Here is a 143752-nt window from a genome sequence, read left to right as displayed (position 1 = left end):
TACACTACAAAAGCCTGGCCTTAGCTTAGGCTTGTTCCCAATTAGCTCTTATAACTTAAGTTAACCTGTTTCTATTAATCTATGCTCTGCCACATGGCTCAGTTACCTCTCCTGTATACTGTATGTCCAACTTCTTCAGTGTTGCTGGCATCTGTCACGTGCCTAAATTTATCCCAAGTTCCTCTCTCTGCCTGGAAGTCCTGCCTGTTCTCTCCTGCCTAGCTATTGGCTGTTCAGCTCTTTATTAAACCAATCTGTTTAGTTGACTGTCTTTATTTATTTATTTATTTTAGACAGGGTCTCATGTAGATCAGGCTGGCTTTAAACTTACTATGTATCTAAGGATAATCTTGAACTTCTGGTCTTCCTGCCTCTACCTGTCACAAATGCTCAGGTGACAGGCATGTGTCATCATGCCCAGTACAAATTAGGCTTTTAAGCGAGTTCCAGGACAGCCAGGGCTGTTACACAGAGAAACCCTGTCTCAAAACAAAGCAAAACAAAACAAAAACAAAAAAACCAGGTGAATGGAGAGAAACAACTCCCAGGAAAGTTGTCCTCTGCCCTCTATAGACACACCACGCACACACACCAAGAAATAAATCTTTTAAAAAAAATCATGAAAAAAAATTAGGCTTTTACCATTTTGGCATTATAAGTTAAATTTTAGGAAATCGGTTGTTCATCTGTGTATGTTTCAATTCAAATTAAACCAAACAGAAACTACTACATGGTCATGGTTACCATTCTCCTCCTTCTGTAGTCCATGCCTGCCTCTGGCAGGGAAGGGAGAACAGAGCTGTATAGTCTCAAGATTATTTAAACTACAAAGTCTCCCCAAATGTGTCTTAAATCCCCTGGTAATTTGTGAAAAGCTGAGGCAGCTACATAAGCATTTTCCTGAGACATGAAGAATAAAGCCAAGGAGAACTAAACTATAAAAGACATTAATTCCAATCCAGTAGGGACTTGTTAAAGAAACTTTTTAAAGTTATACTGTTTGAAAAACACAAAGGCGATGTCAGAACCAGCCTGGTAGGTAACAGTGCAATATTTCCTAAGAAATTAAGTCAGAAGGTCAGGGTGAGAACATTTGTTACCCAGGAAAGCAAAGAAAAACAAAGCCTAGGATGATGCCTGTCACCACGGCCTCACACAAGCGTGAAACTTGAGTTTGGTCCCTAAAACCTACATAAAAAGCTAGGAACGGTGGCACACGCATGTAATCCCAGCAGTGGGCACGCTGAGACAGGAGGGTCTCTGGGGCTTGCTGCCCACCTAGTCTTCCCCAGTAGGTGAGCTCCAGATTCAGTGAGAGACTCTGTCTGAAATGAATAAGGTGAAGAGCCCCTGAGGGAGACACCCACCATTCTGACCTCTGACCTCCACATGCACGGGCACAAATCCGTACACACACAGATATAAATGCACAGACACACACAATGCACACATACAACGACACACAGAGAGATACACACAGAGACAACGGGGTGGGAAGAGAGAGTGACTCTGTTTATTTGCTTATAAACTTTTAAAATGTTGTTTAATCTGGTTTCTTTTAGAATCACGAACCTCAAGGCACCTTCTGGAATAACATCCGGATAGATTCTGACTCCAGTGCCTAAAGTTGCGGCAAGTGGAGCCAAGAGAGGCAGGGAAATCTTGAGGAGAACCACGGGCAGAGACCAGGCTCTGGTAGAATTAAGGAAGGCACGAGGAAGGAGCTGTCCGTGAATTTGGTGCTGACAGCCCAGCGGGTTAACATCATGAGGCTATGGGCAGAAGAGGCAAAGTAAACAATCTTGGGGGCCTGGGAGGGCCTTACCCACTGAATTTATGTATGATTCTAGGAGAATGGCGATGTATCTTCATAGTCGTCTTCTGCAGCCAGCAAGATGACTGAGTGGGTAAAAGTGCTTACAGCAGAAGCCTGGTAACCTGAGTTTGAACCTCAGCATCCATGGTGAAAGGTAAGGACCGAATTCCTTAAGCTGTCCTGTGGCCTCACTCCATGACATGTGCGTGCTTGCACATGTATACAACAACAACAATAAAAATATTGTAAAATAAGTGATCTTCTCAACGAGCCTTCTCTTGGCCACCCTTTTAAAAATGGCACCCTGAGGTGGGCATGGTGGCACACACCTTTAATCCAAGCACTCAGGCAAATCTCTGAGTTTGAGGCCAGCCTGCTCCACACAGTGAGTTCATCACTTATTGTCATTGCATATATCATATAGCTTCCCATTGTGCTCACTTCCTACCTCCGCTTGGATATAAGCTGCAGGACAGCGCCATGTTTCACTTTCTTCGCTGCTATACCCTAGAATCAAGCTGGGGGTGTAGCTCATGTGGAAGAGTGCTAACCTAGCATGCAGAAAACCCTGGATCCCACCCCCAGCACCATATAAAGTAGGTGTGGTGGCACACACCTGTAATCCTGGGCTCAGGAGGTAGAAGCAGGGGAGTAAGAAGTTCTAGAGTACCCTATGTAGTGAGTTCAAGTTCGGTTTGGGATACATAAGACCCTGCCCCCTGTTCCTACCACAAAACAAAATAGACTTGAGCATGAGATAGCACTCCGAGGATGGCTTCAAGGGCACACAACCCACAGTTACATGAGGCTTGCTCTCCAAAGTGGGACGTAACACTTCAAGTTTAGTGTTCTCTGGATCACACCACCTTGATATTCTTAAGAAGTCTGGTATTTGAATCTGTTTCATAAGTGAAATTTGACAGAATAAAGGAGAATGCATGTGGCCCCCATTGGCTCGTATATTTGAATGCTTAGTTATCATGGAGTGGCACTATTTGAGAAGAAATAGGAGGTGTGGCTTTGTTGGAGGAGGTGTATCACTGGGGACGGGCTTTGAGGTTTCAAAAGCCCAAGCAGGCCCAGTGGCTTTGGATATAGAACTCTCAGCTTCTCCAGCACCACGTCTGCCTGTGTGCTGGCATGTTCTCCGCCACGATGATAGTGGACTGTAAGCCAGCCCCCGTTAAACGCTTTCTTTTTTTTTTTTTGGTTTTTCGAGACAGGGTTTCTCTGTGTAGTTTTGCGCCTTTCCTGGAACTCACTTTGTAGACCAGGCTGGCCTCGAACTCACAGAGATCCACCTGGCTCTGCCTCCCGAGTGCTGGGATTAAAGGCGTGCGCCACCACCGCCCAGCTAAACGCTTTCTTTTATAACATTTGGTCATGGTGTCTCTTCGCAGCAATAGCACACTGGCTAAGACCATTGGCTTGGCACCTCAATTCCCATGTGATTCTGCCCCCTACCTCTTCCACATAGCTTTTCATCTACTTCCTCCCCTGCCTCTACCACTTTACCTTAAACCTCAGAGAAGCTCCAGGCATGGGAAGAATCAGAGCCAGGTGTATGTGTGCACTGTAGTCTAAGTCTCTAAGGCAGACCACTGGGACCCTGCAGGCATCTGTATATGCCAGTATCATTGTGCCCCAAGGATATTATGCAATATTAAGCAAAATACCACGAGGAGAGCTGTAGCTAGAGTTTTCCTGCCTGGCCCACAGTCAGGACAAATCTCTCTCACCTGCCAGTCCCACAGCCACTCAGACCCAACCAAGTAAACACAGAGACTTATATTGGTTACAAACTGTATGGCCGTGGCAGGCTAACTTGCTAACTGTTTTTACAGCTTAAATTAATCCATTTCTATAAATCTATACCTTGCCACGTGGCTCGTGGCTTACCGGCATCTTCACATGCTGTTTCTCATTGTGATGGCTGGCAGTGTCTCTCTGACTCAGCCTTCCACTTCCCAGCTTTATTCTCCTCCTTGTCCCGCCTACACTTCCTGCCTAGCCAATGGCCAATCAGTGTTTTATTTATTGACTAATCAGCAACACATTTGCCATACAGACCATCCCACAGCAGAGAGCAGAGAGACCAGATGGAAGTGAAAAGCCTCCTCTCGTTTTGACCAAGGTCCCACATTGTCACAAGTGCACTGGAGATCATCCATAAACCATGCAGCCAGCCCTACAGTGCTCAGTAAGTATTTGTGGCATGAGAGAATGAATAATATATGTGAAACTCTTAGAAGTGTCTGGCATGTGGTAGGCATTCAATAGAAGCTAGCTATTCGCCGCTATCGCTTTATTAACTTTATTAAGCTACTTCTCTCAACTTCAACACTATGGTTTTCTCCACATTCTGTGATGTTTTTAGCAGATGTGTTTACATGTGTCATATCTGCTGGCAATTCTCTTCTCTGCTTTTACTTAGGTGGCCACCACTCAACATGGCCACCCCTTCCCCAAGGACACCTTCCCTGATACCTCAGGGGTCAGATCTTGCCCTCTGTGTTCACCCACCCTTTCTCCTCTTCTATGAAGCACAGACTTCCTGAGGTGGGTCTGTGGTTAGATTTCATCCAAAGCCTTAGAGCTTCATTGGTTGGATTTTGGAAGAGGCAGTACCACCAGCCAGTCTGGGGACCTATTTTACAAATGAGAACTCTGCCCGACCGCGGTCCTTAATTGAAGTGGTACCCTTCTCCTGTCTCCTCTCTTACCTGGAGCCGAGTTGATTGCTCTGCATTATTAGTCTCCAGTGTTCCAGCAGGCTGGGGATTTGCCTACCCTGGGGACCCAGATGCCTGTCCTTGTTGAACATAAATGACATTTCTTCTGGAACTATAATGCAGTCCTGTTAGCATTGGCAGCCTTGTGTGTGTTCCTTTCTTGTGCCTGCATTTAACCCCTCTGAGCCTCAGAGTCTTCATCTGTAAAATGGGAACCAAAGTGTCCATCCAACAGGGCCAACAAGACATTTAAATAACTAATGCTGTGGGCCAGTGGGTAAAGGTGCCTGCGGCCAACCCTGCTGATCTGAATTCAGTCCCCAAGACTCTCATGGTAGGAGGAGAGAACTGACTCCCTTAGGCTGCCCTCTGGCTTTCACACATGTACAAAGGCACACATATGCATGCACATGTACACACACACACACACACACACACACACACACACACACACACACACTAAAAAAAAATTTAAGCCGGGCAGTGGTGGTGCACGCCTTTAATCCCGGCACTAGGGAGGCAGAACCAGGCGGATCTCTGAGTTTGAAGCCAGCCTGGTCAACAGAACGAGATCCAGGACAGGCATCAAAACTACACAGAGAAACCCTGTCTCAAAAAACAAACAAAAAAAATTTTTTTTAAGCTCACATCTGTAATCTTGGCACCCTGGAGGTTGAAGCAGGAGGGTTACCATAAGTTTGAGACCAGTCTGAGCTATAGAATGAGATTTTTGTCTAAAAAAAAAAAAAAAAAAGCAAAAACAAAAAAAGAAGAAGAATACCCTGGAGCCTGGAGCTGAAGGTATAGTTTAGTGGTAGAGCACTTAGACTGCTCAAGACACTAGATTCAATTCCCAGCACCTAATCAAAAGGGGGATGTCACCCCACATTAGAAGCTCAGAAAATGGTTTCGTCCTGTTCCATCAGGTACAGTATAAGCTTCGGGCATGGGTCCCTCTCACTGGCAAGGGCCCCCTGGTCCCTGGCTCCAGCCCCCACCTTTACTCACCATCTCCCCAGTAGGTCCTCCTGACCTCAGCGAGGAAAGGGGGGGAAAAATCATTGTTTTGGTTCGAGTGTGATAAACAGTGATTGACAGGCCTGAAAAAGAAGCTGTTGCGTAAGGAGAGAAAAGCCCGTAATTACTCCCCTTAACCTGCCTGTTTTCCTGTCTGCTCAATTCAGTGTCTGACAACTGCCTTCCCCTCTTCTTGAGCTGTTTAGGAATAAATTATTTTGGAGAAATGTGTTTTCAAATAAATTTGTTAAGGCTAAAATGTTGACATTTTGGAAATTCTGCATGTTCTGAATCTGAGCTTCTCTCCCCCACCCCCACTCCACCAAGAGATGAGCGTCTTTCTCACTAGGGCAAGGCTGGCAATCGCGGCTAATCAGCCCAGGTTCAAAAGGAGGCGATGGCTTCTAGTCTGCCATCCTTTGCGACTGGGCAGACCTCACAATACTGGTCCTCCCATCCCAGCTTCCTCATCTTCCTACCTCTCAGCACAATGGGCCAAAAGGCAATTTTGGAAGTGGAAAGGATTATACAAACAAGTGTGATGCGCAAAATCCCAATCAAAGGGCTGGGGACAAGACTCTCTCGGTAAAGTGCTTGCTGTAAAGGTGTGGGGATGTGAGTCCCATGCCCAGCACCCCAGAAAAAGCTGGGTGTGGAGGTGAGAACCTATAATCCCAGAGCAGAGGGAGGGAATGAATGAAGAGGGACTTGCTGGCCAGACAGTTTCGTCTAATTGGTGAACTCCAGGTTCAGTCACAGACTGTCTCAACTAATAAGACCTGATATTGCCCTCTGGCCTCCACACGTATACACACACACACACACACACACACACACACACACACACACCTGGATGCCCTCATTTTTAAAATGTCCCACTTCAGTCAGCCACAGCACCGTAGCATGCTAATCTCTTCCATTTGACAAATGTGTTGTGTTAACCTTGAGGAAAACTGATATGCCCTCAACTATCTACAAATTTTCCATAAACATAAAATTCTTTCAAAGTGAAAAGTTGACCTTTGGGGATGACCAAGTGACTCAGCCTGTACAGACGCTCGCCACTGAACCTGATGGTCTGAATTTGATCCTCAGGACCCGCATGGTAAGGAGAGAGAGGCAACTCCAGCAGGTTGGCCTTTAGCCTCCTCCTACGTGTCTTGGCACGTAAGCCACCCCCTACACACACAAAATAAATGCATGTAATTTGTAAGTAGAAAAAAAAGTTTTCCCTTGAAAACTCCTTCTCTTCTCTTCTCTGAGGATGCCTCGGCGCCGCCCATGGTCCCACCTTCCACCCCAGCACTTGATTTCTCAGCAAAGACAGTTCTCTCCCTAATAATACACATAATACAGTTTTCTCCTCTGCCTTGCTTCAAATACATATTAATGTTTATTTAATCTGCACAATAACCCCTGGCAGGTATTATTATTCCCAATTTTCCCAGGCTAGGAAATTGAGGCTTATGGTACTGGGTTATTGAGGCATAGCAGGCTATAGACGGGATTCAAAGCTAGATTTTGATTCAAAATCTCGTGATCTCAACTGATGTACTAGCTTCCTTCCTGCTCTTCTGAAAGAGACTCTATTCCTCACATCAGCATTTAACTCCCTAATCTCATAGGCAAGTCATCCTGGCAATCCTTGGCAATCAATGCTTGTATCCCACCCGCCCACCCACTCATTCAACATGTACTGAGCACTTCATCCTGGTTGCTGGCTGTGTTCTAGGTGTGAGAGTTCCAGAAATAAGTAGAACTTGGCTCCTCTCCTCAAGATGCTTCAGTCCAATGGAGGAGACAGACAGGACAGGAATTTTAATACAGTTAGGCAAGGGCAACTCTAAAAAGCCAGAGTGCTATGAAAGGAGGGGTACACCTGAGATGGCAGGGAAGGCTTTGTGGAGGAGAAAAGACTTCTCCCTGATCCCTAAGAATGAGCAAGCAGCTTCCAGGAGGAGCCAGCAGGTCTAGGATACAGGGGAGCAAGAGACTAGGGGTGTGAAAGCACATCCAGACAGTGTCAGGGCTGCGGGGACACAGTGTCCAAGGGTGAAGGTGAAGTCAGAAGCCCAGGACCTAAGTCATGGGGCGCCCTTGGGGCTGTGCTCTGGAGATCCAACTTTATCCTATAAAGATGGGTTCTTAGAGAATGACAGATCTTAGGTTCTAGCTGCTAGAAGAAGGTGAAAGGGGCAGGTGGAGGCAGGAGACAGTTCAGGATGCTGTGGCATCCTGGTGAGATGCTCTCAGTCAGAACCACAGAAGTGAAGGTGAAGAGGGAGTGGAACTCAGAGAGGTTAAGAGTGGCAGCACCATTCTTGTGCCCTCTCGTTCTCGTTGAAGCCTTTCATTCACTATTTAGCCCAAGTGTCTCGAGACACTGGCCTCCAACTGCCTTCCTCCTGTCTCAACCTCCCAAGTACAGGGATGGGAGCCATGCACCACCATATAGATCATCATCAGCAAACCCCACAAGCTCCATCTTTAATATGGATTTAGAATTTGACTACTCATCACCTCTGCTGGGACCAGCCTCCTCTAATTTCTACCAGCTCCTACTTGGATGACTGTAGGGGTCTGTGCACTGAAGCCAGAGGGATCGTTCAAGAGAGAAGTCACAAGCTGAGCATAGTGGGCCCACACTTTTAATCCCAGCACTCAGGAGGCAGAGGCAGGCGGGTCTGTGAGTTCGAGGTTAGCCTGGTCTATAGAGTGAGTTCCAGGACAGCCTGAGCTACATAGTGAGACCCTGTCTCAAAAATAAAATAAAATAAAATAAAACAAAACCCCCAGAACAGATAAAAGAATGCGTGAATCTCCTTTGGCTTCTATAACAAAGTAGTATAGACTGGAGGAGAGAGGCTTAAGATGACAAAATCTTATTTCTTCCCAGTTCTGGGGGCAACAAGCCCATGGGAACCCCAAAGTAAAGCATCAACAGCGAGCTGGGTGCAGTAGCACCAGCACTTGAGACACTGAGGCAGAATGATTGTGAGTTCAAGATTAGCCTGGACTACATTCCGTGTCTCAGAAATCAAAATTAAGTAAAAAGCAGTCCCGGTAACACTTGAGTGCAATCTCCCCTTTTTCTTCATGCCTTGTAGAAGCCAGAGATCATAAGCATGATCATCTAATCAGCTTTGCTGGGCAGGGAGGATGCCCAAACTCTGCAGAGGGGAAAGGGTCTGTATATAGAGAAGCAGAGCTGTGTGAGGAAGAGGGGGAAAAGAAAAAAAAAGGAAAGAGAGAGAGAAAGAGAGACAGAGAGAGAGAGAGAGAGAGAGAGAGAGAGAGAGAGAGAGAGAGAGAGGAAAAAAATCACTTTGAGCCCCCGACTCCAGAGGTGTTACCACTCCAACCCATCCTTCTGAGTAATACAAGCAATAAGCAGGGCATGAGTCCCAGGCCAGCCTGGGCTACATAGTGAGACACTCAAAAAACAAATAAATAAATAAAACCCAGGCCAGTGAGATGGCTGTGCTGTTTAGTTTCTTTGTCGATTTGACATAAGCTGGAGTCATCTCCGCCACAGCAGAAGCCTCAGCTGGGGAATTGCCTCCATCAGACTGGCCTATGGACATGTTTGTGGGGCCATTTTCTTGATTGATGATTGATGTTGGGGGTCCACTGTGAGCAGTAACACCCCTGAGCAGGTGACCCTGGGGTGTCAAGAAAGCAGAGTGTGCAAGCCAAGACTAGGAAGCCAGTGAGCAGCGTTCCTGCTCTCTGCTGCTGATGGACTTTAACCTGTAAACTGAAGTTTCCGGAGGGGAGGGGGAGGGGAGCCTTTCCTCCCCAAGTTGCTTTTGGCCTTGGTGTCTATCACAGCACTAGAAAACAAAGTAGGGTGAAGACTCTGCAGGTATAGGCACTGTTTCTTAGCCTCATAACCTCACACCACAGAGGGAAGTCAGGACAGGAACTCAGGGCAGGAACCTGGAGGCAGAAGCCATGCTACAGAGGCCAGGAAGGAGTTCTGATTACTACCTTGCTCCTCATGGCTTACTCAGCCTTTCTTATAAAACCCTGGACCACCAGCCTACGTGTGGCGCCACCACAGTCAACTGGGCCCTTCCACATCAATCATCGGTCAAGAAGATGAACCACGGGCTTGCCCACAGGTCAGTCTGGTGCAGTACTTTCTTAACTGATGTTCCCTCCTTCCGAAGGACTCCAGCTTGTGTCAAGTTGACACAGAATGAGCCAGCACATCATGGAAATGTGGAAAGACAGAACTGACTCCACAAAGTTGTCCTCTGACCTCCCCATGTACGCTGTGGCACCCCCACCCACCCCCCCCACCCCCACACACTAATGGAAACAACACATACACATAACAAAGCAACGAAAACCACAGTCAGTCATCGAGTGAGTGAGGCCCTGGGTTTAATTCCCAGCACCACAAGACAAACAAGTCTAGTAAACTGGTTTGAGCTGGGATTTTGGTGGATGCCACTAAGCATTAGCATTATTGTTAACATTAACACAGCATGCATCTTTTGAGTAAATTTCTCCCTTTTCAGGAAACTTGAGTCTGCACTTCACATTCAAAGGTGAATGACAAGGAAAAGAAACACATTTGATGTGTTATTTCACAGAGAGGGAAACTGAGGTCTTAGAACCAGAATCTGTGCCCTGGGTACACTGAAAGCACAGGAATCCATTATTTCTTCAATATTTCCCTGCATCTGTCTCCAGAAGATTCAAGTGATGGTTGAAATTAAACCATGAGTGTCCTAGCTCCAAAACTCACTTGTCAAGTTATTGACACTCTCCAAACCTCAACTTCCCGTTCTGTAAAATGGGGCAATGATAGTCTACCAAAGTTACCTTTCACAGAAATACAGTAAGAACCCAATGAGATTCTCACTATCTGAATGCAGATATCACACAGAGAAACAGATAGAAATAAACACATTGTATACATTGTGCGGTGCCTGGCACACAGAAAGCCCTCAATAAGGTTAGCTATTATTATGATAATTATCATCACCACCATCATCATTATCATTAAACTCCTGGGCTTAAGCCCAAAGCCGTCAATCTGAGCCCACAATCCCCGTTGCTAGCGAAGGGGCAGCTGCGTTTGCCGTCAGCTTAGTCTCCAAAGGCTCAGGATTTGGCTGTTGCTGGCAGAGCATTTTAATGTGGCTCCGTGTTTTCATTCCTGTCATTTTGTTGTCCTTGCCCCCCTGAGGCGGCTGAAGCAGAGAGATCTTCTTGAAGATGAAAACAAGCTATGAGGGAGCCCCCTTGTTATTCCTTCTCCGTGCTCAAGCTGCTTTTCGGGATGTCCTTTAAATGGGGGAAAGCTCAGAATCCAGGGGATCAGAGCACAGGTGTGGCCTCTGGAGGTGGCAGGTTGGGTGGGTCGGGGTCAGTAGGTAAAGAGGACAACGCAGCCAGCAGCCGGGACAATGGCATTGCTTTGAGGAAACAGTAGATTTTAAATTCATATAACAGCAAGAAGATTGCCCATCAATTAGAGCCACAGATATTCAGAAGGCAGCTTAGCAAACTCTAGATTATTTTTAACTGTGCATACCAGACAGCCGGGCTGGCTCCTCTGGCAGCTCTGTCAATCTCAGCAAATCTGAACTAAAGTCATGGAAGGTGACAGCAGGCGAAACAGCACGTCAGGACAGCCTCTCTCCTGGGTGTGCAGACAACTAAAGACAAACTTTCCAGTGAGGCTGACCACCCAGGAGGGACCCATCACTATGACAAGAAGTGTCTTTCTGCTATAGGCACTCATCCAGGCATCCTTCCCGCTCTGCCCTTGACTGATGGACCAGCCCTGGGCCTTTCTCATCCATGGGTATTGTCACTTGCTCTCAGTTCTGCTTTGGGGAATTTAAAGGCCACCTTCAGCATCTCTACTTGGACCTTTGGTTTCAAAGACCGGCCTGCATCTCACGGTCTGTGTGCTCCGGCTCACACCCTGTTTAGCTGGAGTGTCCTCATGCACAGGTCTTGCATCATCTGTCTTCCAAGTGAGGCACACTGGTCAGCTTCCCTGCTCTCCCTCCTCAGGGTCTGACTGAGTAAGACTGGAGTGAAGCCTTAGCATCTAAATTTGCACATGTACGACAGGTAACACAGGTGGTCTACAACCCAGCTTCTTAAACCATAGGTCTAGACCGCATATGGGGTCACATGACTGAATATGGAGTTAAAATTTGGCATCAGTAAAAGTGAATACAAAACTACCAAAATTTAATTATCTAATTCAAAATTGAAGCAGTAATGAGGCTGAGGCATTTCTGGCAGCGTTCCCCTGTGTTTCATGGCATGCCTTCCCTGCAGCCTCAGTCCTGGATGCAGAGCATCTGCACTTTGCACTGCTCGTGCCTCATCCCACATTATGCCAAAGAGCACTGGCTCAAACACCTCAGCTCAGATCTGAGGCTAGTGGATGCTGGGATGAAGCCTGAACCTAATTAGTCCTAACAATAAAAACCTGGAGTCAGATATAAGGGTAAAAGCTGAATGATCAGAGAAACTGAGCAGCAGCCACTGGATAGAGACTTCTTACCTCTACCAGTCCTCAGATGAATGGGAGAGCCTGTCTCCACCCACCTTATATTCCTGTCTCCACCTCCCTAGTGCTGGGATCAAAGGTGTGTGCCACCACTGCCTGGCCTTTATGGTCAACTAGTGGCTAGCTCTGCCCTAGTTTTATTTGTCAGAATACAAATAAAATAATATACCAAGATAGGATAGATAATGGAATATTTTCTCTGAATTTGTCAAATGCTAATGGACTAGACACTGTTTATGTAATTATTGCCTGTATATTCTTGTATATAGTTATTGTACTTATTGTATATAGTTTTTCTATGTTAGTTAAAACCTTCACTTTTTGTTTAGAAAAAAAAGGGGGAATGTTGTATAATATTTTATAGAAGAACCTTTTAGATTACTACTTGAATTGCTGACTTAAGTTTCATTTAAAAAATTGTTAAATGAGGGCTGGAGAGATGGCTCAGAGGTTAAGAGCACCGACTGCTCCTCCAGAGGTCCTGAGTTCAAGTCCCAGCAACCACATGGTGGCTCACAACCATCTGTAATGAGATCTGGCACCCTCTTCTGTATACATAATAAATAAATAAATCTTAAAAAAAATTGTTAAATGAATTTGGAATTGCAATTAAGAAAAGAATTCTCAACAATATCTGAAATGGCCCTAAGTAATATTTTTGCCATTTTGTGCCATGTGTTTTTGCAGAGTAGTGTTCTCAGCATTGACAATGATAAAATCAAAGTATCCGTCAACTCTGAAATGTGTAGAAGATGCTCTGTGTCATGCAGCATCAAATACTCAGCCAAGATGTAATTCTCATGTAAAAATAAACCAGCACATTCATCTCATTAGTATGCGTTCATCTTTAATAAGTGCTTAAATTATGTGAATACCAAAGAATTGTTTTAAAATAGATTTCTTTATGATTAATCTCAGCAAATGTTTTGTGTATATGTCATTGATATGTGTGTGTGTATGTGCTCATACGGGGAAGGGAAGGTCAAAAGTCAATGTCAGGTATCTTTTTCAGTCACTCCCTGCCTTATCTGTCTGTCTATCTACCCAACTTCTGTCTGTTTGTCTGTCTATTTATCTATCTATCTCTCTATCTAGCCATCTATTTATTTGGGAGGCAGTTCTCCAACTTTATTTGACACTCAGCAGGTTAGTTCTCCTCCACATTGACTGTAGATTTTAGAATGTGGTAACAGGCATGAATGTCACCAATGTGCAGAGCTTGTTAGGTGAGTCCTCGTCCTCATGACATTTTCTAGACAAACATACATGCACATGGATACAATTTGGAACGTTATTCATTTGTCCCACGTGGCTTTATTGAGCCTGGTGTCAATGCGCACATCTGGAATCCCCATCTCCTTCATGGCAAACTTCCGGATTTCTTTTAACTCCCAAGGAACACACTTCTTGAGGCCCACTCCATGGACGGCTTGTGAATGCTGATGGTGTGTTCTCGGGTCACCAGCTTGGTGATGGCAGAACGGCCCTTCTTCTTCTCGCCACCCTTCTTTGCGGGAGCCGTTCTGCCGGGCCCAAGTTGGAAATGACGGGCGCGAGGGATTGTGGGAAGGAAAGCTGTGTCACAAGGGTTATCCGCCTTATTCTTGAGACAGAATCTGTCCCCGAAGTGGGAGCTTACTGATTCATCTACACTGGCTGGCCCGTAAGCTCCAGGGATCCTCCAACTTCCCCTTCCCCAGTGCTGAGATCTCAGGGACCACGGTCATGCCTGGCTTTTATGTCAAGGCTGGGGCTAGAACTCAGGACCGTATGCTTGAATAGTGAGCACTTTGCCAGTAGAACAGTTTCCCTACTTATATACCTGTACACCTGCGGTGATGTTTTCCTGGTGGGCAGGGGGGAAGAGCCTGAGTGGAAAAGTTTAAGAAGCCCTGGTCTTACTTAGACCATGATCTACCAATCCTGCTGCAGACACTTCCCTTCACTGGGTCTGCAAATGTTCCCTTGGAATTTCCATCCCTTCTTCAAGGGCACTTTCTTCTTTTGTCCTGGCCTTTAAGGTCACGCAGAAGATAAATATAGTTTTCAGAGATTAATGAAAGATATTGTCCTTGTGTCACCCAGAGGCCACACAAGAGGAAATCTGATACCCTCAAGTTCATTGATGAAGATATTTATTTAGTATTATTATTTGCATTATTATTTCTGTTAGTACGTACATATGTGTACATGCCACAAGCTCATGTGTGGCAATCAGAGGACGACTTTCTGAAGTCAGTTCTCTCCTTCCACCTTTATCTGAGTATCAAGGATCAAGCACAGCAAACTCCTTTTCCAAATGAGCCATCTCATCCCGCCCCCTTTTCTGTTTTAAACAGCTAAACTTTGGGATAATTTCTGATACAGAAATAGCTAGTAGCATCTTTGTTGTGTGGATTTTTAGCTCCCTTTGCTTCCTTTGACCTGCTCCAAGGACCTAGTCAGCCTGGTGATGGTGAGAACTGGGAAGCTGGGGGCCATCGAGGGTGGGGCCATCGAGGCTATATGGAGTTGGAGGAGGATGCCTGGAGTAGCAGGAAGTACCTCTGTGATGACCTCATTGCTCAGAGAACGACAATGGAGGAACACAGGGCTGGACAATAAAGCCTCTCTGTCACACAAGGCCAGCTGGCCTGATCAAGTTCTCAGTGACATGCCTGGGCTGAAAGCGTTAAAGACTGTGGACCTCCCTTTGCCGAGACTGGAGCTCCCAGCAGGTTACAAGGGACAGGGTGAAAATCCAGATGGAATCAGGGCAGCCGCCCTAAGACAGGAGGCTGCTCTTAGAATCCAGGGACCTGTGATCTTGAACAACTTGTTTGACTTTCTGGATAATATCCACTTTGTAGGCATAGCTCCTTCGACAGGGTTATTTTGAAGATGCGTGTGATAATGTAGGTGACGCTTTTTATGGAATGCACATGGAAGATTGATTTTTGTCATTATTCCTGGAAGAGGGCCAAGTTGAGAGTCTGCCTAGACGTTTGTGCTGAGATCTGGGTGAGTGGAAGAGGCCAGCAAAATCCTCCAAAGCAGGGCTGTGGACCAATGTGGTGGGCCTCTCTTCAAAGTAAAAGACCAATGAGTGTTCCAAAGGCCACCTCCAAATGGAACTGGAAGCACAGAGAATTTGTCGGCAAAAGCCCCATTGCTTCTTGGATATGAAGTAAGCCTTCAGAGATGGCTCATTCCATTTTGATATATGAGCTGCTAAGATGAGACTACAGCTCAAGCCTCGTTTGACACAAAGACATTCTTACAGACGACTTATTCCAAGAAGTCAGTGAATGAAAATAGACCAGCGTTCTCATCTGGAAGTCATGACTCATGGTTCTCCAGAGCATTTGCACAGGAGCAAAACTCAGGAGGGTGGATTCACACCTCATCGATGTCAGCAATTTCACACTGAGGAGAATCTATCAGTCTAATGAGTTGGAAAATCAGATGATATCAGATGAAAAGTGACACTTCAGAAATGATATGGAAGTTTTGTAGAAATCCTAGAAAATCCATGATCATATAGGATAGGCATAATTGGTCACAGGTAAGTAGAAAGATTTTAAAAGCTGGGTGTGGTGGTGTATATCACTCAGGAGGCAGAGGCAGGCAGATCTCTGAGTCTGAGGCCAGACTGGTCTGCAGAGTGAGTTCCAGGACAGCCAGGGCTGCAGAGAGACTTTGTCTCAAAAAGGAAATTTTTTTTTAAAAGGTGAATAAGATTACTGATAAGAACTTGAGTGAGCCTAGTGGTGGTGGCACACACCTTTAATCCCAGCACTCGGGAGGCAGAGCCAAGCAGATCTCTGTGAGTTCAAGGCCAGCCTGGTCTACAAAGCAAGATCCAAGACAGGCACCAAAACTACACAGAGAGACCCTGTCTTGAAAAAAAAAACAAAACAAAACAACAAACAACAACAACAACCCCCCCTACACACACAAAAAAAGATCTTGAATGACTACTTCCAAGGTTTTCAAGGGTTATGCACCTGAATCTGCCATGTTTTTAAAGTATGCCCACTTTTCAATTTTAATTGTAGCATAATTTTTAAAGATGAAATAAAGTACACAAGTCCTTACAGAAGTCCCTTTCGGAGATGCGCTTACCCCTCATGATGGAGGCATTAGTATATGATCAGTCCCTAAAGTTTTTAAAATAGCAGTAAGTAAAAGGAAAAGTACTTATTTATCTGTCAGTTTATTTTTGTGACAATGTATCATTAGCCCAGGCTAGTTCAACTCATTTTGCAACCAAGGATGACCATAAACTTCTGATCCTCCTGTTTCCACCACTTAGGGGCTGGAATTACAGGTGTGTGCCATCACACCTGTTAATACAGTGCTGGCAACTGAACGCAGGGCTTTGTGAGTGTTAGGCAAGCACTCTACCAACTGAACGACAGCCCCAGCCCCCAGGAAAGTATTCAGTTAAAGTATAGACCTCATTTACCACATGTAGACTTAGAATCTTAATTCACATTTGTGGATAAGTGCTGCTTTAAGAGAAATCTCAGGTCTGGAGAGTCAGCCCCATGGTTAAGAGCACTTCTTGCTCTTGCAGAGGACCCAGGTTCCTATATGGTGATTCACAATCACCCGTAACTCCAGTTCTGGGGATTCTATACCCTCTTCTGACCTCTATGGGCACCAGTCACAAATGTGGGGCACTAATTTACATGTGGGCAAAACACACATACACATAAAGTAAAAAAAGTATCTTTAAAAGTTTTCAAAATCTCAAAATGTCCTTTTAATTATCCAGATGTAAAACATTGTACTTATTTATTGTCCTTAGAAGAAATGGTGACATCTTTGTTAAACTAAATACAGATTTTGATACTGTAAATTATGACTCTGCAAAGTGCCATTTACTGATAAAAACTACTTGGAGCTGGGCAGCTGTGGCACATGCCTTTAATCCTAGTACTTGAGAGGCAGAGGAAGGTAGATCTCTGTGAGTTCGAGGCCAGCCTGGTCTACAGAGTGAGTTCCAGGACAGCCAGGACTGTTTCACAGAGAAACCCTGTCTTGAAAAACAAAAACAAACAAACAAAACCTACTTGAGATGTTCATTAAACACAGATTCTATCTTGGCACAGTGGCACATGCCTGTAGTCCTAGTATTTGGGAGGCAGGGGCAGGAAGATTGTCAAAAATTTGAGGACAGCCTAGGTTACACAGTGAGTTCCAGGTTAATCAGCTCTGTATAGTGGAATTCTTTCAAAAATTGACAAAACAAATCAATAAACAAACAATATAGTTTCTGGGAATTGTTTTCACTGGGCCTGGGGCAGAGCCCTGGAATCCATAGATGTAACGGCCTCCCCGCCCCCTTACCATCACTGGTTTCTTTGGCAGAACAATTCTGCGAAATGGTGCTTTATATGTGATTTATGTGAAGTAACCTTTACAATGACCCTCCAAAGGGACCAGGGAGGTGGTACCAAGCCTGAAGACCTGAGTTTGATCCCCTACCTGGTGGAAGGAGAGAATGGACTTCTGCAAGTTGGCCTCTGTGTGTGTGTGTGTGTGTGTGTGCATGTACACACACACACACACACACACACACACACACACACACACACACACGAATAAGCAAATGCATTAAAATAAAATAATAAGAAAGAAAAGAAGATCTCCTAAAGCAGGAGCCATTATCTCTTGTATTTTCCAGGTGAGGAAACCAGTTGGCAAACAGGGGAGTAGCTGGCACTAGCCAGAGCTGCCTGTCCCGGGTGAGGTGCACAATCACTATACCGAACCGAGGGTGTCGGGGGTGTCATGGTTGGAGGTGAGCTCTTCATGGCATAATGGCCACCTTCACACTGGATGAGAGGTTGACTGGGAGGTGAGCCAGGAAGAGGAAACCTGAAGCCTGAAGATCACTTCAATGACTCTAGGGTCTCTGGGTTTGAGCAATGCTTCTGTGGGCCCCGGGAGACAAAAAAGGGACACAGAATTTGTGTCCTAGGCTCTGGGTGGTAGAGAGATTCAGAGTCCTGGAAGCCAGGGCTTGGCAGCTCACCATGCATCTCCAAAGGGGCACCCCAAAATTTCCCTCAGATGCTTTCAGGGCTGGATAGGGTCCCTGGAACTGATGCCAAGAACACAAGCAATGTTGTGTAGTGGTTGTTTCCTAGGCATTTAAGACATTACCATAGGCATTGCTTCAAATATGGGGGACGCCTTCAGAAGAGATGAGGTCAGGTAGGGATCCATGCCTTTGTCATGTGGGCAGTAAAAGTTAGTGGGCCTCCCTGTTAGATTCACAGACTGGCCAAGACTGTGACCCTTATGTGACATAATTAGGTTTTTGTTTGTTTGGGTTTTTTTTTTTTTTTTTTTTTTTTTGGTTTTTGGAGACAGGGTTTCTCTGTGTAGCTTTGCGCCTTTCCTGGGACTCACTTGGTAGCCCAGGCTGGCCTCGAACTCACAAAGATCCGCCTGCCTCTGCCTCCTGAGTGCTGGGATTAAAGGCGTGCGCCACCACCGCCCGGCCATAATTAGTTTTTTAATGTGTCTAGACCTCATTAAGTTCTCTGAAAAAGGATGCTGGAGTGCAGTGTTCAGCCCAGGGGGTGAGAACCAGTCAAGGTCGTTGTTTTGAACAGAGAAATTTTGAACTCCCCTTTTTCCTCTTTCATTCACTGTTCCTCAGTTTCCCCAGCTTCCCCCTCTTTAGCTCAGCTTTATTTCTGACAAAGGTGAAGATCTGTAGGTCCTCACTTTCTCTTCTTCTGTCACTCAGCTCATTTATTGCTCAGGAAGTAGATGGGGTGGGTGGGATGATAATTTATAGAGTGATTTGGAGATACTGGCCTAAGTACTCATGCATGAACACATGTGTGTACACACATGCACCCTTACATGTATACATGCTTCTTTTATTTCATCCTTGCCTTGACTTTGTCAAGATAAGGAGAAGAACGCTTCATTTTTGAGTCTAATTCTTTAGAATCTTACATATGGTGGACACTAGCCATTTACAGAAAATTCATGAAGATGTAACCAAAATTTGAGGACTCCTAGCCTATTTCCAGGGCCACTGAAAGTGACCCAGGAGCATCACTGGAAGGATTGTAGTTACAGAGCAAAAATCAAGGATGCGCGCGCACGCACACACACACACACACAGATTTAGTTATATACCCTAGGCTGTGTCAATTTCTAGATCCTCCTGCTTCTGCCCAAGTTCTGGGATTACAGGCAAGCACCACCTGCCCCCAGACAACTGCTTTCTTTCTATCCTTTGGCAGGGAGATGGAGAGAAAAGAAGGCATGCGGTTGACCTGGTAGAATGGCAGAATAATCACAAAGAATGTGACAGTGCCAAAACATTGAAGAGAATGGAGAAGATTAACACAATAGATGTTTGCCTTCCTGCGGCAAGGGAGTGGATGGGGAGGGCTACCAGACACCTCAGACAGGAGATCACGGCGGAGATCAACCCAGCAAGTCACAGGCTTTCACTGCAGCCTTCAGAAGTAAGGCTCTCGGCCAGTTGGAGGGGACACACACCTTTAATCCTTGCACCTGGAAGGCAGACACAGGCGGTCTCTGTGTTCAAGGCCAGCCTGGTCTACTACGGAGCGAGTTCCAGGACACCCAGGGTTACTCAGAGAAACCCAAAAATAAAAAAGTAAAGCTGTCTTTCCTAGGGTGAGAGGAGCCAGGCCATAGGATAGAAACACATTTCTGTCGCTATCCCATTTCCTCCTCCAAGCCCCTGTCTGTCAAGGAGAAGAGAGTAACTTGTAGATCATCTTGTAAGTGATGGGGTAGGGGCAGAAGCCACGTTTACCTGATGCTTTCTCTACTCTGGACGGAAGGCCCTGGAGGGTAGGCCAGGGAGTACCAATACAGGAGCTGCATGCTGCTTCTACCCAAACAAGCTCGCCAGCCTGAAGGGCCAGGGAGACTTGTGAGTGCCTGGGAACAAACCTGAAAGACAAGCCCTTCATGTTACTGTCCCTATCATTCCACCACGGGCTCCAGACACTGCTGAAGGATCATTATCACAGAGGCTGCCATCCCAGGCCAACAAAGACAACTCATATTCCCCTGCTCTCCCTCTCTTTCATTTCAAGGTGCTGGATGACTTGATTTCTAGATCGTTTTCTAGCCCATAATATTGCCTCAATTATGAGTTTTGACCTCAGCGTTCTCCCTTTTTCTTTCTTTCTTTTCTTCCTAAGACAGAGTCTCCTCCTAGTCCAGGATGCCATCGATCTGACTCTGAGATTCTTCCCGCCCCCCACCTGATTGCTGGGATTACCGACATGCATGTACCACCATGCCTGGTTTTGCAGTGCTAGGAATCAAACCCGGGATCTTGTACGTGCTCGGCAAGCCTTCCACTAATTGAGCTACATCCCTAACCTCCTATTTTCTTAATCTAGAGTGACTAAGCTTTTGCTGGGGTTGTATTCATATAGTTCTGGAGGCCAGAGTTGGGCCTGACACATGGTAAGGACGTGGAGAAAAGTTTGTTGTGAGCATGAAGGGGTAAGTGAATAGCTACTCCAGAGACTCATGGGTCCCTGCTCCTGCTCCCAATACCTCCTTTCCTTGCTTTTATTAAGTTTTTTGTTTGTTTGTTTTGTTTTTAGTTATTTTAAGACAGAGTTTCTCTGTGTAGCCCTGGCTGTCCTGGAACTCACTCTGTAAACCAGGCTGGCCTTGAACTCAGAGAGATCGGCCTGCCTCTGCCTCCCAAGTGCTGGGATTAAAGGTGTGCACCACCACCCGGCCTGTGTGTTAAGTTTTTTGATAAGGTGTCACTCTGCAGCTTAGGTTGTCCTGGAACTCAAGATCCTCCTGCCTTTGCCATGCTCAGCTTTTCCCCCTTGGTCTTCAAGAAGTCAATTACTCTGTTCCTGATGCCGTCAGCCAGGACAAAGAGGCGTCTCTAACACAATTGTCTTATGCTTCAGGGAAGTCCATTGTGTGGAAACTTATGGGGATAATAAATTATGATGGTGGTTCTTTTAAATAGGCATCTGTGAAGAAAGATAAGCAAGATCTCACTATAAAGGTCCATAATCATGGGCAGGGCCCAGGGAAAACTGTTGAGAAGGCAAACAATGAAGAGATGTAACAAAAGACAGAAATTCTTAGTCATCACTATGCATTTAAAACTCTCCCAACTAATACTTTGTTTGCCTGTCTTTGTGTATTTTTTTGTAGATATTATAGTGCATCCATGTTTTTCAATTCTGCTATCTTTTATGCTGCCTAATATGAACCTTTACCCACACTGTCATAAACCCTTATAAGTTTTAGTGGTTGAATAATACTCCATTTTATGGATATTCCACACTTCATCAACCATTTCCCCAATATTGATCATTTAGTTTCCAATATCTCCCCTATTGTAACTAAGTAATACTACAAGGCAGAGTTTTGTGCATTAAACATTTCCCATATTTTATTTGCATAATTTTTATTAAACAAAATAAGATTCCATATTATACATTCATACTTCTCCAAATCCGGTTTTTAAAGACTCCTGAGGGTGCAGTCCTATCTATTAACTTTCCAGTTGGTGACCTCACACCTCAATTGCAATGGTCCATGCCTCAAACGCAGCATCTTCTCAAAGGGCAAAGGCTGATAACACTGCCACTTCTAGGAAGCTCAATGTGTCCTGCCCACATGGAGGCTCTTGGCATTATTTGGACAAGGGCTGCTGGGAACAAAATGACAGCTGGGACCTGCCATCACAGCAACTTGGCACCATACCCAGGCTGCCAATAATCCTGGTCTTTGGTCAGGCCTCGGCCAGGGCCTTAAGGGATCTCTGTATCCATAGTATAAATCTGAATGAGATCAGACACAATATTGTCAATGATTGGCTTGGTAAGGTCGTCACTAAACACTTGCCACCAAGGCTTCTCAGCCTCACCCTCTGCAGGCACCTCGACTCCATAGACCTGCAGGGCCAGGTAGAGCACTGCCACGGCGAGGTGCTGAGCCTGGAAGCGGAGGCACAGCCCCCCATGGTAGCTATCTCGTAGCAGGGCCCAGGCTGTAACAGAGATGGGGGTTCGCTGCCAGCTGTAACGATTCAGCCAGTTCTTGAGGGAAATCAAGTAGTGCAGCAGGTACTTGTGTGGGTGCTGGAAAGAGACCTGGAAGCGCAAAACTCGTAGCATAAGCAGCTCACATTGCACAATGCTGTCCCGCAGCTCCCAGAAACGGGAATCCAGCTCCAACGGCTCGCTGCCCGGGTTAAAGTACCTGTGTGACACGTTGATGATGTCACGTGTACGCAAGTGTTGCTCCTCCACTTTGCCGGCCAAGTAAATGGAAGACATGGCGACCAGGTAGAGGTCATAAGCGTCCAGGTTGATCTCGCAGAAGAACTTATGGTAAATGGTGCACGCGGTGGCGATGGGGATGGACTGCATGCCTAGCTTGACGCCTGCCTCCATGATAAACCGGGTTACTCGGAAGTGCACCCTCGCCTCGGGCGCCGGCTTCTCCTCAGCTCGCGCCGCCGCCGCCCCTCTTTCGCCGCTGTCTGGCCGAGCAGCCTCCATGAGGCCCAGCAGGCCGCCCCGGAAGGAGAAGCGCTCCGGCGCGCCGAGGCCGGCTCCGGGGGTCCTCGCGGAGGGGGCGTGGTCGTTTGACGGCACGCCCCCGCCCCGCCCCGCCCCGCCGCCACACCTACCCTGCCCGGCTTTCCCCTCGATTCAAGATGCGATCTCAGGAGAAGCTTGCTGGAGCCGAGGGAGTGCTATTTTTTAAGACATTTGAGAAGATACCATTTCTAATTTAGGGGCTTTTCCTCACTGTTCTTGAGAATCCAGGATCTGGATAGGATGAGGACCGACCCTTGCCCTAGCACTGGCCTCTGTGACCTTGGGGATCTTGGTTGACCCTCTAAGGTCTGAGTTCCTTAGGTGCAAGTTGGGATGGTTGGCTGTCCCCTCCTCATGGAGTGCTTGTGAGAAAAAATGAACAAATACAGTGTGCTCCCTAAGTTTGGCTTTGGTTTGTTTTTGAGGCAAGAATTCTACACTTAGTCCAGGCTGGGCTTGTACTTTCGATCCTCTTACCCTAGCCTCCTGGGTGCTGGATTTCAGGTGTACACTACCACAATCATAGACTTTTTCTTATTATAATTTGTGTAGGTTACCAATAAAGATGGACTTTTCATTTACATTTTCCTCTTTATATGCATTATTTTATTTTACTTTTTTCTTTTTCTTTTTTTTTTTTTTTGGCAGGGGGTGGGGTAGACAGGGTTTCTCTGTCTAACAGGCTGTCCTGGAACTCACTCTGTAGACCAGGCTGGCCTTAAACTCACAGAGCTTACAGAGATCCACCCGCCTCTGCCTCTTGAGTGCTGGGATTAAAGGTGTTCTCCACCACCACCACCCAGCTAAGACATTATTTTAAAGTGGAAAAAAAAATCTAAGCCATAAGGGACTCTCAAAAGAGCTATATGTATTAGACAATGTAGCAGATAAGATTTTCTTAGGGTTCATCTAACCCCCAAGAAGAGCAGGTCCTAGTAACCCATAATTTCTATACTTCCCTCTGTTTGACCACTTTTAGCACAGCACAACCATCCTCTTTAAATGTTTCCCATGAGACTACATTCTTACAGATTTTTTGTTTGTTTTTTTTGAGAGAGGGTCTCACTGTGTAGTTCAGGCAGGCCTGGAACCTGCTATGTAGACCAGGTTGGGCTTGAACACACAGAGATCTGCCTGCCTCTGCCTGACAAGTGCTGAGACTACCACATGCTACAGAAATCTCTATGTTGTTAGTGCTGGAGATAGAACCCAGCACTTTACCTTGAGCTAAATGCCCCGCCCCTTCAGTATGGTTTTTTTTGTTTGTTATTATGTCAAAGGATCCTCTTGGAACACATCGGCAGTGGTGGAATAAGTTTGGAGGGAAAACTGGACTGTTTCCAGAGCTCCATAGTACCCTGACTTCTGTAGGAGCCCATTGTCTGGTGAGGTGAGAATGTCCTTCTCGGGTGCTGGGGGCTGCATTTAGCCCTTTAGGCAGGAGGGCAAAGCAGCCAGTGTCTGCTGCGGCTCCCCTCCCTCTGAAAGCAGCTGTAAATCCATTTCCTGTCTTGTAATTATGTCTCATGTAGTAATTAGCCTCTTCATATCAATGAAGCTAAATTTCCATGGGTAATGAAGTGAAGCCACAGTGTGTGAGACAAATTGAAATGTGGCATGGGCAGGTGATGGCCTCCCAGATTTCCTTGGGGACAGAGGTTATTTAACCCTTCGTATTCAAAGTCCACTGTGTGCTGGGTGCTCTTCCACTCTCTGGTCCTTGCTCCCGGAGCCTGTGACCTTCTCTCCTTGGCTCAGGACAACTTCTGTCATCAAGCTGACAGAAACACGCAGCCCTGCTTGTCAGGGTGTTGCCAGGATGGAGGAGCACTCTCCAAAGTTCCGCTCCTTGGGACCCTCTTCCACCCTGAAATGTCTCCTAGACACTGTCCTTCAAAGGCAAACAGAGTTCTTTGAGTTCAAGACCAGCCTGGTCTACACAGAGAATTCCTGGATGGCCAGAGCTACATACCCTGTCTCAAAAAAATTTTTTTTAATTAAAAAAAAAAAAAAAAAAAGCCCTGAGGGCACAAAAGCATTTCAGGGTCCTGAAGCCCTGAAGCCAGTTCAGAGCCATCTCTGGGAGAACATATTTGGGCTTTCTCTGTACGCCTAGGTGGAGTGAGTCTGGGAGATGCAGCCTCATAGCATGGCCTTGTGGAAGAACTCAGTCTTGGGAATAAAGGGCACTAACCCCAATCTTCCATCATCCTTTTTCTTCTCCTTCTCCTTCTCCTCCTCCTCCTCCTCCTCCTCCTCCTCCTCCTCCTCCTCCTCCTCCTCCTCCTTCTCACTATGTAGCCCAACATTGGCTAGCCTGGAACTCAACATATAGACCACGCTGGCCTTGAACTCATAGAGATCTGCCTGCCTCTGCCTCCCGAGTGCTGGGATTAAAGGTGTTCAGCACCATGCCTGGTCTGCTTCTTTCTTTCTTGCCCTTACCCTTTCCAGGCTTCTCCCCATTATCAGGCTATTTTGGAGATACCCATTGTTCCTTGGCTTTGCCGAGAATGGAGTGGAGCATACAGGACGCACCTAAACTGTTAGGAAAATTAAGAAAGAGGACATTGCATTAGCCTTAACCTCCATTTCTTTTCTTTTTCTTTCTTTTTGTTTTTGTTTGTTTGTGTTTTGAGACAGAGTTTCACTCTGTAGCCTGGCTGTCCTGTGTCCTAGAACTCGCTCTGAAGACCGGGCTGGCTCCAAACTCAGAGATCCGCCTGTCCCAGCTTCTTGAGTGCAGGGATTAAAGGCATGGGCTACCGTCTCCCAGCTTCTTTCTTTCTTTTTCAGACAAATCTTGTGTAGTTCATGCTGGCCTTGAACTCCTTACCTTCTTGCTTCTGCCTCCTACGTGCCGGGGTCCCAGGCATGAGCCATCACCTCTAGCTGAACCCTTTTTCTTGTCTTTCTTTCTTTCTTTAAATGTTTATGTGTACTAGTTTTAATCATGTGCAAGTTTGTGTGTCTATACACGGGTATGTGCATGTGAGTGTAGGTGCCCGCAGAGGCCAGAGGCATCAGAGCTCCTGGAGCAAGAGTTACACACAGTTGTAAGCTGCCTGACGTGGGTGCTGGGAATCAAACCTCTGGAAGAGCTGTAAGCATTCTTCACTGCTGAGCTGTCTCTCCAGGCCCCAGCCTTTTCTTCTGAGATGGTCTTACTGTGGAGTTGGCCCTTGAACTTCTGCTTCATCCTTCCATGGACTGGGATTAGAGGCATGCATGACCCTAACTGACCTAACCTTGAATCCTTGAACAAGCTACTCAGTTACTGATTAAGTCCCTTAGATCCCTCATCTCTAAAATGAGGACAAGGATTACTGCCACGCATATCTCATTGAACTCAGTCAGGAAGAGGCAGGGAGTTTCTGGCTTTTCTGGGACATGTCTAGGAAAGCATGTCCATACATTGGCTGTGCCTTCCCAGCTTGGCACACATAAGGTCAACCAAATATAACATGTCCTTTTTATCTCTTAGAAATGTAAAACTGCCAAACAAGATGATAAATAGTATATAAAAATGTCATAATGAAACCCATTATTTTGGATGTTAAGGTTCAGTTAATTGAGGAGAAAAAAAGTAGTAACAAGGGTCCTAAAGAATTAGAAATTCTCCAGAAAATTCCAGGCTATGTGGAGAACAGCCTGGGGCCCTGGAGCCAGAGGAGGAACATCTCCAAGGAGAAGATTTGTCTCAGGGTTCCAATAACTTATCTCAGAGCTAAATCTACATATGCACATTTCCTGGCTTTTGTTTCATCCTTTCTATAAAGTGTAATTCTGCTACTGGCAGGGCTGCGAGAAGCTAAGAATTTCTCTCTCTGGCCAAAACTGTAAATAAATCCTTTTCTTTCCCAATTTCTTTCTGTCTCCCAGTTTTTTGGTAAAGTTGCGAGCAAGAGTGCGGAGATCTCAAGACCACAGGTACTTTCTTACTAGCTGCCTACTCCAGACCCTATCGAGACCTTGCACATTGGTTCTGTGGTCTAACCGCAGACATTCCACGAGGGAGGTATTGTTTATCTTACATGTAAATAAGACAATTGTGATACTGAAGACACGACTGGGGTTAAGAGCACTGGCTGCTCTTCCAGATGATCTGGGTTTGATTCCCAGCACCCACATGGTGATTTACAACCGTCTGTAATTCCAGTTCCAGGGAATTCGATGCCTTCTGGCCTCCATGGGCATTAGACATACACATGGTACACAGACTTACATGCAAGCACTTGTACATATAAAAAATAAAATAGGGGTTGGGGATTTAGCTCAGTGGTAGAGTGCTTGCCTAGCAAGAGCAAGGCCCTGGGTTCGGTCCTCAGCTCTGAAAAAAAAAATTATAAAAAACAGTAAAGAGGTCACCCATGGTCTAATGAATATTACATCCTTTCCTGAGACCAGCATTAATGATTATACTCTGTGTGTGTGTGTGTGTGTGTGTGTGTGCTCGTGGAGGTGTACACACACACACACACACACACACACACACACACACACACACACACACACGATCACATGCCCCCAAAGACCAAAGGAAAACTTTGGGTTTCCTTCCTCAGGTGTTGTTCTTCAGACACTGTCTACATTTTTGTTTTTTATTTGTTTGTTTGGTTTGGGTTTTTTTTTTTTTTGCATCTTTTTTTTTTTCATTTTTCTTAAGAAATTTTCTACTCACTCTACATACCACCCACAGACTCCCCCTTGGTTTGGTTTTTTGAGACAGGGTCTCACTATGTAACCCTGGCTGTCCTGGAACTCTCTGTAGGCAAGGCTGGCCTGAAATTCACAGAAATCCACCTGCCTCTGCCTCCCAAGTGTTGGAGTTAAATGTGTGCTTTTAAATCCGGCTTACACGCTGATTTACCACTGAGCTAAATCCCCAACCCCACCTTTTTGTTTTTAAGACAGGTTATCTCACTGGCCTGAAAAGGTTAGGGTGTCTGGCCAGGGAATCCCAGAGATCCTCCTGTTTCCACTTCCCTAGCGCTGGAATTACAAGCGTGCACCACCACATCTGGTTCTCTCTCTCTCTCTCTGTGTGTGTGTGTGCGTGCGTGCGTGCGTGCGTGTGTGTGTGTGTGTGTGTGTGTGTGTGTGTGTGTGTGTGTGTATTGTATGTATGTATATGTATGAGTGTATGCGTGTAAATGAAGGCCAGAGGTTGATATCGTGTATCTTCCTTGATTGTTCTCCATCTTTTTTTTTTTTTTTTTGAGACAGAATTGCTCACTGAACCTGGAATTCATCAGTTCAATTAGGCTGACTAGCCAATGAGCCCCAGAGACCCTCTTGTCCCTGCTCCCAGCACTGGAGTTCCAGACACACTCTGCCACAGTCCTTTGTAAGGCAAGCATTCAACCAACTGTGATTAGTTTTATTTGTGAAGCTGACCCATCTAGAATCACCTGGGAAGAGCATCTCAATGGGAGATTCTCTAGATCATGTTGAGCTGTGTGTATGGGGTGTTGACTGCATTAGTTGATGTGGGGAGACCCAGGCCACCTTGAGTGGCACCATTCCCTAGACTCGAGCCCTGGACTATACACATGAGTGGAGAAGGTGAGCTAGATAGCGGACACGCATACATTTCTTCTCTCTTTTCTCCTGCCTGTGGATGTGACTAGCACCTCAAGTCCCCTGCTGACTTGACTTTTCCGGAATGATGGACCATAATCTGGAATTATAATCGGAATGAGCCCTAAATTGCTTTTTTCATCAGGGTATTTTATCAGAGCAACAGAAATAAAACCAGGATACTAACTTAAGCTTCTCCCAGGCCCTGGTTAAGCTTTTTCTAAGAATTTGTTTGCTTTTGTTTACGTTGCAGACACATAGTCTTGGATTCATACATAAACACCAATTTTCCCAGCTTATTCGTGTCCAGGTTTCATTATGGCTTTGACAGAAAGTGGCCTGGTGCTTGCAATGAGTCAACTATGACTTTCATCTCTGCGGGGCTCCAGGGGGTTTCTCAAGCTATCCCCTCAATAGGAAGCAGAGAGAGCCTCAGAATGGGGTGCCAGGGCTTCTTCCCTACAAGAACACTTCTAACTTTTTTTTTGGCAGAGCTAATAATACCTGCCTTATAAGATTGTTGCTGGTATTAAAATAAATATTTGCACATACAGGTCAGTGCTGGTGGCTGGGAGTGTAATTCAGTTGTGTATGTGTGTGCTTCCATTTGCATGTACACACCCACATTCCTAGCGTGCAGTGAGCCCTGGGTGCCACTGCCAGCACCATATAAAGCTGGTCATGATAGCACAGGATCCATATCCTTTGGAGGATGAATTTGGGGCCAGCCTGGGCTACAAGACACCTTGTCTCAAACAGATAGTACTGGGTACACATTAAGTGCTTGGTCGTTGTCATTTTTGCCGCATATCCCCAGTCAGCTATTTCATGAAGTGCTTTTTATGCACACAATTCTCATTCAGATGGTACCACAATTCTGTACAGTGCATGGCAGCCTGGGCTGATGGTAAATTCGAGGCTAGCTTGCCCTGCATATTAAGACCTCCTCTCAACAAATAAACACACAAAAAAAGTCCTTATACTCTTATTCATCTTCTTCATCTCTTTATGGGCCTTCTTCAGAAAAACCTCTGGAGTCTAAGGGTGGCAGCAGTTGGCTTAGGGACTTGATGAGAAGTCAGGGTGGGGTGGTGCTGGGTGACCTTGTGGTGAGCTGGATGGACCCTGTGGTGTCTGGCACTGTCTCCAACTAATGGTGGGATATTGTCCTTTAAATGACTTGTAAAGGGTCTCTTTCTTTTTGGGGTGTCAGGCAAAGTCAGGTTAAGCTCTGAAGAGTTTTAAGGAGTGAGAGCAGGCAGGGTAAAAATAAACTTTCACATTAATCCATTATCCTAATGATCGTCCTAAAGATAAACTTGATCAGATATGAGCATTGCTGAGATTGATTTGCCTAAAATAAGAAGCTCATTTGCATTTTTCTGATTTTCCTCTACTTCATTTAGCTACATTAAGGGACAGCTGCAGCTCTTGCCAAGGACAAACATTTGAAATATATGGATATTGCCTGTGTGTATTTATGGGGCTCAGTGTCCTCCCCATCCACCTGTGGGTATTGTAATCTGGAGGAGCGGGGGCAGCTGAGGGAAGTTCAAGGTGACAGCTCTGGTTTGCTAATGCAGAGTGAGCCTTTGCAACTTCCATTTGATCTCATTTTAAAATGTATACATTGGTGGAATCAAAGAGCATGTCTGGTTCAAATGGCTTGGAGACGATCCTAGTCTGCAGTCTCTATGAGGTCATTAACACCTCTTTTTTTTTTTTTTTTTTTTTTTTTTTTTTGGTTTTTCGAGACAGAGTCTCTCTGTGTAGCTTTGCGCCTTTCCTGGATCTCGCTCTGTAGACCAGGCTGGCCTCGAACTCACAAAGATCCGCCTGCCTCTGCCTCCCGAGTGCTGGGATTAAAGGCGTGCGCCACCACCACCCGGCTTTTTTTTTTTTTTTTTTTTTTTTTTTTTTTTTTTTTTATTAACACACCTCTTATTCATTAGCAACTTAAAGCCAGCGAGGAGAGATGCTTGCATTCCCATTTCCAGAGGAGGTTTGGGCCTTGTCCACAGTGTCTAAGATTCCCCACACCTGGCTCTCAGTGCCTTCCAGGTCAGAATTCTCTGACATGGGACTCAGATGCCTAGAACAGCTCTGAGAACTCGTTTCTCTGAGGAAAGATAGAGTCTTAGCGATGCATGTGACCTCGCTTTTTATCATGTGATCTCCAAACATGAATATATCTGTGAGCTCACACAAAGCATTGGTGTGTGCTTCTAGGCAAAGATGGCTGTGAACAATAAAGACCCTCAAAGCCATAGCCTCTGAGTGTCAGGGACCCCACTGGCCCTATTCCCACCTTCAGCTCCAGGCCTCGCTCCTCCATAGCCAGCCACTCCTCAAGGTGATTTTGTGATTCACTTGAGGGAAAGAACACAAGCTGTGGAATCTGATGGTCATGGGTGGAGGCTTTGCCTTGCGTGAATGTCAGCTGGTATTCCTGGGGTACTTTCCATGTAGAATTGAACTTATTACCTGTACTGGCTAGTTTTATGTCAATTTGACACAAGCTACAGTCATTGGGGGGCGGGGGAGGGGGGGAAGTAGCCTCAATTGAGAAAATGCCTCCATAAGACCAGGCTGAAGATAAAAGCCTATAGGGATTGATGTGAGAGGACCCAGTCTGTTATGGGTGGGACCACCCCTAAGCTGGTGGTTTTGGGTTCTGGCAAGCAACCTGGAGCAAGCTAGTTAGCAACACCCTCCATGGCCTCTGCATCAGCTCCTGCCACCACCAGGTTCCTGCCTCCAGGTTCCTGCTCTGTTTGAGTTCCTGTCCTGACTTCCTTCCATGATGAACAGTGATATGGAAGTTTAAGCCAAACAAACCTTTTCCTATCCAAGTTGCTTTTAGTCATGGTGTTTCATCAAATCAATGGTAACCCTAAACCCGGACATCGTCCTATTTAATTAATATGCCATTGGTCTCCTGATCCACCTGCCTCTATCTCCCAAGTGCTAGAATTACAGGTGTGTTGCTAAAATTCCTTCCCTAGGGGAGATGTAAACAATGTCTACCCGTCCTCCTAAGGTCCCAAATACAACCCAAATTCCACCAAACTTCTCTGGGGGAACCAATGCGTTTATTAGGCTAATTTACAGAGCACAGGTGAGGGGTTCCAGGTAGAAGTGGGGTTCCAGGTGGAAGTGTGGGTGGCCTTAAAGCAGCTGTCCTGGAAGGTCTGCTCCCAGCATGGACAGTGACTCTTCCCTCTTCCAACTGACACACTCTAGCCCTCCTTGAGGCCACAGGCAATTATGGAGAATTGCATACTACTTGTCGGGAGGGGTGAAGCTTCCGCTGAAGACCCTCCCCGGCCCTCCTTCTATGAAGGAATGTCACTACATAGTCTACAGACCTAGCTGTGAGGATCTTTGCAAGCCATCACAACTAAACTCAGGAAGATGGGGGAAGTGTAGGCTGGGAGGGATAGTCCTGTATAAGGTGTGTGCTGTGCATCATGCCAGGCTAAGTTAACTTAAAAAAACTGATAATATAGTCCTTCGACCCAAAATCACAAAGCTTCACAAAATAAAAAATAAAAATAGGCCTTGGCGGAGCCGAGCAGTGGTGGCGCACGCCTTTAATCCCAGCACTCGGGAGGCAGAGGCAGGGGGATCACTGTGAGTTCGGGGCCAGCCTGGTCTACAGAGCGAGTTCCAGGACAGGCTCCAAAGCTACACAGAGAAACTATTGTCTCAAAAACAAAACAACACACAAAAAAAACCAAAACAAAAAACGAAAAAAAAACAAACCAAAACCAAAAATAATAAATAAATAAATAATAAATCAAAGTAAAACACTAGCTGGGCACAGTGGTACCTGCTGTGAGCCCAGAAACTAGCAGACAGAGGCAGGAGTGCAGAGAACCCAAAGTCAGCCAGGGCCAGTAGCAAGACTCCCATCCTGTGACTGGAGAGATTGTTCAGCAGTTCAGGACACTTGTTGCTCTTTGTTGAGAACCAGTGGAGTCCAGCACACACACACATCAGGTGGCTCACAAATGCCTGTAACTCTGGCTCCAGGGCATCGGACTCGCTCTTCTGGCTTCTGTGAGCACACACTAAAAATAAATTTTAAAAATTAGCTGGGGGGTGGTGATGGTGTTGATGGTGGTGGTGGTGGTGATGGTGGTGGTGGTGGTGGTGGTGGTGGTGGTGGTGGTGGTGGTGGTGATGGTGGTGATGGTGGCGGTGGCGGTGGTGATGGTGGTGATGGTGGCGGTGGCGGTGGTGGTGCACACCTTTAATCCCAGCACTCGGCAGGCAGAAGTAAGTGGATCTCTGTGAGTTTGAGGCCAGCCTGAGTGAGTTCCAGGACAGCCAGAGCTGCTACACAAAGAAATCCTGTCTCGAAAACAAAACAAACAGAAAAACAATTTTAGAAGGGCCTGTCTTATAAAGAGAGAAGGTGGTGAGGGAGGGAATGGTCAGCTGTCCTCGCCAGTTCATCTTTCAGCCCGAGTCCACTTTTCTGGAATCGACTTTGGAAGCTGCATGTACTCTCTTCCAGAGACTGGATGTAAGTACAAGCAAAAAGACAGATGTGCCATTCAACTCTGGGGCGGCGGGGAGGGGTAGTAAATCCTTCCACAGTGAGGAGTGTTAAGGAACTGGAAGCTCCATGCTTAAGACCACAGTCCAGTGTTGACGTTTGTAGCGTGGACATCTAGGCTGATTTTAGGCCAACAGGCTGTGTTCCTCTGCTTTGCCTGATTTTATTTCTCCTCTAACGAAAAGTGCTTGGCTCCTCACTCTTCCCCTCATCTGGCAAGCTCCCAGATACCCTTGGGACTCAGCATCTATTGTCTCCTCTAGAGGATGCTCCTCCTTCCAGTGCCCCCTCCCCACTAAAGGCTAATCATTTCCTTCTTTGCCCACCCCCCCCCCGCCCACCATACCTCTCACTAGTTACTACTGCTGCTATGATTATGAATTGTTATTAGTGTTTGTGGTGCTGGGGATCAAGCTCAGAGCCTCATAAATGGTAGGCAAGTGATGTATCATTCAGCCTCGTTCCCAGTCCCCACCCCATATATAAACTATCCATATTCCACACAGTTGGAAAGATCCCAGGAGAATATCCCTATTCCCCTCTCCCTGACTACCCACTCATCACCAGTGTGAATAAAACAAAACAAACAAACAAAACAATCAAGCCAGGGCCACGCATGCACTTGAATGATTCCTTCGCTCTTGTATCACCTCACAATGCTCTTGGAGTTGTTTCATAGTGGAGCATAAAGAACCCTTTATTCCCTTCCCTACGGCAGAGCGCTCTTTGTGTGGGTACACTATCATTCCCGGAGCCAGCCTCCTGTTGGTGGACATTTAGGTCATTCCCAACCTTTTGCCATTGCAGACAATGCCACATTGAATAGCATTGTCAGTGCGTCATTGTGCCCATGTGGGTGTGTATTTGTGAGATAAATTCTTGCAAGTGGGATTTCTGGGTGAAAGGATGTGTGTGTTCGTGATTTCAGGTATCATAGCCGGGCCGTTCGTCTTCAGGGCTGCACCTGCCATTGACACTTTCACCATCCATGCAGGATGGAGTCTCTTTCTCTAGCCCATGGTAGGCCTCTGTCCTTTCGACTCCCCTTCCCTGGAATGTCCTGTCTCATCGGTCTACCGGGTGCTGTTCTTTTTTAATGTCAGCTCAAAGACCCCATCATAGCACACATCGTTCTGGCTCCTCGCTGCCCATCATAGCACACATCGTTCTGGCTCCTCGATGCCCATCATAGCACACATCGTTCTGGCTCCTCGCTGCCGACTCATTTCTCTGCCCCACTGGTTGCTGAGGTCCTTAGGGTACAAAGTACCCAACAGGTCACTGATGTGAATTACTTCACATAGGTGCTCAACGCCTGGGCAGTTGAGCTTGTCTCTGGGTGTTGGTCCAGTGGAGCTTACGGATTTTTGTTCTGTTTGCTTGGGTGTGTGTCATTCTTTTTGACGGGGTCTGTAGCCCAGGCTGGACTCAAAACCTCTTTGTAGCCAAGGATGACCTTGAACTTCAGATCCTCTTGCCTCCACCTCTCAAGCGCTAGGGTTACAGGCATGTGCCACCACATTTGGTTGATATGGTGCTAGGGGGTGGAACCAGGGACTCCCAAATGCTAGGCAAGCACTCTGCCACCTAAGCTATATCCCCAGTCACCACTCACTGTGGGAACTCTGGGGCCCTCAAACATTGGAGCCCAGCTAAAAGCTCAGTGCCACACTACTACCCCAGAGATACCCACAGCAGATGGCAGGGTGTCTCTGAGGTTGCGGGTTCTGATCATCATAACCTCCTTTCCCTGAGGAGTCTCATCTTTCAGACTGTTTTCCATTCTGTCTGAACTGGAAGACTAAGCTTCGTCTCGTGTAAAAAAACCTATGCTGCGCCACCCCCACCCCCCACCCCCAACAAATGAAACTGTCACCCTCCAGATTATTACTGTCTGGAGGGGCAGGAGCAGAATTTGGCCCCAGGAAAGCAAGTGCAGTGGAGGCAGGTGGGAGTAATCCCCAGTGCCTGGGGTGGGGGAGGGGCGGCAGATGGCTCCCCAGGCAAGCCTTGAAAGCCAGGATTAAAAAGTAATTTTCAGCGTGCTGGAGACGGGACTGCAGATTTGGGTCACCACACTTAACTCTTTCCTGACCTCGGGGCTGAGAGGAGGTGTCCTATCTAGGGATGAGGGTGGATGCTTTCCTAGCCCATCACCGCAACCTCTAGGCTGCAGCCTCAGGGACAGCACCTGGCAATTTCAGAGACTCTGAGTCAAGCCCCTTTGCAGGGACAAACTCAGGAGCCTGTCCCCCTTGAGTCTCTCCCCAGTTCATTTCTCCCCAAGGTGCTGAACGTTATATGAAAGCCCTTAAATGACACCTTCTCCTGCCTGTTATCTAAGGTACAGCAGATAGTTGTACTAAGGAGAAGTTACTGTCCAGTCACTTCCTGAGCTGCTTGCTGTTCTTTCTCCAGATAAGATCTTTAGTAACTGGTCTTGTTCCCCTTCTCCAGCTCACCCCTGTCCCACCCCATAAGTATTGAATTAGTTTCTACAAGGAATGAGTTTTCCCCCACACTGTTGAACTATGAGATTTTGACATACTTCCCCCTTTCTCTTCAGTTGCCAGGAAACTCAAAGCCAAATTCACCAATGAATCCCATAATTTCTGTGAATGCATTTTATTTTTTTTCTACACATCTTGTTAATCTATTCTAACTTATATTTTCCTTAGTCCTGGTTGTATTTTTCTGTTTACATTCTGCTGTATTGTTGAATGGATGTCCCGTATGTTGTACCAAATCCTTTGTGCAACTAGGTGAAGTAAGTAAGTGCATAAATACTTCATACGTAGTATTCATTCAACTTTTAAGATCAGTATCTGTTACATGCTCAATCCTGTAGAAGATTAGTGGCTGATGCAGATAAAATTTACTTAAACATTTATTACCTATCATATGCTGGGTATTATGCATCAGACCTTTTCTGTCATCTGTTCTAATGGTTTTCTGACATACATAATTCAGTGAACCCCCACAGAGTGTTTAGTCCTGTTCTAACTATTCTTTTTGGAGGGAGAGTGTTGAGAGCAGGATCTTGATATGTAGCCAGGCTATGCTTGAACTGGGAACCCTCCTGACTCAGCCTTCAGAGTGCTGGGATTGAAGGCCTGCACCACCTCCAGAAGTAGCAATTAGCTACGCTAATTAGCGTTTTATCCCATGGAATTGTAGTTACAGGCATTTGTGAGCTACCCGGTGTAGATGCTGGGAACCACACCCAGGTCCTCTGTAAGAGCAGTAAGTGCTCTTAACCACTGAACCATCTCACTACTCCAGCTCTACACCCCTGAGAGTTTAATGAACAACAAGCCAGAACCAGAACTGGGAGCCTGGCACAAGGTGGAGCATGCATTCCTTACTGCATTCAGTAACTACCTCCTTCTCTCTCCACGGGAAGCCACTCCAAGTCCATCTGTGGTCCCTGTGCTCTGGGCCAGACCTTATACCCTGTGAGCAAGTGACCCAGATAGGGCCATGAGTGCTCTGTATTCACCACCAGAGTTGGTTCAGCATGTAACATGTGACCCACGTGGGTCCAAAGTGAAGCCTAGGGTCCGTGTGGGTGTTACTGGGAGGAGTGTTGTTTTCCTTACTGCGGTGTGGGAGTCTGACCATATGTATGACTGAAGTTTGGGCAGCCATCCTCCTACCCTGAGCAGATGCCCATCTTGGGGTGGGTGGGGGGCAGCATACAGGAAGTGGAGTCTAGAGGCAAAGAGAAAGGTGATTGACAGGTCCTGGGGATTTTATTTAGTTGCCTAGATGTAACTATACCAGAAGCCGGCATGATCTGCCCCAGGATGGATGGTTCAGCTCTAAGCCAGCAAATTCTCTTTCTCTCTCTCAATCTCCCTCTCTCTGCTCTCTAACTGCAGAGACAATGTGACCTTCTACCTCATGTTCCTCCTGCCACCATGCCTCTCCCACCGTGATGGACGGTACCTCCAATTTGTGAGCCAAGGGCCCTTTTGTTCCTTAACTCGCTTTTCTCACGACCGTGAGAGAAGTCACTACTATAGTTTCTAATCGTTTATAACAAGAACAAAACACCCTAACTTATATACGATCCTCAATGAATTTTCATTCCCACTTACCGGACCTGCCCAATACTGAAGCTAATAAGCGGCAGCGTTGGTATTCGCAGCCAGCTCTGACTGCGAGCCTGTGCACATCATGCTCATAGAAACACTCAGTTGGGGCGCCAGACAGAAATGAAACAGGTGGATTCGGAATTACTAAGGACGGCCGGCCACTCTGTAAGAGCTGGGGCACCTTCTCTCTGAGCTGTCCTCCTCAGAGCTGTGTGAGCTCTGGGAGAAGCGCTCATGCCGATTCACAGATGCACCTCTTCCTCCTGGACCAGGAGCTCCGACCTCTGCTCTCTTAAAGGAGGACACCCCGGAAGCAGCAAGATTCCATTATCACGGGCTGAGGGGGATAAAACAGATCCTCTGTGGTGAACATTGTGAAATGTCCCCCCAAGGCTCACGTAGTTGAATACTTGGTTCCCAGCTGGCTGAACTTGGGACAGTCGTGGAACCTTTTGGAGGTGAAACTACCCTGGAGGAATTGGGTCACTGCAGACCAGCTTTGAGGTTCTACAGCCCACGCCCATTTCCGATTTGCTGTCTGCTTCCTAAGGGTGGCTGTAGTGTGACCACAGGCGTCCGAGTTCTACCATTCTTTTCCCTTCCCTGATGGAGTATTCCCCACTCTGAGACCGCGAGCCAAGTAAACCTTCTCTCCTAACATTGCCTCTCTCAGGTATTCTGTCACAGCCGTGAGAAAAGCAACTAATACAGTCACCCAAGTCTCTGTCTGACCTGCCAGCTGAGTGCCGCTTTCCCACGCGTAGTTACAGAAGCACTCAGAGGTTAGGGTTAGGGTTTGGGTTAGGGCCTGACCTGAAGCCGTGGTTCAAGAGGGTGCAGCTACAGCTTGAGCTGGAGTGGATCTTCCGTGTGGTCATGGAAGCATCATCCCCGTGATGCTGGCTTGGTCGGTGGACAGATTGCAAGAGGTCACTCGAATTTCAAAGGAAAGACCTAGGAAGCCAGGCCGTGTATGGCAGAGGCTGAGTCCCTGCAGGCAGCCCCCGAGTCATCAATGCATAATGCTGTGAAAGTGAAGCCATGGGTGCGGTAGAGACCCCAGTAGAGGAAAGATGGTATTTTCATGGGACCTGCAGGGAAAGAGCATGGCAAGCGTAGGACAGAGGCCATGTGCACAGCAACCAGAAAGTCTGGACGGGCAGAGATGCCTAAGCTTATCGGCGGTCATATCAGGGGTCTGTACTCCAGACGCCAGGCATGGAGCTGTGGCATTCGAGGTCTTCCCTGCTGTCCTGTTTTGATCATCCCTCCTTCCTAGGCTCCTGTTTCTTCCTTTGGGGATAAGAAGGTGTACTCTGTGTTGCCCTATATTAGAAGCACAACTTACTGTTTTACAGGTGCTCACAGAAAATACTTTTGAGCCGGGCGGTGGTGGCGCACGCCTTTAATCCCAGCACTCGGGAGGCAGAGCCAGGCGGATCTCTGTGAGTTCGAGGCCAGCCTGGGCTACCAAGTGAGTTCCAGGAAAGGCACAAAGCTACACAGAGAAACCCTGTCTCGAAAAACCAAATAAATAAAAAAAAAAAAAACAAAAAAAAAACCTTTTGCTTCAGTGTCAGAGGAGACTTTGAACTTGAATCTTTACTTAGTATTAGAACTATTAAGAGCACCAGAACCCTTGAAGATAAACTGATTATATTTTGCATACGAAGTAAGTGGCCTTGAACCTTTTGAGGACCCAAGTGGAAAGTTATGATTAAGAAGATCTGTTTGGGTGTTGAGGTCATGGGGTAGATTTGTGATGGTTGATATTGATTGACAACATGGCTAGGTTGAGAACCACCGAAGTCAGTAAAGCATACCTCTGGGTATGTCTGTAAGGATGTCACTAGAGAGGACTTACTACGTCGGGAGACCCATCCTGATTGTGGGCAGCACTCTACGCCTCAGATCCTGGGGGTACAGATGGGAAGCACAGAGAAAGTCTGTTAGCAACAGCCTTGCTTTCTCCCTGTCTGCTCCTGGCCACCACGGTGGGAACTGTTCTGCTCTGCCATGCTCTTTCCAGTGACGGACTGAACCTCTCAAAACTGCAATCCAAAAATAACCCCTTCCTTGCTTATACTATTTCTCTGGGGCATTTGTCCTAGAGACAAAAAGTCTAAAACACACCACACGGCTGATCTCTTTGGCTGAGTCTTCATTCCCCTTCCTAAGATGAGCATCTTCATTGGAAAAGGAAGATGCCATTTGACAAATGAGGTACAGATGAGATCTCATACATCATTGGGCCAGCAGGCTGCAGCAGGACAGCCCTTTCTGGGCAGCTGCAGGCCTGGGTCTCCCTTCTCTGGCACATCAGGGAATTCTCAAGGGTGTTTGTGAATGGGCCCAGCTCTGTGGTTCTGGAAAGATTCTGCTCCTCAGGTGTGAGGCTCTGTGTTGCCCACACTGTCACCAATGGCCACCTCTGGGCTGCCCCTCTGCATGTTGTACCACTCCCCTGACTTCTGGTGAGAAGGCGAAACCTTTGTACGCCTGCTTTTTGTGCCATGGTAACCTTGTAAGAAAAGAGAGCACGGTGAACTACTGGGAAGAATGTGTCCCTGGATCTGCAAGTACTGCCACTTACAGGGCATCTCCTTGCCTAGGGAAGTACACCAAGTTACCTGGCAGAAGGAGAGAGCCAGAAGCCCACTTAAGGACATTTGTAATGAGTGTTACAGGAATCATACTCAAGAGAAATCTGCCCGTTGGGACAGAATTCCATTAAAGGGTTGCTTGACCAGTTGTGCTCACTCCGGGCAAGACTCAGCCCAAATCTTCAGCTAGAGTGGCCTGTTCAGAATATAAAGAGCAAAGAGATGGTGAGGGCAATATTTAACAACCAGCTATAAAGGCTGGAGAGATGCCTGGGTGGACAAAGTACTGAGTAAGCATGAGGACCCGAGTTCAAATCCCCGGCACCCACATTAAAAAACAGACATGGTGGCGTCTGCCTGAAATCCTAGTGCTGAAGGGACAGAAACTGGAGGATCCTGGCGACTCACTGGCCAGCCAGTCTAGCCAAAGCAGGAACTCTGGGTTCAGTGAGAGAGTTCGCTTCCAAAGATAAATAACTTGGAGAGCAACAGAAGAAGATCCATGAGGTTGACCTCTGGTCTACCCACAATCACACACAGACACAGACTCAGACAGACAGACAGACACACACACACACACACACACACACACACACACACACACAGAGACACACACAGACACACACACAGACACAGACACACAGACACAAACAGACACAGACACACACACACAGACACACACAGACACACACACACAGACACAGACACAGACAGACACGGACACACACACACACACACACAGAGGAGCACAGTGCACACACAGAAATGAAAATCAACAATTTAAAAAGTGCTTAAAAACACTAGCTCTCTAGAATAACAGAATTCATGTCTATTTATACACAAGTACTTGTTATTGACCATTTGTCTCCCCGCCCCCCCACCCCTAGCTTTTACATTGAGCTCTAAGTCCAGTGTCACTGTACTCCGAGGCTTAAGAAAACAATTAAGGTTATATGAGGCCATAAGGATGAAGCCCTGATCCAACAGAATTAGTGACCTCATAAGGAAAGACTCTAGGAGGAAAAGGCTATGTGAAGACAGAGAAGAATGACTTTACCAGAAACCAAATTAACTTGAACCTTGATCTTGAAGTTTGTAGCTTCTAAAAGTAACTAGTTTTCTGTTGTTTAAGGTTCTCAGACTGTGGTATTTTGTTATGGTGGTTGGAGCTTCTGAATATATATATGCAATATACAAAGAGAAAGAAAATTGCAGGGGCTGGAAAGATGAGTTGGTGGTTAAGAGTGCATGCTGCTCTTCCAAAGGACCAGAGTTCAGTTCCCAGTGTTGGGCAGTTCACCACTGCCTGGAACTGCAGCTCCAGGGAGATGGGATGCCCTGGCCTTCATGGGTATCCACATTCATGTGCATATACCTGCATGCAGACACCACACACACACATACACACATGCACATATTTAAAAATAAGAACAAAAAATTTAAAGTTTTTTAAGAGGTTTTTTTAAAGAAAGAAATAAAATTACATTATTTAATTGTAAATTCCACATTGCCGATTGAATCTTACAGTACTTCTCTTGCCTGTTGCTAAACTGTTGGAACTAAATTGTTTTTAATTCAACTATGATTGGACAAATCTCTCTCTCTCTCTCTCTCTCTCTCTCTCTCTCTCTCTCTCTCTCTCACACACACACACACACACACACACACACACACACACACACACAAATGTGGGCCAATTGGCAAAGAAGGTGCTTGTGCCATGGGTGAGTGAGTCTAGTTCCAGAATGTTCAGTAGCAGAGTGCTTATTTAGCATTTAAGAAGCCTGGAGTTCAAGCCTTAGCACTGAAAAAAAAAAAAAAAAAAAGAAGCGGTGTTTAATAACAGTTAACCAGTTTGTGGCTGGCTCGTAACTCCAGCACTTGGGAGGCAGAAGCAGGGGGATGATGAGTTCTAGCCAATCAGGCCTACTTATCCAGACCCTGTCTCAAAAAGCAAAACAAACTCCAACAAAATAGCTTGCAAATTATCTGAAAACTTAGCAGTTGGCTCCTGAGCTGTTGGAAGCACTTCACTGTCAAGGATTGTTGTGCCGAGCTCCACCTCTCAAAGCAAACGAGATCAACTGACCAGCGTGTTAATACCAAGTGAGCTCTGAAGGCCAGCTCTACTTCCGTAAGTGACACTGTTAGCTATGTGGCTGAGTTATTTGGCCTAGTGTGGATCCCCTAGGCCAGTGCCTCTTAAAATGTCATCGCTGTACCAGCAGACTCAACATCACCTTAAACTCTGTACAAACGCAACTCTGGCCTACTACGGACTACTGAATCCGGGTCTCTGGGGACAGGGCCCTGCAATGAGTCTCTGATGCTTCTGGTGATGTTCAAGGTGTTTCTGATGCATCTTCAAGTTTGATGTTTGAATTGTTCTGCTCTTTGGCGGCGCATCCATTGTTCTTGCCCCCCTGCTGTAGGTGACGAGTGTCAGCTTTAATATTCAGAACCCTTGTTACTACTCCAGGCCTGCTCACACAGCGGTGGTTAGGAAAAGAGTTCTCATCAATCGGTCCCCGTGTAAGGCTTCACCTCCATCCAATAGGCTTTGCAAACACAGTGCTGGAGTAGAGAGCTGCTGGCAGTCTCTCTGCCCCCAGGGCTCAGGCATGTGTCTGTGTTCTCCTGCACTGTGAACACAGCAGGAGCTGTTTAAATTGTTGCCAGTCGGCAGAGGGGCTTCCTGCTTAGATTCCGAGCTCACTGCAGATGCCCCACTTATTCTGGCCTGTGACCCGGACTCTGCTCTAAAGTGGAACATTCTTTTTTTGCTGCAAATGAGCTGAAATCAGAGGAACCCTGGGTCAAATCAGCTTAAATAAGTCGTCCCATTATTTTCCATGAATACCCCCCCCCCACACACACATACTTTTTTTCTCTCTCTAATATTGCAATGCTGAGTATCAAAACCAAGACTCGCACATGCTAGGCAAGCAGCCTACAACTGAACTACTCATCCAGCTACTATTAGTTTTCATAACTTAAGTTCATGGGCTCCAAGTTCTTTTAAAATTTTTATTGATTTTGCGTGGGCCATGTCATAGCATTCACAGGGCACCAGAGAACAGCTCATGGAAGCAGTTATCTCTTTCTAGCATGTGGGGCCTGGAGATCAAACTCAGGTTGTCAGCCTTAGTGGCAAGCACCTATACACACTAAGCCAGCTTGCCTGTCCTATTTCCAGGGGTTGTTATGCTGAGTTGAATCTTCGGATTTAGAATGAATAGCCGGGAGAAAGAACACGGAAAATTGCCCTAGAATGCTGGAAATACGGCAAAGGCCGGAGACCTGAAAGAACAGGATGTATACGTTCCAGGAGTTTCATATTTGCCAAGAGAGAGTGATGAAGAAGCTGGGGTGGTGTCCTGGGGCGCCAACATAAGTGCCTGGAGGCCGGATACTGGTGTTAGATTTTTATCTAGGTGCATGGTGCACCCCTGTAATTCTAGGATTCTGGAGGCTGAGGCAGGAGGATCATGAGCTTCAGGCCAGTCTGAGCTGTACAGCTAGTTCATGTATCCAATAAAGAAAGAAAGAAAGAAAGAAAGAAAGAAGCCTGAAATGTAAAATTGACAAAAGAGCATGACCTAAACTGAATGACGGCACACACCTGTAATCCCATCAAATGGTGGCACACACCTGTAATCCCATCAAATGATGGCACACCCCTGTAATCCCATCAAATGGCGGCATACCCCTGTGATCCCATCGCCACGAGGTGAAGGGAGGAAGATCAGGAGTGGTCATCAGCTACAGAGTGAGTTCAAAGCCAACCTGAGCTCAATGAGACCACGTCTCAATAAAAATAATAAGTAAGTAAGTAAATAGACGAGTACATCAATGTATTCTATCCAGACGAACAGGCAGTCCTGAGGGTTTTAAGTGCTGAGGCGATCCTATTCGTTCTTTCTGAAGGATCATTCATGCTAATGTAGTGGGTAGACAGGAAGATTGGCAGGAGGAAGGCACTTCTGTCTTGAATATTATTAAGGACCAGCCTTAATAATCTTCTTCTCAGGGGCCCAGAAGAAAAGCTACGAACAACTCGGATTATTTTCGGGAAATGAATCTAAGTACACCGAGCTCTTAGTCCATCTACTTTATTCCTCTGGGATAAAATTCTATCTACATAGCTTCAGTTCTGTTCTTGTGCCTAGTTCTTTTCTTGCCTGATTTCTCTCTACGTTTATCTGCTGTCCCCTCTAAGTTCTATCTTAATTCTCGCATCTTAGCTCTGCCCCATCTTGGTCTTTCTCATCTCGTTCTTCCCCATTTGGCTCTTCCTCATCTTCCATCTTATTCTTCTAGTTCTCCATCTAGTTCAACTGTCAAAATCCTCCAAATCCTCTCTAAGTCTCTGAGTTACATACCCATGCAATAGCGGTGCTCTAGCTAAAGCAACTTCACCAGGCTTGAATTCTTACAGGGTCATAAAGGCAGACAAGAGTTTTCCTCAGGCACTGACTGTCAGGCTTTCTTTTACAACCCAAAAGGGGAGTGGTAAAGGAGGAAGTCAGCTGAGAGCTAAAATCGGTTAATATATCAGAAAAAGGGAATTTATGTGCTCAAACGACATTCCTAGAGGTGGTTATGTACATGTTAGGAGTCTATAATGTTAGTATAAATACCACTAAGGCTGTATAAGAAAGGAGGGTCTGAGCTTAATTTACCTTAATTCAGGAGATGATTTCCTTGGATGCTTGGCCAAATAGGTATTTCAGTTAAAATACACTGTTATGAGTTCTTGGAAGCGTACATAGCATACAAGGAAATCATTGCAGGAATCGGCTAATATATATACAAAAGCTAAAATATCACCAAGACTTCTTAAGCCATGACTTGACCTTCGGGAAAGTCCTTGACTTTTCCAGGTAGTAGCTTTTGTGGCAGTCGCTGAATTCCATTACGTTTTCCTGCGGCTTGCAGCACTTCTGAACCCATTAAGCCAGGGGTGGTAGTCCGAACTGAGGTGACAACAGAGACTGGAGAAGAAGACGGCCTCGACAGAGCCTGTTGGACACAGCACAAGAGGTGGTGAGGAAGTGCTTCAGTCCCAGGTCACCGACATCTGTGGCTTGGGCCGGTGGCGGGTCGTGGAACCTCTCACAGAATCAGCTGGGAGGGGGGCAGCTGGGCCTAGAAGAGCCAGAGCTGGACTGGCAGCGATAGGACCCCGCTCCTTCCTTCCCTGTGCTCCCCTCCAGACACTTACACAAGCCAGGGTATTCCTCAGCATTTCCAGGCTTCGTGTTTCCCCTGAAAGCTTTGAGCTTCCCCAGCTTCCCCCAAGAAATGTGAAGCTGAACGCTTCAAGCTCTTGGCAGAAATAAGAAGCGATGAAAAATGAACAGCAGCTTTTGGTGTAGTTTTTGATTAATTGCTCCAAAGATCACACACACACACACACACACACACACACACACACACACACACAAATAAAAAATAAAAATAAAAAATAAAAACCACTCATTCTATCCCCTAGTGTACCAGGAAAGGAAGATTTGCAGAAAAATAAGATAGTATTGTAATTAGGGTCTTTTGAATAAGTGTGCAGGGAGCTGGGTATAGGGGTGCACTTCTTTAATTCCAGCACTAGAGAGGCAGAGGCAGAGGTGGGCATATCTCTGAGTTCAAGACCAGCCTGGTCTATGAGTTCCACAGCAGTCAGGGCTACACAGAGAAACCCCGTCTCAGCAAAAACAACCTGAAAACAAATGTTAGGGAAGTGACACATAGTACCTTAGAGGGGGGTGCTAAAGACCTTACTGTGGTTTCATTTTGTTTTCTGTGTGTGTGTGTGTGTGTGTGTGTGTGTGTGTGTGTGTGTGTGTGTGTGTGTTATTCATAGAGTGAAACCAGACTCAAAGGAACGTTCACAAATTTGCAAAGGGTTCCTGAACCAAGGTGCCCAACACCTTACAGAGTGAACGATCAAGGCACTAAGAGCCTGGAACCCCAGCCTGGGGAGATAGAGGCTAATTGCTCCACCCTCTGATTTTTGTGCTGGACCCTGTGTTCCTGTAGATCATGGCATTGCTAGGGGGGGCTGGAAAGTGTTTGCCAGGGGAACCTATTCCAGGGTGGGTGAAAGCCAGGATAAGAGCTGCTGATGCCTTGTCAATCATGTAAAACGGGGGCTCTTTTCCAGGGAGTGCTCCTCTGACCCCTTCCAGTTCGACTTTTTCTTGTGTTCTTGACTCCTCTTCACCACTTACATATACCCAGTATTCAGAGTGTACACATGATGAGAGCCCACTGAGCCAGGTCTAAAACTGGCCATTGTGAGTCCCTTCATGTTGCTGGTTTTTTGTTTTGTTTTGTGGTGGTAGTGAAATGAAACAACTGCACTTCTTGTTTGTTGGAGAAAAACTGTTTTTTGTTTTTTGTTTTTTTTTCGAGACAGGGTTTCTTTTTGTAGTTTTGGTGCCTGTCCTGGATCTCGCTCTGTAGTCCAGGCTGGCCTCGAACTCACAGAGATCTGCCTGGCTCTGCCTCCCGACTGCTAGGATTAAAGGCGTGTGCCACCACGCCTGGCAACAATTGGGACTTAATATTTTTTAACGTTGATTTATTTTGTGTATACAAGCACTCCTGCCAAGGTGAGTGTGGAGGCTGGAGGATGACTTGTGGACGTCAGACACTTCTTCCACCATATAGGGCTGGGAGTAGAACTCAGGTCTCCAGGGTTGGCAGCAAGTGCCTTTACCCACTGTAAAGCCTGTTTAACTTTGAGACAGGGGCATTCTCTATGTAGCTCAGGTTGGTCTTCATACTGGCAATTCTGGTCTCATTCGGCCTCTGCCTCCTGAGCACTGGGATTACAGGCATACACCACCGTCCCAGTGTTTTAGACTCACGCATGCACACACACATGCTGTTAGCTATGGACAACATTAGCCCAGGTCCTTTCCAAAGAAGACGTCTGGCCTGAGAGAGCACGTGCCCCAAGATGTTACAGGGCTTCGTTACTTCACAAGTCCCTCCAACCTGACTTGACCTAGTCTGGGCCTCTTATACTTGTTCCTAATTTTTGATCTCTCATTCCGGTCTTTGTGTTGGACAAAATGTACCAGTTTTGCTGGCTCTGTTTGCAAAGATGACAGGCAAAGGCTGGTGCCTCTCACATGACTTTGGCTGCTGGAGGTGGAGGCGGTGGTGGCTGCTGTTGCTTTAGATGTCACCTGGGTGGGTGCCGTGGTGTTGAGACCGGTGGATTCTTTCACACGTCATGCACTTTGTGAAGGCGTTTCGTGCAGAGAAGTGTTTGTTTCTTTGCCTTGCAAGCTGTCTTCTCTCTGCAAAGCTGATTCCCAAGCCTGTCGCCCTGCTAAGTACTGCCTTAGCCCCTTCTCTTCCAACCAAGCCTGCCTCATACGGCCCTCACTCTCCCAGCTCAGTGTCTCTTGTCTAGCCGGAAGCGGGCAGGCAGGCAGGCTGCTGTGGCTTCTTTGATAAGGCTGCCGCAAGTCAGGGAGGCAGGAAGTGCCTGGAGGCAGAAGATCATCCAGCAGCTGACTCCAGGGATCAGGAGTGTAACCAGAGGGTACCTCCAGTAACTCTTCTTCATGGGCCCAGGCCACTTGCGCTTCCAGCCTTGGTAGTATCACCTACAGAATGGGTGGTTGTAAGGGAGATTGGTAATCTGAGGTGAGTGGAGATGCCAAACAGTAATCTCAAAGTCTGTCCTACAGATCATTGATGCCGTTGGACCTGAAATGGCTGCTGTCTCAGGTCGGGCAGCCCCAGAAGCCTGCCCGCCTGCCTGCTTCCAGTTTATAAAAGGGCCTGGGATTAAATAAACCCGAGAAACACTGAATTAAATAAAGCAAAGCCTACTCATGTAGTGGCAGATCTCAAACCCATCCTTCACCGAAGAGCACTGTCAATCTTTAGACAGGGATGCAGGGGTGTCTAACCTTTGGACATTGAGACTTGATGGTGTCATCTACAAAGTTCACACTTTAAAAATGGTGCAACTAGCCGGGCGGTGGTGGCGCACGCCTTTAATCCCAGCACTCGGGAGGCAGAGCCAGGCGGATCTCTGTGAGTTCGAGGCCAGCCTGGGCTACCAAGTGAGTCCCAGGAAAAGCGCAAAGCTACACAGAGAAACCCTGTCTCGAAAAACCAAAAAAAAAAAAAAAAAAAAAAATGGTGCAACTGAGTTACCAAAAAAAAAGTAATAATAATAATTTTAAAAAAGGTCTCGCCGGGCGGTGGTGGCGCACGCCTTTAATCCCAGCACTCGGGAGGCAGAGCCAGGCGGATCTCTGTGAGTTCGAGGCCAGCCTGGGCTGCCAAGTGAGTTCCAGGAAAGGCGCAAAGCTACACAGAGAAACCCTGTCTCGAAAAACCAAAAAAAAAAAAAAAAAAAAAAGGTCTCAAGCTGAGTATCGTGGCACATGCTTTTAATCACTTGGGAGGCACAGAAAATTGAATTCAAGGCCAGACTGGTATACACAGCAAGTTCCAGGCCATCCAGGGCTACATAGTGAGGCTGTGGCTCAAAACAGCAACAACAAATCTCCTAAGGTTGTAAGTAAGGATGATTTTTTTTTTTTTTCCGGAGCTGAGGACCAAACCCAGGGCCTTGCGCTTGCTAGGCAAGCGCTCTACCACTGAGCTAAATCCCCAACCCCGTAAGGATGATTTTGTGTTGGGTTGTATCCACACCTGTATGTTTCTCGCTCCTTGGACTGTGAGAGCCTTTTCTGATATAACATCTCTTAGAGGGAGTATTCCACAGTTTCATTTTGTGAAACACTGTCCCAGGCTTTCCTTATCTTCCAAATGTATACAACCAGCCAGGGTGCTCAGATATTGGTGCCAAGATGTTTGATTTTTGAACCTAGCTGTTCGTGGTCTTCCTCTCGGCCTTCAACTCTGGTGTGTCTTGTGCTGTGGAATAATCCTTCTGTACACTGTGAATACGTGCTACTCTCATTGATTAATAAAGAAGCTGATTCGTCAATAGCTGAACAGGATGAAGTTAGGCGGGAGAGCCAAACTGAGAATGCTGGGAAGAAGAAGGGCGGAGTCTGGAGCTGCCAGCCCGATGCAGAGGGGACAGGAGATGAACGTGCCATGTTAATAAAGGAACTGCCACGGGGCAGAGCGTAAATAAAAAAATATGGGCTAACCTAAAAAGTAAGAACTAGTTAGCAATAAGCCTGAGCTATTGGCCGATCATTTATAATTAATATAAGTCTCGGTGTGTTTATTTAAGAGCGGCTGCGGGACAGGAAAACTCTACCTACAGCCTTGTAATTCTGGTTAGTGAGTGTGCCACAGATAGTCCCGTAGGAATCCAGACTTGCTAATATTTAAATATGACGTCAGGGCTATCAAGATGGCTCAGAGGATAAAAGCTCTTCTTGCCAAGCCTGATGACCCTGAGTTCGATCCCCAAGATCCACACGATGGAAAGAGAGACAGATACAGAAGGCAGGTGGGCAGATGGATGGATTGCTGTGGTCTGATATGTGTCCCCCGTGTCCAGATTCACATGTTGGAGTCCTACCCTCAAGGTGATGATATCAGGAGGTGGGTCTTTGGAGAGGCCATTAGGTCATGGAGAAGAAAGCTTCATTAATGAGATTAGAGTCCTTATAAAGGGGCTTGAGAGAGCCTTCAATCCTCTCTCCACATGAGGACACAGTGAGAGGTGACATGTAAGAACCAGGAGATAGATTCAGGTAACAATTCTGTTAATGTCTTGATCTTGGACCTCTCAGACTCTAGAATTGTGAGAAATAAATTTCTGTTGTTTATAAGCTGCCTAGTCTCTGGTGTGTTGTTATAGCAATCCCAACAGTCTAAGACAATGGAGATATCTTGTGTACTGGATGTGTGAGTTGAAAGGAGCAAGAGGCATCACACAGAATACATTTTCTTCTGTAGCTTGGGCCAAGCTGGCTTGAACTTTGCTGTCAGCAGTCAGTGTACCGAAGGGAGAAAACTGCTTACATGCAGTAACCTTAACCTTCACTTCTCGGAATCTAGACTCGTTGATACGCCAGGTGGTTCTGTAGCTGAACTCTAGACCGGGAAAGGATTGCAGCCATCATACAATCTAGAATGGGTATGTCAGAGGGAGGGTGGAGGCGACTGCAGTTTGGGATGACTAGAACCCAGTGAACTGAGCAATGAGATCACTGATTGCCCCTCTGGCTCTAGAGTCCCCTCTCATCCTAGTGGGAGGAAGAGCCTTAGTGGACCAGGCACAAGCAAGTTGAAGAAGTACTCTTAGGGAGCAAGGTGAGGCCTGAAGGTTATGAAGCGGTTTATACCCCATAGACAGAGCAGGGAAGAGGCCAGCTAATAAGGACACATCCGGCCAGTTTCAAAGAGCCCTGGAGGCGAACAGGCTGTGTAATGTGGGTTCCAGTGCACAATGCCATGAGCTCTGCAAAGGTTCTCCCAGGGTGTGAAGGCTTAGGCCATGTTGAGCTCAAGCCAGAAATAGCACCAAGAGCCAACTTCCAACGCCATGAGCTTTCCCATGTTCGAGTTTGCTGAATCCTCCCAAGCCTTCACGTGTGTGGTGAGGGGTCTTCTCATTATCTCCACTTTGACCATAGGGAAACGGAGCCAAGGACAGGTTAACTTACGTGTTAGAGGTCCTGGTAGTGTTAAGAACTAGGATCTGAACTCAGATAGTGTCACACCAGTGTCACAGGGGTGCTCAACTCCTGTGCTACTTTGGGGCTTGGCAGAAGTGGGGCTCAATGGTAGGCAAGGCCACGTGGAGGAGCCAGGAGCATGGGCCCCTTGACTACTCGGTCTGAGCTCAGGCTGTGGTGGGGAGCAGTCTCAGGCTCAGGGATGAGTTTAGATGTCTGAAGTTCAATGTCTTGGAAACAGACATGAAGCATCCTTAACTGGGTAGGGGTGGGAGCCTGTAATCCTAACACTTGGGAGGCTAGGGCAGGAGGGTCATGAATTTTAGGCCAGGCCAGGCTACATAGCAAAAACTTGTCTCAAAAATGAAACAGTAGGAAGAGGTAGAGGAGGAGTGATGTGTGTGCGAAGCAGAGTTTGCTACCTTCACCTTCTCTCCTGTTTATTCAGCACTGCTTGAGTACCTCTGGCCTCTAAACCTGTTTCGCTCATGGGCTGCTTACTCAGCCTCATTAATAAACAGCACGCTTATCAGCTCCGTGGCTTTGTCAAGCCCCCTAACTTCTCTAGACTTCAGGTTCTACAGTGGCCTCCAGGCTTAGAAGACACCTGCCTGCCACGCAGCAGGCACACAGTGACTGTCTCATCTTTCCTCTTTACCTCCTCCTCCTGGCCAGATGTTTGCAGATGGAGGTAAGGAGGACTTTTTGTCTCCTCTTGTTCTGTTAACCCTGCCTGATTCAGTTACGGATTGTTGGGAAATGACTCACTCTAAACCAACAGCCATAGGATTGTTACCCATATGTCCGCAGGCTAAATGTGGTTGATAAAGTGGTTCTTGTTCCCAATCTTTCGGCCAGTTGTGTCCAGGTGTTTGCTAGAGCTGGACTTTTTCAAAGCCTTCCTCACACATATGACTGACATTGATGCTGGCTATTGGCTAGAACCCGTCATGTGGCCTCTCCAAGGAAGCATAGCGACTGGGCTCCGAGAATAAGAGTTCCCGAAGACCACGCAGAAGCTACAGCTTTACTTCCGTTATAGTCACAAGTCGGCCTAGATTCAAGTAGAGGGACGCAGGCCACAGCTGCCACGGCAGGGTCGGAGGTGTCACCGTATGAACATTTGTGAGATGGGAGCGTTAGTTTCAGCCATCTTGGACAGAACGATCTGCTACTGTGCCCCACCAGCAAGAACTTACAGAAGGAAGCCTGTGACCCATCTTCTAGGGCTCCAGTCACCAATGCACAGAAAAGTGGGAGACCTCTGAAGAAGAGGCCTTCCGTGGAATGAAGAAGGAGAATTCAGTAAGGCCAAGACTGTTCTTTTAAAAAATTATTTATGTATGTATTTAGCGCGAGTGCAGATTCCACAGCACGCATAGAGAGGTCAGAGAAAAGCTTTGTTGGAGTCAGTTGTCTCCTTCCGCCATGGGGTCAGGGGACAGAACTCAGGTCGTTGTCAGTCCTGCTGCAAGCACCTTGCCCCACTGAGCCACCTCAGAAGTCTTCAAGGTTGTTCGTGGAATTCTGGGACTTCAGAGTTCGGTGAGCTATTCCCTGAGGACTGTGGGCAAAACACAGAGAAGAGGTGGAGCAATAAGGCCTGGCATTATGGGATGTCCTAAGGTGAAGGAGGAGGCTGTGTTCTAGTATGCTTCCAGGGACCAATGGAGCTACACGGGGGGTGGGGGGTTGGGGGTGGGGTGGGGGGGGTGGAGCTAGCAGCCAGGGCATGTGCAACTACTCTTGGGTTGGAAGTCAATGGCACTGATTTTGGTGCCAGGTGAGTCTTTGGGCCTTTCCCCAGCATATCTGTCCTACCCCAAAGTGAATGACCATTTCTATGGAGCAAGAAGAGATCAGCTGGGTAGGCTGGGGACAAGTCCACATCCTGCATAAACAGAAGTTCGCTCCCCTCACACACACACACACCCGCCACACACACAGCCCATCCCACCCATCCCTACAAACTTAATAAAAAACGACAGTGACTTTGAATTTTTTAAAAAGCAATTCCCCAGGAGGAAGCAGAATGTCATCTATGGAAATACACATGAGCCGGCTCCAGTGAGACACAAGAAAAGAATCTGCCTGCTCCACCCCCATGGAATGAGGCAGAGATTAATCCCCTGAAATCAAGCGCATAAATTATACATGGATGGGAACCGGCTGGGGAATGAGGTGTCTGATAGGGTGCTGATGGAGAAGAAAATGAGGCTTGAAAGATCAATTCTACTTTTGAATCGGCTCCAAGTCCCACTGAAGGCCCTGGGCTCGCTGGCAGAAACACCTCGACTTGCCACACTGGAACATACCCTCCTCCCCAAGCTCTTCAGACACGCACCTTCCAAAGTAATTGCTAATGTTTTGAATGATATTTCTGTGTGTCACTGGGAATAATAAAAAGGCAATAAAAGTTTGAAGGCCCATATTTTTGCTGTCCGATGGCTGATGTAAATCAGCTTCTGAGAGACAGGTAAGAAGTTTTATGGCGTGGCTTGTTGGCCCGCCAAGGTAAGAGATGGGTGGGCATAAGTCCGGCGACAATCATCACTTGCAATGTGGCCATTGCTGTAGGTCCCTCAGCCTGTCCTTTAACCACTCTGAACTAACTTACTGCTCTTCTATTCATCGACCCACTTAAAACTTGCCTGTCCGTTCTGTGAGCCGTGTGCTTACGGTGTGACAGACAATGTGCTGTGTACATATTTGGTACTCAATAAACAGCGCTGATACAAGAACTTCTGAGTCAGGGAAACACGGCAGATAAACTACAGTGTGGTGCTGCCTGGTCAGTGTTTAACCAATGCAGGGCAGAAGGTGTGAAGGCAACCTGACAAAGAGCCCCCAGGACACCCTAGGAGCGCCTTTAGGACGTCCTCTGCTGAGAAAGATGCTGGAGGAAATGAGCTTCCACCGCAGGCTGAAGCCATGGGGGTGAGATGGACCAGCGAGAGAGCGATGGCTGAAGTAGCTCCACGAGGTCAGAGACCTCGGTCCCCGGACGTTTCGCAGAGCCTGGCTCATAGAAGGTACTCCACACACTTTCACAGAGGAATGCACTGACAGTGCCTGACCTGGGGTGACTTCAGGATAGAAAAGACCTCACTGCCAAGTTCAGACTTCTGTAAAAGGCTGGCAGGGGAGGATGTGACCATTCCTTACCTGAGATGCTGAGCATCCTACTACTCATTTGAGTTGAATGGCTCGCTCTTTTTGTTGTTCTTGTTTTGTGTTTTTAATTGTGGTGTGTGTGTGTGTGTGTGTGTGTGTGTGTGTGTGTGTGTGTGTGTGTGTTCGGTGTCATTCTCCACCTTCTACCTTGTTTGACAGGTTCTCTTATTAGACACTATGTATCCCCGGCTAGCCCACGAACATCCAGGGATTCTCCTGTCGCTGCCTCTCATCTCACTGCAGGACACTGGGATTACAGATACATGCTACCATGTCCAGCTTTACATGGATTCTGAGTATCCAAATTCAGGTCCTCATGCTTATGAGACAAGGACCTTACCGACCGAACCATCACACCAGATCTTCACTCCTTTTCTAAAACAGCACAATTGAGCTGGGGCGTAGCTCAGTGGGTAGAGCGTCCACCTAGCAGGCACAAGGCCCTGGCCACTATACCCTGCACAGCACAAAACCAAGGGTAGTGGTCCAGCCTGTTATCCAGCGCTTGGGAGATGAAGACTGGAGGACCAAAAGTTCAAGGTCATCCTTGGTTACACAGTGAGTTCAGGGCCATCCTGGGCTACATGAGACCATGTTTCAAAATATCAAATAAAGTGAAATTAATTAATTTATTGACTAAATGGTTTGGTTGAGGGTGTAGTGTACACATAGAAAAGTGTATAAATCTGAAGTAGACAAACCAATGATTGTTTTAAATGGAGATACACACCCACGCGACCACTCTTAGATCTAAATCTAGAATATTCTTGCTCTTGAAGCCTTCCTGCAATCATTTTCTGACTTCTTTTCTTTTTAAATTTATTTATTTTTATTTTATTTGCATTGGTGTTTTGCTGCGTGTATATGGACTGTGTGAGGGTGTCAGATCTTGGAGTTACAGACAGTTGGGAGCTGCTATGTGGGTGCTGGGACTTGAACCCAGGTCCTTTGGAAGAACAGTCAGTGCTCTTAACCGCTGAGCCATCTCTCCAGCCCCATTCTCTGACTTCTGTGCTAACTCTACTACAGATGCTGCTTCCATTCTATATATAAAGGAAAAAGACAGTCATCTTCATCCCAGTAAATAGCTCACAGGTTGATTGTTTTTTCCTACCATCATTAGAAAACAGAGTGATTAAATCTCAATAGGTGCCTCCCCTTGACTTGAGGACGTAGGCCTCCCCTTCACCATCAGGCTGTTCCATGGTCTCTTCTTGAGGAGCCACTGCATTCATGTGTGTGCGTGTGGTGTATGCGCACATGTATGCACAGAGAGGCCAGAGGAGGATGTTGGGTGTCCTCCTCTATCACTCTGCCTTTGAGGCAGGGTCTCTTGAACCTGCAGCTGGGCTGGTGACCAGCAAGCCAGGGTTCCTTTTGTTGCTGCCCTCCCAGCCCTGGAGTGACAGGTGAGAGCAGTCCTGTCTGGATTTTTTTTTTTCTTACTATGGATGCAAGGATCCAAACCCAAGTGTTCACGTTTGTGTAACAAGCGACCTTACCCTCTAAGCCATCTTCCTACTTCTAGTTCTTTGCTTTTCTGAGACAGGGTCTCATGGAGCCAGATGGCCTCTAACTTTTTTTTTTTTTTTTGGTTATTTTTATCTTTCCAGACAGGGTTTCTCTGTGTAGACCCAGCTATCCTGGAACTCACTCTGTAGACCAGACTGGCCTTGAACTCACAGAGATCCACCTGCCTCTGCCTCCTGAGTGCTGGGATTAAAGGTGTGCACCACCACCGCCTAGCTGGCCTTTAACTTTCTTTGTAGTTGAGGATCCTCCTGCCTCCACTTCCTGCATGCTGGCACTACAGATGTGTGCCACCACACCCAGTTTTATGGGAGCTGGGGATTGAATCCAGGGCCTTGTGCATGCTGGGCACAAACTCTACCAACTGAGCTACGTCTATAACCCTTGATTGCCTTTTATTTGAGGAAATAATGGCCATTGGTAACCAGATATTGGGAGAGGGAGGAGTGGGACGTGTGTCTAATGAGCACAACTTTCAGTTTGTGACTCTGAAGAACTTGAGGTGATGGACAGTGGAGATGGACAGTGGTGACGGACAGTGGTGACGGACAGTGGAGACGGACAGTGGTGACGGACAGTGGAGACGGACAGTGAAGACAGACGACAGTGTGACGGACGACAGTGGTGATGGACAGTGGAGATGGACAGTGGAGACGGACAGTGGTGACGGACAGTGGTGACAGACAGTGGAGACGGACGACAGTGGTGACGGACAGTGGAGACGGACAGTGGTGACGGACAGTGGAGACGGACAGTGGTGATGGACAGTGGTGACGGACAGTGGTGACGGACAGTGGAGACAGACAGTGGAGACGGACAGTGGAGACGGACAGTGGTGATGGACAGTGGAGACGGACAGTGGAGACGGACAGTGGTGACGGACAGTGGAGACGGACAGTGGTGATGGACAGTGGAGACGGACAGTGGAGACGGACAGTGGAGACGGACAGTGGTGACGGACAGTGGTGACGGACAGTGGAGACGGACAGTGGAGATGGACAGTGGTGATGGACAGTGGAGACGGACAGTGGAGACGGACAGTGGAGACGGACAGTGGTGACGGACAGTGGAGATGGACGACAGTGGAGACGGACAGTGGTGACGGACAGTGGAGACGGACGACAGTGGAGACGGACAGTGGTGACGGACAGTGGTGACGGACAGTGGAGACGGACAGTGGTGACGGACAGTGGAGACGGACAGTGGTGACGGACAGTGGAGACGGACAGTGGTGACGGACAGTGGTGACGGACAGTGGTGACGGACAGTGGTGACGGACAGTGGTGACGGACAGTGGAGACGGACAGTGGAGACGGACAGTGGAGACGGACAGTGGAGACGGACAGTGGTGACGGACAGTGGTGACGGACAGTGGAGACGGACAGTGGTGACGGACAGTGGTGACGGACAGTGGTGACGGACAGTGGTGACGGACAGTGGAGATGGACGACAGTGGAGACGGACAGTGGAGACGGACAGTGGTGACGGACAGTGGAGACGGACAGTGGTGACGGACAGTGGAGACGGACAGTGAAGACAGACGACAGTGTGACGGACGACAGTGGTGATGGACAGTGGAGACGGACAGTGGAGACGGACAGTGGAGATGGACAGTGGTGATGGACAGTGGAGACGGACAGTGGAGACGGACAGTGGAGACAGACAGTGGAGACGGACAGTGGAGACGGACAGTGGTGATGGACAGTGGAGACGGACAGTGGAGACGGACAGTGGTGACGGACAGTGGAGATGGACAGTGGTGATGGACAGTGGAGACGGACAGTGGAGATGGACAGTGGAGACGGACAGTGGTGACGGACAGTGGTGACGGACAGTGGAGACGGACAGTGGAGATGGACAGTGGTGATGGACAGTGGAGACGGACAGTGGTGACGGACAGTGGAGATGGACGACAGTGGAGACGGACAGTGGTGACGGACAGTGGAGACGGACGACAGTGGAGACGGACAGTGGTGACGGACAGTGGTGACAGACAGTGGAGACAGACAGTGGTGACGGACAGTGGAGACGGACAGTGGTGACGGACAGTGGAGACGGACAGTGGTGACGGACAGTGGAGACGGACAGTGGAGACGGACAGTGGAGATGGACAGTGGAGACGGACAGTGGAGACGGACAGTGGAGACGGACAGTGGAGACGGACAGTGGTGATGGACAGTGGAGACGGACAGTGGAGACAGACAGTGGTGATGGACAGTGGAGACGGACAGTGGAGACAGACAGTGGTGATGGACAGTGGAGATGGACGACAGTGGAGACGGACAGTGGAGATGGACAGTGGTGATGGACAGTGGAGACGGACAGTGGAGACAGACAGTGGTGATGGACAGTGGAGACGGACAGTGGAGACAGACAGTGGTGATGGACAGTGGAGATGGACGACAGTGGAGACGGACAGTGGTGACGGACAGTGGAGATGGACGACAGTGGAGACAGACAGTGGAGACGGACAGTGGTGACGGACAACAATGGTGACGGACAGTGGAGATGGACAGTGGTGACGGACAGTGGAGACGGACAGTGGTGACGGACAACAATGGTGACGGACAGTGGTGACGGACAGTAGAGACGGACAGTGGAGACGGACAGTGGTGACGCTGCACAACAATGTGTAGAGGCGTGCTCTGTCTGCACACCAGAAGACAGTACACTTACAGATGGTTGGGAGCCGCCATGGAGGTGCTGGGAATTGAACTCAGGACCTCTGGAAGAGCAGCCAGTGCTCTCTCTGAACTGCTCAGCCATCTCTCCAGGCCCCAATGTCCTCGTTATGATGATGAGGACCCGCATTCTACGTCCAGAACCTATATAAGAAAAGACCAACTGTGACGACACATTTTTAAACTCTCAGTGCTGTGAGAAACCGAGGCAGGAGGATTACTGGGAGTTTAAAGCCAACTTAAGCTACACAATGAGCTGGAGACCAGCCTGGGATACACAGAAAGACACTGTCTCAAAAACAAAATGACAAAACAATCAATCGACACCAGGGACTGAGGAGAGGACTCGGGACAAAGTGGTGGTTGCACGAACATTTGGATCCCTAACAGCAGTGAAAAGGTCAGGTGTGAGGACAGTCTGTAACCACAGTGCTGGGGTCGTAAAGGCAAGTGGATTCCAGGAACCTGCCTGGCCAGTCAGCCTGGCTTGATCAGTAAGACCCTGGGCCAATGACAGACCTGCCACAAAGTAAGTGGATGGCACCTGAGTGACGACATGTGAGGCTGTCCTCTGGCTTTTACACATACAGATGTGTACACATGTGCACCTGCGCACCCTAGATGAACATATTAGATGTGATGGCTGTCATCAAGAGCACAGTAAGGAAACCACTGAGGTGGTGGTGGTGGTGGCGGCGGCGGCGGCGACGTCTTTAATCCCAGCACTTGGGTGGCAGAGACAGGCAGATTTCTGTGAGTTTGAGGCCAGCCTAGTCTACAGAGTGAGTTCCAGGACAGCCAGGGCTATGAAGAGAAACACTGGAGAGGGTGGATTTCTCGCATGTAAACACTGTCTCAGAAAGCCAAAACCAACCAAACAAAAAACCAGAGATGACCACTCCATGACTGGAGGAAGGTTTTTCTTGTGGGTAAGACAGAGAGCATCCAGAGGCATCTGGAAGAGTTCAAAAGCAAAAGAAAGCAGATCAGATGTGACAAGGGGTAGTGAAGCAGGGCACAGGAGAATCGTGTGGTTTCTGAGAAGGATGAGTAGCTTGGGGAAGGGAAGCCCAGGAACTGGAGCAGCCTCAGAGTTTAGGGTGGAGGAGGAGGTGAGAAGGGCCTAGATACTAGCGTGGGCTTGGAGATGCATCACAAGTACCCGTGAATAGGGACTGGAGGAGTCTTCAGGCTAGCATTGGCTTTGGTGAGCACCACAGGTACCAGGCAATAGGGAGCCAGGTGCCTCATCTGCCGGAGAAAGGGGAGATCGGGAAGTGGCTCTCCCTGGCAGACAGAAACAGTTTCACAGGTTCCTGAGGAATGCTGAAAGCATCTGCCACCGGGGGCTGAGCCAAGACCGTCCTTTTGGACCAAATTGGTGGGCCTGCCCTTTTAGGGTACTTGGGGTTTTTCCTTCAGACCTAACAATGACCACTGGAAACTCTTCTTAGCTTCTCTCACTGGGAGCTGGAAGTGCAGTCAAGAGGTAGGGACCTCAGATTCCTTTGTAATTCAAACTCAGTGCTCAGTGGGGAGCTGGGAACCCGGCAGGCTCAGTTTTATTATCCAGGCTGTGCTAAGACTCCTGCAGATAGGGGCAGCTGCACCTGGGGGCTCACTGTTCAAAGCCTCAGGCTGGGAGGCCGCTGAAGAATAGAGGTGCTGGCTGAGGCTGCCGTGGGTGCCTAGTGGGTGCCCGGGCTATTTTGGCTCCTGCTGACAATAGGGATTCTTTCTCACCAGCTGTGTGGAGCACCCAGTGCTGGGGGCCCTTCCGGCCCCCCGCCTTTCGGTTCCCTAGGCTCGGTGGCGGCTGCTGCCTCCCAGCCCCCTCCCTGACAGTACTAATGACATCCAATTAATTCAGCATAATTCGGTTCATGCCAAGCCCTTGGGTTGGCGACAGTGTTTCCCAGAGTGCAGCGAGGTCCTCTTGGACTTTCTCAAATGGGCTCAGAGTCTAGGAGAAGAGGGGGCTGAGTACCGTGTAACTGGCCAGCAGATTCCAAGGAGTTATGGGGAGTCAGACACAACCCAGGCTGTGCTCACCCTAGCAAAGTATAGACTTCCTGGCGCCCCCACATCCCTGGTTAAAAATACTATGGAAACTCAGGCATAGCAAGACTTCCTAGAGGGAATATCAGGCCATTCTGGGGCTGCCACTAGGCACTAGCTGGGGAAGCCCATTCTGTAGTGAGGGGGCCCCACCTTGATGACCCTGAGAGTTCCCATTGCAGTCTGTGAGACCAGGGGAGCCCCAATGTGACTGGTAAGGTCTGTCCTTTGGGCTCCCCCCCCCCCCTTTGGCTTCTCAAGACAGGGTTTCTCTGTGTAGTTTTGGAGCCTGTCCTGGAACTCACTGTGTAGTCCAGGCTGGCCTCGAACTCACAGAGATCCACCTGGCTCTGCCTCCCGAGTGCTGGGATTAAAGGCGTGTGCCACCAGGGGTTGGGGATTTAGTTCAGTGGTAAAGCACTAGCCCTGGGTTCGGTCCTCAGCTGGGGGGCGGGGCGCGGGGGGGGGGGAGACAGGTGCCACCACTGCCGGGGCCCTTTGGGCTCTTTAGTCAGGAAGAAAAATTGTAAGTGTAGCACAACCTGGCCAAGCAGGTGGGGTCATGGAGGTGGCTGGCTCTGGGAGAGGGTTGAAGGAAAGAATCTAGGTGTCTAGAGTCAAGTAGGCAAGGACCAGACTCAGCTTTCCATCCTACAATAGTGGTCTTTGAGCTCTGAATTATCTTTGATCATAAAGAGTAAGGTAGTAAGCCGGGCGGTGGTGGGGCACGCCTTTAATCCCAGCACTCGGGAGGTAGAGCCAGGTGGATCTCTGTGAGTTCGAGGCCAGCCTGGTCTACAGAGCGAGATCCAGGACAGGCACCAAAACTACACAGAGAGAAACCCTGACTCGAAAAAACAAAAAACAAACAACCAACCAAAAGAGTGAGTCAGTAATCCTCCCTCTGGGTCTAACAGGGAGGGTGGGACAGGCTATGGGGGCCTATGGATGTGATGGTTAAGAGGATAAGCCCAGTGGACAGCTTGGGGTACAATCCTGGCCTCTTAGACCTCAGTTTCCCCAGGTTGCCCATATGTGCCTCACAGGGAGGTTGTGGTGATTTGTTGAGAAAAGGTGTTGTGGGAGTTTGATGTAACAGAGCCAAAGACCTTAGCAGGCCTTGAGACCTTAGCACAACTGACTCCGTGATGGAAGTACCGTCCAGGCTGTAAAACTCAGCACGTAGACAGCACCACCTGCCAGCACTAAAACAAAGGCCTGATCCATCAAAGTCCACAGCTCTGGGAAAGTCTCTAAATGTACTAACTTTGCTTTCTGGCTTCTGTAGTTCTGCTTCTGGCTAACTGGTCTTGCCAACTGAAGTATGTCAACCCAGGACATGGTTTTTGTGGTGAGAAAGGCTCAGGGCTACCCTGGGATCCCGAACACCCAGTGCAGTCGCTGGCTGGCAACTATTGACTTAAATCCATGTCCAAGCGGTCTTCTTTGGTGAACGCCTCACAGCTGGAGGCATTCCCACAGCAGCTGAAGGCCTTCCCACAGCCTCTGAGATTCTTCCATTTCTGGACAAGTCTCATGTAACCCAGACCGGGCTCCTCAAGCTTGCTATATAGACCAGGATGACCTAGAATTTTTGTCCCCTTGACTCCACCTCCCAAGTGCTGGGATTACAGTTGTACACCATTAAGCAGAAGTCTAGCAGTGGTAGCACATGCCCTTAATCCGATCACATGGCAGGCAGAGTCTGTGTGTTCAAGGACGCAGCCAGCATGGTGACATACACCTTTAATCCAAGTACAAACCATAGAGACCTGGAGGTCTGTATAGACAGGCAGTGATGAAGAAGTCATGTGGTTGAGTTTAGAGCCAATAAAAAGGCAGAACAGAAAGGCAATAAAAATACAGACACACAGGAAGTAGGTCTCTTTCTCAGGGGAAGGATGGCAGCGGCAGTGGGTGGTAAGAAAGTGGTCTTAGCCCTTGGCTACTGCTCTCTGATCTCTGGGCTTTTAACTCTGCATTTGGCTCTGTGTTTCTTATTTAATAAGACCGTTTAGAATTACATCTACACACCACAGCTCTCAGTTGAGACAGTGCTAGGAACTGAACCCAGGGTTTCCTTCGTACTAGGATAGGCATTCTACCAACTGAGCTACATCCTCAGTCCCATATAAACTATTATTTCTACTATTAATTATGCAGAGCATCTATCTGGAACATCAAGAAGAGTCTGAGATGTTTTTCACCCCAATGACTTAGAGTCCTTCTTTGTTTGTTGATTCTGAGACAAGTTCTCTCTATGTAGCCCTTGCTGTCTTGGAACTCTCTTTGTAGACCAGGCTGGCTCAGAACTCTAGAGTTCCCCCTCCCTCTGCCTCCTGAGTGCTGGGATTAAAGGTGTGTACCACCATACCCAGCAGATGAGTTCTCATTTATAGAGGATATTAGCAGATACAACAGTGCACATCCACAGTCTTGATTATCCCAGAGTTAGAGGCAGGAGGATCATGTGAGTCTGGGAGTGTGACGTCAGCCTAGGTAACATAGGTAACAACCTTATCCTGAAGCTCCAAACTCAGCTCAAGCAAGATTTTCCAGAGAACCTCTTGTGAGCACTCTCCTGAGCCTACATCAAGGACACAGACTGTCATTCTGACTCTCCGGAATAGGGGTGCACCATCCTTTGCTGGGGGGATCCCTCACTATCCCTGTGCCCTATGTCTCACCTGAAGCCAGGTATCAGGACAGTCAGTGAGGATCCTTGGATGAACTAGTGTGAGCCCCAGAATTATGCAAGCTGGTGGGGGATGACACCTTTTAGAATGTGTGAAAAGGTGCCTAGATAACAGCTTTGTGGAGGGAATCCCCAAGACCCCCACCACCCAGAGCTCCAGCCTGCCTCTTTCCAAAGACTGTAGTCTCTGAGGCCAAAGGGAGGAGAGGACTGACAGGAGAAGAGGACACCACCTTGCCCTGCTTATCCCTCACCCTCTGCCTCATCCTGCATTCTTAATTAATCACTGAGTCTGCAATGTTAAAATCCCTAGAGAGCTGTTTCAAAACCCCAGTGTCTAGGCACTACCCAGACCAATGAAATCAGAAATCCCTACCCATGGGACCCAGGCATGCATGTTTTCTTTCAAAGTCCCCAGGTGATTCCAGTATGTAGCTGAGGTTAAAAATACCAGGTCACTAGGGAAGGTATCATTGCCCCGTCTTGGGAATGACAAATGTGAGGGCCTGTATCCAGGCAGCCCCTTTGAGTCACACACATCCTGCATTGCTGCTTCGGAGGATTGCTGTTTTTTCTGGGCCTTCACTATGTACAAAGCCTGTAGCTGGGTGTTATAGACAGAGCCGTAACCCATCCCAAAGACCATAAGAACAGCATTTGTGATGTAACTGTTGTATGCTAATCCTTATGCAAATTTATAAACCAGTTCCCTTGTTTTAGAAATATGTAAACTGGGCATAAGGACCCATGCCTTTGATCCCAGCACTTGGGAGACAGAGACAGGAAGATCTCTGTGAGTTCAAGGCCAGCCTGGTCTACATAGCGAGTTTTAGGACAGCTAGAGAAACACAGTGAGACCCCTGCCTCAAAAAGAGAAAAAAAAAAAAAGGAAAGAAAGATGTGGTGGACATTGATGTTCTTCCCATAGTCCCCTCATAAAACCCAAAGCTGTAGGCATTGGTGAGTTTGAGGGGAATTTTTGTTGTTTCAGGTCAAAGGAACATGTTAGAACCACTCTCAGAAGCAATGAGAGGACTGGAATATAGTTCAATTGTCCGAGTGTTTGCCTGTGTCTGAAGCCCTGGGTTTGATCCCCAGTGCAGCATAATACCTGGGTATGTATGGTATTGTACACTTGTAATCTTAGCACTCTGGGAGGTAGAGGCAGGAGGATCAGGGTTCAATCCTCAGATTTATAGCAAGTTTGGGGCTAGCCTGGGTGGGCTACCTGAGACCCTGTCTGAGGGTGGGGAAGAGAAGGAGGAGAAAGGAAAGGAGGAAGAGAAGAGAGAAGAGGATCTGGAAATGAAGCAAAGATGGTCCAGTTATGGATAAAGACTTCAGGCTGTCACCTCTGCCTGGGACAGCTCTGAGTTCTAAACCAGCAGTCTTACATTTGGCTGAGGATGAGATCACCTCCACTCACACTACCACCACCACCTCAGAAACAGAAGAAGAATCCAGATGCCAGGCTACCCTTCCACCAACTAAATTCCCACCTTTGGCTGGATTTGGGTGTGCACAGACTTTACATGCCCAGATGTTGCTGTGTTCAGCTGGGCCAACAAAGCCACTGTGTGACACCCTGCAGCCAAGGAGGCCTGTGTGGGTTCTCTCCTTTCCCCACTGGACACTGATGTCTCAGTTAGTGTTCTATTGTTGGGAAGAGACACCAGATGATGGCAACTCTTACAAAAGAAAGCATTTAATTGGGGCTTGCTTACAGTGTCAGAGGTTTAGTCCATTACCCTCATGGTGATGAGCGTGGTGGAGCGCTGGCAGACATGGTAGCTGAGAGTGCTACATCCAGATTTGACGGCAACAGGAAGAGAGAGCGCCGCTGGACCTGGCTTGGGTTTCTGAAACTCCAAAGCCCACCCCCAGTGACACACTTCCTCCAACAAGGCACACCTACTCCAAGAAGGCCACATTTCCTAATCCTTTCAAATAGTGCCACTCCCTAAGCATTCAAATATTTGAACGTATGGGGGCCATTCTTATTCAAACCACCACACTGGGACTTCCTGGAATCCCTTCCTGATAAACTTGAGCTTTGGAATCATGGTTTTAGGGTTCAAAGGAAGCTGTGATCTTGAAAAGTGAAGTGCCTTGCCAAAGCTCAAGGTCGGATATGGCAGAAGCCACATTTGAACTCTTGTTCTCCAAGGCCATTGGGATATGAGGGAGAAGATGGGTACAAGGCAGACTACAGGACAAGGCAAGAGGAAACAAAAGGCCAAACAAATTTTGGTTGTCAACTTGACTATATCTGAAATGAACTAAAACTCAAAAACGGGGCACCCGTGTGAGGGATTTTTGCTTACTTTTAAGTGGGAAGATAGACTTCTGGATCTTTGAGGTGGGAAGAGCCACCTCTAATCTCTGCCATGCACTTCTGCTGGAAGCCTAAGAGGACATGGAAGAAGGAAGCTTTTGCTTTTTGCCTGCTTGCTCTGACCTTGCTAGCAAGTCCATTTCTTCACTGGCATTAGAGACTACTTCTTCAGGATTCCAGTGTCTACTGAAGACCAGCTGAGACATGCAGCCTCTTGGACTGAATAGTTACTGGATTCTTGGACCTTCCATTCATAGGCAGCCATTGTTGGATTAGCTGGACCACAGCCTGTAAGCAATTCTAATAAATCCCCTTTCTATACATATGAAGAGATTCATTGTATAAGTTCTATTACTCTAGAGAACCCTGATTAATTCAACATGCCAGGGGAACATTCAAACAAACTAAAAGTCAGGCATGGTGGCTCACTCCCATAATCCCAGTGCGCTCAGCTGAACAAGAAGATTGCCATGTGTTTGGGGCCAACTTGGGGTACATAGTGAATTCTAGATACCCCTGAGTTACAGTGAGGTCCTGTCTTAAAAATAAACAAAACAAAGAAACACCCCTACCCCACAAAACTTCGAATGAAGCCAAGTGTGGTGGCAAATAACAATAGTCCCACAATTAGGAGATGGAGACAGGAGGATCAGGAGTTCAAATCATCCTTAGCTACATAATGTGTTTGAGGCCTGGGCAACACAAGACCATGTCTCAAAAAACAAACAAACAAAACCAATCAAACTAACTGGTGGCTTATTCTAGCAGGTTCTAGAATCTAGACTCAAAACCTTTAGGAATGCCTTAAAGGACAACCGTGGTCAGAGATCAGAAGTGTCTTCACCAAGCTGGAATTCTTTGCACTGAGCAAATGAGAGGGTTTTCCTAAGTGAAGGCGTGAGACCATCACCAATGTTAGATCAGCTAGAGCATAGACCCAGAGATGAATCCAGGGCAGAGTGGATCAAGCTCAAGGTGGGCTGGGGTTGAGGTAAGCTAGAGGTAGGCTACAAGAGAAAGGTGGGGTGGATGACTCCTGAAGATCAGAAAGGACCTCCAGCCTCCAGGGTCTTGCCCTAACCTTCCACACTGGCACTGCCTCCAAGGCATGGCTGGGTAAGAGTTACACAGTCGGAAATCTTCTACCCAAACTGTGGGGGCAAGGAAGCACAACCCAAATCTGAGTCTAGAGTTGTGAGTGGGATAGGGAAAAAAAAGGCAGACCAATGTCAAGTCCTGTTGGTCAATTTGGGTTGTTCATACAGGAGAGCCAGTCCAGGGGAACAAGGGTGTGGTGCCCATCATTTCTCCTCTCCTCTATCAAAGTATGTAAGCCTTCTTATACAGCCCAAGAGGCCAAGCATGTTTGTATCTCAGGGCCCTTGTCTCTGCTTAGCCCTGTCTTGAAAGCTCTCCCCTCAAATCTCAGGCAGATCAGTTCCTTTTCCCCACGACTGAGAAAGCTTCTGAAATGCCATGTCCTCAGAGAAGCCCTCCTGGGCTTCCTTCCCTCACCCACTCCCTACAGGTCTCTCACATAATCTCATTTTCTGGCCTTACTGCACACGATATATCTGTAATTCCCCTTAGGTCTATTTCTTATATCCTCCCTTACCCTGTCACTCTCCCTCTAGACTATGTGATAGGAGGAGCTTTCTGTCTGTCGTGGGTAGGTCTGTCCCCTAGCTCCTAGGACAGATAATGGTTGGACTGGGTAAGCCCAGAGAGCCATGCGGGAGGGGGAGGGGGTCTGGGTGAGTTCTGAGAGCAGGTGAGCGGAGCTCAGTAGTCAGGCTGATCTAATGAGCTGATCTGAACAGGGACCAATCAATATAGACAGAGAGCTAAATCAGGTTACCACCCATCTCCCCCTGACCGTGTCATACCATAAATGGCTTCACAGCCTCTCAAGGTCAAGTGTGCTGCTCTCACCCTGCTCCCATCCCCCGCTGCCTTCCCAGGAAGCCCCCACATTCTGCACATGTGCACCCCACACCCGTTGCTCTGACTGCCTCTTCCTCCTCCTCATCTCACGCACTAGAATGTCCTTTCCCTCCGCATTTTCATTTCTGCACCCAAGGTTTGAGGTGGTCACGCACACTCTGACATTTAAAGGCTCAGCCTAGAAATCAATCATCATGATCTGTCCCTTCAGCACTTGGGGAACCTCCATGGCGGAGCCAGGGCCCTTCTGGCTCACAACTCATTGATTTGTAATACAAGCTGTGTGTGCTAAGGTGACGGGAGACTATCTCGAGAAACACAAGGGACCGTGGAGCAGAATGTCCAGGAGTCCCAGGAGCCAGAGTGGCCAGACTGAAATACTAGCTTCTGTCATTTGCTGTCTGTGTGACCCGCGCCACTTACTCTACATTTCTGGGTCTGATTTAAAGGGCAATGATTGTAACATCTGCACCATGGAAGTCACGGTGACGGAAGAGTGAGCCAGTGGCTCTGGGCATGGAGAGCATCTGCCCCATTTTGTCTATCTGTGGTCTTTGTTGCTGCAGTCTGCAGGATGGGGATAGAAACTCACCTCCCAAGACTGTCAGCATGAAATGAGGCTGCTCGTATATAATCCACTTAGTGTATTGCGTGCGCATACTCTAGAGAGACCAGCTCAACTCCACAGTAGAAGGGGACACAGTCTGAGACTATAAACAGGGGGTAAAGAGTCTCTGAAGTGGCATGCATGATTGGGGTAAGAAGATCCGATCCATGCATTCAGGTACTTCCCAACTTTCCCAGGACTGTTTCCCTGGGGAGCAGACAGAGCCAGTAACTGGGAGTCAGGCAGTGTGCCCCAGCTTCATCCAGCTTGCACATCCAGGGAAACACAAGACCATCTGGGCTGGGGTCATGGGACCTCATGTGACTCTGTAGACCTGATTAGTGCTTGTGGGAGGTAGAAATCTGACCCATGGAGCTCTGGGCTCTGGGCTCAGATACAATGTCCTTTTCATATCCGCCCTGCGTCTGGGGCCAGGACCCGATCATATGCCTATGTGGATTGAGGGCAGAGGGGATGGAAGCCCTGAGGAGAGAGAGGATTAAGAGTCACTCCAGGTCCAGAACTGTGACCGGAGATAACCCTGAGCCCTGGAATGTGACAGGAGCAGAGACTGCTTGTTGCCCAGCAGGAGGGAAGGGGACCTGCAGTAACTGAGTTCTGAACTGAGAGGGTCACAAACATTTGGGGCACAGAAATGATGCTTCTCAAGTCTGAAGCCCCAGCATTAATAAGAGGAGATGCTGGCATTCGAACTGAGTTTCATGGATTCCCGAGTCTAATATACATTGATGGTGTGGGTGGGTACCCCAATAGCGAAGGGGAAAGACAGAAAACTTACACAGTTAACTCAGCCTCCACAAGAGCAGGCCGTGGGAGACTGAGAGAGCCTCAGGTTAGGAGAGAGCAGGGTTCTGCTATAGGTCAAGGCCAGTGTAGACCTGATGGGCACTGAATGCCTGGGATGCTCTGTTCCTCGGCTTTTGTTCTTTCTCGTCTTCGGATGGCATGTAGTTTCCCAGGGACTTGTCAGCAGGTGCTCGTGTCCTTGTTGCTGGTAAGACTCACTTCTCATGCATGGCAAGTTTTGGACCGTGTGGCAATGTGGCGAAAAGAAGATTCGGGCTTTTCCAGTCAGTTTTTCTGCATTCATGAGCTGGCCCATTCTTCCATCTCTCTATGCTTTGTTACTTTCCTTTGCAAGATGAGGTTTAATAACACCCCCACCCCCTCCAAGGAACTAGTGCAATTCTTCCGGGTATAACTAAGTACCTGGTGCACAGCAAGGCTCAACAACAGATTTTTTTTTTTTTTTTTTTTTTTTTTTTTTTTTTTTTTTTTTTTTTTGGTTTTTCGAGACAGGGTTTCTCTGTGTAGCTTTGCGCCTCTCCTGGAACTCACTTGGTAGCCCAGGCTGGCCTCGAACTCACAGAGATCCGCCTGGCTCTGCCTCCCGAGTGCTGGGATTAAAGGCGTGCGCCACCACCGCCCGGCCTCAACAACAGATTTTTAAATGCAGGGTCTTGCTATGTAGACCTGGCTACCTAGGAATCCAAGATCCTCCCCTGCTTCCCAAGTGCTGGGATTACAGGCATGCACCACCATGCCTGGATTTTTGATTAGATATTTTATTTATTTATTTATTTATTTGTTTTTTGAGACAGGGTTTCTTTATGTAGCTTTGCACCTTTCCTGGAACTCGCTTTGGAGACCAGGCTGGCCTCGAACTCACAGAGATCCGCCTGGCTCTGCCTCCCGAGTGCTGGGATTAAAGGTGTGCTCCAACACCGCCTGGCACGATTAGATATTTTAAAACATATTGCTGCAGAAAATTGTCAATCAGTTTTTTGTGAGTTGATTGCACAGCACTGGGTAACAATTCTCAAAGTGAGAATTCTACCAGGTTCTTGAAATCTAGGCCAAAAAAAACCCCTTGGGAATGATTTGAAAACAAGCAGGCCAGAGCTAGGCTCACCGCCGTGGGATGTGGACTGGCAGGTTAAGGTGGTCAGCGATTCTGGGCACTGAAGGGGCTGGAGGTGGCCTGAGTGGAAGATAGGACAGAGGAGTATTTGAAGAGAGCAGGGAGCCAGGACACTTCCGAGTCCCAGGCTTTGAGGAGACCCTGGACAGCCCACTCCCTGCCAACCACTTGCTTGCACACACACAGTCCTGGGCAAGCCTCAGAAGAACAGATTCCTGAGCCCCGCCCTGAAAATTCTGATCAAGTAGATCTGGGTTGAGGCCACAAAACTGCAGTTTGAAAACATGCTCAGAGAGGTGGCTGTAGCTCAGGGGGTGGAATGCTTGCTCAGCACGTGCAGATCCCTGGGCTCCAGCTCCAGCATGGAATGAACCGGGCATGGAGGTGTATGCTGGGGATACTTAGGAGATGGATCAGTAGTTCAAGGCCTGCCTGAGCTATGAGAAACATTCTCTGTGAAAGAACATTGTGCATGTATACTTCTACTTAATACATGTAGAAACACACATATACACATACGTCATAGACTAAGTTCTCTCTGAAAGAATACACAAATTTTCTAACAATTGCCTATGGGGAGAACTAAGCATCGGCTAAAGGCGGAGTCTCCATCTGTGGGACTGGACTTTTCTTTTTCATTTGTATTGTATTGAAATAATTGTATTAACACAATTAAATTTTTTTTTCTACATTTTTACTCTGTGTGTGTGTGTGTGTGTGTGTGTGTGTGTGTGTGCCATAATACTTGTAAGGAGGTCAAAGGACAACCTGGGGGAGTAGGTTCTCTCCTCCATTATGTGAGTCCTGGGTTTTGAACGTAGATTGTCAGGCTTGGCAGCAGGTGCCTTTACCTTCTGAGCCATCTTGCTGGCCCTAATTAACTAACACAGTATTAAAGATAATCAATTAAGGTAGAATTCACATCATAAAATTAACCTTACATTTTTTTTTTTTTTGATCCAGGCATGGCTCATGCCTTTAGTCCCAGTACTTAGGAAGCAGAGGCAGGGGGATATCTTTGAGTTTGAGGCCAGCCTGGTCTACATAGTAAGTTCCAGGACAGCCAGAGCTACATAGTAAGGCCCTGTCTTAAAAAAACGAAAAACAGGGGCTGGAGAGATGGCTCAGAGGTTAAGAGCACTGACTGCTCTTCCAGAGGTCCTGAGTTCAATTCCCAGCAACCACATGATGGCTCACAACCATCTGTAATGAGATCTGGTGCCCTCTTCTGGCCTGCAGACAGACATACATGCAGACAGAACATTGTATACTAAATAAATAAATCTTTAAAAAAAAAAAAAAAAAGAAAAAAAAAAAAAAAAAAAACAAAAACGAAAAACAGCCGGGCGGTGGTGGCGCACGCCTTTAATCCCAGCACTCGGGAGGCAGAGCCAGGCGGATCTCTGTGAGTTTGAGGCCAGCCTGGGTTGCCAAGTGAGTTCCAGGAAAGGCGCAAAGCTACATGGAGAAACCCTGTCTCAAAAAACAAAAAAACAAAAGCAACAACAACAACAAAAACAAACAAAAAACAAGAAACAAAACACAAACACTTTTTTTGTTGTTGTTGCATTGGGGATACTCTGCAAGGTCTTTCCCACTGAACCACACACCTAACCAAAAAGGCACGTTGAAGTGAATGATTCCAGGGTGTGTCATATATGGTGTTGTACAAATGTCACTCCTATTTAGTTCCAAAACACTTCCATGATTCCAAAATAAAACCTGTATTCAATATGAAACTTTCCTTTACCCTATCTCCAGCCCCTAGCAACTGTCAATCTTCTTTCTGTGCCTATGGATTAGCCTAGCCTGGATATGTCATGTAAAAGGAATCACACCACACACAACCTTTGTGTCCGGCTTCTCTCAGCATCATCTCTTCAGGGTGCACTCATGTGGTAGCAGGTACCACTATATCCTTCATTTGTATGTCTGAATAATATTCCATGGTATAGCTATACCACAATTAGTTTACCCATTCATACATTGATGACCATTTTGGCTAGTGAATAATGCTATAACAAATATTCCTTGGTGGGGCAGGGGCTTGAGACTGGTTTTCAGTTCTTCAGGGACTATACCTAAGTGATGGAACTGTATTGTACAGTAATTCTGTGTTTAATTTAGAGTAAATCTTGTGTCCACGTGTGTGTGCATGGGAGTATGGGTGTGAGGGTCAGAGCACAACCTCAGGAGTTGGTCCTCCCCTTGGTTCACTGCATTGTACTCCTGGCTAGCTTGCCCTTTAGTTTTGGGGATCTCTCTTGTCTCTGCCTCCCATCTCCTGGCAGGAGCACTGAAAGGGAGGTCACTGTGCCCGGCTTTTCCATGGGCTCTGAGGATTCGAACCCAAGTACTTGGAGTTACACGGCAAATACTCTACCAGCTGAGCCATCTCCCCAGCCCATCCCCAACACTTCTCTTGTGTTTTATGATTTCGGAACAATGGTTCATTGAGTGTCCTGAAAGAGAACAACATGGGGCAGTCGCCATTGGCCACAGCACCGCCTGAATCTACCCTATTTCATTATTCCGAGATCACAGGAAGGTTTTCACAGGTATAAGAACAAAAAGAGGCAGAGGGGAAGGGTTGGGGTGAGTTAGTGAATCAGGCTGAGGCTCCTTTTAGCATTTTCACGTCCTTCCAGATTCCGCTGCTCCTCGGCAATTATATTCATCAATAAAATTGCTATTTCCGTAATGAAGGAGTTCTTTTTTTTTTAAAGCGTATATTAATTGTACAGAGTAATGGGCCTCATTATGACATTTCCATACGTGCCTATAATACACCTCGATTATAGTCACCTTAAAATTTTAAAGGTTCTAAAGGCTTTGTACGCAAAGGGGGCATATAGGCTCTTCTATTCTTGTTTTCTAAACTGAAAAACTTTCACCGTTTGCCTAAAATCTGGGCAGGTTCTTAGCCTGCCGTCTGTCTGGCCCCGTGGTCTCTGCTGGCACAAAGAGCCGGGCTGGCCGCCCACCCTCCTCCTGCCCACCTCGCCCTTGCCCTTCACACACAGTCACTTGTAACTTATTGTTACTGACTTTGAATGGAAGCTTTCAGCTGCTCCATTCTTTCTCTGTGTGCTGCAGGCCTGTCAATGGGATGGGAATTACAACCCTGGCTGTTCTTATCTGTAGCTGTCGTCTGGCTGGCTGGTGTGGTACTGACTGCATGTCCCGGGAATTAATCCCCTAAGTGTGGATAGCAAATGGTGAAAACCTGGCGCATAAATAAGGCGGCAGGCTGCGCCCCACTGACAAAGCGAGTGACGGGCTTGTCCCTGTACTGCGCACTCAAGGCCTCTAAGCTCTGGGCCATTCATCTGCAGGAGACAGGCTTCACTCATTCATTCTCCAGTGAACATTCGTGGATCTGAGCCCCTGTGTTATACTACAATGGTTTGTTCTTACTGTTATTGTTGGTGCTGTCGTTAATTTATTTGTTTTTTCACAATTCCATAAATATGAAATATAATTTGTTCATATTCCCCCATCACTCTCTTAAATTTTTTTCACTTAGTGTGTGTGTGTGTGTGTGTGTGTGTGTGTGTGTGTGTGTGTGTGTGTGTTGGCACACATGTGGAGGTGAGAATACAACCTTTAGGTATTGGTTCTCTTTCTAAGCACATGGGTCCTGAAGATCCAACTCAGGTGACCAGGCTTGGTGGCAAGCACCCTAACTCACTGAGCCATCTCCCTAGCCTCCCCACGACCTCCTGTTACCCTTCCCCTCCCACATCAAGTCTCCTACATGCACCACCACCACCACCCAGCTTGTATATTTCTTTTTTGTATGTTGCCTTCTGCATTGAGTTAAAGTTGCCCACCAAGCATGGCTTGGGGGTTAGTTACTTCAGCAAAGGCAACTGAGCAGGGGCTCTAACACTGACTCTCCCTCAGCAGTCATTAACTGCCTGTTTTCCTTCCGGGATGGGTGGGGCTCGTGAGTCTTGTTAAATTCAAAGCCATATGGTGTGACATTCAATGTCTTAGTTAGGGTTTCTTTTGCTGTAAAGAGACACCATGACCATAACAACTGTTATAAAGTAAAACATTTAATTGGGGTGGCTCACTTACAGTTCAGCTGTTCAGTCCATTATCATCATGGTGGGACACAGTGGCATGTAGGCAGATGTGGTGCTGGACAAGTAGCTGAGAGTCCTACATCTTTCAGGCGACAGGAAATGGTCTGTAACACTGAGCAAAACTTAAGCAAAAGAGACCTCAAAACCTGCCCCCAGAGTGACATACTTCCTTCAACAAGGCCATACCTCCTAATAGTGACACTCCCTATGAGCTTACAGGGGGTCAATTACATTCAAACTATCACATTCACCTTTAATTCCAGAATTGGAGAGGCAGAAGCAGACAGGGAAAAGAAGAAGAAGAAGAAGAAGAAGAAGAAGAAGAAGAAGAAGAAGACAACTCAGAAGTCTCAGGAAGTCCCTGAAACTTAACAGATACATAAGGTTCCTCTCTCTCCTAAGGTTACATAAGTAGTAACATAAATAGTAAGGACTTCCAAGGAGACCGAGTCCAGCCAAGTGGCTTGGAAAAGACAGACCAGCTTCCTGAGTCTTGTTTTGTTTTTTGTTTTTTGTTTTTCAAGACTTTCAAGCTTCTCTGTGTAGCTCTGGCTGTCCTGAAATTCCCTCTGTAAACCAAGCCAGCCTCGAATTCAGAGATCCACCTGCCTCTGCCTCCCAAGTGCTGGGATTAAAGGCAAGTTGGCCACCATTGCCCAGCAACTTCCTGACTCATAAAATTCCCTTTAAAATTTTGAGCCTCTTGAGAAAGGCTCCTTTAGAGCTTCCTTCATCTTTAAGAAGAGCTTGGTAGGAAATTGCTACACAACACATACCCAGGGGGTTGTTGGCAGGAGGCCACAGATCCTTGAACATACCATTATGCTTCTGTGTGTCCTCATAACAGAAGCTTCTGTAGTGAACGCTTTGCTAAAGAGAACTGGGAAGAATCTGCAAAGCCCTTCCCAGCCTTGCCTGGGAACCCACACACTGTCAGTTCTACTATATTTCTCTTCATTACAAGCAAGTCTTAGCCAGGTGTTGGGGTGGAGGCCTTTAATCCCAGCAGTGGGGAGGCAGAGGCAGGTGGATCTCTGTGAGTTTGAGGCCAGCCTGGGCTACATAGTGAGTTTCAGGACAGCCAGAGCTACATAGTAAGACCCTGTCTCAAGAAAAAAAAAAAAAAACCCAAGAAAAATTAACAAGTCTCTACTGGTGAAACAGCTCAGAGGCACCAACCTGCTGTGCACAAAACTTTGGGTTCAATCCAAGCCTGTTAGAAAAGAACTAGCTGGAAGTAAGACTTAATCTCAAGGAGAGAGGAATGAAGTTTTGTCTTTTGAAAAAAGGAACATCAAATAATCTGTGTAATTTTAAATTCATTCCAGCCAAATATTACTGATTTCTACAGCAAGCTTAGTAGCTATTGCATTGAACTCTGTGTTAGCTGCTTTTTGTTTTTGTTTTTTTGTCACAGTGACAACTATTTTAGAAGAACAGTTAAAAGGAGGGAGGATTTCCTTTAGCTCACAGGGTCAAAGGTTTCATTCTATGCTCAGCTGGATGCATTGTTACTTGAGGAAAGAGAAATATCACTATAGCAGAATCGTACGGCAGAAGAGGCTACCATGAGGTGAGCAGAGAATCAGATGAGAATAGAGGCCAGGGCAAGATACACCCTTCCAAGATGTGTCCCCAGTAATCTAGTTCAGACCCCATTTCCTCATAGCCCATTCAATCTGAATTCACCAATGGGTTAGTCCATGGATGACCTTTATGCCCTTACAATCCCATCATCTCTTCATGATGAGATCCACCAGCTGGGTACCAAGCGTTCAACACATGAGACTTTGTGGGGGACACTTCATATTCAAACCATAACACCCTCCAAGGGAAACTTGTATCTGATAAATGAATGCATCCATTGACAATGAATGAACCTCAAAAAGTAGGTCAGCCGGACATTTAAGTAAAACAGCTGTCTTTGTTTCTATATTTGCTTAATTTTTGGACTTGTTTTTGAGACAGTGTCTCATGTAGTCCCAGCTGTAGTCAAATTTGCTATGTAGCTCTGGTAGTGTATATGAGAATAGTCCTCACAGGCTTATATATTTGAATATTGGTCCTGAGTTAGTGGAACTGTTTGGGAAGGATTAGGAGGCGTGGCCTTATTGGAGGAGGTGTGTCACTGGGGGTGAACTTAAAGTTTCAGAAGCCTCTCAGCATCCCTAGTCCCCTTTGCTTTCTCTTTGTGGGTCTGGATGTGAGTGCTGCTGCTCCAGTGCCATGCCTGCCTATTGCCACGCTCCCTGCCGTGAAGATGATGATGGACTCCTAACTCTGTGGAACCATAAGCCCCAAATAAACTATAAGTTGCTTTGGTCATGGTGTTTTATCACAGCAATAGAAAAGTAACTAATATAGAGTAGCCAAGGACAACCTTAAACTTCTGATCATCTTGCTCTACCTCCTGAATGTTGGGATTACAGGCATGCACCACCCACCACCACATCTGGTTTATGCGGTGCTGGGATCCAATGCTTTGTGGTTGCTAAGTTTTATGGTTACTAAGCAAGCACTCTACTAGCCAAGCCACACACCCCCAACCCTAAAGCAACTATCTTTAAAAAAAAAAAAAAGATTTACTTTATTTTTAATAATGTGTAGGTAGGAGGTAGTGCAGGTGTCCACAGAGGCCAAGGGCACTGGATTTTCCCTGGAGCTTGAGTTGCCGGTGGCAGGTGGTTGTGAGTGGGAGCTTGAGGGGGCGGGGCACAGCACTTTCATTTCCATATTACATATGCAAATGTGCACACGGGAGCATGTGCACACACCTATGCATGTTTCTCTGCTTGGTTCTTCCATCTTCCCAGCTCCACTCCCCCAAACCCAGCTGTCTTCAGACTGCATCTCCACCTCCCTGGGCCTTGGCTTTCTGTGTCTGTTAGCACTGCTTGCTTCCTTGTGTTTAGCTCCAAGGAACAGTCTCCCAACCGCTGTCCATGCCTGGCCAGCCTATGCCTGCCACCCGACACCTGTGGAGGGGCACACTTCTGCAGACTTCCTGTCCTGTCTCCACACATGCACACCTTCCACACTTCGCTGACAGATCTTCCGGCCTGGGCCTTCACCACCAGATCTACACAACGAGAACAATTATTCAGATGAGTCAAACACTCCGTCGAGCAAGACTGATTCATCCCTTGAACGATCCAGATAAACTGTTCTCATTCTTTACCTCACTTTGTCTCTCTGGAGGTGGGACTCCTTCATTCTGTAACTCCAGCTAAAATTTGGTCCCTGTGATCCACAATTCTTATCAAATTGTGTCTTCTGCCATTCCTCTGGAGCTATTTTCCAGAAAGGGGGTCCGTAGGTAGATGAGAATTAATTTCAATCCTGAGGAATAAGAGGATGAAAATGAAGCCATCACGGCAATAGTGCTGCCTTCCACCTTCCTGGAGGGACCCCTTTATTACCCTCCCCAGCTCCCGACACGCGCAGTGGCAAGGAGCAAATTACCATTTATTAAACCCTAATTATTACTCCTGCTTTTCAATACGGCTCTCTGTGTGTGATCTGCACACACGCCCGCACTCCTCTGCTGTTGAATTAGCACCAAATCTTGTTAGCATGGCATCATTATTTATGGGCAGGGCTGAACGATGCCAGGTGACACAATGCAGAGTCTGATGCCCTTAATAGAAGGTTGGGTCCATGGCCTGAGTCTGGAGTGATCCAGCCACATGGCAGATATGGAGGATTTGAGGGGACCTGATACAGATTTAGGCTCTGTTGAGACTTTTAAGCCTTTCATGGGAGTCTATACATGTGCAAACAAAAAAGATGGCTCACATTTTTTGGGACATTTTAGTGGGATTTTTGTCATTGTCAAGGTTGTATGTGTGACAAAGTCTCAATGTAGCTCACGCTGGCCTCAAACTCACTATGTAGCCAAGGATTACCTTGAACACTTAAAAAAATTTGTTTGTATGAGTGTGTGCCTGAGTGTATGTGCATTCATGCATGCAGCGCCCTCAGAGGTCACAAGAGGACATAGGGTCCCCTGGAACTGGAGTTATAGACAGTTGTGAGCCACTATGTGGGTGCTGGGAACTGAACCCAGATCCTCTGAAAGAGCGGTAAGAGCTCTTAATCACCAAAGGTCTTGCCAGCCCCAACCTCGAGCTGTGTTTATCCTTTGCCTTCTGAGAGCTGGGATCACAGGTGTGTGCATTCTAAGAGGCCAGATCTCAGGGCTTAAAAAAACCGGACCACACCCTTGCCTGCCCCCCCTCCCCCTCTTCCTCTCCCCCTTCCTCTCCCTCTCTCTCTCTCTGACAGAAAATTAAAATGCTGTGCTGAGGCCTCACAGCCTCAAATTTATGGTCGGAGCCAATATCTGTCTCCTGAATACTCCTTGCCACATCAGCCTCAGACTAAATCACATGGCGTGACACTTCCTGCCACCTCCAGGCAAGATATAAAAGTCAGATGTGTTCCTCTGTGGGGTTTCTCTCTGGTCCTTCCCCAACCACCCAGCTCTCCGCTCTCTATCTTTCTTGCTCTTTTAGCTATCCCTCTTAATGATGCTCCCCTCCAGGTTTGGAAGGGAAGTCTCTCCAGTCATGCTGCCTCTGACTCTTCTAAGACTCTCTCACCAAAACTTGATCATGGCCTGGGGCTCTTTCTCCTAATAAAGTTGATTCCTGAAGGGTGATTATGCATCAGCTCTTTTAGAACCAACGTGCCTCGCCTCTCCTCATTTATTTAACGTGCACCACCACGCCCAGCTCATGCCATGCTGGAGACGGACCCTGGTTCACATGCCACCATCTGAACGACTTCCCTCTCCCCAAAGCCATGCCTTTTTATCTAGGTGTCGCAAAAACCAGGAAATTGATGGAGGGGCGGTGGGGGGGGGTGGGGGGGGGAGAAGAAAGGGAAAATGACAAAGCCCGGGTTTGCTTTGGATTGCCTCAGAACAACTCAGAGAGCACATCACCAGTCTGGTTTGGACTGGCTGTGAGTCTGTTGTGATGACCTCCCGTGGTAGGTAACCCTCCAGTGGCTGAGAAGGTAATATGCCACTGGCCAAGTCTCATAATTTACCAACAGGGGAAGGCTGGCACTGCAGTTGGCACCCTGACAACTAGCTTTTATCTGGCTCAATAAATTCAGGTCTGTAAAACCGCAAGTCTGTACCTTTTCTAGTAAATACGGTGTTTCTCTCCCTACAAATGCAGCTGCCTGTCTCCTGTTTCCCCTCACAGATCCTTTCCCTGAATTCCCAGTTCCTGCAGTTCCCAATCACACAGCCCAGAGAGGTTTGGGGGTGGGGGCGGCTGACCTGAACCCTCCACGGGGTCCCACTTCTCGCGTCCCAGTTGTCTGCCCCTTGCCCAACACCACCCCCCTGGGGAAGCGGCGTGCTGCAATGGCTGCCCAACAGCCCTTTGGGGCCCTGGAGAAACTCAGAAGACTGTGGGGTAGGTCCCTGACTAGACCCGATCTTCTCCGAATCTACCATTCCTCACCCCACCCCCAGAAGATTCAGACACCGGCATAGCCTGCCGGCCGGTTGCCGGATGAAGATGCTGAGGCAGGGGCTGGAGGTGAAGGTGGAGGTCCCCTTTCAGACACCTGGTCTTTTCACCTATTGTTCCGCTCTGGCTGGCAGCTCCTTGCAGCCTAATCACCCTCAGCTCATTAACAAGCTGTACTCATTTGCATGTCTAAATATCCCCGTACATAGAACACAGCTCGTTAGTCTTCTTATATTTCCAATCCAGGGAAAGGGCATTGAGGGGGGCAGATAGGAAAGGTGGATCCCACATGCCCGTCTCTGGTCTTCGAAGCCCACCTGGAGGCCAGCTTTCTTGTGCTGTTTCGTTTTTTTCATAAAACCTGGCGATTCTTTCAGACTGAGCATTGCTATTTTGGAGTGATTGCCTCCTTCTTCTTTCGGAAAAGCTGTGATTCTTTCCTAGTTTATCTCCTTTATTCTTATTCTCGCGTCTTTCCGAGCTCTACTTCTGGGAGGACACAGTAGCCCCTCAAACAACAAGCAAACAAGTCCCCCCCCCCGCCCCAAGCCCCACAGCCTTTCCACATCCATCAGCTTTATGCAAATGTCTCAGCACACCCACCCTCTTTGCACAAGCTCGGAAACGGGAACTTTCTATGTATAGATCGCCAATGACGGTTCATTTTTATTCAGTTTGAGAAGCGTGAAAAGTCACCAGCTCCGATAGCACAGTCCTAAATCAGCACAGACCATGGTGGCACCTGTGGCTCATGAACTCCTCAGCACCTCACTGGCCCCAGAACCCTCAGTTGAGCATATAATATAGGAAAAGATGGCGGCGGCGCTCACCATGCCTCCTGCCCTGGTAGGTATGGAGGCACTGGGAACGACCTTTGCTTAGTTGCCAGCTTCCTGGGAAGACAGCCGCAAAACAACAGGCCTAAGGGAGGACCAGCCCTGGAAGATGGAATGCCTGGGATGAAAGCTTGCTCCTGGCTTGATCACACTTGCCACACCAACAAATATGAACACCATAGCACAGAGAGATTAAGCAAGTTCATGAAGTCACAGGGCTTATCAAATCTTGGTATACATAGGATCCAAAGGCAGCCAAGCTGGCTCCCCCTGTGGTTTTGGTCACTTTGGGGGTCCTGCGTGTGTGCATGTGTGTGCGTGTGCGTGTGTGTGTGCGCGCGCGCGTGTGTGTGTGTGTGTGTGTGTGTGTGTGGCTGAACCGATGGGATGCTGACTTTGTTACTTGCTTCTCCCACATTCACGTACCCCTCCCTGCCTGGCATCCTGTTCTTTGAGGAATTCACTTCTGGAGGTGGTTGGGGGGTGTGTGTGGCCCTCCACTCTTAGCTTCTGCAATCCGTCTTCAGACCTTTGGCCTTGGTGTGTGTGTATGTGTACAAGCAATGTGATGTATGCATGTGTACAGATTTCTGTATGTAAATCTGTGTGGGGTGAGTGAGTGCACACGTGTATGAGTGGGTGTGGAGGCAGGAGGTGGATGCTGGATGCCTTCCTCTATCACTCTCCACTGAACCTGGAGCTCACCCATTTAGAAATACTAGCTGGCCATCAAGCTCCAAGAAGCCCCCTTTACCCTGTTCCCTAGCAGTGGAATTACAGGCTTTCACCACTACACCTGGGTTTTCACATGGCTTCTGGGGATTTGAACTCAGGCTCTAATGCTTGCTTGGCAGGTGCTTTCCCACTCAGCCATCTTTTGTCACCAGTATCTTGCCTCTGACAGACATGGGGCCCTGGCCCAGAGTCTGTGTGAAACAGCAGAAGGCTTCTTTACGCTGGAGGCTTGTTGAAAGTGACAGGGAGGCTTGTTGAAAGTGACAGGGGATTGGTGAAGGGGGAGGAAGCCCACGTCAGCAAGGTGCAGAGTGTGATGCATACTTATAGGCTGTGAATTCTTGGCCCCAGGGCATTCTGCATAGGTCTTCACACCTCAGACACATGGGGGTCCTCCTGGTGTGACTGTGAGAGGGTGTTCACTGCCTGCCAGAACTTGTTTTCTGGGTCCCCACCTAGAGGTTCCGCAGCTCTGAAGACAGTGCCACCATCTCGGCTCCGAGTGTTCAAACACGTGATCCTGTGGAGTACGTTTCACATTCAAACTGTCGCGCCCGCCCCTGATTTACCTGAGCGCTCAGAGCTGGAGCTCAGCTGGTGTCTCCCTTTTGGATGGTATCAAAGCCAGGCGTTCGGCTCGTCACTAGCGTGGAGCTCAGCGTTTAAGAGCCGAGCAACAGCAGGTCTGTGCCTGTAATTCTAGCACTTAGGAGATGGAGGCAGAAGGATCAGGTGTTCATCCCCCACGACACAGTGAATTGGAGGCCAGCCTGGGCTACACGAGGCTCTGCCTCAAACAAACAAAACAGACAAGCCAACTGCTGGCCACTAGGCTTGGCATGTAAAAGGCTCTTTCCCTTTTGACATTTCCCCCAGCGCCATCCCTCACTGAGGGCTCTGTCAGCCGTCAGTGTCTCCGCCTTGGTGGGAGACACAGTTCACACCTGTGTCAGGCAGGAATCACTCAGCCAATGAGGAACAGACAACTCTCCCTTAGGGATCAGAGATGAGGCCGCTGTAGCCACATGTGCCTGCTCCCCCCACTTTTTGCCGCTGTGCACCTTTCTGCAAACGGAGACACCTATTTTTGAGTGGTGGTCTGTTGATTTGTGACCCCGATCTTGTCTCTAACACTCTATCGCTCTCTACTTTTTGTTTGTTTGTTTGTTTATTTGCAACAGAGTTTCTCTGTGTAACAGCCCTGGTTGGCCTGGAACTCACTCTGTAGACCAGGCTGGCATTGAACTCACAGAGATCCTCCTGCCTCTGCCTTCTGAGTGTGGAGATTAGCTATGTGCCTCTATGATCAGCTTCCACCTTATTTTTTGAGACAGGATCTGTCACTGAACCCGAGGTTTGTCAATTGGCAAGATGTCTAGCCAGCAAGTCCACAGGCTTTGTCTGTCTCCTCCTTGAAGGGTCTACCTCCACCTCCCAGTGCATACCATGGACCAGGCTTTCATGGATTCTGGGGATTTGAACTCAGTTTCTCACATTTGCACTGCAATCACCTTTTGTGCTGAGCTATCTCCTCCATTGCCAAGGCATTCTTCAACTAACTGCCCTACAAATGCCTTGGGGATAGTCCTCACCCTTGCGGTTCAAGGCAACTTCTGCATTCCAGAGTGTAGGAGGGAGGAAAGATAAAGAAAAAAGGCAAATAAAAGTGATAAGGTATCTTGGATAGAAATTTTCCAGAATCAAACATCTGTCATTGTTTTCAGCCTAAACATGGTTACTCTGAGGTGCATGGAAGCCTGGGAAATATAGTCTTTATTCTGAAAGGTCATGTACCTAAGCTAATAGTTCTGTTACTATGGGAGACAAAAAGAAGAGATATAGAGGTACGCCGGGCAATTGAGATCCTTGTTGAGCCTTCTCTCCAACACCAATAATAAATAAATTAAAAATTATAAATAAAACCCCCGAGAACTTTGGCCTCTATTTGTACATGCACATACGTCCACACATGAAAATGTACACACAAACAAGAATAATCTAGAATGTTTCTTCTACCAGATGCATGGACACAGCCTGGAGCAAGGTGGTGTCACTCACTGGCAAGTCTTTCTTCTGGAAACATGGAGCACCTGCAGATGGACTATGAAAAGAGAGACACTGACTGTCCTGCCCACCCTGGTGACATGTAGCTGGACATGATGCTTGGCTTCAACCCCAAGCATCCCTTAAACCAGGTGTGGTGGTGGATGTCCGTAATCCCAGAGCTCAGGAGATAGAGGCAGGAAGAGCAGAAGTTCAAGGTCCTCATCTGCTGCATAACAAGTTCTAAGGAACGAACAAACACACCCACCAGCAGGAAACAGGAGCGTGGGGATTGTCTGGACAGGTGCATTTTCTGTATCTGAGGGTGTGGCAGAGGCCAAGTGCATCTGAAGTTCACTGCATGGGTCATACAGTGAGGCTGCTGTTTCCCAATGTATAGGGACATTCTCCATGCCAGGCTGTCTGCAAAGACCTCACTGGAGACGGTTATGAAATAAACACAACCCTAGCCTTTCTTAGAGCAAGAAGCCACAGGATAAAGGGGTTGGTTCTGGTCTACAGTCTATCTCACATCTTGTGTGCATCAAATCTTTTAGTGTCCTCCTGTCTCCTTAGCTAGTGGGTCAAATACAAGTCCTCTACCAACACTAGTGCCCTTTGTACCCTCTTCCCCATCCCCAGAGGTCCAGCCCCTGGCTCTTCCCGTCTTACATTGTGATGGTAAATTCTGGTGATGATCCTTGAGTCTAACTGGGTCCTTGCACCTCTGTACTCCTGCTCTAGACTACTATACTCGTCACCACTGTTTCCTACTGACGTGAGTGGAAAACAAACGACCACGGGCACCCATCACATCGACACCACGGCTGCCAGGGCCCGCGGCAGAGCTGTTGCTTCTGTGTCGGGAACATTGCTTCCTGGAGCATCCAGGCCCATCTGGGAGTCCGTGCTAGCTGTGGTCTCAGCTTGTACCCAGGCTGGAGTATCTTACTTAGGCAATGGTGTTGTTGGTAACCATTCAGAGTAATTGTAGCCTCATTGGCCCTGGAATTCACTTGATTCTGTTGAATCAACTCTCATTCCAAAGGGGATAAGAGACAGTTCATTCTGGAGCCAAATATGAGTGACAACAGGTATGAGTGACCACAGGCTAGGAATACAGGTTTATATATATATGTGTGTGTGTGTGTGTGTGTGTGTGTGTGTGTGTGTGTGTGTGTGTGTGTATGTATGTATATGTATGTGTATATATAGGGTTTTTTTTGAGACAGGGTTTCTCTGTGTAGCTTTGTAGACCAGGCTGGCCTTGAACTCACAGAGATCCTCCTGCCTCTGCCTCCCGAGTGCTGAGAATTGAACCCAGGACCTCTGGAAGAGCAGAGAATGCTCTTCACCTCTGAGCCATCTCTCCAGCCCCAATAAGTGTCTGTTAAGAAGACTAAAGATGGTCTAAGATAATTTGGCTCTGGACTTGTAACATTCTAAACTCTCCGCCATCATTAGCATTCTAAGTAGTCAGTCTTGCAGAAGGCTTGGTGGGAGGTGGAGCTTTGGGGAACTTTTGGTCACAATCCCCAATCTGGACCCAATAAAGGGCAACAGAAGAGGACACTTGGCTGGACCTTCAGCACCGCTCAGACTCTGTCTTTGAGCCAAGCTCAGTGGCCCTGACTGCAGAACAGACTCAAGTCCTGTTAGCTGGGTGGCTGTCAGCCAACAGCGGAGCCATTTGACCATACTAGTTTGCTTGGGTTTGGGGCAGTGCTGGCACAGAACGTAGCCTGCAGTGGGTTCCATTCCCAGCCTCTCCCACTCTGATCTGTAATTTATACACATCTCTATATACAAATCCTACACATTCAACTTAGAATTTTTTTATTTTTGTGGTGCTAGGGATTAAGCCCAGGGCCTTGAATATAATAAGTGTGTACATGACCACCAAGTTACATACCAGCCCAGCTTAAAGAGTTCTCTGTCTCCGTCTCTCCGTCTCTGTCTCTCTGTCTGTCTGTCTCTGTCTCTGTCTCTCTGTCTCTCTCTGTCTCTGTCTCTGTCTCTGTCTCTCTCTCTCTCTCTCTCTCTCACACACACACACACACACACACACACACACACACAAGAATTTTCTAAGCCCACAGAGCCACCAGCTAACGCCAAGGTTTAGACTCTCCTGGGCTCCCTCACTGAGTTCCTTGAGTCTCTTCTCAGTTCTTTTGGCCACCATCACTTTGAACTCTGTAACTACAGATGAATCTTGCTTTTCTTGAACTTCATGTAGCGAAAGAATCCAATGTAACAGCCAGACGGTGGTGGCGCACACCTTTAATCCCAGCACTCGAGAGGCAGAGGCAGGCGGATCTCTGAGTTCAAGACTAGCCGGGTCTACAGAGTGAGTTCCAGGACGGCCAGGACTACACAGAGAAACCCTGCCTCAAAAAAACCACAATAAGCCGGGCGGTGGTGGCGCACGCCTTTAATCCCAGCACTCGGGAGGCAGAGCCAGGCGGATCTCTGTGAGTTCGAGGCCAGCCTGGACTACCAAGTGAGTTCCAGGAAAGGCGCAAAGCTACACAGAGAAACCCTGTCTCGGAAAAAAAAAAAAAAAAAAAAAAACCACAATAAATAAATACATAGATAAATAAAAAGAATCAAATGTCTATACCGTTTGTGACTATACACGATTGGTTTATCTATCCTACTGCTATTGACTGTGCAGGGTAGTTTTGAGTCTCAGCTACTGTGGATCATTTCTGAGAAACAGTTTTGTATGCTTTTTATGCATAAGCACAAGCATGCACATCGACACTGACTTCTTTTTGGTGCCGGGTGTAAAATTGCCAGTACTCGGTATCTTCTGTTCTTCATGCATGAGCTTCCTGGAAAGATGACCACCTCCTACTGTCACCACGCCCTCCTCCTCCACCATTTCCCATTCATCTTTTGCTTCTGCCCTTGCCCTGCTTCCTATTGAAGTGGCTCTACTCAGGCCATCTGTGGGAACCCCCATGGGCCCTTTGGAGTCCCAGCACTTGACCTACAGTGACAACAGCATTTGATGCTAACTTTTTTCCTTGCTCTTCTGTACCCTACTTTCTCCTGGTATCCTCCTGCCTTTCCCTGACCCCCCAGTCTCCTGCACAGACTCTCCACTCTGCTGGTGCCCCTTGGATGGTGGTGTTCTGGGGGTGAGCAGCACAAGGAATTCCTCATTCGTCTTTAGCTGTCTCCCATTAGCAGCCCATACAAGACTAAGCTAGCTTAGCTTGGTGCCGTAGTGTTTAGACAGTGTTTGTTATAAATATCTTTAGGTAGGGGACACCCTTTTTTACTACTGTTACTTCTTTATATTACACACACACACACGCACACACACACACACACACACACACACACACACACACACACACATATGCACGCACGTGCACCATGGCCCTTACGTGTAGGTCAGAGGACAACTTGCTGAAGTCAGTTCCCTCCTTCTACCATATGGGTTCAGAGGATTAAACTCAGATCACCAGTTTTATGGCAAGTGCCTTTACTTGAGGAGCCATCTTGCTGGCTGAAGACAGGGGACATCTTCCCTTCATTTCTCCCTGCAGTCACCCTGAGGCAATGGTCGAGCTACTTCACATCCCTAAATTCTTTCCTTCTCTTCCTTTTTCTCTTTCCTTTCTTTTCACTTCCTTCTCCCTTTCCTCATTCCATACATCTTCACCAAGTGCCTACAAGGCATTGAGCACTGTTCTGTGCACAGGAGTTAGGAGGCAGCATAAAATGAACAGACAAGCAGGGGTTCAGAGAGAGGCAGGTTAACGGTCAGCATTGAAGAACTCTCCAGGGCTGACAGCAGGGCTACTGGAGAGTGCATGATCAAGGGAGACATCTCTAAAAAGGTGCTTTTGGAGGTGAAGCCTGAGGAACAGACAAAGAATAAGCCACCCTGAGGAAGGGGTGCAGACACATAGGAAGCAGGTGCAGTTTATGACAGTCATATGAGCATTGTCTATAACAAGGTGTCATGGGATGCCACTGATCTACCTTGATCAGTGTTATCAGGTTTTTGAGAAGGATGTCAGGAAGACAGGCTATATAGTGGTTTGAATGAGAAAGTCCCACTCTCCAGTGGACTCATATATTTGAATGCTTGGTCACCAGTTGGTGGAACTGTTTGGGAAGGATTAGGAGGTGTGACCTCATTGGAGGAGGTGTGTCACTGGGGTTAAGCTTTGAGGTTTCAAAAGACCATGCCAGGCTCAGTCTCTCTCTCTCTCTCTCTCTCTCTCTCTCTCTCTCTCTCTCTCTCTCTCTCTCTCTCCCTCTCTCTCTCTCTCCCTCTCTCTCTCTCTCCCTTCTGCCTGCGGATCAGGTTGTAAGCTCTCAGCTCCAGCCCCAGTGCCATGGGGGACAACCAGCTGTCATCCTCCCCACCACTGACGGTCATGGACTCTAGCCCTTTGCAACTGTGAGCCCCAAGTAAACACTTCCTAAGTTGCTTTGGCCACTGTGTCTTATCACAGCAATAGAAAGGTAGCGAAGACAGAGCAGGAGGTTCCTAGCTTGTCACAGGCAAGAGGATGCAGGGGCCTCTGAAGGAGTTGCCAGGGATGAAGAGGAGAGAAGTTTGGTAACCATGCCCACCCGTGCTCCCCTGGCTCCCAGCGGAAGTTTAGTACACGTTCTGCCTTTCCCGTGACCAGCCTACCTGCACAGCTCACATACCTCTCTCTGAGCTCCAACTTAACTCCTCAACTCTGACCTCCACCTTCAGCTGACCTCCGCCCTTGGACTCAAAGTGTCATCTCCATCACTGCCCACACTCTCTTCTGTCACTCGTCCCAGTTGTGACCTCCAGCCAGCGCGTGGCACTGGCTGCCGCTTCTCCCCAGCCTGGCACGACTCCCGGAAAGCCTGCCCTTGGCTTGTCCTCTTTTGTTCTTCTCCCTAATTTGATGCTGACATTGACAGATAACGACAGGAGAGGCAGCCAAGCCCCAGGGTGGGGACCAGAAGGTGCCATTCACATCCTAGCAAGCAAACCCTTCTAGAGCTGGGCCCACACTTGCCTTGAACGAGAACCACCACTCCCTGATCCGGAAGTGGACCCTGGCTTTAGCAATCTTGATGGAGAGAAGCTGTTTGTTCATCCAGAAGATCCTGAACATCAAGCCTGTGGCTTCCAGAGTTCCGTGTCTGAGGAAAAGAGGAAACAAACTGATGTCATGGAGGAGAAAGAAAACACAGAGAAGGGGCTGGAGAGATGGCTCAGTGGTTAAGAGCACTTGTTGCTCTTGCAGAGGACCTGGGTTCAGTTCCCGGCACCTACATGGTAACTCACAACCCTCTATAACTCCAGGGGATCTGATGTCCTCTTCTGACCTCTAAGAGCAGCAGTCACATACAAGTTACACATCTATACATACATACAAGCAAAATGCTCATACACATAAAATGAGGTAAATCTTTTTTTAAAAAATGAATTAAAAAAAGAAAAGATAGGAAAGTGTGATGCTTCACCAAGATAAGAGTTCTGCTTAATTTCCCCTTGCGTGGCCCACGGTTTATGGCCTGGGAGGGGTGGGGAGATGCTCCTTAATCCCAAGGAGAAAGGTCTGGAAGCACTTGCTGCACTGGCCTTGTCTTTGACCCAAATGGAAGCAATCACAATTCAAACTCTTTAGCCTTTGATTTTTCAGCAGTCTCCCCCGACCCTGTGGTCTCCCTTCTTCTTCCTCTTTCTGTTAGGGCTTCAACCCAGGGCCTGGAGCCTATGTGTTAGCAAGTGTTCTTCTGTTGCTGAGCTACACCTCCCGCTCCTGATTTCCAACACACTCCTGAAAAAGAAAACAATACCCACTATGAAAGAGAACTCCAGCAAACTGCAAATGGATCTGGAAGCCGCCTGAGCTCCTCGGTTCCCAGTGGAGGCAGAATCCCCACCACTACCTTTCAGGTTCGCATAGCCTTTTACCGCGCCCGCCCCTCCCCCGAGACACCGAGAGAGCTTTGGACACCAGGAGGCCTCTTTAGAGCCTTCCCTGACCAAAGTATGGCCACTGGTGACATGCTGGATGCTCGCTCTTGTCTGTAGTGATGGGGCCTGGAGAGAAGCACCCAGAAGGGAGGAACCTCCAGACAGGAGAAGTACCCAGGGTCTCAGAGTCTTCATTTGTGTATGTCTCTTCCTCGACCCCAAGTCTGCCCCATTGAAGGGTCTCATGCAGCTGAGGATGACCTTGAATTTCTGGTCCTCCTGTCTCTATCTCAAGTGCTGAACATTACAGCTTTGCACCACCATGGTCTGCTATGGAGTGCTGGGGATAAAACTCAGGGCTTTGTGTGTGCCTAGTCCAACACTCCCAGCCCTCTGACCTTTTTTAAAAATAAATTATTTATTTTTATTTTATGTGCATTGGTATTTTGCCTGCATATGTGTCTTTATGAGGTTGTTGAGTCCCCTGGAACTGAAGTTACAGACAGTTGTGAACGGCCACGTGGGTGTGGGGAATTGAACCTGGGTCCTCTGGAAGAGAAGTCAGTGCTCTTAACTGCTGAGCCATCCCTCCAACCCCTAATCTTTTTTTTTCCTAACACATCTTTATTTAAGTAGAAATTGGATTCTACCTTTTTGATTAAGACATTACACAATCATCCACTGCAGGAAAACCACAACCGATGACGAGTGATTTCATTCCTTTTTGTGGAAAGTTCACTGGTGGCTCTGGTGCTCCTGGTGGCAGAGGGCAGAACAAAGCCGTTCTGATAGAGGGAGGGGACCTCTGCCAAGTTTTCTTAGATGGAAAGGTGCTGGCATTTTGTCACCCTGGGGAGACAGTGGTAGGAGAGGGCGGAGTGTGGAGGGGGTGTGATATTCTACCCTAAAATATTTTTTCTGAAATATGCCAGTAGCTAAATCTGGCTGTGTTTGTGCGACCGGGTGGAATTTTCCTTAAAGTGACAAAGCAGGGCACGTTGTGTCTAAGGCGCTAGCTGTCAAGGGTACTGGAAGAAGGTGTCCTGTGGAGACCTCTCAGGTGCCATCCGAGGAAGAAGGGGAAAGGCTAGCATAGCCCAGCTCGCCATGTGCTTGCTGTGTGACCTCGGTTGTGATAGTTACTTTCCTCGTCCCTTGACTAAACAACTGAACGGAGGAAGGATTTCTTTCCCCAGTGTTTTCGGTCCACGGAGTGTGAGTCTGGGAATAGGCTGTTGCAAAGCAGGCTGGGAGCCGAGAACAAGGAAGAGACCAGGTAGCATTCAAAGGCCCGCCCACTAGGACCTACTTCCTCCAGCTTGGCCTTGCCTCACAACCCTCAAAATAGTACCACCAGCTGGAGCCCAGGAGTTCAGCACAGGAGCCTGAGGGGGTTGGGCGTGGGGTGAGGTGTGGGCATTTCATATTCAAACCATTATAGTGCGCAATTATGTAATCTCTCTAGTTCCTCATGTAAATCATATTACCTCATTCTTAGGACTGCTGAGGGACTAAATGACACCATTTAGCATTTACCAAGTGTCTAGAATAGAGCCCAGTGCCCAGGCTTGGCACCCGTGACTCTATCCTTCCCTGCCTCCCTAATAGAGTCCACCAGATATCCACCCAGCTCCTACTAGGTGCCAGGCATGTACATAGCTTGGACATGTTGAAATCATTAACCCCGAGGATGTGAAGTCCTGCTTGTGCCCTCGAGCTCCCACCCCAACACCTCCAATGGCCGAGTTTACTTGTATCCAGTTCTGCAATCACACACTAATCCAGGGGTGAGTGTCCAAATATTCTGTGGGTAAATTAAGTAAAAGTTTTCAGATTTACCAGCCCCATCATTGTGTAAACTGATGCTTTAAGTGTCTGTAAGTATACACGCGCACGCGCGCGCGCACACACACACACACACACACAGAAAGACACACATGGACACACATACACACAGACATACACAGAGACACATAGACACACAGACACAGACACAGACACAGACACACACACACACACAGACACACACACACACACACACACACACACACACACAAGTGAGTATAGTATATTGATGCATATCTGTAAGTCTTGCTACCTAGGAGGCTGAGGCAGGAGGATTGTGAGTGTTAAGGCTAGCCTGGTTTACAGAGTGAGGCCCTAACTTAGAAAATGATGTATATGTGTGTGTGTATATGTATGTATGCATTTATGTATGTATTGTATGTATATGAAGAAGCTAAAGGTCAGGGAAATTGGGGAGTTCTACAGGTCCCCCAGCAGAGTTCGGCAGGATCTGAACTCTCACTGCAGAATCCCACTGTAGGAGGCTGTCTCTGATCCTGACACCAGCTGCAGCTGCAGCGACTCCTATTGAGTCAGGGTCTCATTATGTAGATGAGTGCCTAGTGTCACAGAGATCCTCCTGCCTCTGCCTCCCTCCCGAGTACCTGGATTAAAGGCATTCACCACTACGCCCAGTTTCTTTCTAATTTTCAAGGACTCAGAGAAGTGAGATCCCTCAGTCTTGAGGTCTGCTCTGTTTACTGCTGGCGTTTGGAGGAAAGACGGGAGTGGGGTGCAGGGGAGAAAAGAGAGAGGTGAAGATTCTATTCGTGTAGTTTTGATTCTACTAACCACAGAGGTTACACACCAAGGTAAGGATGGCGGGGGGGGGGGGGGGGGGGGGGGGGGGGGGGGGGGGGGGGGGGGGGGGCATGTTCCTGAGGCTGGGCAGCCCACAGAGGACAGGGCTCCGAGGACTGTCAATAAGATGAGGGTGGCTTTATTTCCAAAAAGGAGGTGGGGTGTTGAGAAGAGAAATGGATGCTTGATAGCCAAAGTAACAAATGACCATTGTAGGCAGCAGGAAAGGATTCTTAGATGGGATCTCATTCGGAAAGTGATTTAGAATGGACTCATAGCCAGTACCCACAAATGGCCCTTAGGATTGTTTCCAAGTGCATCTCTCAGCTTAAGATTTCTTGGCTGTAGGGAAAGGCTGTTTTTTATTTATTTGTTTATTTTGTTTTTTGAGACAGGGTTTCACTGTGTAGCTGTGGCTGTTCTGGAACTTGCTCTGTAGACCAGACTAGCCTTGAACTCACAGAGAGCCTCCTGCCTCTGCCAAGTGTTGAGATTAAAGACATGAGCCACCACCCCCTGGCCGAAAGGCTGTTTTTATACAAATGTTCCTATATGAAATGGCAACAGCAATTGGTAACAATCACGGGTCTCCATCCAACGCTGCAGGCTAGGTACTGTTCTAAGTGCTTTGTACATGCATATCTCCCCTTTGCAACAGCCTGCTGGGGCAGGAACGGTTATTACCCTTGCCTTACACACGAGGAAACTGAGGAACGTGGAGCTTATCGACAACCAGTCCACAATAGTGCCCATTTACCATCTGCGTCCTGGAGTCCTGAAGAGGATGGGAGACTGTCAGCGCCCCGTGGCTCCTGGGGACTGGCGCTGTGCTATAGATTCTGCCTTGACGTCTGACGTGTGGCACTCAGCTCCATTTTCTTAATGGCTGTCAATCAGCTCCCCACTGCTTCCCCTGAGGCTGGACCAGCAGGGGAGTCATCAGCATTTAGGAATAGCATTAAGAACAAAGCCAGACCTGGGCTGTTTGTTTTTCCCCAGTGAGATCACCCAGCCCTCAACACAGCCAGGAATGAGCCCAGATGTCACTCAGTGCTGAATGAATCACTTCCCAGATCCCCGGGCTTCCCAGAGCAAACGGAGAAGAGTCCAAGGAATGTCTACTGTTGCTTTATAGCTTCCAGGCAGTTTCTCATAGAAACAGAACTTGCGGGCTGAGTCTGTGGCTTGGTGGATCGAAGGACCAGCAGGCACCAAGCGCTGGTTCTATCCCAGCAGTGCTTAGATCAGGCATGGTAGTGAGTGCCTACCACCTAGCACTTGAGAGGTGGAGGTGGGGAGATCAGAAGTCACCCCGAATTCCAGGCCAGCCTGAGATACCTGGGACCCCGCTTCAAAACAGAAAAGCAAGAACAAATATGAGCCGCTCAGGCCATTTAAAATCTCCTGGCTGCCATTTTCCCCCCAAAAGGTAAAGTTAATTTTAAGTATAATCTCGGTATGATAATACAAAATGCTATCACTTCAAATGCAAATGGTTAAAAAAACATTTGTTAGTGAGGCACTGTGATGTTTAATCTTCAAAAGTTAGAATCATCCTAGAAACAAGTCTCTGGGCTTGCCTGCGAGGGATTATCTACTTTAGGTTAATTGGTGAAAAAAGACACACCCTAAACGTGGGCAGTACCATTTGGTGGTTGTCTAAGGAGGAGAAAGGCAGCCGAGTGCTCAGATCTCTGCTTCCTGCCTGCAGACGCAGTGCATCGCATGCCTCCTGCACCTGCTGCCATGTCTCCCCCCACCATGATGTACCTCACCTTCGAGCTGGGAACCGGGATGGACCCTCCCTTAAGTTGCTCATTAGATACTTTAATACAGAGATACGACAGTAAGTGACATAAGCATCTTATGTTTTTTTCCTACTGAGTCATTGCAATCCAGAATACACTTTCCACTGAGCCAGAAGCTGAGTTTGAACTAGGCACACTTTGCAAGTTAACGACGAACTTTAGATGGCTAGCGCCTGTCTCCTGGACAGTGGGGCAATAGGTGTAACTCTTTCAATGACTGCATTACTCAATAAGAAGACTCCTGAGGTCCCAGGGTCTGTGTGCTATGGTTAGAAATAAGTATGGGGTAAACTGGCACACACCTTTAATCCCAGCACTCGGGAGGCAGAGGCAGGAGGATCTCTGAATTCAAGGCCAGCCTGGTCTACATAGAGAGATCCAGGACAGCCAGGACTACACAGAGAAACCCCGTCTCAAAAAAATAAAATAAAAGGGTTGAAAAGAAAGAGACCACCATTCCAACTGAAGTGTACAGACAAGGCAAACTTTAGTGTACTCACTCTTCTGAGATGGGGAGTGACTTGGGTTTTATTGTAACTCACACGGCAGTTCTGTCTTTTTCCCCATTGGCTGGGAGTCAACCTCATAATATTATTTGATTGTCTAATCTGAAGAGAACTGGCGCTTAAGCAGGAAGAGGGAAAGGGTCACTGCTCCAGACTATCAAATTCCTAGACTAGTGCTGTGAGCTTTTGTGTAAACAAAAGTTTTACTGGGTGTGGAGGATTCAAACATGAAAAATTTTAATCCCTTGTCCTAAACACAAGTTTTACAGTATTTGATAAAAACGACTCATTTGATATTTATTACACCATGGGGTCTGCATTTAAGGAAGGAGAACACAATGGGACCAATAAATAAGACCATTCCAGGTGGGATAAACCCAAAATAAACCAGGTGACAGAGTGACTTGAGGGCACTTGGGAAGGGGGTCAGTGTGAGGAGACATCTGAGCCAGACCATGAGGGACCAAAGGAACTAACTCTGGGAAGAAAGAGGCCTAGCCTTAAAAACAGGCTGCAGATGATGCAGGCTGGAGGTTTGGCCCTTTGAGCTAAGGAGTTGGGGCCACGGGGACTCTCAGGATTTGGGAGTTTGTCCCAAATGTGAAGGAGGGGGATGCCTTTTTAAGCAGGGGAGGTTGAAATAGAGTCTTAGGGTCCTTGTTTGGTTTTGCCGTGCTGGGACCCAACCCAAGACCTTGAGCATGTTAGACAAGCCCTCTGCAGCTGAACTACATTTCAGCCCTACTTTCAGTTTTTAAAAATGTCTAGAAATGAGGGCTGGAGAGATGGCTCAGAGGTTAAGAGCACTGACTGCTCTTCCAGAGGTCCTGAGTTCAATTCCCAGCAACCACATGATAGCTCACAACCATCTGTGATAGGATCTGGTGCCCTCTTCTGGCCTGCAGTCATACATGCTGTATACATAATAAATAAATAAATCTTTAAAAAAAAAAATGTCTAGAAATGAGGAAAATTGATCCAGTGGGTCTCCTTCGCTTTTTCATATCCCCACTCTACTACAAACATCGAAATGACTTTCGTATTAAAATCAGAAAGCTTAACAAAACTAGATTGAACTGAATTGTGTGTCTGAGTTTGATAGAAAAGTGATTAATAAGACCAAGTACCAAGGCCTCATGGGTTCTGTTGCTGAGCAGACTCAAGAGGCTTTTCCAGAACACAGTCTTGGCCTGGCCCGGTGTTTTCATGACTGTCTGGGGCACAGGGCTTGAGCCTACTTGAAAGGGGGGTTTGGGACAGAGGTCCTTTTCCCAGTGCAGGACCCCGAAAAGGATCTCTCATGTCCAGTGAAGCAGCCCAGAATATTTTCCTCTACCAACTCATGGAGGAACAAGTGGTCTCTTTGTCTTGTGGGAAAAATGAATCCCAAAGCAAGTAGAACTGCAGCTCTGTATGGTGGGGTGCCTTTACCACCACAGGGAGGACAAGGGTAACGTGCTTTGGGGGAAAAGGAAGGACCACTTGTAAGTGTGAGAATGTGAATGAGTGTGAGAATGTGAGTGTGAAAATGTGTGAGGGTGTGTGTAAGCGAGGGTGTGTGCGAAGATGTGTGTGAGTGTGAAAATGTGTGAGGTGTATGTGTAAGTGAGGGTGTGTGTGTAAGTGTGTGTGTATGTGTGTGACATGAAGACACAAGGAAGATTGTTTAGAAGTGAGGAGGGGGATCAGTGAGGGACACAGAAGGGACATGAGAGGGTGGTGGAGGGCAGATCTGAGCAAGGTACAAATAAAGATACGTGTGCATGGGGATGTTATAATGGAACTCATTATTTTGAGCACTAACTAAAAACAAATTTTATTTATTTATTTATTTATTTATTTATTTATTTATTTATTTATGGTTTTTCAAGACAGGGTTTCTCTGTGTAGCTTTGCGCCTTTCCTGGAACTCACTCTGTAGCCCAGGCTGGCCTCGAACTCACAGAGATCCTCCTATCTCTGCCTCCCGAGTGCTGGGATTAAAGGTGTGTGCCACCACCTCCCGGCTAAAAACAAATTTCAAACAAGAGAAACATGGCCAGGCCAGTCAAGGATGATTGGGAGGCTCTTGGCATGCTGCTGGTGGTCTGTTTTCTCAGTTTGAAGTCGGCATGCTGCTGGTGGTCTGTTTTCTCAGTTTGAAGTCGGCATGCTGCTGGTGGTCTGTTTTCTCAGTTTGAAGTGCTGACAGCAATCTTTCCTCTAGAGGCCAAATCTGGTGAGTCTAACTGGCATCCTAAATAGCCAGTTCTGTAAATGAGGTCCAGAAATGACCAGCAAGTTCTTTCCACGTGCATCTCACACACTCAGCTTCATCTCCTGGATCAACGTCAGTAGAGACAGAAAGATCCCTGGGACTCGCTGGCTCCTAGCCTAGCCTAAAAAAATTCAAACTCCAGGTTCAGGAGACTCAAAGGACTAGGAGAGTGAAGAAGAGAACCCAGTGCCCGATTCTGACCTTTGTGTGGCTGCACAGGTGAATGCACCTGCATCAATAAATAAAAAATAAATAAATACATGCATTAATGAATAAACACATACATACATACATACATACATACATACATAATTAAGAACGGCTGAGACTTGAAGAGGAGAGGGATTCCGGTTGCAAAACTAGCTCCAGTCAGGTAAAGACACAGCCTCTCCTCACCTCCCTCTACACCATTAAAATCTGAACTGGTGCCAGGCGGTGGTGGCGCACGCCTTTAATCCCAGCACTCAAGAGGCAGAGCCAGGTGGATCTCTGTGAGTTCGAGGCCAGCCTGGTCTATGGAGCGAGATCGAGGACAGGCACCAAAACTACATGGAGAAACTCTGACTCGAAATACTAAAATAAATAAATAAAATAAAAATAAATAAAGAATCTGAACTGGTTTCCAGGCCCACCCCTCTACCCTCATCCCTAGGCACCCTTCTGTTATTTGGCTTGTGCCCTGTACATTGGTTGACTTTTATGTCTAACACACCAAAAGTCACTATTTCAGTGATTTAACCAAATAGTGCATTGCTGCCACCAAAGAGTAAGTAGAAATAGCAGGATATGACACAACATTCCTGTAATCCCAGAGCCAGGAGAGGGAAGGCCGGAGGATCAGGAGTTCAGAATTATCCTTGGCCACACAGTGTAACCAGTCTGAGGACACACTGGGCTCCATGGGACCCTGTCTCAAAAGGGGTGGGAGTGCCGGTGGTGTGACTCAGTAGGTGAGGATGCTTGCTGCCCCCTTCATGACCTGAGTCCAATCCCTGGTACCCCGGTGATGGAAGGGAAGAACCGACTGCCACAAGCTATCCTCTGGCCTTCACACTTCATGAGCTGTGGCACAGACACACATGTACACACACACAAATAAATAAATACATGTAATTTAAAATAAAAAATTAAGTATTAAGAGTGATTCCAACTGAGTTCCTGGTGCGATTTATCCAGGGTCCTGCGGGCTAGTTGCTGGTCATCCCTCCCGTCATTTGTACAGCTGAAATGGTATTAGAGCCAGGAGGAAGGGCAGAAGAAAAGAGAAGGCAGGTTATTGTTGCCTTTAGTTAAGATATAAAATGGGCTGGGTGGAGAAGGCACATACCTTTAACCCCAGCGTTCAGGAGGCAGGTCGATCTCTGAGTTCAATCATCCATATAGACTATCCTCTTTTTTTTTTTTTTTTTTTTTTTTTTTTTGGTTTTTCGAGACAGGGTTTCTCTGTGTAGCTTTGCGCCTTTCCTGGTACTCGCTTTGGAGACCAGGCTGGCCTCGAACTCACAGAGATCCGCCTGGCTCTGCCTCCCGAGTGCTGGGATTAAAGGCGTGCGCCACCACCGCCCGGCTATCCTCTTTTTTTTAAGATGGAAGATAAGTTTGTAATTATATTTATGCACAGAAAACTTAGCGGTGTACATCTAACCCAATTAGTGGTGAGTTTTTTGGCCTTTGCCTTTTCCAGCTTGGCAATCCGCGCCACAGATTTAGGACCCAGGACATTGCCTCCCCAGTGGTGGCAGATCTCATCATATCTGTCGTTGTAATTGGTCCTAACAGCTTCCACCAGCTGAGCCAGAGCATCCTTGTCCTCCGAGTTAACCTGTGTGAAGGCAACAGTGGTGCATGTCTTCCTGTGGACCAGGCGCCCCAGCCTGGCTGTTCCCTTGATAATGCAGTAGGGGACGCCCATCTTTCGACACAGGTCAGGCAGGAAGACCACCAGCTCAACGGGGTCTACATCGTGGGCAATCACCACCAGCTGAGCCTTCTTGTTCTCCACCAAGGTGGTGACTGTATTGACCCCCGCTCGGAGGACAGGTGGTCTCTTAGTTGGGACGTCCCCTTTGCCAGCAGCTTTCTTCTCAGCACGGGCCAACGGCCTTTGCCTCTTCTCCTGCTTTGTCTCTGGCCTGTACTTGTGAGCAAGCCTAAGCATCTGAGTAGCTGTTTGCCGGTCCAGGACCTGGGGGACCTTGTTAATGGCAGGAGGTACTTTGAGCCGCTAATAGAGGACGGCCCTTTGCTGCTGCAGCCTAATGTGGTGGGGCCATTTGATGAAGCGTGTGAGATCTCTTTTGGGCTGGATGTCCTGCCCAATGCTGAAGTTCTCAAAAAAAGGATTCACCACCTTTTTGGCCTCCTGTTTCTTCACGATGGCGGAGGCTGGGGCCACTTTTTTCCTCTTGGCCTTCAACCACTTGGGAGTCTTGCTTGGCTGGAGGAGAGAGAAAGAAAAGGGAATTGTGGGTAATATGTAAGGGCCGCAGAGATCTAGTCTTTTCTGTCAAGAGAAACACAGTTTTGTCTCCAAGCCCTTGGTCAACCTCACTGGACATCATGGAAAAGGATCTGGGGCCAGGGAGATAGCTTGATAGGCAAATTACTCCCTGGAAAACACAGGGTCCTGAACTGGGCCCCCAACATCCGCGTAAAAAGCTGTGTGTGGTGTTGCCTGTTTACAATCTCAGTACTGGGGAGATAAAAAACGGGTGGATCTGGATCTTGGGGTTCACTGGCCAGCCAGTATAGGCTAATTGTTGAGTTTGGGGCCAGTGAGTGACCCAGTCTCAAAAAACAAGGTGAAGCCTGGTGATGGTGGTGGCACACACCTTTAATCCCAGCACTCTGGAAGCAGAGGCAGGCAGATCTCTGTGAGTTCGAGGCCAGCCTGGTCTACAGAGTGAGTTCCAGGAAAGGCGCAAAGCTACACAGAGAAACCCTGTCTCAAAAAACCAATATATATATATATATATAGTGTGTGCGCGCGCATGCGTGTGTTTGGAAGTTGCCCCCCATCACATCTATGGTGACCCATGGCCAAGCCCTAGGCATGTGGCCCCATAAGCTGTAAGCAAAACTGGGGCAGCTGCTGTCTGTCTGGGCAACCATCCAAGGCTCAATTTTCTGTTACCAGAGGAAGAGGGTGAAGATAAAGGGTCGCGGGGAGGGCAGAGACAGAAATGGAGTGTCTGCCACACTTTCATATGTCATTTATTGGAGACACTTTGATCTCATCCTGCTCATTTATAAAAAAGAGGCATAATAATGTTCACTTTGTAGGGTGGTTGTGAGTATTGACCAAGATAATGTCTGCACATCATGCCTGGCATTTAGAAAGACTGTTAATAAATGTTGGTGTCCTTTTGCTATACTGCCACATGGTAGGTGTCTAGACAGTTCCTCATGATACGCTTGACCTATTTTTTTCTTTCTGAGGTACATTTATTATTGAATTATAGTTAGTCTTCTATATCTGCAGGCTCACATCCCGGGATCCAACCAACCGCAGATTGAACAGGAACATTGACACTATTGCCTAATAATAATAAGTATTTACATAGCATTTTCATTGTATTGGGTATTACAAGTAATCTAGAGATGATTTAAGGCATTCTAGAGGATATGTGCGGGTTATATGGAAATGCCATGGCATTTTGTATAAAGGATTGGAGCATCCACAGGTTTTTGGCATCTGTGATCACAAAGCTGTGTGTGAAATTAGAAAATCACACACATTCATTTTTCTCTTTCCTCTGTCGCTATGAGTTCTTTCGTGGCAGAGGCTGTAACTCACACAAACTTACTCTCCCGGCATGCCGCTTACCTGGTTTTCAACCTGCAGTTGCTGAGTGAACACATGGGTGGAGAAGAGGCGAGCCTTTCTTGTTCATTAGACTCTGAACTTCTTTGTATAGGGTGGGTTGTATCGATGACCTTGAGGCAGATAAATCAATCTGCATTCTCGGGTTGAGGTCCCCAAAGATGGCACAGTGTAGGACATAGACATTCTCAACCCTGGGCTTTGCAGCCAGGAAAGAGTAGGACCTGAGGCCAGAGACTCTGCCCAGAACACATGTCACAATGTCGGGTTCACCACCACTGTGATCCTCTGCTCTTTCCCTGACTTTGCTTCAGTGAGGACCACTCCTCTGTGGATGGTTCTAGACAAAGCATAGTTTAAAGAGACTGACAGTCAGCAGAGGCAGAAGGAAGTAATCTCAAAGATCAACAGTGTTTGGATTCTGGATACTGTCCTCCTGTACATTCTGGTCATTTGGTTTGGATGTGGAGATGAAAATCCCGCATTCTGCCTTGTGAAACTGGGTTACATTTTGTTGGTGACAGGCCAGCTGGCCTGAGAGGTGTGTTGCCATGGCAAACAGTAAGGTCACTTGGTGGTTGCTCGCTTGACCCAAGCTTATTATGTCTAGACTTCCATGCTGGGGGATGACCGCACCCTGGAAGAGGTACTCCGACTCCCCAGACTGCTGGATTGTCCTGTTTTCTCCAGAATCCTGGACCTGGACAGGGTTTCCAACTCCTTTCATTTCCTATTCATGCCTGGCATTTCCTCCCTCTCCTGCTCCTGGGGCCTCATGGCTCTCAACAGATGCTGCCCCCCTCCCCATCCAAGAGGAGCCCTGGCCTCTGTGACAGTAAATCCATTGCACCACTTAGGTTTAATTAGAGCACAATGAAGGATGATTAGTTTACACATCAAAGCACTGAAACAGCCCAACAAATTGGCCCCATCCCAAAGCTCCCCCCCCCCCAGCCCCCTAGGAGCTGGCCTTGAACTCACAGACTCTGCCTGCTGGGGCTGGGCAGCCAGCACTGAAGGCACTCTGCCGCTCAGAAGTGGAGCCCAGTGGCTTTCAGCACCCACTGGGCCCCCCTGCCCACTGTGGCTTTTCACTTCAAGCCTGCCCCAAGCCACGGATTGACCTTTGCCTGTAGTCAACTCTCCGTTACTTGTAGACTTGATTCTACACTCTGCCCGTCACCCAGGTCCTTTCTTTTTTTTGACAAACCCTTCTACCTTCCAAGTGAGAGCTTTCCTGTTTCAGGACACCTATCAGGGAGTGAGAAAGGCAAATCAAATGAGTGGCGGCAGGTCACGTGGCTACCAGCAGATGACTTCTTTGTTGCTTGATGTGGAAGAAGATAGGAATGATAGGTTGTGCCAGGTGTGGTGTTGTATACTTGTTATCCTAGCACTTGGAAGGTGGAGCAGGAGGGTTGTAAACTTGAGCCCAACCTGGGGCTACACATTGAGATACTCTCAAACCAAAACCAAAGAAAAACAAACCCTCTTCTCCGCAAAAAAAAAAAACAAAAAACAAAAAACAAAAAAACAAAAAAAAAAAAAACAAAAAACCACCAAGAAAGAAACTACAGGATGCAGTGAGGTAGATGAACTACTGCTGGGTTTCCCCTACAGTATGCTTCTTGGTCCTGTGGCTGACCAAGAGACAGCTGAACTCTCCACTAGACTGTCTTTATGATTTCTTACATCAGAGCCCTTATTGTCAGGATGTGTGGGCATGTGTGTGCATGGGCATGTGCAAATGTGTGTGTAAGAGAGTGCATGTGTGTGTGCGCGCGCGTGTGTGTGCATGCGCGTGTATGTGCATAGAGGCCAGATGTATATTTTAGGTGTTGCTCTTCATAAGCCATCCACCTTGTTTTTTGTTTGTTTGTTTGTTTTTCTATTCTACAGACCAGGCTGGCCTTAAACTCACAGAGATCCGCCTGCCTCTGCCTCCCAAGTGCTGGGATTAAAGGTGTGCATCACCATCATCACCAGGCTCCACCTTGTTTTTTGAGACTGGGTCACTCACTGGCCCCAAACTCAACAATTAGCCTATACTGGCTGGCCAGTGAGCCCCAAGATCCAGATCCACCCGTTTTTTATCTCCCCAGTACTGAGATTGTAAACAGGCAACACCACACACAGCTTTTTACGCGGATGCTGGGGGCCCAGTTCAGGACCCTGTGTTTTCCAGGGAGTAATTTGCCTATCAAGCTATCTCCCTGGCCCCAGATCCTTTTCCATGATGTCCAGCACCAGTGAGGTTGACCAAGGGCTTGGAGACAAAACTGTGTTTCTCTTGACAGAAAAGAATAGTCTAACTGATGATTAACTGAAAACCAATCCAAAAAGTTCATTCAATGAACCAAAGTGATATCCTGTCTTGATCCGCATACATGACCACCACAACAAATGGTGTGCCTTTCTCCAAGTCAATGGCAGAGATGTGGCTCAGGTCTCTCTCATGGTCCATGGCCCTCAGGAATTGGTGATCTTTTCTGTCAGAAGCAAGAGGACTGTGGCTGCAGTAGGATTTCATGCAGCACCAAGGCTTGGGTCTCTCTCCTGAATGACTGATGGAGGCGAAGTACCTGGTGAAACCTAGTTTCTTGGCTGTGGGCCTTGAGGGCAGCGGATGGGAGTCAGCTTTACCACTGGACAGATAAAGGACTGCTGCACAGGATGGTGGGTGGGGGGTGCACTGGGCTCAGACTGTGGGCTGGCTGCAAGGAAGCCCTTCCAGAGGAAGGTGACACCGCATTGTTAGCATAAAACCTGGAGCCTATTGATCTGGCTGATTAGAAAGCCTTCCAAGGCGCTGGGATAATTAGCACAATTTACAGAGTAGCAGTTATCAGCTTCATTGCCTAATTAACAATGTAAATATCTTTCTAAATGACATTTTATAATCACCATCAGACCCTCTAGCACTGGCCCTGCTCACTGCTGATTCTTTCCCAGATGTAGTTGGTTTTCTCCCCCTGCCTCACATGGCATTTCTGCATCACGTGCGATAAGGCGATTGGATACGCCCCACATCTCCTCATTTGTATCTTACTAGGGGTCTAGTCTGCCTTCATCTCTCCAGCCCCAAATATGCAGTCTGCCAATTGAATTGCCAATTAAAAGTACTTAATTAGACGTGAAAGGGGAGTTCTGTCGTGTTCTGGATTCTGAACTGTTTTTTATTTATGCGCTTAGCAGGATAAGTCATCTTAAATTAGCGTCACATTTTTCCCTCTGAAGAGCATGTGAGAAACGAGGCTATTCAGAGAAGGGGCTTAACACGATATTTGAGTGCACTAGTCATGGGTGCAAAGGCTCATCCCAAACACATATGTTGCTTTGGCAAGCCAGGTTCTTCTTTATATTTACTTTATTTCCTTATCATTTTTTTATGGCATTAATGTTGGCCAGAGACTATAGGACCTGCCTAATGAAGCATATGTGCAGAGAACTGGGGGAAAATTACTTTAAAGTCACTTATTATTCAGACTATCCGGGACATATTAAAGATTTATTGTCTTCTGCCTAAGTTCCAGATGCATGCAGAGGACTGGGAGTGTTGCTTGGTGATAGAGGGCTGGCAGGCCTAAGGCTCTGGGTTCCAATCTCAGTATTGGGGAAAACAAACAAGCCAATAAAAAAAAAAAAACCAGATGGTGTCCGCATCAGTCTTTTTTGGGAAGAGTGCTCCAAAAGTTCCCTACCATTCATTCCATTGGTGATGGCTTCAGTTTTTGGATTACTCTTTCTCAATCTTTTTGTTCCAACGGAGTGCAGGATGATCATTGCAGCTGCACACCTACAAAGCCAGTTTAAAAGGCGAATGCATTTCGTGTAAACCAGTTTTATTGTATTGGTGGAGATGGAAGGGAGACAAAGATGAATTTTTGAAGAATTTGCTGTGGGTTTTAATTAGACATCCTGCCCCGGCTCCCCATTATCATTGATTTGTGTGATAAGTGACAATTATACGTGTCATAAGTATACTCCTTTTTGCTGAAGACAAGAGATCTTATGTGTGATGCAAATAAGGGTTCTCAGAATGCTAATTTTGTAATGAGCCAATGCATTTTTCAAGGAGTTTATAGTCTGGAGGGGGAATAAAACATGTGCATAAATAATTAGAATGCAAAGTAGGAAACTGGTGTGTCCTGAGACAGTACAGAGAGAATTATAGCAAAGAAAAAAAAAAAAAAAGGAGTGGGTAAATAAATTACAGCTGAGAGATTCAGGACAGCCTGCTTGAAGGTTGGGGGAAATTGTCGTAAAAGTGTACGGAGACCACTGGTGTGGTTTACAGATGAAAGGAACATGGGAAGAAGGCACGGAGGTGGGACAGGAAGAAATTTAAATGGGGGAACAAGATGTTTGGTGGGGTGTTAGGTGAGTGGGCTGTGAGGGTGGGGCAGGGCTCCATCTTGGTCATTGCTGAGCCTCGACAGCGAGGCTAAAACATTGCAGCACTTTCTGTAGGCTAAGGATTGATGACTTGACAGAAAGGGCCAGATCTTAAGCAAATGGCTTTGCAGGCTGCGTCGTCTCTTTGTCATGGCAACCGATCTCTGCCCTGGTAGCACAAAGGCAGCTCTAGACCATACGGAAGTGAATGGGCATGGTTGTGTCCCCATGAAACTTCCTGACTACTGAGATGGGAACTTCATGTGGTTTTCACACATCACAAAGATCTCCTGATGTTTCTATTGTCTTTTGCTAGGGAAATAGGCAGTGGGCGCAGACTGCCAGGGGCTGACTGGGAGTGAACCCAGGGGGCCAGAGAGTGTCATAGTCCATGCGTCAAGTGGTTAGGATGGTGTGTATGGGTGCTGGTCTTCATGGCTCCATTACTGCGGTGTGCCTGGGATCAAGCTTCAGTGTGTACCCAGAAGGCATCCATGGGTGGGTGGGGTACATGCTGTTGATGAACCCTAATAGTATTTAATAATGAAAAAGGAATACCCAAGTGAAGAGTTCTGACGAGTCTCATAGTCAGAAGGGGTGTACAGTCAGTTCGGCACTAAGGAAGCCATGAGGCTCACACTGTGGTAGGATATACACTGATATCTTGAAACCACCTTCCCTGGTCTGAATTGGGAATTTCTGAGCAGTGGCTGGCTAATAATAACCTCCATCCATGCTTCTCCCTGAGAAGGTTCTGCGGTTTCCAGCAAATGTCATTTTGCTCTCCCCACACCCCACAGTCCTCGCCGCACAGCCTGCCCTTCAGGAAATGGGAAAGTGAGAGTGGGTTTAGACGGCTGAGCTGTGGGAGGCCCACTAGCCGCCCCGGGCTCTCCTCCTGCTCAGCTACTCTGAGTCTCGGCTTGGGAAGCCTAGCTGAGTCGAGGTGAAAAGGTGGGGCCAGCTTTGCCCTTTGTGGCTGGATCAGAGACTATCTCCCACTTCCAGACACAACAGAGCCACAATACAGGGATTCAAAAAAAAAGATAAAAGCCAGTCATGGTGACACATGCCTACCATCTCAGCACCAGGGAGGAGGAGGAGGCAGGAGGATCAGGAGTGTACAGCGAGTTTAGGACCACCCTGGACTATATGAGACCCTGTCTCAAAAAAACCAAACTAACTCAAACTGAAGCAGACAAACAAAAACCCGAAAGGCATAAAATAAAAGATATTTTTAAGAAAATGGAAAGGCCTTTTTATACTTGAATAAATTCCCCACCCCCATCTTCTCTGCTTTCTCCTCTTTTTTTTTTTTAAATCTACAAAAGTCTTCAAACTTTATTTTAGTCAGAGAATTACAAGTTAAGAGTGACTTAGTTTCCAATGTCTGTGGAAGAAAGGTCGGGTCAGATGACTCAGGTCTACTGAAAAGTCTAGGAAGTTAAGGGCAGAAAGGGGGCCTTGACCTATGACAGCACAGAAGCCACTGGAAGTCTTGTTCAGAGCAAAGGAGAGCCGGGCAGTGGTAGCACACACTTTTAATCCCAGCACTCAGGAGGCAGAGTCAGGCGGATCTCTGTGAGTTGGAGGCCAGCCTGGTCCACAGAGCTAGTTCCAGGACAGGCGCCAAAACTACACAGAGAAACCCTGTCTCAAAAAACCAAAAATAAATTAAAAAAAAAAAAAAGGTGGAGCAGAAGAGACAGGTACAACTGAAGGGTAAGCCTGTGTGGACAGCTGTAACAGCGAGTGTGTGCATGTGTGCATATGTACATACACATGTGCGCTGTCAAAGCTAGAGGTTAGTGTTGGGTATCTTCTTCAATCCCTTTTCACCCTGCTTTTTGAATCAGGCTCTGTCATGGAACCTAGAGCTCACCAGTTTGACTAGACTGGTTAACCAGCAAGCCCCAGGGAACACCCTGTCTCTGCCTGTTTGGACTTGGGCTTGGGCTGCCTTTCCCAGGTTGAATGGGATCGAGCTCACATCCTCATGCTCTGTACCCCCTGAGCCAGCTCTTCATCCCTGGATGGAGTGGCTCCTTGTCATTTAGATCTCCGTCTAAATGTCATATACCTGGAGTGACACAGTAGCCATTGGGTGCTAACCCCCTTTGCTAAAAACCGTGTGTGTGTGTGTGTGTGTGTGTGTGTGTGTGTGTGTGTGTGTGCGCGTGCGCATGCAGGTTAGAAAACAGCTTGCAGCAGTTGGTTCTTCTGCACTATGTGGGCCCAAGGGCTTGAACACGGCTCGGTAACAAGTGCCTTTACCCTCGGAGCCATCTCTCTGACCCACGTTGTCATCTTTGATTTGACTGTAGATCAGTTGTTTATCATTCATATTCTTTCTTACTCTCATTTTCCCAGCCCCTGCAACACAGCATGCACAATGACCGTATGCTTTGCTTCTTAATTTTATTTTTTAATATTTACTTTATTCTTTTATAGTTGAGTGTTTGGCCTTCATGCATGCATATATACCACGTGCATATCTGGTGCCTGTGGAGGTCAGAAGAGGGTCTCGGAACCCTGGGACTGGAGTTACAGATGGGGGTGAGCTGCCATGTGGGTGCTCAGAATAAAGCCCGGGCCCTTTGCAAGAGCAACAAGTGCTCTTAACTGCCAGGTCGACTCCTTAGCCCCTAGTTTTTCATTTTTTAAGATTTTATTCTTATTTTTAGTTGTGTGTCTGTGTGTGTGTGTGTGTGTGTGTGTGTGTGTGTGTGTGTGTGTGTGTGTGTGTGTCTGTGTTGGTGTATGTGCTTGGTGGGTGCATGTGCTCTTGAAAGCCAGAAGAGGGCGTCAGGTCCCCTGGAGCAGGAGTTCCAGGCAGTTGTAAGCTGCCCAAAGTGGGTTCTGGGTACTGAACTCTGGTCGTTGGTAAGAGCAGCAGGTGCTCTTAATCACTGAGCCATCTCTCCAGTCCCCATATGTGCTTTATTTATTCTGTCTCCTCAGAACCTAGAAGATGGGTTGATATCTGCCAGGGCCTCTGTCTACATGTGTTGGATGGCTCCAATAGAATGTAGAGAAAGGAATCCATATGACGGGGAGCAGGGGACTCAGAAAGTTGTCTAACATTTGGTTCATTTGTTTTTGAATGGGAACCCCTAGTTTAGTGCTTATCAAACTTTTACATGTCTGGTAACCATCTGGGAGGCGGGGGGATCTTGTTGAAAGGTGGACTCTGATTCTGCTGTCTGGGTGAAGATTCTGCATTCCTAACAGGCTCCCAGGCGAGGCTCACCCCACCAGTCCACAAATCACTTTTTGAGAAGTAAAGCTCTAGACCACTTCAGTTTGTTGCTTAGAATGAGCAAGTGGCGATGTGGAGATTAATTAGGGATGAAGCAGAAGTAACTAGCAGCAGAGACTTTCACAACTCTCAAGGGAGAGAGCCAAGAGAACCACAGGGGGATGAGTTGTCAAAGGCACACAGCAATAAGCCTCATTGGAACGGGAAAGGAGACAGGCTGAGAACTCTGAGGGATGTTCTCATCTGGTGTTGTTGACCTTTCCCACGGGCAGTTAGCTGAGAGTGAGGGTGGAGGTGGAGTGTGAGAGCTCTGAAAAGCAGTCATTTTCTTCCCGGGAAGGATCCAGGATGCATTTAAAGTCAGACCCATCAGCTCTGTTGTGTAATTTTCTCAACATTAATCTGCTTGGGGGCAGATTGGAGGAGGACGATAGATTCAATCCGAGTGAGGCAGAGAGCTGAGGATGTGGGGAGGGAGCTTTTAGTGTGGCACGACACCGGCTGGGACCCTGCTGCTCAGCTCTGTTTTCAGGGAGCTGCAGGCGGGAGGTGGCTATGACTTGATATAATCACACAAACACACCTGTATACACATGCATGTACTAAATCTGTACATTTACATAAATGTACATGTATGACTATCATGATTAGCAGAATCACCAGTGACCTTGCCCCCCTCCCCTGAGCCTTACCTTCTGCCGTATTTGACTGATTTCCCACTGCCCCAAGCAACTATGAGTCTTCTTGAAAACATGGCAGGCTAGCTCTACCAGGGAGTCAGTGCCTTGAGAGCATCATTCAACCAGTAACTAAAAGGAATGGCCCTATAAACACCCCAGGGCACTAGCCACATTGGCTCTCAGAGGGAGGCATGGAGTTTGACTTGGAAGGACTCTGTGTGGACTGTCTCTGCCCAGCCTTGTGTCTCCACTGCTTTGCTGGGTGTTTTCTAGATCCCCGTCTAGATAAACTATGTGCTCTCAAATCCTTGCCCCAGTGTCTTCTGGGGGATTCCAAACTGACCTATGTATTGTCATGAACTCTGATGCCTGCCTTGGAGGCAGGTACAGGCTACTTACTGTCTGGGAGCGGGTCTCTGCTTCAGTGTAGGAGTGTGGGTGTCAGGGAAGGGGAGGAGGATGTATTTGTGAGGTGGGATGTAAAGGAGAATGGCAGAAGAGACAGGGCACATTTGAAAGTCTGAAAAGTCACAGGGCTGTGGGCGGGCAGTTGGAAAGAGGAAGTGAAACTTGAAAGTCCAAACCCTACAGGACCTTGTAGGACGCAGTCAGGAGTTTGACCTCTGTATTCAGAGAACTCTGAGGAGCCAGTAAAGGGTCTATCATAGCACAAAGACAAGATTTGACCTGCCTCAAACAAGATGGGGGTGGAGGGGCAGGGAAGAGCGCCCAGATGAAAGGGATGCAGTTGTCTCTGTAATGACTTGGGGAACTAATGATAGTTTGCCTGAGAAGGGTATATGTTTGCTAAAGTGGACAGTTAACTATTAACTACATCTTGATTGACCAGAGCACCCTATTTCCTGACTATACTAAAGAACAGTTTCCCCTCACTAATGCCCACTGCCCCCCTTTCCCTTGGCGGCTTCACTTAACTTTACCAGCCCTTTTTCTTTGGGATAGTGTCCACAAGGTTAACTCCCTTTTTCCTCCCCTCCTTCTCCTTCCTGTCTTCCTCTTTCCTTCTTTCTCCAACTAATTCTATTTAATAATTATTTCCTCCATTTTGGTGACCTGTGGAATTGAACTCTTTTTGTTCTTTTTTAATGATTTATTTATTTTTATTTTTATTTTTTTTTATGTGCATTGGTGTTTTGCCTGCACGTGTGTCTGTGTGAGGGTGCCAGATCCCCTGGAACTGGAGTTACAGACAGTTCAGAGCTGCCATGTGGGTGCTGAGAATTGAACCCTACGTCCTCTGGAAGAGCAGCCAGTGCTCCTAACTGCTGAGCCATCTCTCCAGGCCCCGGGCATTGAGTTCTTTTTTGTTTTGTTTTTTTCGAGACAGGATTTCTCTGCATAGCTTTGGTGCCTGTCCTGGATCTCACTCTGTAGACTAGGCTGGCCTTGAACTCACAGAGATCCACCTCCTGAGTGCTGGGATTAAAGGCATGCGCCACCTCTGCCCGGCTTGGCATGAATTCTTATTTGTGGTCATCTTAAGATTCTTCATGTCACTTGTAGAAACAGAGTTACATTTTGAAGCAGGTCATTTAAAAGTAAATCTTCTGAGCTGGGCGGTGTCTCAAACTCATGATTCTGTTTTAGCGCCCCCTAGTGCTGACATTACAGTCATGCATCACCATGCCTGGCTACACTCAATCTTATTATGAAAAACTCCATTTCAAATGTAGTTTACACAAAAATTGTGGGTATGGGTGTATATATTAATTGGTCTTAAATCATGAGACATGTTTTCAACAGACAAAAAAGTGGAGACTCAAATTCAGAGATGGCATATGCCCAATTTTCTATGTGGCTTCACATGCTGCTGCTGTCAACAAGTAACTACAGAACACACCAGAAGTGTAGAATGATATGTACCAGCCAGGCAGGTTGCATTTATGGTGCTACAGAAAGTAACACAAGAGCAAAGCCCTGAAAGACTAGACTCCATCCTGTAGAGTGTATGCTGTGAATAGTCACGGCTGTGCCTTTCCCCTCTTATACTCCTTTTTATAAAAATCTTGAATCTCTGCTCATCCCCTTCTTCCACCCAGTAATTACAGAAGAAAAGACACTAGATGTCTGAGATCTCACATAACCTTTTACACCCGATATTTTCATTGTCTTACTAACAAACCTCTCTGGTAGTCAGCCAGGACTGTGTTTTACAACACCCCGGGGTGGCAAAGTTCTGTATACTGGATCTTTCCATTTTCTGCCTTGGTAATCTCTTTTGGCACATTCACCTGTCACCCTGTGCCCCTCACCCTGTGTTCTCGCAGAATTTGAGTCATGCAAATTGCAAACTAGTAAATAGCAACTTTGCATATTTTGAATAGAAGAGAACACCAAGGTAGTGTTCATCCTGTGTGCTCAGAGAAATCTGAGCTGAGGGGGACTGAGAGTAAGGGCGGATCGAAGGTCCTAAGTATTTTCTTCAAAGTCTTTATCATGCTTATTAAATCCATTGTATATTTATGAATTAATTTGAATTATTTACATGGCCAACCTTTGAGACAATAACCCGATTGAATCAAAGCGTGCAAATGTATCATTTCTCTTTGAAAGCTGGAAATGGGGCTAGGATGCTGGCTCAGTGGGTAAGGCCCTTGCTGTCAAGCCTGATGACCTGAGTTTGATTTCCTGGACCCACATGGTGGAAGAGAACGGACTCTCTCAGGTTGGCCTCTGACCTGCGCACACACCACAGAAGTACACACATAATAATAAGCAACTAAACGTAATTTTCAAAACCTGGAGGTCAATTTAAACTGAAAGACTTCTTGCTTCTTTCTCTACAGAGCGGTTACAAACTTGCCACTGTCAGGCTAAATGACATTTCAGAAAGCAAGAGAACGTGGCCATGTATTTCTTAGGGAAGTTTGATAAATTCCTCGGTTAGAAGGAATCTCCAGCACAGCCAACCCTTGAGTGATAAATTTCTTAAGCAAAAGGTCTTTAAAGTTATGTTTACCTTTAAATATCATGCAGCCTGACATGAGGGCACCCAGCTTCTGAAATTTCAGTGCAGAAGAAAATGACATGATAAGAACGGTTGGGTTTCCATTAGATCATGGACTTGGTGTCATTTAGTGACTGTTTGGACTGGTAAGAATTTTTTAGTTTTACTACTGAAATGAAAAGAAATCTAAAGTTCCTGTCAAGTTAAGAAGAATCACAATTGGCCTATTCTTTTTTTTTTTTTTTTTTTTTTTTTTTTTTGGTTTTTCGAGACAGGGTTTCTCTGTGTAGCTTTTGCGCCTTTCCTGGAACTCGCTTTGGAGACCAGGCTGGCCTCGAACTCACAGAGATCCACCTGGTTCTGCCTCCCGAGTGCTGGGATTAAAGGCGTGCGCCACCACCGCCCGGCTCAATTGGCCTATTCTTAAATCCAAGTTCCCACTGTGACTTGGTAAAAGACAGGGCGTGCTGCCCATGTCTCTCCTTGTGGTAATTTTCTTCTTCTTCTTCTTCTTCTTCTTCTTCTTCTTCTTCTTCTTCTTCTTCTTCTTCTTCTTCTTCTCCTTCTCCTCCTCCTCCTCCTCCTCCTCCTCCTCCTCCTCCTCCTCCTCCTCCTCCTCCTCCTCCTTGCTGCCTAGCTGTCCACCAGGAATTTTTGAGAAAGATAAATGTTGTATCTCTATAAAGCCAGAAGTAACACAAGAGCCGTGAAGGTGGAGCTTTCGGAGGTAGAGCTAACAGCTTGCTTCTTGAATATTTTATGAGCTCTAGGTATCAGAACGACGCTTCTGAAGCAGGAACACAGAGATCTAGGAACAAAAGAGCAGGGATGAGAACAGACTGTGACATTTCTTAAAAATATGAAAGGGTCTTATGGTTGGACTCCAGAGTGGAACGGTGTCACGGCAGAGTGATCCTAGTCGGGACTCTAAAAGTATAACGATTTATTGATTGGATCTGCACTAATGATGTGCCCTGATTATGCATGGGTAAATAAGAGGGCTGATTTATGAGGGGTGCGATTGGATTTTTCAGATATATTTGGTCTAAGTCTACAAATTGAAAATAAATGAAGGTAATTGGCCGGGTATTCCAGGGGAGGAATCTTCCCACACTGGTTTGAGACAGTGTGGTAGTTAGGTAAAGAGGAAGAAAAGGGGGGTGCTGGAGGAGATGGAGCGGGAGTCTAGAGAACTGAAGAAGAAGAAACAGGGAAAAGAAAAGCTCTCTTAAGAAATAGCCCCTGCTTCCTAAGAGGAAGAAAAATAATTTCTGGGTGCTGCTAGACAGCAGTGTTTTCTTTTTTTAAAAAATGAAGAAAAAAAAGACATTATAAGAAATTGTCTTGTTACAGCAACTGCACAAGGAGCGTGTGTAGGGAAATTGGGCTTTTCATTACAGACAGGTTTAAAAAAGCCCCAGAGAAGAGAGACACATGAAGAGAAGCAACGTTACACTGGTCTCCTCACAGACAGCAGCCCGGAGAAGCTTGCAGCTTCATTGAACAGGGCGTTTGTCTCGCGATAAAGACTCATCTTTATTTCTTTCAGGATATAAAACTTGTATTTAAATCAATTCAGAGAAGCATTCTGACTTTAAACACGCGTGAGTAGGGAGAGCCCATTTAATGAAACAGCATTATTTCGTTTTCAAAGACGGATCCTGGCAGTAGCTCTGAGTTAAGATTCCGTATTCTTTCCCTCAATTATAATTATAGCTGAGTCTGAAAAGAAGCATGCCTATTACTGTCATATGTATTCTTCTGACAGGTGTTGTGGGACTGTAATTTGATGAAGCGACTCAAAATGCAGACTCCCTTCCAAACATAATTCCTGTCATCAACACGAGAGGTTTAGGACAAGTCCTCCGAGAAGCCTTTGCAAAGATCTTGAGCACCCCTAATATTCTAGCACAATCCATTCTTGGGAATATGAGGAAGAGCTTGCCTCCAGGGCTTGTCTCCAGGGTAGTAAGGAAGACAAGGGAAAGAAGGCTGTGGGTAGGGTCAACTGGGTGGGGTCGGATCAGGATGCCCGCACCCAGTAGGACCCCGCGTCCCGCCGGCGGCCGGCAGAGGGCGCTCAGGCACCAGGCGGGGGCGGGGGCTGCGCTGGCTTCCGCTGCGCAGGCGCACTCGTCGCTCGCGGCGCCTCGAGTTGGCGTCCGCCCGGAAGGCGGGTGAGCCCTGCTGCGTGGGCCCAGGGCGGGGACTCGGGCGGCGGGGGCGGGCTGGGGATTACCGAGGCTGCCAGCAGGGCCGGGATCTGTGGAAGCCCTGGGGGCGATCTGTGGGTGCTCCGGGCTTCCCCCGAGAGCCGGCGGCACCTGTCGCAGGCAGAGTCCCGGCGCGGCGGAGGAGCGTGGGAGGCCGAGATGCGGGCTAGGAGGATGCAGGGAGCCAGGTCTCCACCATGTGCTGCTGGCATCCGCACTCGACTGGGGCAGCCCTGGGTTCTGTGGTTTTCCAAGAGCAGACGAGCCCCTCTGCTCTCAGTCGGTCTATGAGAACACCCTGTTACCAGGAGTAACTGGGATCACTTTGGTTTCTGCAATATGTAACCCAGGCTGACCTTGAATTCGTAATCCTTCTGCCTCAGCTTCCCACGTGTACTGGGATTACCGGCCAGTGCCCATTTAAAGTGCACACGTTTAATAACCTTTAGAATGTGCGCAGTTGTATATCTACCACCACTGTCTATTTTAGAATATTTACCGTGCCTTAAAAAAAAAACTCCGTTAGCAGGCAACGCCCCTCCCCAGTCCATTCCCTTTTCTCTGCGCTATGCAACCAGTTCACTGCTTTCGGTCGATTTGCCAATTCTGAACATTTCATAGAGACAGAATCAATCATACGTTATGTAGCTCCCTGTTACTGGTTTCTTGCGTCTTGCACGCCTTCCTCAAGGTTCACGCGTGGTAGCATAAGTCGGCACTTCGTTCTTTTTATTACAGAATGATTTTCCATGGTCTGCCTGGATCAGGTTTTATCTCTCCATTCTCCCTGTGATGGCTCTTGGGACTCATTTGAAGTCCTTACTGTCACATACCTGTCCTCTGGGTATAAGGTAGTGGGGGCCAAAGAAAGGGAAGGATAAAGTGTGAAATATCCTTGGGTGGCACATGGGAATTCCGAAAGAAAGAGACTGATTAGTCACCTGCTAATCAGGAGCTAGGAACAGCTCAGTGGTAAAAGGTTGCCTGGCACAGTCAAACCCCAGGATTCATCTCCAGCATCACCACCTCCCACAGGGATGGGCACAGAGCTGGGACTGAAGAGTGTGCCAGGGGGAATGGAGGGAGGCTGGGCTGACCTTGGTTCTGTGGGAGAGGGACCAGGGGAGGCAGGCTTGCTGGGAGAGCATAAATATGCCAGATGGAGCCCTGGGGTGGGCGGGGGCAGGGAGCACACCAGTCCTATTTTTCAACTTTTCTCCATCAAGAAGATTAATTGCATATTTTAAAAAATGGCTGATGCAGGCTTAATTTAGCTTTTTATCAGTGCCCAATCGGGCATAATTTTGGGTTATTTTTTCTGCCGTTCCATTATCTTTTTAAATGTATGACTCTTTTTCCAATTATTTTTAGGTGCCCCGTGCTAGGACACAGGTTAGGGGACAGGGCAGCGAGCTTACATGGGGCCGGGCCCTTTCTTCCTGTGCCAGCAATAATACCTGGCACCCAGGCAGTTCCCTTTGTGCCCCCTCCCTTTAATAGATCATATTCTCTTTTGAGTTTTGTAAGTTGGTTTTGTTTTGTTTTGAGACAGGATCTTGGATAACCTAGGCTTTGCTAGTGGCCTAGGCTGGACCTTGACCTCCTGAGTGCTGGATTACGGGGATATGCCACCAGACCCATCTGATTTTGTAAACTGTGTGCAGGTCAGAGGACTGCCTTTGGTTCTCTCCTGCCACCTTGTGGGATCCAGGGTTGGAACTCAGACTGGGAGGCCTGTGTCTAAGTCATCCTACCACTCAGTAAGATTTTTTTTCCCTCTCTCTATGTAGCCCAGACTATTCTGGAACTCTCTCGGTAGACCAGGCTGGCCTTGAACTCACAGAGATCTACCTGTCTCTGCCTCCTAGTGCTGGGGCTAAAGGTGTGAGCCACCACCGCCCGGCTTAAGATTTTTTTTTTTAAAGAGCATTTCTTTTTTTTTTTTTTCCTCTTGTGTAATTGACATTAGTCTGATTTTTTTATTTCCATTTCGATGTGAGAGGGTGCTGTAATGTCCTTCTATTTCAGAAAGGCATGAAGTGCAAGGATTTCTGGCTACGTTGTGAATAACAATCCGGTGAAGTATGTGTATCAGTGACTGAGTCTGCTCTTGCATAAGCCTCAGGAGAGTTCTTTATGGATGGGGTCCTTAGTCATGATCTGGGCAGCACTTTTTTTTTTTAGTTCTGAGGACTGAATTCAGGGCTTTGCACATGCTAGGCAGTTCTCTTAATGCTGGGTTACCCTAGCCTTAGTCAGCGTTCTTAGGCTTACATATTTAGCAGTCGTCAAGGAGGGAAGTAAGATTGTGGCTTCAGAATCAAATAGACTTAGGGTTAGTTCCCGTTCTGACTGTGCACGGCTATGTGGCCACTGACAAAGCATAGTTTCTCCGAGCCTTGGCTTTCTTATCTATAAAATGGGGCTAACAGTACCTACCCTCTAACATTGCTGTGTTTAATGAGGTAATATGTGAAAAGCTGTCACAATTGCCTTTCGTGAGAACGTGATCAAAGATGACATTAGCTTTTCAGAAGATTCTGGATGAGCTGGTATTGGTCTTTTCAGTGATTTCCCCGAGCCTGCACACTCAGCCGCCCGGAGAGATGTTCCGTGGGTGAGCTATGCTCATGGCAGACCAGACTGCTTCTCTTTGTCCTGGTGCGTGCTGGTTTCAGTGCTTTCGTTGTATACGGGTGACTTAAATAACAGGCACCCCAGCGATTGTGCGGCCGACTGTGACTGTATTAGACTGTACAAGATGGGGAAACAGAGTTACTAATAGTTCGTGGAAAGAGGTACTTTGAAGTGGATGCCAGGGTCCTCAGGGTCTGAGCAGAGAATGCAGTCTGGGCTGCATTCCTTGAATTCTCAGGTCATAGGGAGTCCACAGGGTCATTGCTCATGGAGCCGGTCAGGACACAATCAACCTGCTGTTTCTCACACTGCCAGTGTGCTTGAGAGTGGAGGGGTGAGAGTGGGGAGGATGGGGAAACATCAGAGGTACAGAGTGGGGCAGGGAGGCTCAGGGAGGTGATAATGTCTTCCACCCCTGTGCTGGAAGAGGATGAGAGGGACCTTGAGAGTTGGCTGTGGGTGGTGCATCAGGACAGAGCTTGAACCTTGAGTAGAAACACTCTTAACATTTGTGTTTCTTAGTCCGTCCCTTCTCTCTGTGACTTGGCTATTGTTGAACTGTTTGGAAATAGTTGTAGAGCCTGTAACATACTTCTTAATGCTTGTACCTGCATCATCTGAGGATAAGAGCAGACTGCATAACCACAGGGTCAGGCATTTCCCAGTGACGTTGGAAGAGTCTTGTACCAGCTCGACAGTGTCAGCTGGTGTCCAGCTGCACAAGTTTTTGCTTGGGAGGTTGATAACACACTGTAACCACCCTTGGAGAATGGCTGGCAGGGCCGGCCTTGCACACAGGTGGGTGCCTTCCCATAATTCAGGTGAGATCTGAGCTGGAAGTCAGGGCTAGAGTGAAAGGGGCTGATAAGGCTCTTTTGGGGTCACCATAGGTTTCCTCCTGAGCATGGTGCATGGTGGCATTCGGTGTCCTGTGTTATTGAGGGCGTCCAGGAGGTGCCAGACCCAGAGCTGAGTGTGGAAGAGTAAGGCCAGCTGTCGGAAGCCACAGGGGCCTCAAAGGCAGATGGGAGAGGATTGTCAATAAGTAGTTTTGGACTTCTACCAGGAGCGTTCACGTTATGTGTCCGCTTGAATGGGATGCAAGTATCATTCTGAGTGTCTCCATGGGAGTGTTTTTAGATTTAAATTAGTAGACTGAGTCAAGCAAACTGTCTTCATTAATATTCAGTCTTTTTAAAAGCACATATTTAGACTGGGCATGGTGGAGCACATCTTTAAATCCCAGTGTCAGGAGGCAGAAGCCAGTGAATCTCTGTGAATTCCAGGTCATCCTGGTAAGCCACATCTCCAGCTTCATTCAGTCCACTAAAGGCCTGACTGCTACAGGATATCGAAGTCACACCCCACCACCAGCTTGCTATATTTTAGAAGAACTTAGGAAACAGAAGTCGGTAAAGGAAATGAATGTTTACAGTTGAACCCACTTTCTGTCTACCTGGTCTCTACCTGTGCCTCTGGCGATCTTACAGTTAGAGATGTAAACCAGAAGATGTGGAGAGTTACCTGACACACAGTTTAACAGTCCTGGGGGTGGGCAGGGGCGGTACTTGGTCTGTACTATCTGGACGGTGTTAGATGTTTACAAGTCACACTGTTATAGAATGAACAGTCTGAGCCTTTCTGACATAAGAAAGAATTCTCTAGAAGCCCTTTGAATTGGGACAGAGACTCTTCCTAGTTTCCTGGCAACTTTCCCCCATAGGGTTAGAGTCAGGGCATTAGCTTTGCAGATTTTGGACTTGCCAGCTCCCAGAATTACATGACACATTCCTTGTAACACACACACACACACACACACACACACACACACACACACACACACACTCACTCAGTGTGGTAGTTTGAATGTAATTGGCCTGCATAAGCTCATAGGGAGTGGCACTATTAGGAGGTGTGGCTTTGTTGGAGTAGGTGTGGCCTTGTTGGAGGAAATGTGTCACTATGGGGGTGGGCTTTGAGGTCTCCTGTGCTCAAGCTATACCTTGTGAGAGTTCCCTTCCTGTTGACTGTGGAATCAAGATGTGGAACTCTCAGCTCTTTCTCCAGCACCATATCTGCCTGTGTGACACCATGTCCAGCCATGATGATAATGGACTAAACCTCTGAAACTGTAAGCCACCCAATTAAATGTTTTCCTTTCTAAGAATTGGCATGGTCATGGTGTCTCTTCACAGAAATAGACACCCTCACTAAGACACTCCTTCCCCCCCACATACTCACATACTCCCCTACCCCCCACACTCACAGATGTTCTCAAACACACACACACACACCCACACCCACACACCTTTTACCGGTTTTGCGTCTTTGAGGACCCTGGCTAACATACCTGTTTGTGTCAAGCCTTCTGTCACCTGTCACAGTGTGGAGACCATCCCTAGTCACAGCTGCCACAGACTGCCCCGTCTAGGACTCAGTTTGCCTGGACTTGGCCTGAGGGGTGGGTGACGCAGGCACAGGACTCCCTGGGCCCTGGAAAGGAACCTGGGTGTGTTCTATAGGCTGGCACCATCCCTGGTCAGTGTCACCGTTTCTGCCTGCTCCTCGTTTTGACTGCGCCTCTATTTGCTTGGTATATTTCTGTACCCATTCTTTAAAAACAACAACAAAACCAAAACTGTTTTAAACATAATACCTATGAAATTGGGATTTTTTTTCTTACCTGTGTAGGTAAATATTACATCATTGTGATGAAAAGATGTCCATTCATAGGCTGCTTAAAATAAACTCAAGTAGCTATTCCACATTTTTGAGAAAAGTTGCCAGAGTAACAAGGTATGGGGATGAATACTAAGGGGATTTGGAGGGGACTGGGTTCCCTGACATTTATGTTTCAGGTTCAGTCAGGCTCTTGGGTGGAGAACAGATAGGGAGATGGTTTGAAAGGCAAGGAGTCCAGCTCCAGACTGTGGCAGCTGAGACAGAAGGGATCTGGACGAGAAGGAGCCATAAATCTAAGTGGCACAGAGAGGTAGAATTTGATAGGATTTCAAAGCCAGGGGCTCAGGGATCGAAGGAGAAGGAGTAGTTGGCTTGCAGGTGGCCATCTTAGCCTGGTTGCCTGGGAGATGGAGCTATCCCAGGGGTCTGGGGTGTGAGGCTTAGGTCAAGTGCAAAGGGCACAGTGAGAGAAGTGAGCATCCCCAGGGTCAGAGGTTGACTCTAGTTTTGGTGATGGTGCTGGGAGGTTCATGGCCCCCTTAATAGTAAACCCACACTTTAAATTAAATTAAAGCATTTTTAGTTCAGCTCCTCTCAGTGGACCCACACATGCATTCTCTACTTGTTATTACGGAGAATGACTAAGTAATATAATTGAGCTGAAAATAATCTTCCGCCCATACTTGCTGGGTTGGTTACTAAGTATTGCTTGGGTTTTTAAAGCAGCGAAGCAAAGTTGTGCTCTTTCCAAATGTCGAGTTTGAGGACTGCAGATGGTAACCATCTGTTCTGGACTAGCATTTTACAATATTTGATTAGCACTTTATATAGTCTGGGGAAGCCTGCCAGAGGAGCTGCCTGTCATGTTGGGACTGTAGTGTGTCCTCTGTGGTTGCCCTTCAGGGGCCTGCCCATGACAGTTTATGGGCTCCCTTCTGTGGACCAGGCCAAAGCAGGGCTAGTCAGAATAGTGACAGCAAGGACTTGAAGAGCCCCGTGTCCTTCTTAGACTTCCTTACAGCTGGAACCATTGAGGTGGGTCATAGAAGTTTGTGTGTTTGTTTGTTTGTTTGTTTTTGAGACCTATAGGCCAGGCTGTGACCGAGGATGACCTTGACTTTGTGATCTTGCGACCTTCGTCTCCCTAGTGCTGGGATTACAGGCCTATACCATTATACCTTCTGTTTGCAGTGTTGGAGATTGAGCCCAGAACTTCCTGCATGCTAGGCAGGTGCTCTACCTACTGAGCCACACCGCCAGCCCCTGGAAGTAGAAGTGGGGAATCAAGATGTGTCGAAATTCTTTGCATTGAAGGTGACAGAACCATCGTTCCAGGCTGGTTTGGTAGTCGGAGTGAATGGTCAGGCTATTGAGAGTTCTGGGGCCTGGGTTTCCTATGGGTGAAGTGTTTGGGGGCTTAAATGAGGTCTTTGAACTTTGTTCTGGCAAGTTCCAGCTCCGCTCTCTGCTTGGAGCCAAGAGTAGGCAAGATGGCATCCCTTGAAGACTTTCTGAGTCTAGTTGGGGAGGGAGTCTTTTCCGGCCCCAGCTGCTCATCTGTGAGCCAATCCCTGCACGTGTATAAATCCTGGGCTCTGATTGGTCAGGCAGGTTGGGCGCGTGTGCACCCTGAGTTCTGCGATGCTGGCGTTTACTAGGAGGGAGAATGGATAGCGGGGTGGTGGTGGTGGGGTGGGGGGTAGGGGGGGGGTGGTGGTGGTGGTGGACAGTTGCCGGTCAACTCTAGTGTCAGAGCACGAGCCGGAAGAACCATGAGGAGATGGCCAAGTTGCTCGGGAAGATGTGCTTGAAATAGGATGAGTGCAGGCTCCCCTGAACCCAGACTGTCACGGTTCCCTGTCAGTGCTGGGTGTCCGACAGAGCTAGTCTGGTTCTTTTTGGCCGTTCTCCCGCGCCTTGCTTCTTTAAAACAAACACCAGTCATTCAGTCTCTCCACCTTGGACTCTTCATCTGGCACACAGGGAGCCCCCTCCTCCCCGCCAAGCCTGTACTGAGGAGATAATGGGTCGATTGGATCAGTTCATCCAGTGCGAAGCCTGCTGAAGGCCAGGCACAGTGCGGAGGCTTGGGCGCAGCTCAGCTGCGGGAGCCTCCTGCATGAGCTGCGGGAGCCTCCTGCATGAGCTGCGGGAGCCTCCTGCATGAGCTGCGGGAGCCTCCTGCATGAGCTGCGGGAGCCTCCTGCATGAGCTGCGGGAGCCTCCTGCATGAGCTGTGGGAGCCTCCTGCATGAGCTGCGGGAGCCTCCTGCATGAGCTGCGGGAGCCTCCTGCATGAGCTGTGGGAGCCTCCTGCAAGGCAGCAGAGAGATTTTACTCCCACCCGGGGAGGGACAGTCAGAAAGGGCTTCAGAGGGAAAGGGTTCCACTGAGGGTCTGGGAAGGTAGCCCTGCCATGCAGAGCTGGAGAGAGCTGACGTCCTTGATAGTTTGGAGATTCTGGGAAGAGCTCGCTTGGTATCAAGTGTGGAAGAGAATGGAGTGACAGTGGAGTGTCACGTATGACACACACACACACACACACACACACACATGATAAATGAATTACACACACACACACACACACACACACATATATATATATAAAGAAAAAGTTCTTATTGAGTTGTGGGATCTTTGGGAAGAACACATATGATAGAGTGGTTTAGAGTCCATACTACTCTTCCAGAGGACCTGAGTTCGGTTTCCAGAATCCTCCTCAGGCAGCTCAAAATTGCCTGTAACTCCAGCTCTAAGAAATCTGATGCCTCTGTCCTCTTTGGGTACCACACTCACGTGTGCATACCCTCCCACAGACACATTCATGTTATAATTAACAAATAATAAATCTTTAAAAAATCAGGCAATATAAACGTTTTGAAATGTCCTATGGTATGCCATGAATGTGCATACTTCTTAAGATTCATGTAATAGCTGAAAAACAGATTCAATTTTTAGTTTGAAAACATGGAGTCCATAGACAAAAGAAAACATGGCAGACTGTTCCGCTTACCCAAACCTTGGGAACATGTAAAGGAACCTGAGATGGGGAAGCCAGTGAGCAGCTCCTGGAGCATGATGGGAGGTGTGGAGCTCAAGGGAGTGCCGAGACGTCATTTTGGAGTGTATATGTGTTTTCTTCAATGTGGTGGTGGTTTCTGCAGGGGTGGACATGTGAAAAGTTACCAAATGGCTCACTGTAAATACATGCATCAATTGTATGTTAATAGCACTTTTTTCCTAATATCTAAATGATTTAAAATTATTTTTTATTTCATTTTATGGGCACATGTGTTTGCCTTCATGTATATATGTACCATGTACATGCTCGGTGTCTCTGGAGGGCAGAAGAAGCATCAGACCCTAGATGTACTTGGAGTTACAGATAGTTGTGAGCCACATATGGGTGCTGGGAACTGAACCCCGGTCCTCTGCAAGAGCAGCCAGTGCTCTTAACTGCTGAACCATCTCTCCAGCCCCTAAAACAACAAAAACAACAAAAAAATTTTTTTGAGGCCGTATCTCACTACATAGCCTTTGCTGGACTGGAATTAAAGGCTTGTGCTACCACACCCAGCCCTATTTTTAAAAAAGAAAATTAAAATTACATCCATCTGTGTGTGGACATGTGTGGACACGTGTGTGCCATGACACTTTTATGGAGGAAAGGACAGCCTGAGGGGAGTCGGTTCACTCCTTCCAGCGTGTGGGTCGTGGGGACCAAACTCAGGTCCTCAGTCTCAGTTACAAGCACCCTTACCTACCCAGTCATCTTCCACGTCCCACGCCCCCCCCCCTTTTTTTTTTTACCGGATCCTGGAGCCAGACTGCCAAGGTTCAAATCTCAGATCGACCTCTTATCAGCTGTGTGAGCTTGGGCACGTTACCTGACCTCTCTGTGCTTAGTTTTTCTTAAGTCTGCATCCGTTTATGTGTTAGATGTATATCGTGCTCATTGTTATTAATGTCTCAGTAAAATGAAGTCACGTACCTAGTCCCGGCTTCCCCTTGGTCACTCTGTGTATAGCTGCTTCTTCATGGAGCCACCCTGTGCATTCCAGTCTGCTGAGCGTCTCATTAACATGCATCTATCTGGCTGGGGACCAAGACTGCAAGTCTGATGAGCTCCTGGTCTTGCCCGTTCTCTGGCTTTGGGACAATGCTTCGATTAGCAGCTTTGGAACTCCGGGCGTCCTGCCTTCCTGCCTGATGCCCTGACTAGGATGTATGTGGCTGTGGGCAGCCTTGTTGCCTCCCTGGGGTTTTCTGCTTATCACCTCCCTCACCTCCCACCTGAAGCTGAGCTTTAGCAGACTCTAGGCTGAGCTGACACATTTCCCTCTGCACTTGCGTTGCGTCCTTGTGGGCCTGCTCTATGCTAAGGCTAGCCCCAGCCCAGGGTGTAGGCGGCTGGGATTGGGCCACAAGGGGGCCCCGCCTCTGTGCAGATGGTTCACAGAGGGCTGGGATTGGAGGCCAGGGCCACTGTGGAACTGGCCTGATATCTCAGAAAGCGATGTTCTGTGTTTTTCAGGCGGGGCTCACAGATGGCCCCACTGCCGGGGGCAGAGCTGGTCCAGACACCGCTGCAGCTCTACCGTTACCTGCTGCGCTGTTGCAGGCAGCTGCCAACCAAGGGCGCCCAGGAGCACTACAAGCATGCTGTCCGGCAGGTGGGAGCAGGTCTGGGGGAGGTGTCTGCCGGGGGCCAGAGGCACGGGTGCCCGGGAGTGGGCCTAGAAGTTTTATAAGAAGCACTGCAAAAGTGGGCAGCTGGCCTCTGGCTTCCGTCGGTGCACAGTGGCTGCATCAGCTGGCATCACGGCGCTGTGCTGGGGCCTGAATGAGACGGCTCAAAGGAAAGCAGCACAGACTGGGGAGAGGCGGGAGAGATAACGCTGCCGTGAGGACCAGAGTTCAACACCCAGAGAAGGCTGGGGTGGTGACCTGCACTTGAAATCCCAGCGTTGGAGAGGCAGGAACAGGAGGATTGTGAGCCCCAGGTCCCACTAAGAGGACCTGTCTTAAAGAAATATGAATAAATAAAAGCAGAACAAAGTTTTGTGGACCTCCAGGAAAGGCAAGCAGCTCTAGATTAACCAAGACGAAAGCAATGTCCCAAGTAAATGGAAGGCGTGACATGTGGCCGATGGGAAGTAGAATACTGGCAGTGGATTAGGTAATGGTTGTATGGATGTTAATTTTTTGGAGTTTGATTGCTGTGGTCTGTAGAGGGTGCCTTTGTTAGGAAACAGAGAGTTTTGTAGGGGATAAGGGCACAGTGCCTGTAACTTACTTTAGATGCTTCTATATAAAAAGGGTGGTAAAGCTAGCATGGGAAAATGTTAACTGGGAAGTCTGGTTTGGAGTTCTTTGCACATCACACTACCTTTCTATAAGAAATCACTTCTGGGACTTGGTCAATGGCTCAAAGGTTAAGAGCATTGGCAACTCTTCCAGAGGACTCAGGGTCTGTTCTTTGCTCCCGAGTGGCAGCTTCCGGGGATCCAGTGCCCTCTCCTGGCCCCTGCAGGTACTGCATGTGTGTGGTGCACAGACAAAACACCCAGACCACAGACAAAATAATACAAATTTTAAAAAATTATAAGAAATCATTTCCAAACAAAGAGCTCAAAGCTAAACTTCATAAGATGTGGAAAATAAAAACAACTGGGATGTGGTGGTACACATCTTTTTTTTTTTTTTTGAGCTGAGGATCGAACCCAGGGCCTTGCACTTGCTAGGCAAACGCTCTACCGCTGAGCTAAATCCCCAACCCCGGTGCACATCTTTAATTCTGGCACTCAAGAAGCAGAGGCAGATGGCTCTCTCCAAGTTCAAGGCCAGCCTGGTCTACATAGTGAGTTCCAGGCTAGCCAGGGCTACATAGTGAGACCCTGTCTCAAAAAGAGAGAGAGTGGTAGCAATAGAAGGCTGTGGGAGACAGAAGGGAGGAATTAGCTTTGGGGGAGTCAGGGAAGATTTCCTTGAGGTGGCACAAGGTGGGCTCCTGGTAAGCAGGTGAATGTGAGGTTGGGAACACAGGTAAGGGACGGGGGAGCCCATTGTTCTGGAAGAACCCTGAGGTTCACCACACCAGTGAACCAAAGTCGTAGGTCACGGGTCACAGGCCTGGCTGGATTTCCCAGGATCTCCTGCCCCTCTGCCTTCCTACCTTTCCCCGTTGCTCCCCCAGCACCAGCACCTGGGGTGTGTGTGTGTGTGTGTGTGTGTGTGTGTGTGTGTGTGTGTGTGTGGTGGGCGCGCGCGTGTGTGCAGTCCCTCCCCAGCACACTTTGATCGAAGCAGATTCCTTTGCTGATCAAATCAGACCCAGGGCTGATTGAGGACTCCCGTCGGCCATTGTCACCTGCTGGATGATCACCTGCCAGATCACCCGCGGGCCCAGAGCCCGGCCTCCTTCTCATCCTCCCCGCTGGCTGTCTCATAGACTAGGACTCAAACGCTGCTACCTAAGAGCAGCAGGGTCGCCTCTCCAAGCCTCACCTCCAAGTGGGCAGGATGAGCACACCTCAGCAGGGCTAAGCAGGTGACCAGCGCCCCGCAGCCTCTCGGGACTGTGCGCTGAAGTTGCGAACCTTGTGAATTTCGCTTGGCCATGTTCTTTTATGCTGAAACTTACAGGGTTTCCGGGTTCACTCAGATGAAGATAACCCTGAGAGAATCCTGCAGATTATTAAAAGAGCCATTGAGGATGCCGACTGGATCATGAACAAGGTGCGTGCTTGCTTGGCTCCGGTGATGCTCTAACCTCCTCGGCCACTAGGGGACGCCTGCGAGTCACAGTTGAAAACAGGCTGCCCATGCCAACAGTTCTCCCAGGATGATCTCTTATGGTTGCATTCTTTTCCAGCACCCTTAATCCTGAAAGGCCATACCACTGCCTAGCAGTGCCAAGTGAGCTGACATGGGCACAGCTGTATCTGGCTTGCGGGAAGCTGTCTTAGTCTGTTCTCTGCTACTGTGATAAAACACTGGCAGAAGCCGCCTTGGGGCAGGAAAGGGTTTATTTGGCTTACGGGCTATAGTCCATCACCAAGGGAAGCTGAGGCAGGAACGGAAGCAGACACCACAGAGGAAGGCTGCTAACTGGCTCGCTTCCCACGGCTTTCTCAGCTACCTTTCTTATATGCCCCAGGACCACCTGCCCAGCGCTGGCACTGCCCACAGGCACGGACACAGGTCGATCTGATGATGGAAGCAATTCTTAAATTGTGGTTGCCTTGTCCCAGGTGACTGGTTTGTGTGACCTTGACAAAAACTAGGCTGCTGTCTAGGACCTCCACCTGGACTCTGTGGAGAACTGGAGTGTACCCCCAGATTCTTGTCCTCCTAACTCAGATGCTCCAGATGTGGGGTTTAAAGTCCATTTTGTGAAACTCAGATTTTGACAGGGCATTTAGCTGAGTGGTAGATTGCTTGCCTGGTGCACAAGCCCCTGAGGCATATCCCTGACAAGAAAACAGAAACAACAACAAAAAACCCCCCAAAACCAACAACAACAGAAAAAGAAACACTTTGGTGATTGGCTTTGGGGGCCTCCTCTGCCAGGGACTTTGCTCCCACAAACAAGACTCAGCTTAAGGACAAGCCCTGGTGAGTGCTTGTTGCTCGGTCCCAATACCTCCAGCTTCCCCATCTCCTTCCCTGAGCCCCTCAGCTTTTCCAGTAAAGAAGAAGGGCTAGGTACTGACTAGAGATGTGACAGTGGAGGGCGTCCCCATGGAGTCTCACCACCTCCCAGAAACCCCTGTGGGGGAGGTGGCGACACCTGTGAGACGTGACCAGAGTCCTCCTCCGCCGTCTTGCAGGATAAAAATCTCTTTCTCTGTCTTGCAGTATAAAAAACAAAACTGAGAATCCGCAGCTGGCAGCATGACTGTCCTGGAGACATTGGAACTGAGAAGCCTCTCTGCTTTTGGAGCTCAGCAGCAGCAGCAGCAGCAATTCTGGAATATTCTCTGACATTGTTGGCCGGAAGCAGGAAATCATAGCTGACATTTGGTCAAGTGGCTCTTGTCACCGAAGCCATGTTTCCAGCATCTGTTATGTCTGCTCTTCCATCCCGGAATGATATGCAATTTGGGGAGAACTTGGTGTTTTTTTGCTTCTTCTCTGTGTTTCTCATTTTTGTCTATCTGTTCTTTTTCTTTGCTCTGAAGGCAGTTAGTTTATTCTGGAGGTCCCTTTACCGTTCTCCGAGCCCCAGAGCTGATGTCCCCTCAGACGACCACCTGTACACAAGAAAGAGAACAGGCTTGAGAACCAGGCAGCTGTGGATCTGAATCCCAACCGGCATCCACAGCTGTGCTGTGTCCTCAATCTGCTAAGGTGCGGCTCCTGACACTGTCCCCACAACGTGCTCCAAGCAGAGGTCCTGGCCCTTGAGGTGGTGAAATGTATACCACGTGAGACTGGGAAGAGGATGCAAGCAGCCAGAGTAGGCACCAGAGGTCCAGGCTTCTGGGACGCCACAGTGTGTCCTCATGGCTCTCCCGGGCCTTGACTCTCAGGGGAGGATGAGAGGGAAGGAGAGGACAGAGAGGTCCAGGGAGGAGCGGCCCAAGTGGGTGAAGTAGCTGAACGACACAGAGAAGCCACACTGGAGTTGAATATTCCCGGGGCACTCAGGCAGCGGAAGAGCTAGTGCCTGCGTGTGTCCTTGCAGTTTTGTGAGTTGGAGTGACCTCTGTCGGTGCAGAAGGGGTCGACAGTACTGAGGCACGTGTGTCAGTTTGTGAAAGCTCTTTTTGTTTATTTATTTTAGACAGGATCTCACTGTGTAGCCCTGACAAGCCTTGAACTCTAGAGCTTTCAGCAATCCTCCTGCCTCTGCCTCCCAAGCTGCTTAGATTATAGGTGTGCCATAACACCCAGCTTATTATTATTATTAGCCTTTTTACATTTATTTATTTGTATGTGTGTGTGCGCATGTGTGTACATATGGCAACATTCATGTCATGATACACGTGGAAGTCAGAGGACAGTTTGCAGGAGTCAGTTCACTTCTGCTGTGTGGGTCCCAGAGAGTGAACTCAGGTCATCAGACTTGGTGGCAGATGCCTTTATCTGCTGAGTCCTCTTGATGGCTCTTCTTTTTTTTTTTTTTTTAAGATTAATTTATTTTATTTATGTGTGTGTGTGCGCGTGCCTGCACACGTTTTTATGTCCCATGTGTGTGAGGTGCCTTGGAGGCCAGAGGACTTGGGCTCCCTGGAGTTGCAGGCGGTTATGAGCTGCCCGGTGTGGCTGCTGGGAAGCTGACCTGGGTCTCTGCAAGAGTAGTTGGCGCTCTTCCTGCTCGCTCTCTCTAGCCCCGGTTATTTCCTCTTGACTGCCATTCTCCGAATGTGGATTGTTTCCCTGCTGCATGCTGTCAGACAATGCTAAGGATTGGGTGAGTCAGACTTCCACTCGCCAGCGGGGACCATTCCTCAGAGATGACCAGGTGCTGGTCCCACTGCTGGACAACATTGGCCAAGGCCAGCTTTGCCCTCTCAGGTGAGGACAAGGCAAAAGGGTCCGAGCAAAGCTGAGTCACCTCTGTCCCCACTGCTGTTGTCTGAGCCCAAGGACCAATCATCCTTGGTGATCATGGGAGCAGGGTGGCCATGTGCGCCACCATGCCTGACCTTAGGTAAAGGGTTTTTGTTGGTTTTTGTTTTTGTTTTTGGTATTTTTGAGACAGGGTTTCTCTGTATAGCCCTAGCTGTCCTGGATCTCACTCTGGAGACCAGGCTGGCCTTGAACTCACAGAGATCCACCTGCTTCTGCCTCCTGAGTGCTGGGATTAAAGGTATGTGCCACCACCACCTGGCTTAGGTAGAGGTTTTCGTTAGAAAGAACTGGGCTTAGAAAACGGGAATAGCACTGATTTGGGGACCTGGGGCTGCCACTCACAGGGATTGCTTGAGGGATGTGGGGGTCCCCTAATTATGAGGATTGTTTAAGAGGACTTTCCCATGTAAGATACAGATCAGTGTCCAGGTTATCCCTGAGACTTATGGCATCATCCTATATCTGGTGGGGTGTCCCTTTTGATAAGGAACAAGGGACAGACACTTTTTACTTATTGATAGCGAGGATGAAAAACTAAGTGAGTCTCCATGAATGTGTCCCTATTATTTTATCCCCCAAGATGTCTTCTCCAGGTGTGTGTGTGTGTGTGTGTGTGTGTGTGTGTGTGTGTGTGTGTGTACACGCTTGTGCACGAGGAAGGCAGGGGGTAATGTTGAGTGTCTCCTTCTATTGCTCACCTTTTTGATACAGGGTTTCCCTGTGTAGCTTTGGTGCCTGTCCTGGATCTTGCTCTGTAGACCAGGCTGGCCTCGAACTCACAGAGATCTGCCTGCCTCTGCCTCCTGAGTGCTGGGATTTAAAGTGTCACCGCCTGGCTAGGAATTAGTTCTATAGCACGCTTATACTGGTGTGTCCCGATGCCCCTAGTTCTATTGACTAGCCCAGGTACAGTGTGTCCCCCAGAGCAGTCTCCTGTGTCATCTTGGTTATCAGTGTCCCCAAGACTTAGAGAGTCGATCTCAAGTTTTGGAGGAACTCATCAAGAGCTGCAGCCCTGGGAAGGCTACTCGGGGAGCCTGGACAGAGTTGAAGCTCTGTAGGATGCTGAGTCTTAGGAACAAGGACCACAAAAGAGAAAGGTGAGTGTTGTTGAAACATTTCCTCAGCAGAGAGAAATGGGCACACACTCCTGAGGAGGAGCGTTGGGTATTTTGACTAAGTCAGGAGGATCTGGGGCCAGGGTCACAAATTTATGTGGCTACCCCAGGCTTTGACTATAAACTTTGCAATTTTTTTTTTTAAGTTTTGAATTGTTCCAAATTTTAAAGCTTTTTTTTGGTGAAGCATTTATTTATTTATTTATTTATTTTTGAGTGTTTGTGTTTATGTGCCAAAGTACTCAGGTCATCAGGCTTGGTGGCAAGTGCCTTTACCTACTCAGCCATGTCTTTGGCCGGAGCTTTTCACATCTTCCCCTTGACTGACTTAAGATCCATCCCACTGATGTCCCTTGAAGTGAGTTATTGCCACCTGTTGAGATTTGTACTACCTGGGAGTGTAGTAGGATTAGATCTTAATGCTTTATTGGAGGAAACTTCAGCATTTCCCTTCCCCCAGACAGCAGTGTGGCCGTGAGTGCTAGAAACCCAGCCCGGGAACCTGTGAATGTTGATGGTCAGCCTTCTAACTGTAGGCAGTGACCTCACTTTGGGGGCAGGGATGTAAGGAGGGTGGGTGTTGCCTCTGTGGCACGGTAACAACTAAGTGCTTACTGTATACCCGGACTTTCCAATGCCTTTACAATAAAACTGCTAGCCCCTGTACGCCGTCTAGCCTCGGGTAATGAAAATGGGTAGCTGAACTCTGGTCATCTGGAGTGGGTTTGCTCAGTGATCTCTACACATTGGTGTCTACAGAAGTCTGCAGAGGTTGGGAACACTATCTGAATTTCCAGTTAGACACACCTACGTTGTAATGTTGGGAACATGCAACAGGAGGGCTGGCACTTGTCAGTCTCTCCCCAGTAATGTTCCTTGACCTCTAAACTGTCTGGACTTGGTCTCTGAGTCTCTGTATGTTGTCCCAAGGTTAGTTTGATAATCTCAGTAACTAGCTGTTGTGTGACTTTTCTTGGGGAAACATCTATTTATCCCAGAGAAAGAGGATGCGGACTGATCAAAGACCCTGAGTAAGTCCAGCTTGGTGAGCCAATAAATTTATTTGGGTTACTTACAGGAGTATTACCAGAGAGGGCCTCAGGGTGTCCCATGATGTGATATCCCTTTGTATCTCAGCCAAAGAATGGAGTAAGACACATGTTACCGGCGAGTTGGGCTCCCTCTTGCTGGTTCTTAGTCTCGTGGATAAAAGAATTTTAAAATGGAGTCCGAAGGAAGCCTGAGAGGATGATGATGGGGTAAGCTGTCAGTCCTGGCAGACAGCTGGGGCGTGGAAATGCAGACGAAAGCCATGACTGAGTCAGGGTCATCAGCGGAGGTCTGCGAGCAGCTGTGGCTTCGGAAGGAGAGTTCAGAGAAAAGTAGGTAAGCCCCCTTATCCAGCGGTCTAACAGGGTGTGGGCAGGTGAGTCACCACTGAGAGGGCTCAGCGGCTGCGATTGGAATCTCAGGGGGCTCAGTTGTGACTTTCCCCTTCATTCCATGATGGAATATTGATAAGCCCCATCTTGTGATGGTCTCGTGCAGTGGTCCTCAACCTTCCTAATGCTGCAACCTTTTAATACAGCTCCTCCTGTTGTGGTGACCCCCCAACCATAAAATTATTTCGTAGCTACTTCATAACTGTAATTTTGCTACTGTTACGAACTATAAAGTAAATATCTGATATGTGACCTCTGTGGGGTGTAGCACGAATCTTAAAAGTTCTTACTAATAAAAACAAACCCAGAGCCAGGTATTGGGGTAAATGCTGGAAGATCAGAGAAGCAGAACAAGCCACAGCCACCTCACCTCACCAATTCCTCAGCTGATCCTATTTCCTCAGACTGGAAGTCTCTGAATCCTCATCCAAATGCATCTCAGCTAAACTGCTGCTCAAAAGCCTAAAAGCTTAACCAGACTCTAGTTCCTTGTCCTCATGCCTTAAATGCCTTTCTGTTTTCTGCCATCACTTCCTGGAATTAAAGACTCACTTCCTGGGATTAAAGGCATGAGTCACCATGCCTGACTGTTTCCAGTGTGGCTTTAAACTCACAGAGATCCAGGCAGATCTCTGCCTCTGGAATGCTTGGATTAAAGGGGTGTGTGCCACCATTTTCTGGCCTCTATGTCTAGTGGCTGTTCTGTTCTCTGACCCCAGATAAGTTTATTAGGTTGCACAATATTTTGGGGAACACAATATCACCACAGTGGGGTTGTGACCCACAGGTTGAGAACCACTGATCTAGTAGGCTCATCATCAATACTCTGTTTCAGAATGGTGATGGATATGTTCGCGCTGGGGGAACATCCTCATTGTCCTAGCAGAACAGTTGCAGCCCCTGCTCTTGAACAGGGTCTCGGCCGTGCCCCCCACCCCCCACCCTGGCCCTGGGTCATTGAGTGTAGTTGTTTGGAAAAATGAGCCATTGTCTTGACTTGCCTTGCTCCTTTGTTACTGAAGTTTTCAGGTAGAAGACAGGACTCTTGTAGTCCCAACCAGTTAGTCTTAGTCACCTCCCCCAATAAGCGGATTACAGAGGCAAGTCCTGGTGAGAGCAGAGGAAGGTTTGTGGGGCGTGGCCATGGTGGGAAGGGGAACAAATAAAGGGCCTAGTTATCACCAGCCAAAGAGACACGTCTCACGTCGTCGTACTGACCCCTGCCTGAGGGGTTCATTCTGGAGACCTCCACTCACACAAAACTTGTGGCTTTGACAGAGAAATGAATGTCAGGGTGAGCCAAATGTGAAACAAAGTTAGATTTATTAAAAGCAGGAGAGAAGGGCTGGGAGAGAGGGAGAAGGAAAGAACCCAATAGGGCGCGTGTGGCTTCTCCAGGGACATTTCTTCAGAGGGCATAGACAAGGTTTTAGTGGCTCCGAAGTCACATCTTTAAAACTATTAAGAACCCCTCTTCACATTGCTCAAAGAATGTAGCTTCAACATGGCTACAGTTTAAAGAATTTCAGCTGGACGTGGTGCACACCTGATCCCAACACTCAGGAGGCAGGCAGATCTCTGTGAGTTAGAGGCCAGCCAGACCCACATAGTGAGTTCCAGGACAGCAGGGGCAACAATGTGAAAAGACAAAAAAGAGAATGACTTTCTGTAAACAAAGTTGTGAGATGAATGTGAGGACACTGTTCAGGCTCGGGGAAAAGAGGGGCTTTTTACCGTCCTTGACAAGATGTCTTTAGGAAAATACAGGTTGTCTCTGTGAGCAATTTTGGCTTTATCAGTGATGGCTGAAAATTTTCAACTTCATCAGCAGGACGGGTAAGCCAGACTCTTGTTATGCCCACCCTCCCATGTTTTTCCTGTCTTCCTGTCCTGCCTGCCAGTGACATCAAGTCCCTCTTCAGGATGCTGACATGAGGTTTACCTTTCAGTGGATAAGAGGCGTGCATAGCTAAGCAGTCCCAGTCAAGGTGTGGTCCAGCCCATCATGGATTTAACGAGGTGATCCAATAGGCTGCTGTTAATCTGTCAACCATCTGTTCATTGTTGATCCCACAGCCACTTCCTCATCTGGGGGCAAGGTCTGTCTTAAGAAGTTTGCCCTTCCTGGAATGAAAGATGATTCAAGAGGAATGGTTAAAGACAGTGACATTTCTGCTTCCAAAGTCCAGACACCAAATGAAAGCAGAGATGCCAGACTTTTGTTAGTAAACTTGGGGTCATAGGCTCTACCTCAAGAAGCCAGGTTCGGCCACCTATCCTCCAGAAGCCAATTTAAACAGCCAATTCATAGCAAAAATCAGAAAAAGGATAGGGACTGGATAGCTGTCTCCGTGGTTAAGAGTGCTTGCTGCTCTCCCAGGGGACCCGAGTTTGGTTCCTACACCCACATCAGGTAGCTAGCTGACAACCAACTGTAATAACAGTTCTACTGCCCTCTTCTGGCCTCTGTGAGTACCTGTGTACACACACACACACACACACACACACACACACACACACACACACACACACACTTAAAAACAATAGAAACAAATCTTTGAAAAGGGGAGTACAGCTGGGTTCTTGACTCGTTCCTGAGTGATCACTTGGATGCTGTCTTCCACGATTTACTGATTTAATTATGCTCTTCTTTCTACCTGGTTCCATCGCAAGGAAAAGTTCCATTTCTTCCCTGCAAACCGGAGTGTGTCCAATCTAGGGTGTTTGGATGGTCTCAGAAAGTAAAAGTGAGCTCAGTGTGGTGGTCCATGCCTGTAAGCTCAGCTCTTGGGAGGCTAAGGCAGGAAGATCAAGGAGTTCAAGGCTAGCCTGGGCTACATGAGACCCTGTCTTAAAAACAAACAATGAACCAACAGCAAAAAGAACAGCCAAACTAGGTAGTGTGAGGTGTTGTGATGACTTATTCATTTCTGTCTTGTGTATGTGAGTATTTGCCTGTGTGTGTGCCTCTGCACTACGTGCATGCCTGGTGCCCACAGAAGCCGGAAGAGGACATCACATTCACTGGAACTGGAGTTACAGACCATTGTGAGCCATTATGTGGGTGCTGGGAACTGAACCCTGTTTCCTGTAAGAGCAGCCAGTGCTCTTAACCTCTGAGCCATCTCTCCAGCCCCAGTATAAAGTGTTTTAGAAGAGGCAGAACCAGTAAGTGGAGATCCTTGGCTTATAGAGATTGGACTCTGGATTGGGAAGGGGGATCTCACACTGGTGAGACCCAGCTGGATTGTTCAAGGACCGCAAGGGAGCACACAGTGAAACCACCAGACCAGACCTCTCTGTGGGTAGAAAGACAGGCTCACTGGGGATCAAACTGCCAAGGCTGTCTTGGGGTGATGGTGGGGGTGGCAGGGAAGAGCAAAATGGTGGGAAAAGCAAGCGGATTGTATATGGCAGTCAGCAAATGGAGGGGCTTTGAGCTGATCCGGGTATGACTGACCTGGAACTAGATGCCCTTGCCTGAGGTAGCTGACCTTTGGAGTAGATTAAGGGGAATTCCCAGCAGATAATGGATTAAGGGAGGTTCCTGGTAAACAGAAACCTGCCTTTTGGCTTTGACTTGTGTTTTCCCAGCCAAAGACCATTTAGGACATTATCACCAGCACCGCCACTTTGGGGTGTCACTTTGGCCCTGACGGCAATCAAGAATTCTTTTCCTCAGAGGCTGTTCAGAGATCATAAAAGTCAGGTTTGTTGAGGTCATGGAAGAAATGGGAGCCGGTGTGGAAAGGAAGATGGGGAAGGAGAAAGGAAAAAATTGAAATCCACAGCAGGGGATTTTCACATGCCACCTCAGTCACCTACCAGTGATTTTTTAGCCCAGGCTGGCCAGTCCTAGGGAGGTCTGCCTCCTGCTGCTCCCCCGGCTTGAATGCAGTAGACTATAGCATCCTTACTCTTAACACATGTGATACCAAGATTCAAATGGGTCCAAAGTCCTGTGCCCCAAGTCAAGCACGATGGGTCAGCATCTTGTGTCCTAACTTGAATGGGAATTAAGAGAGAAAAGAATTCTAGGAAAAAGTGGGGTACATTCTTCCTGCTCAGCCAGATCACTGTCAGGCTCCAGGGCCATAAGCAATGGTGTCAGCCGCTAGCCAGCTGACCCAGCATTCTGGGAATTCCCCAGCCGCCAAGAAAGACAAGAAAGGGAGTGTGGCTTATGCACTTTGATATTTGGAAACCAGGAAAGGGAGAGGTGGGGCGGAAGGATGAAGAAAGGCGGGGGTACGTTGAGATGGAGCACCTGCCTTTGCCTCTCTTCCAGCGTGGGATTCCTGGGGGAATTTCTTTGGGGCCCACTGTCCAAATATTCTAACCGATGAAGGGAGGAACATTAATGTCTCCTCTCCTGCAGGGGACATAACAGCTCTACTCCAGGGAAGGGCAAATCAGGGAGGTTGCCTAGCTGTTGGAGGAGATGGTGGCTGGAGGCCCCAGGTCCAGTGCATGGCACCTGCCCTGGCATCATCTCCCACACCTACCAGAGTCACCAGATGGTATGGGATGCCAGAGAACTTGTCCCAGAGATCACAGAAATAAAAATGGAGGCTACAGTGTGAACTGCTAATCGAAGGCTTAATTAGAAATGAGGCTGAGGAAGAAGGAACAGCTTGGGGCTGGGGAAACCCAGGCTGCTGGAGACAGCAGGCGTGTTCCGGGTGGCCTGAGGGGGCAGAGATTTGCGACCTCTCTTCCTCATGGTGGGACTTTTCCATGTAAGACAGATCAATATCCTGTACCTGGTTGGGTTTTCCCTTTAATAGGATATGGGGAAATGAGGGGCAGATGTGTCCCACACATTGTTTACTAAAGAGGGAGAGAAATTTAGTGGTTACTGGGCTTGGTAGATGAAGTATGTGAGAACTTCACCTCTTGTCCCTGCAAGAGGTTGCCATTTTATCATTACTTAAAAGTTTGATGTAGCATCAAGACGATTACCCAAAAGCTGAGGCAGGAGGATGACTTCAAGACCAACCTAGATTACAGTTATTTCCTATAAAATAAGCTAATATGTACTTTTTTCTATTTTTAGACATTTATTATTTATTTATTTATTTGGTTTTTCGAAACAGGGTTTCTCTGTAGCCCTGGATGTCCTGGAACTCACTCTGTAGACCAGGCTGGCCTCGAACTCACAGAGATCCACCTGCCTCTGCCTCCTGAGTGCTGGGATTGAAAGTGCGCCGCCATCACCACCCAGCAAGATTTATTTATTTTTTTTATTTGAAACGTGTGAGTGTTTTGCTTGCATGTTAAGTGTGCCGTGTTTGTGCAGTGCCTGCCACGGCCAGAAGACAGCATCGGATCTCCTAGAACTAGAGCTAGAGACAGTGGGAACCTGTGGCCTCTGCAAGAGCCACAAGTGCTCTTCACTGCCGAGTCCTTTCTCCAGCCCCTATTTATTGTTTTTAAGTTCCATTTTAATAATAATATAAAATAACTGTTGTTGCTGGGCCCCTATAAGCCCAGACAGCACTTGGGAGGTAGAGGCAGGAGGAACGGAAGTTCAAGGTTATCCTCAATTATATAGTGAGTCTAAGGCTAGCCTGGGCTACATGCATCACACATGGCCACCTTTTACAGGCGGCTGTCTGGGGTCAGTGTGCTCATAGGGTGACTACTCCTTGATCATCACTAACTAGAGAGAGCAAACTCACTTCGATGTCTCCCTAAAGCCTGCTGTTCTGAGGGAAAATGTCTGAAAAGAGGGCCGGCGAGGTGCCTCAGCCCACAGAGGCACTTGCTGCTCAGGCTGATGACCCAATTTCAGTCTCCAGATCCCACGGTGGAAGGGAAGATCTGACTTTCAAAGGTGTCCTCCGACTTCCATGTGTGTGCCGTGGCACGCTCCTCATCACACACAAGACCCCAAACAAAAGTTACAAAAAAGAAATGTGAGGGGAGAAGAGGTAGTGTCCTCGAGTCACATGTGAGGGTTACATGTCAGGGCACAGGAGGAGGCGACCAGGAATTCTGTTTGCATGAAGAGTCCTGAGGTTTTCTGGGAGGCGTGGAGACAAGTTGAAGCCGAGATGGTCAGCCCTTGACTGAGACACTGAAGAAGAAACAGGGCAAAAGCTGCCTCCTGGAAATGTGAGCCTTGTCTCCCAGGGTTCCCATGGTCCACTTCTGGATTTAATAAAAACAAAAACAAATCCAAATGTGGCGCTCAACACATCGAGGTGTTATGAATGCTCACAGTCCTGCAGGTCAGGAGTCTGGGCTGAGGTGGCTGGGAGAGGGTCTGCCACTCCATCTGCCATGCTTAGATGGTGGCTGGTCTGGGTGGGTAACAGCAAACGGAACTATGGCTTGTGATGTTTACCTAGTGCGCAGAGGCGGCCCGAGAAATAAAGTGCTCTACGCAGCGCTTTGCTTCGAGGAACGCAGGGTTTTGCTTTCCTCCCATAGGCTTTGGTGTGTGATGTGAAGTGGAAAAGAAAGAGGAAAGTCCACCCTCCTCCCTTTGAAATTCTAGAGAGAGGCGTTTGTGACACTCTCCTCTACACAATGATGCTAACCCCGGCTGACTGGCGCAGAGTCAAACATTGCGCTTTCACCTAGAAAGTCCAGTTTGAACCTGAACCTGATTTTCTCCTCTCCTCATCTGTTTCCTTCTCGTGTGTGTGTGTGTGTGTGTGTGTGTGTGTGTGTGTGTGTTGTGGTGTATGTGGGTGCGTGTGTGTTTGTATGGTGTGGTGTGATGTGGTGTGTGGTGTGTGTGTGTGGTGTGTGTGGTGTGTGGCGTGTGTGTAGTGTGTGTGTGTGCTGTGGTGTGTGTGGTGTGTGTGTGTGTGTGTGTGTGTGGTGTGTGTGGTGTATGTGTGGTGTGTGTGTGTGTGTGTGTGTGTGTGTGTACTCATACAAAGGAGGCCAGCGGGCACTGGTGTCCGGTGTCCCCTCTACCACTCTGCCTTATTCCTTTGAGACAAGCCCTCCCTGAACCTGCAGCTCACATGCTTTCGCTAGGCCGGCAGCCAGGGAGGCCCCGCTGTCCTCCTGTCCATTCCCGAGTGCTGGAGATGAGGCCCGCACAGGCCCACAGGGGCTTGTTAACTAAGTGGATGCTGGGACCTGAGCTGTGGCCCTCAAGCGCACAGCTCGCTTGCACACCTCTTACCTGCTGAACTATTTCCCCACCCCACCCCACCTCTTTTTGATTCAAGGTCTTGCTATGTACCTTGGCCCTCCTGTAACTCACTACATAGACCAGGCTGCCCTCAAGCTTCCAAGATCATCCTTTCTCTGCCTCCTAGCCGTTAGGATTACAGGAATGTACCCCCATATCCAGCTTGAACCTGACTTTCAAAGGAGAAGACAGCCGGGCGGTGATGGCACACGCCTTTAATCCTAGTACTCCAGGCAGATTTCTGTGAGTTTGAGGTTAGCCCGGTCTACAGAGCAAGATCCAGGATAGGCACCAAAACTACACAGAGAAACCCTGTCTCGGGGTGTAGAAACCCTGTCTCAGGGAAAAAAAAAAAAAGAAGACTGAAAAGGATCTAATCCAGTAGATGCTCACAGAAAGAGGGCAAGGTTGAGCTTCATGTAGAGAATACCTCCCAGGGAGCATGTGTGGGATCTCCTACCTGTTCTTCTGTAAACCTCTGAAAATCTAGGTGCTGCCTCCCAAAAGATGGACTTTTCTCTAGCCCATGCCTGAATAAACCAGTCTAGCATATGTTTATCTTTTTACTGTTTGTTTTGGGATAAATCACCGAGTAGCAGAACGAAAGGCACCTTGGTCATCTTACATGGTCTGCCCTTCAGAAGGCGCCCCACATTTATCTAGCACCTGCCTGGAATTTTTGTTTTCCTGTCCTTTTTTGAAAAGATTAATTTAAAAAATTATATTTATTTATGTGTACGTGTGTGCGCCTGCATGTGTGTATGGGTACCCCATGCATGTAGGAGCCCACGGAGGCCAAAGAGGGCATCATAGCCCCTGGAACTGGAGTTATAGGTAGTTGTGATCCACCATGTGGATGCTGGGAAACTTGGTTGTCTGGAGGAGCAGCCAATGCTCTTACCAGCAAGCTACCTTTCCAGACCTTAATGTTCATTTTACTCATGTGTATGTGTGTGTGTGTGCATTTCCATATGTGCACCAAGTCTGTGCAGATGTCCACAGAAGCTGGGAGAGGGCACCCTTGAAGCTGGCGTTACAGATGGTGTGAACTGCCTGTACAGGTGCTGTGACCTCGGGTCCTCCAGAAGGGCTCTAAGTGCTCTTAACTTCTGCTCCACCTCTTGGGTCCCCCTGTGCCCTCCAAAGGGTTACCCTTGGGGCGGAGTTCTTCCTACCTTTTTCCACTGGTCAGAACAAGTCACAGCATTAGTGCAGCTGCAAGGCAAGAGAAAACAGACTCTACCTCTTGGTGAGGGGAGTGAAAGGCACATATAATGAGGTGGGGTGGTGATGTGGACACATGAGCCATCTACCACACTCACAGTGAGCAGGGGAGCCATGTTGAGAAGAGAAAAACAGGATGCTTTAGTCCTTTTTTTTTTTTTAAGATTTATTTATTTATTATGTATACACTGTTCTGTCTGCATGCCTACAGGCCAGAAGAGGGCACCAGATCTCATTACAGATGGTTGTGAGCCACCATGTAGTTGCTGGGAATTGAACTCAGGACCTCTGGAAGAACAGCCAGTGCTCTTAACCTCTAAGCCATCCCTCCAGCCCCTACTTTAGTCATTCTTTAGGCACTAGTTGAGGGAACTATTTTGGAAGCAACACAGAAGAACAACACTAAAAGCACCCCTCCATCTCAACTGTAAGAGAATCTACTCTAACAATCTTAGGGGCGGGGGCTAAAGGAAAATAAAAAAGACTTAAAAAAAAATAGAGGGTCTCAGGCTGATCTAGAACCAACCCATGAGCCTCCTGCCTTAGGCTCCTGAGAGCTGGAATAGCAGTGTACACCACCACATCTGGGAGAGCTGGGATTGCGGTGTACACACCACATCTGGGAGAGCTGGGATAGTGGTGTACACCACATCTGGGAGAGCTGGGATTGCGGTGTACACACCACATCTGGGAGAGCTGGGATAGTGGTGAACACCACCACATCTGGGAGAGCTGGGATTGCAGTGTACACAACACACCTGGGAGAGCTGGGATAGTGGTGAACACCACATCTGGGAGAGCTGGGATTGCAGTGTACACACCACATCTGGGAGAGCTGGGATAGTGGTGTACACCACATCTGGGAGAGCTGGGATTGCAGTATACACACCACATTTGGGAGAGCTGGGATTGCAGTGTACACACCACATCTGGAAGAGCTGGGATAGTGGTGTACACCACATCTGGGAGAGCTGGGATTGCGGTGTACACACCACATCTGGGAGAGCTGGGATCTACACCTGTCATCGATGGCAGACACAGAGACACAGCTCCATACTGTCACTCACAGTAGCTCCCAAGTTCTTTTCAGAGCACTTCATTCAAGCAAACCTAGAATTCTTAGCAGAAAAGAATTTCAGGATAAGCCAGTATGAAGCAGAGTTAGGACTTAATAAGGAACCCCCCCCCCAGCACCATCCCCCCCAAAAAGAGTTTCACTGTGTAGCGCTGGCTGTCCTGGAATTTTCTCTGTAGATCAGGCTGGCCTGGAACTCACAGAGTTCCAGAGGCTCTGCCTCCCGAGTGCTGGGATTAAAGGCGTGCGCCACCACCGCCCGGCAAGACATTTTTCATGTAGATTTTAGATGAAGGGAAAACAGGCGTCAGGGAAGAAAATAGGGCAAGCTGCTCACTGCTCCCCATGGCCTGCTCATGTTTCTTTTACACCCCAGGACCACTCCGCAGGGGTGACACAGTGGCCTGGGCCCTCCCACATCAATCATTAACCAAGAAAACACCCCACAGACTTGTCTATAGGCCAGTCTGATGGAGGCATCTTCTCAAATCCCCTCTTCCCAGACGCCCCGGCCTGTTTGAAGTTATAAAAGCAGCGCAGACAGTCACTCTGTGGTTTTTACAGTGTCACAAATGGAGGCCTTACAGTGTCACAGACAGGAGCCTTACAGTGTCACAGATGGGGGCCTTACAGTGTTACAGACAGGGGCCTTACAGTGTCACAGACAGGGGCCTTACAGTGTCACAGACAGGGGACCTTACAGTGTCACAGACAGGAGGGACCTTACAGTGTCACAGACAGGGACCTTACAGTGTCACAGACAGGGGCCTTACAGTGTCACAGACGGGGACCTTACAGTGTCACAGACGGGGACCTTACAGTGTCACAGACGGGGGCCTTACGGTGTCACAGACGGGGACCTTACAGTGTCACAGACAGGGGCCTTACGGTGTCACAGACAGGGGACCTTACAGTGTCACAGACAGGAGGGACCTTACAGTGTCACAGACAGGGACCTTACAGTGTCACAGACAGGGACCTTACAGTGTCACAGACAGGGATCTTACAGTGTCACAGACAGGAGGGACCTTACAGTGTCACAGACAGGGACCTTATAGTGTCACAGACGGGGACCTTACAGTGTCACAGATGGGGACCTTACAGTGTCACAGATGGGGACCTTACAGTGTCACAGACAGGAGGGACCTTACAGTGTCACAGACGGGGACCTTATAGTGTCACAGACGGGGACCTTACAGTGTCACAGACAGGAGGGACCTTACAGTGTCACAGACGGGGACCTTATAGTGTCACAGACGGGGACCTTACAGTGTCACAGACGGGGACCTTACAGTGTCACAGACAGGGACCTTACAGTGTCACAGACAGGGATCTTACAGTGTCACAGACAGGAGGGACCTTACAGTGTCACAGACGGGGACCTTATAGTGTCACAGACGGGGACCTTACAGTGTCACAGACGGGGACCTTACAGTGTCACAGACGGGGACCTTACGGTGTCACAGACGAGGGCCTTACGGTGTCACAGACGGGGACCTTACAGTGTCACAGACAGGGGCCTTACGGTGTCACAGACAGGGGACCTTACAGTGTCACAGACAGGAGGGACCTTACAGTGTCACAGACAGGGACCTTACAGTGTCACAGACAGGGACCTTACAGTGTCACAGACAGGGATCTTACAGTGTCACAGACAGGAGGGACCTTACAGTGTCACAGACAGGGACCTTATAGTGTCACAGACGGGGACCTTACAGTGTCACAGATGGGGACCTTACAGTGTCACAGATGGGGACCTTAGAGTGTCACAGACAGGGGACCTTACAGTGTCACAGACAGGGACCTTACAGTGTCACAGACGGGGACCTTACAGTGTCACAGACAGGAGGGACCTTACAGTGTCACAGACGGGGACCTTACAGTGTCACAGACAGGGGCCTTATGGTGTCACAGACAGGGACCTTACAGTGTCACAGACCAGATGGACCTTACAGTGTCACAGACGGGGACCTTACAGTGTCACAGACAGGGGCCTTACAGTGTCACAGACAGGGACCTTATGGTGTCACAGACAGAGGCCTTACGGTGTCACAGACGGGAGGGACCTTACAGTGTCACAGACGGGGACCTTACAGTGTCACAGACGGGGACCTTACGGTGTCACAGACGGGGGCCTTACGGTGTCACAGACGGGGACCTTACAGTGTCACAGACAGGGGCCTTACGGTGTCACAGACAGGGGACCTTACAGTGTCACAGACAGGAGGGACCTTACAGTGTCACAGACAGGGACCTTACAGTGTCACAGACAGGGACCTTACAGTGTCACAGACAGGGATCTTACAGTGTCACAGACAGGAGGGACCTTACAGTGTCACAGACAGGGACCTTATAGTGTCACAGACGGGGACCTTACAGTGTCACAGATGGGGACCTTACAGTGTCACAGATGGGGACCTTAGAGTGTCACAGACAGGGGACCTTACAGTGTCACAGACAGGGACCTTACAGTGTCACAGACGGGGACCTTACAGTGTCACAGACAGGAGGGACCTTACAGTGTCACAGACGGGGACCTTACAGTGTCACAGACAGGGGCCTTATGGTGTCACAGACAGGGACCTTACAGTGTCACAGACCGGATGGACCTTACAGTGTCACAGACGGGGACCTTACAGTGTCACAGACAGGGGCCTTACAGTGTCACAGACAGGGACCTTATGGTGTCACAGACAGAGGCCTTACGGTGTCACAGACGGGAGGGACCTTACAGTGTCACAGACGGGAGGGACCTTACAGTGTCACAGACAGGGACATTACAGTGTCACAGATAGGGGCCTTACAGTATCACAGACAGGGGACCTTACAGTGTCACAGATGGGGACCTTACAGTGTCACAGAGAGGGATCTTACAGTGTCACAGACAGGAGGGACCTTACGGTGTCACAGACAGGGACATTACAGTGTCACAGACAGGGACCTTACAGTGTCACAGACAGGGGACCTTATGGTGTCACAGACGGGGACCTTACAGTGTCACAGAGAGGGATCTTACAGTGTCACAGACAGGAGGGACCTTACAGTGTCACAGACAGGGACCTTACAGTGTCACAGACAGGGATCTTACAATGTCACAGACAGGGGACCTTACAGTGTCACAGACAGGGACCTTACAGTGTCACAGACGGGGACCTTACAGTGTCACAGACGGGGACCTTACAGTGTCACAGACAGGGGCCTTACGGTGTCACAGACAGGGGACCTTACAGTGTCACAGACAGGAGGGACCTTACAGTGTCACAGACGGGGACCTTACAGTGTCACAGACGGGGACCTTACAGTGTCACAGACGGGGACCTTACAGTGTCACAGACAGGGGCCTTACGGTGTCACAGACAGGGGACCTTACAGTGTCACAGACAGGAGGGACCTTACAGTGTCACAGACGGGGCCTTACAGTGTCACAGACAGGAGGGACCTTACAGTGTCACAGACAGGAGGGACCTTACAGTGTCACAGACAGGAGGGGCCTTACAGTGTCACAGACGGGGACCTTACAGTGTCACAGACGGGGACCTTACAGTGTCACAGACGGGAACCTCACAGTGGTGGGTTTTCAGGCTGTTATCTTGAGTTGCTAAGAAACCCAAATGAACTCAGTGGTGGTTCCTGAGAGCTTGTGACAGGATTACAATTGGTAAGGGTAAGACTGGCTCCCCTGTAAACAAAGGAGAAGTTAATTATTCTTGTCTGTGCAATTTCAGAGAATGTCCGGGAAGGAATGGGGCCCCACGCAGGTCATACACAATCAGGGCTTATGCCTGGTTCACTGCTATTTAACACAAACTATATAGGTAGGAGAGGAGGAGATCTCGTGTCGGCAGCATGCACAGCAATGGCTGGATCTGTTCTTGCTCCTCAGCCAGCAAGAGGCTGTGACCTGAATTCCTGGGGTTGGGGTGGGCGTGGGGGTGAGGCGGTGGCACACCTACGTCAAGGATTCTACAAGGCTCATTGACGGACTGGAATTGGGGTTGTGGAGAGTTACAATGTTGCCAATTCAGAGCCTAATT

At 48.0% G+C, this 143752-nt stretch overlaps 2 protein-coding genes and 2 pseudogenes across 3 annotated transcripts; 1 reads left to right on the top strand and 3 right to left on the bottom strand.

Moving 5' to 3' along the window:
• Positions 1-13285: 13285 nt before the first annotated feature.
• Positions 13286-18325, bottom strand: LOC128122562 (60S ribosomal protein L31-like; annotated as a pseudogene).
• Positions 18326-21505: 3180 nt separating this feature from the next.
• Ccnq (cyclin Q) lies at positions 21506-22724 on the bottom strand. Its single transcript, XM_052756523.1, has one exon. The coding sequence runs from the start codon at positions 22645-22647 to the stop codon at positions 21895-21897; it is 753 nt and encodes a 250-aa protein (XP_052612483.1). The 5' UTR covers positions 22648-22724; the 3' UTR covers positions 21506-21894.
• A 35977-nt stretch (positions 22725-58701) lies between these two features.
• Positions 58702-98996, bottom strand: LOC128122561 (60S ribosomal protein L7a-like; annotated as a pseudogene).
• Positions 98997-112654: 13658 nt separating this feature from the next.
• Positions 112655-129490, top strand: Lyrm9 (LYR motif containing 9). 2 transcript variants are annotated; one of them, XM_052757373.1, is made up of 4 exons: positions 112655-112772; positions 122662-122800; positions 124773-124865; positions 125988-129490. In XM_052757373.1, the coding sequence occupies exons 2-4, from the start codon at positions 122675-122677 to the stop codon at positions 126003-126005; spliced, it is 237 nt and encodes a 78-aa protein (XP_052613333.1). In that variant the 5' UTR covers positions 112655-112772; positions 122662-122674; the 3' UTR covers positions 126006-129490. The 2 variants fall into 2 exon arrangements, with proteins under 2 accessions (XP_052613333.1, XP_052613334.1); XM_052757374.1 differs by lacking the exon at positions 112655-112772 and adding an exon at positions 118884-119162.
• Positions 129491-143752: the final 14262 nt, after the last annotated feature.

The sequence above is a fragment of the Peromyscus californicus genome, unplaced genomic scaffold (genome assembly GCF_007827085.1).
Source record: "Peromyscus californicus insignis strain IS unplaced genomic scaffold, ASM782708v3 Scaffold_3__1_contigs__length_106647218, whole genome shotgun sequence".
Taxonomy (NCBI): domain Eukaryota; kingdom Metazoa; phylum Chordata; class Mammalia; order Rodentia; family Cricetidae; genus Peromyscus; species Peromyscus californicus.
The sequence above is the reverse complement of the archived record's forward strand: the minus strand, read 5'-3'. Positions and strand labels throughout refer to the sequence as shown.

Excerpts from the sequence above, each read along its gene's own strand:
- Ccnq (XM_052756523.1), bottom strand. The coding sequence starts at position 22,647 with ATGGAGGCTGCTCGGCCAGACAGCGGCGAAAGAGGGGCGGCGGCGGCG.
- Lyrm9 (XM_052757373.1), top strand. The coding sequence starts at position 122,675 with ATGGCCCCACTGCCGGGGGCAGAGCTGGTCCAGACACCGCTGCAGCTC. Across the intron at positions 122,801-124,772 it reads ACAAGCATGCTGTCCGGCAG|GGTTTCCGGGTTCACTCAGA; the intron begins GTGGGAGCAGGT and ends TGAAACTTACAG.